This window comes from Amphiprion ocellaris, chromosome 7, assembly GCF_022539595.1.
Source record: "Amphiprion ocellaris isolate individual 3 ecotype Okinawa chromosome 7, ASM2253959v1, whole genome shotgun sequence".
NCBI classification, from domain to species: domain Eukaryota; kingdom Metazoa; phylum Chordata; class Actinopteri; family Pomacentridae; genus Amphiprion; species Amphiprion ocellaris.
Genome location: NC_072772.1, coordinates 11,152,067 through 11,296,245, shown reverse-complemented (window position 1 = coordinate 11,296,245; position 144,179 = coordinate 11,152,067). Strand labels below are relative to the sequence as shown.

The window sequence follows — 144,179 nt, the reverse complement described above, 5'->3', positions numbered from 1 at the left end:
CTGAGGGACAACATGAGCAGCTCAGATATCTGGGGAACTACTGCTACTTCCACTTAAAACGAGCTATGTGATATTTCAGGGATAGTTCTGTAAATGACCTACATTTTATGTGTGTTAGGAAAGTGGAAGTCTCTGTTTCATTTGATTCTGATGGCATTTATATCATTTTTTATATTTACTAAAGCTGATTTAGTGGCCAGTCACTTATTATGAACTGAGTTTATCATTATTTCAAAGCAGTTCCATTAAACTCTCTGAACCCAAAACGCTGCCAAAATTATACCATTTATCAGAGCCAGACTGTAAAAACTGAAAGAATCATTAGATTTTCAACTTCGGATGGTCATTAAACTTCTCATCTGTGACACGCTGTTCTGATGGGAAACTTAACCAAATCTAAGCCTAAAACTGCAATATTTCATGCAAATCGCTTTATTCTACATGCATCATTTAGAAATTCATCAAAAATTAAACGTTTCAACTAATAAGATTCTGTAAAAATGAAAAAATTCTGAGCTCCTATTAGCAACCCAGGAGCCATTAGTGTCTCAGCTATGACCCACAATCGCATTACAAAAAATGAGCTTTTTCAGCTGCACTTGGCTGAACTGCAGGCAGTGTTTACACAGAGTAGATACACTCCAGTATGGAAAAAACACAAGAAAGTGAGTAGCATTATATATAATTGTACGTAGAATCTTTTTTCAGTATTGGTAAAACTGGTGGAAATTTTGCACATGTTGTTTTGTCAGATAAATAATCCAAAAAATCAACTAATTATGACAAAACAGATGTTTGAGTTCTCTCTTCTTCTACTCACGGCTGTGCTGTTTCCATAGAGGTGCAGGACTTTGTATTGCCGCACAAACAAAACATTGACAGGAGCAATAAACGCTTGGGATTTAGCAGGTTAAAAGAGTGCATATTCTCATGAGTGACACTTAGCATCAGTGTACACAAACAGAGCATCTGTAGAGGTATTACAGCTGCTGCCTCTCTCGCTCTCTCAGCCTCTGTGGGATACAAAGCTTCATTACGTTTCAGTCAGCGTCTCTAAATCCATGTCACTTTTGGATCATCACTTCATTTCTGAGTACCATGTGTGAGGTTGTGTGAGTGTCCTTCACTGTCTGCGTCTGGCTGAGCATTCAGGTGTTGTGTGTAATTATACAGTTTGAAAACAAAGCAGCAGAAGCTGATTAACTCGCAGCTCCCAGTCTGCCATCGTGATCAGGGCCCCGAGTCGTGCTCCCCATCTATAATGAGGAGCAACATCGAGGACGTCCGACTTTCACCTTGACCATTTCTTCTAAATAATTCACTGACCCTTATTTACTGAGCAATTGTAACACTATTTATGAGCAAACAAGCTCTGAAAGGATGGAATACACCTGCAGTCGTGTAAAACAGAGTCTTACGAGCCAGAGGTGGGTCACGACTGGATTCAAATGAAAGGTTATTAGTTATAAAAGTTGTGAGCTGCATTATGTTTCCTTGGTAAGGAGACGAATGAAATGCTGCACACAGTAGCTTCTATTTTAATGTTTTCTTCATGGTAATTGTGCAGATAATCCACTGTACTGAGTGCTTTGTTGTTATTTTTGCTGATTAGCATCCAGAAGGCAGGGCAGATTTTTCTGAGGTGGTTTTTAGGGTTAGATTCTGGGAGTTTGTGTCCTTATTTAACATCGAGCTGAAAAGTGCTCACTGGACACATGTGGTTTAGGGTCTAACATCTCGGACCATCTTTAAGCCGCTTTTGTCCACTTCTCTGCACACTAATTGTCATATTATTCAGGACACTTAAGGGAAATTGAGTCTGAAAAGTTTTCTGGTTGTAAAGGAAAGAGTTGGAGGTATTAGAAATAGGGGTCGATCAATGTGGTCTGTTCACACCAATTAATATTATCATTTAGGGGATTTAATGAACAGTATTTGGAACCAATATACATTTGCAGTAATATCAAAAATCTTAGCATGAAAAATTAGAACACAAACTCCAACACAAAACTGTATTGAAATGTTTTTTTAATGTGTTTTATTAAGAGACAAGTTTTTAACATTTACCTACTATTCAGTGTTAATGGGCTCCTACTATAACAAATAAGTGCTGTGAGTGGCAACTACAGATAAAGAGAGGTCACTGCATCAGACATCAACATTTTTAAGGTAATTTATTGTATCAGGAATCTGTTAAAAAAAAATAATGACGACAATACCAGCGGAAAAAATTACTAGAATCTGATTTGATGATAAACCAGCCTGACAATCAGTCAGTTGTTAATCATAAATTAAGTATTTCCCACTTAACAAAAAGGACTAAAGAAGTATTTAAGAAACAGCTGCAAAATGGCTGCAAAAGTTACTGGTATTTACATCTAAAGGAAATTGAGTTATAAGCTCAACCACTAAACACCACAAGACAAAGTATTTCTAGCAATCAAACTAATTTAGGACACATCTATGGTCAAAGCCCATCACAGAATGAAAGGTCTGGCTCACTTTAAAAGCTCATTTGGCAGCGCATAACGATTGGCTGCCCTGTCATGATCATTTTACTGTTGGGGTTAAAAAGCTCTGGTTTGTTTGTGTTTCTTTAAACCAATCACAGTCATCCAAAGTAGGGCTAAACTAAGGAAGCCTCGGTCTGTGTCTCTGCAAAAACAGTGGCGTGAGGAAAAACTTGTTATAATGGAGCAGTTTTACATGCAGAGACAAAAACTTTGTCATTACAATGGCTAATTCCCAGCAACAGAAACACCTAAAAAACACATAAAAGAGGTCCGAGGACTCTGTGGTAAGAATTTAACTGATAAAACAAACAAACATAATTTGATAATTGGTGGCCAACAGGAGGAACCTGTCTGTACCTTCACTCTGCAGGAGCTCACGGGACTCATTGAAACCACACAGGATTTGTGTAGCTCTTGCAGATTTTTATTACACCGATGTCACAGGAGCTCGTTTCAAGGAGAACATAACGGTACACTGGTTAAATCAGTGTCACTGGCACATGCTGCCTTCAGGGTAAAAAGATTTCTCAGATCATCTCCAACTAACAATGGCCGAGTCAGAAAACAGATCTTGTTGTTCCTAGAATCTCTAAAAGTAGAATGGGAGGCAGAGCCTTCAGTTATCAGGCACCTCTCCTGTGGAACCAGCTCCCAGTTTGGGTTCGGGAGGCGGACACCCTCTCTATTTTTAAGACCAGGCTTAAAACCTTCCTTTTCGACAAAGCTTATAGTTAGGGCTGACTGGGTGACCCTGACGGGGTGAGCTGGTGTTTTCATTTGCACAACTGACTTCCCCTCTTGACGTCCCTTTAGTCTGCCCCTAGTTATGCTGCTATAGGCCTAGACTGCTGGGGGACCTCTCTGGATGCACTGAGCCCTTCTCTAACTACCTATGTATTTACTACATATACCATTATTGCATTACATTCACTCTGTTTCTTTCTGTGTCCTTTCTCCGAGTGTCCCTGGTCCCAGAGCTGGATGCTGGATGCTTCAGATGTGTGGCTGTGTTTTATGGTCCTTGTGTCCCACCCCCCCACCTCTCTATCTCTACCCCTCTATCTCTATCCCTCTATCTCTACCTCTCTACTTCTTCTGTCCCTCTCAACCCGCCCGGCCAGCAGGCAGATGGGTCCCCCCACATTAGAGCCGGGTTCTGCTCGAGGTTTTTTTCCCTGTTAAAAGGGTGTTTTCCTTGCCACTGTTGCCTTTTGGCTTGCTCTGGGGGTCAGGCATATGGGTTCTGTAAAGCGTCTCGAGACAATTTCACTGTAATTGGCGCTATATAAATAAAATTGAATTGAATTGAATTGAATAGATCAGAGTCCAGTGAGACAGAATCTGGGATTTCAAGAGATGCATTCATAAGTTTTTTTTTTGGTCCTGGAACTGTGTTAGAACCAGATTTCACAGACAGATAAGCTTAGTGTTAGACTCCTATATGTTAGTTATTGATGACTAAACAAAGATTTTTGATGAGTTCAGTCTCTTCATTAATTGCCATTCGTGTTTATCTCTGGAAAACAAAGCTATGCTCTCCAAAGACATATTAACCCTTTGATGCACAACATGGGTCAAAAGTGACCCAAATCCAGTGGAAATGGGTATCTGCTGACCAGAGGTGGGTAGTAAAGAGTTATATTTACTCCGTTACATTTACTTGAGTAACTTTCTGAAAAAAATTACTTCTGAGAGTAGCTTTACTCTGCCATACTTTTCACTTTTACTTGAGTAGATTTATGAAGAAGAAACGCTGCTCTTACTCCATTACACTGGGAAACACTCGACTCGGGGGGGGGGGGGGGGGGACAACCACCGAATATTCGGATATTTGGGTCCAGCCCGAGTTGTAATGTTATTTTCTATCTACTGAGCCTGTGCCATTTGGAGGGAAGTGAAATACAGTATATCTTGTTACCGGAAGTAGTTTGCACTGTTCAAGCATACAAACGTTACCTTACTACAGGTATTTGTTTCAAAAGCTTTATGTTGTGAAAAACTGAGATTTGGAAATTAGTGTTTCTTGTGCCTTAACATGTCACATTTTGAAAATATGTTATTTATTTTTGCCATTTTTTGTATTTTATTATTCGGAAATACCAGAATTTGCACATTATTTTACATTTTTGTCTGTCTGATCACATCATTTCAGAAAAATAAATCGGACATTACAATCAAACAGTTACTCAGTACTTGAGTAGTCTTTTCACCAAGTACTTTTTTACTCTTACTTGAGTGATTTTTTGGACGGCTACTTTTTAATTCCACTTGAGTGATATTATTTTGAAGTAACGTTACTCTTACTTGAGTACAATTTTTGGCTACTCTACCCACCTCTGCTCCTGAGCCACACTGTGCATCAAAGGGTTAAGGTGGCTGTTGCAATTCAGCTTACGCATAGAAATCTGAGGAGAAGCTCATCCTGTAATCCTCAACTCACCTTATTCATCTGTAGGATAGCGCTTCAAAGTTGTTGTTTCCTGTAGCGAGGGGAATTTTAAATACGATAACGATGGAGAAAGCTGTTTGAAATGAGCAGATTTATACCCTCAGTCTACATCCGGTGAGTCAGACTAGATGTTAAGTATCAAAAATCCACTGTCTGTTGGCTTGAAAGGCTGCTGATACCAGCTTTCCTTCAGATTCACTGTAACTACTGTTAATTCAAAGACATCCCAAAGTAACCTTTCAAGTTCTTTTTTTTTTTTTTTTTTTTTAAAAACCCTGATTTCTGGTGGAGTGTTTCTTTAAGGAAAGGATGAATTACCAACTGAGCAGAATTGGAATCTGCAGACATGTAGCAGAGCTGTATTCCCTGAGCAAAATATAATTAAGCTGTCATCTGCAGTCTGCTGTGTAAACTGCAACTGAGGAGTAGTGAAAAGCAACAGGATAGATACAGCGCATATATAGAGGGAGATAAACAAGACATAAATAGGGGCCCGCAGCTAGATTTTGTCCCGGGGCCACCTCGCTAGCTGAACCAACCCTGATTTAAGGGGACAGCAGTCAGTTATAAAAGGGAATTGATGGTGCTCTTACTTTACAGCCGTCTCTTCGGGCACCTCCAGAGACAGAGTCAGAGTTCCTGATGTGAGCTCACACAGCTCAGGACTCACGCAGTGCAGACCCTCAGTCACCTGAAGCACAAACACACCAAACACGCGGGGTGACTTTAGTTACACATTTTCACCGTCCACCTGAAGGAGCTTAAATTCAGCCTTTAAGTTATCTCACTCTGTCTGCCTCCCACGGCACCACCAGCAGCCTCTGCCCAGGTTTGGGTTGCCATGGCTGCAGGGTGGGAGGTGCCGGTGTGGTGGTGGAGGGGACGGTGGTTGGCTGCGGCGGCTGAGTGGCGGCTGCGGTGGTGGAGGCGGCGGGCGTAGCCAGCTCAGGGGCAGAGGGGGTGGCGGGGTCCCAGTCGGCGGCCGGCAGGTCCAATAGAATCTGGTCGCACCTCTCCCCCTCGTAGCCCTCGGTGCACTCGCAGGTGTAGGCCGGCTCCCCCTCCTCCCCGCCGTCGCTCCGGCTGCAGTTTCCATGGAGACAGGGGCTGCTGGCACAGGGGTCTGTGAAAAACTGAGATAATGGGGGGAAATAAACAAAAGAAAATAAATAACGGAGAAAACACGGGAGGAGAGAGGAACAGGACAAAAACATTGTTATCTAACAGTGTTTTTCACCTGTCCTCTACACTGCCAGAACATCTTTTTGTGACTTATTTACATTCTTTACACCGACAGCCCAAAATGTGAATGGAGGAGTCAATCTGAATGCAGTGGTTCTGTAAAATAATGTGGACAACAAGAAATTGCAGAGTCCAGTGATCATTTTCATTCTCTTGTGCTCCTCAGCAACTTCTTTTATTGCTCTCTGACTCAGCTTCCCTGTTTACATCCTCCACTTGTTTCTTTATTACATTCTGACCCTGTCTTTCGAGTCAGTTGAGGAGGGACTGCATTTCTCCCTCCATCTTTCACTCTCACAGTATGAATCTACACATACCTTCACACACACTTAAAATTTGTCCCCACATAAGGTTTCCCCCATCACGCAGCAATGAGAAAAATGCACTCTGACAGCCTCCTTCATGCTGGCTTTCCCCATCAATAATTGATCATATTTGGAGAAAACATTCTGGTATGGATGTTGAAGGTGAAAGAGGACAAAGGCGAGCTTACAAAGCTTACTGCCTGACACAGTGTTGCCTTTTGCTTGGCTTTTAGAGCGTTCATGAGCTTAAGAACGTCTATAATCCTGCTGCCTCTCATTTTGGGGTAAATTCACTGATACAGCCTCAGGTATCTGCAGCTCCAGCTGTCTGATTTAAATGTGTTTCAGAAACAGGTTTAATAAAGCTGGGAGAAAAACAAAAACGCAGGCAGGAGAGAAGGTGAGCAGAGACATGGTAATGATGCTCACTCCGAATCCCTCGGCGTATACAGATGTGAACGCAAGTATGTGAGAGACAGCGAGAAGCAGAACAAGGCGGCGTCATTAACAGTCCGCTCTCTCCACGACCGAGTCACAGCTCATTAGTGATAATCTCTCCCAGGTTTTTCACTGTCGATGCCTCGATCAAACTTCCTCTCCTCTGGAACTCGGCAGCCCAACAGTCTCAGCAGGCCGCTCTCCAGATCCTGACACAGTCTGCTGCTCTTATCTGCACTCAAACGGCACCAGGGAACGACTTTATCAACCTTTAGAGAGCAGCAGCGCTGGCTCGTCTGGGTTACAGGAAGCATTAAGAGTCCTGCTCGTGACCTTTTTCATGTGTCACTGCTGATTTCTCTCCCATCATAACAGTCTCCAACTAGGCTGCACGAAATGTGCCTTAATATAGACAATGAGGATACAAATAGGACCAATGGGATCTCCATCACAACAAATCTGCACTTTAGGTTCAAACTTTCCAAGTTTGAAGCTGGTGGTGGTGTTGGACTGGACTGACTTCTACTGAAAAGTGTTTCGGGTATTTCAGGTTTTCTCTAACCTCACTCAAACAGGTCGAGGCAGATTTTTGCCAAGTGTTTGCTCAAAGGAAATCATTGGAATTCTCTCTATAATTTAACATTGTAAGGCCTTGATCTCTGTAAGGTGTTCTTAGATAACTTATGCTGTCAACTGCCACTACATAAATAAATCTGAACTGATTCAAATCAAATGGAGTGGGTAAAAAAATCCCTTACAACCACAAACTACAACCTAAATAATAAACATACAATTAAAGTAATGCGTCTCTCAGTGTCAGTCAAAACTGGGCATTATTAACAAATTTTACAGCTACACCTAAAAACAAACTGGCCAACGATTATGTATTTGCGGTTCTGGCAGCACCGAAGCAATTGTGTCTGAATATTAACAGAAAATATTTTCACTTAATCCTTTATCAACAAAAATGACATTCAGCCCCTCAGTTGTGAAGATTTGCTGCTATTCTGTTTTCTATTCCTGTGGAATGAATTACAGGTTTTGGAGAACAAACATGAAGATTTGTTATGAAATCTATCTTGCTGCATCTCAGCTGAATTATTATTATCATTTGATATAGACAATTTATTGGTTAACCTTCAGAAAATCAAGCAGTTTCTGGGTGTTTCGGGGTTTTTTTTTTTTTTTGCTCCGGTCACATTTTTACTCACTGTGGGCTCATTTTTCACTGCAGTATAAACTCTTGCACAGCTAGAAGCAAAGAGAACTTAAACATGTCTTTTGTGCAGTTTAACACTGTAAGAATGCCAGAAATCATAAAAAAAGAAAAAAGAAAAGTTGAACTTTTTTTTATATTTGTTTTACAAAAATTGAAAAATCAACATGTACAATATTTGACCACAGTTGCTACTAATTCTGGCAACAAATGGTGACTCTACATACAACTAGTTGAATTCTTAATTCGCTTCCATCTTTGTCTTATCTGCTCTGTGTACACACTGCCTGCAGTTCAGCCTAGACCATAATTTTTTGTTATGTGAATATTGGCTGTAGCTGAGTCACTAATACCTTCACAGTTGCACTGATAAGCGCAGAATTTTTTGATTATTGCTCATTATTTATTTTTGCTGAATTTTTAAATAGGACATTTTGATGAATTATCATAATTTTAAGCTTAGATTTGATTTACTTTTCTAGTAGAACAGTGCATAGCAAATGATTAGTTTAGAGCTAATGATTTTCTGGTTCAGATAAATAAAATTTTTTGGGGGGTGATTTTTAAAAATCATTTGGCTTTCAGACTCATCAGTGGGTTTTGGGGTTCAGAGGGTTAAACTGTCATTTAGGTCTGTAAGAGAATAAACAACCATGTCTATCCATACAGATGTTTTCACTCATTTGTCTGACTAAAACTCTTTTCAGGTCAGTGAAAGTGACTACAAACAAAACTATAACTTCATTACTACACAGTGTACATTGCATTTGCTGTTCTATGACTTTGTGAAATAAGTATTCATGTATTTATGCCTATCTTCCTGCATCATTTTGCTTGTTGTCATCCGGTACCAAACAGCTTGTTTGCCCTGAGCTCTGGCAAACCATGTGAATCAATTTCTTCTAAGCAGCTGATAATAACCCACATTAGCTCCTTTATCTATATTCCCACATGCACTAGCAAACAGAACAAAGAGATCCTCCGAGGCCAAATTAATTGCTTCACAAGGTGCTGTGATCTATTTGCTAATTTGAGATGGTCGCCCCGAGGAAGAAGGATCAATACAACAGGACGCAAGGAAACGACGACGTTGTTTAGGCAGCAGCATCGTCAATTTACTGTGGTGGAGGGTCTGCACAAGTGGACACGTACTACACACACTCAGACACGTTCTTCAAGCCACTTGCACACATTTATTATTCATTTCTACTCATTGCGTTTTAATTGGACTAGATTTAAAGTGTTGAAAGGAGGAAAAGAGACACGCATCAGCATAAAATCATGAAAGCATGAAATCACAAAAGTAGAAAAGTGTGGAAAGTGTGCAGAACCTCATCTTTAAGTTTATTCATTTAGATCGTCCTAACTTAAATATGATGGAAGATTTAATTTAACAGTGTAAATTAAGCACATGAGCACTTTATTACATCCTAGTTTCCACACAGGTAACACTTAAATAATTAAAGACCTTATATATACACACAAGCAACAAGCTAAACCCAGAGCTAATGCACCCACGACTGTGTACATATGAATAGAATTTTTTTTTTCATAATTGAAGTGTTTTGTTGAGTTTGTTGAGTTGAGCGGCTCCCAAAACGCCGAGTGTAGGCGACTGACCAAACACTCTGAACAAAGCGTTTACAGGATGCTGTTTATCTGCGCAACCTGACACCCTCTGATAATTAATGATTGACTATGTTATGGTGAAGTGTTCATTTATTCAGGATTTTACCAACACCCTTAAGAAATGTTTGTGCTGCGATGACGCAGCAAGCAGACTGTGTTAATGAGCTGCAGCTGCAGCAATAAGGAAGACATGAAAATTTGAGCTGAAGTTGCTTTCGACATTCAGAAGTGCTCAGAAACTGGGCGGAAATTCTAACTTATTGTCTTCATGTGGCATGCAAAACATCCTCTAGAGTTAAAGAGCCCATATTCTGCACGTTTACAGTTGAATTCATTTGTTTTTTGGGGCTCTATTAGAATATGTCTACACATTGTAATGTTCAAAACACACATTGTTTTTCTCATACTATGCGTAGCTGCAACACCATTTCAAACCATATGTCTGAAATGCTCCTGTCCCTTTAAGGCCTTGATTGGTCTGCTAGCCTGATGGAAGCGTAACAACATTGGCTGCGTACTGCGACCCCAGATTTGTGAGCATCTCTAGTGAGGAAATAATGGTGGACTTCAAGAAAGCTGCTCATTTTTTTTGTCTGAAAGTATGCCAAACTAACGGCTAGGCAGATGTTATGCAAATTTGTTGTATGGTGAAAGAGGTAAGTAATTGTAGAAAAGCCTGGATTTCTAATGAGGTGTTTCAGACTGGTAAAAAAACAAAACTGTATTTTCTGAGGGAAAGTAAACACCGTGGATGTTAGGCTTTGTAAGTTTGCAGATCTGTTACATGAACTAAAAAGCAGCTATATAACACACTAAAGGAAAGAGATAAGCCCAAAAAAATATAATATGGGCTTTTTGCCATTACAGTAGCTCCTTCACTTAGAGTCTTTGAGTCAACTTATTTCCAGGAAACCACCAACACCTTCTATGTATAGTCTGTAAGTTCACCTACAAGATGATTGCTACTGTGATGCTTAAGTGTTAAAAGCATTAAAGAGCAGTCCATTGCTGGCTGCAGAGTTGGGTAATTAATGAGGCACACCTTTAATAAGGAGCTCAGACAGAAAGCCTGGTAGAGGCGTCCTTGAGCAAGTCATTACAGTTAATCGTCTTTCAAGCTGACCTCTTACCTCTGAGAGAGTAAAAGGAGATTTTCTCCACACAGATTAATAAACGCTACAAAGCCGCCTTCTAGCTTTGTTATGTCCCTCTATCCAGGGGGCGAGCTGAGTGCTACTGCAGAGCTCTGGTATTAAAAAGTAAGTGGGTGGGTATTATTTGAAAAGGTGATACACAGAGGAAAAGCAAAGCAGCAGTTTGATGGTTTATCGCCTACTAGTGATATTACAAACTGTTGTTGGATGAAAACTTTTTAGGATTTCAGAAGTCTTACTTGTAGTCTGACCATGACTGAGCAGTATGTAATCCTTTAAGTAAAGCTTCAGAGAGATCAATGGCTGGACTTCTAAGGATTTTCTAGTGTATAGCCTAGTAAGGACAGGACAGGGATAAAATGCTGCATGTGCTAGAACAAATGTTTGGTCAGTTATCTTTGCTGTGCACAGAGAGCATACAGCTAAGTCCGAAGGGGAAGGTAGACATACCTTTGTTTACTTTTGTTTGTGCTACAGTAAAATCTACACTTCACATAGTTTTGCTTAGCAGATTCATACATTGAGCATATTGCTCTGGCTGCACCTTGGTAACATCCTGCTATGGGGGTTAAAAACATGCTGGCTTGTTTGTATTTCTTTGAACCAATCTTAGTTTTCGAGGGCGGAGTTAAACAAAGGATGAAGTTTAGGTGTTTCCTAGATAGGTGTTATTGTGGCAGTGGAACATTTGAATGCAAGTAGACAAGTACTGTGATTAAACTGGATAATCCACCAAAAAAAAAAAAACACTAGCAGGGCTGCTTTAGTGCACGATCTAAATCCTCTGCAAAAATTTACATTTTCAGTGTGGTAGGTTGTTGCTCGGAGGTTGTTGTGGATTTTGAAATCAGAAACATGCATATCAAAAAGGAGAAACCCAGCTGATAGGTTCAGCCAATGGGAGCTTAACACCCACAGCCTTCATCCAGTGAGTCAGACTACACTCCACAATACAGTTTAGACAATCTAACAACTTTGTGGCAACAGTTTAGGAAGTTCTCTTCTTGTTTCAGCATGACATGTCATTTCACTGGCTTGCACAGAGTAATTAGCCATTGCTGGTGGGACAGACTGGAGTGCTCTGTGGCTAAATGAGACCTTTTCCCTGTAAAGAAGGTGGAAAGTGTTCATCCATCAGCAGGTACAGGTGGAGAGGGATATCTTGAAGGTCAAAATGTTGAAAAATCCAGGTCACGGAACATAACTCTTTTCATTTTTTTCTTTCCGGATCCCTTTAGCCACCATTTGAGTGAAGGCTGTTAAGGCAGAATATTAATACCCATGGATTTGGAATACTAAACATGTTCAACAAGCTCATGTTGAGCCTCCAGCCCTGAAGCAGCTTAAACTGCCAGCAGTTAACTGAGTACTCCATTTCACCAGTCTTATCAGCTTCTTGCTCTTAAAGTGTTAAAGAGTGGTCAGTGATAATACCGCAGGGGTTCAACTCAATGGCAAGATCATTCAGCTAATTACACATGGAAGAACTGAAACAAGTGTGAGAAGAAACGCATCAGCAGAGTTTCACACTGAGGCATTTTATAAAAAGGTTCAGAATCTTACATGTGATTCAGATTAAAAACCACAGCAGTATTGGTATTTTCTTTGGACCACACTATGAGTGGCACTAAGAAAATGTCAATTTTTCGTACTTTATACATAATGTACATATAAGGTATGATGAGAAATATTATCTCAAAAGCACAGTCACAGGCAAAAGAGAGTTTGGTAGTCTAGCCTTTTTCAGACATGACCTTCCATCTAGATGTCTCTGAATGCGTCAGCTTCGTGTCTGAATAAGCATTGTGATCAATTTTCCATAAAAGCCGCAAGGTCATTCTTGCAAAGTCACGCCACAAGTCAAAATTGCATCCATTTGCATTTTCAGATATGCAAGACAAGTCAAGATTACGTCATACTGACGTAAGATGTAGTTACATATTGTGGGTGGCACCATAATCTAGGAAGTCCATCCATTTTTGTCTGCCTATCTGGGGTCCGCTTGTTGGTGGCAGCAGAATAAGCAAAGCCACGTCTCCAGCAAAACTTTCCAGTTCCTCCTGTTAGATGCCATGGTGTTCCCAGAGCAGATGACAAATGTATTCCCTCCACCAGTCTCTGGTTTCACCCACAGTCTCCTCCCAGTTGGTCCTGCCCAGAAAACCACCAAAAGAGTGCACCAGGACACATCCTAATCAGATCTACCTCAGCTGACTCATTTCGATGTAAGAGAACAGCAACTTGACTCCAAATTCCCCCTGGATGTCCAAGCTCCTCTCTCTGTCTCTAAGCTTGAGCCCAGAACCTGTCTGGACCACCAGAAGTCATCGTGGCTTGTTGGCCACCCATGCCTTCCACTCATCTTGCAGTGCACCTGAACCCAATTTCGATGCCTGCAGATGGGGCCTACTTGGCAGTGACTCTATGTAGTTTCTTCAGGCTGTGTCCAACCAAACCCCTTGGGTCAAGGCTCAGCCATCAGAAGTTTGTTGGGGAGTCTGGCTTCATAAGGGGGCCCTGGCCTCCCTATGCTGGGAAAGGTTACACATGCTGCTTGGTCCCTGATTCATTCAAGTATTTGAATGTCTCTTAGTCTCTTCCCTCTCTTTGAAACAATTTGCCTTAGGAGACGGTTCCAGAGGCTATCGCCCTCGACAACATAACTAAAGATCACAGGGACACACCAACCCCTTCACTTTGATATGATGCAATGCTTTGGTCCACAGCCTAAGAAGTGACACTGTAAAAGCTGCCACTCATTCCCAGTGGCAGTATTATATTTATTTCTAATCTTGCGTGCACCATGGCTCTCTATGTCGTAACTCGTGAGGAACATTAACATAAATGTGACCAATGTCTGAATGACAGAATGTCGCCACTTTAACAGATTGATGAAGCCAGTAAAGTTATTTATCCAACGTTGGAAAAGGGCTTACAAAAAGCTGTTACGAGACATCTGCAGGATGGACTGAAATCGTTCTACAGCTCCTTTAAAAACAATAAAGATGTGTTGCCATAGCGACAGTAGCTTGGTAACGTGAGGGCAATTAGAACACAATACTGTGAGTGTGTGTGTTTTCACGCCTCCTCCCCACCTGCTCCCTGCACACGTACACTCTGAGCATTCGCCCAAAGCATCCTATCATGCTGCAGCAAGACGATCCGTCTTAAAATCCACTTAGTGCCTCATCAGGGCTGTTGATCACCATTTTACCTCCCTCAGCCAGTGACAGCAACCCCCACTGTGGAGGAAGAACAGCTAGAGCTAACATTTTCTTAATGAAAACACTTGGTCTCAAATAGCAGAATCAGGGTCTCAGTGGATAAATGAGTTCTCACTGCACTCTGAACTGGAGGAATATAAGGAACTTCATGTGACGTGTCCACAAGAAGCTTCTATTTTGTCTTTTCCTGAGAGAGACACGGTTAAAAATTGATCCATCTAATCTCGGTCCATCTTCTTTTTAAGACTGGGCGTGTGTTTGTCAAGTATTCAGTGTTTGTTGAATTCAGGGCTACAGAGAGAAACTAGAGCAACTCTGCAGTGTGTAATCTCAGAGGAACAGAACAAATACCAGGAAATATGAGGCTGAAGAGAAAGCACAACCCTACAACACACAGGCCAATGTACGTAGCACCACAAATACACACATACCGAGCCACAACTACATTATACTCCTGAGACCGACAGCTGTGAAACACTGCAACGCCACAGTCTGGGAATTACAAGCAGAACCGTGCGACTATAACAGCCAGGGAACAAATACTGTGTAATTATATAATCAATCACACTGCAATTAGCCAGAAGAACCAAATTAAACTTTCATATAGCCAGCAGTAATTTTTATCTCGAATGTGCAGTGCATAATGAGCACCCACAATTCAGATAAAACAAAATATTTAATTCATGATCGTGACAAAATAATCCTTGGAAATCATCCCTCAATAGAGTCATTTTCCCCTGCAGTCTTCACTCGAGTCTTCTCTCATGAGGTTTGAGCCCTGGGATGTTATCTGATACAGTCTATATATTGAAAAGATCAGGAAATAAATACACACAGAAAACCAGGAAAATTTCTGCTGGTACATAATTAAGGGGTTCTAATTAGGTGAAAAATGTACAGCACATAACTCTTTCGGAGTTTGTGCTCAGATAGCTAGTTCCAGAAGAATGTTGCACTCTTCTCCACTGCAGCACCACTTTATGAGGCGAGAGATGGAGGGAATACAGCTGAGAAGGAGAAGCAGACCAAATGAGGCATAAAAAAAACAAATAAACCGAAGAGTGAGGAACCAACAAAGCAGAGAAGTGGTTCAGATAGCAGGCGATGAAGGCACAAGAGGCTTTTGAAGGACCCAGAGAGAATACAGTTCTGGATGGCAAATAGTCTGCAGCCAAAAACAAAAAAAAAGTTGGACTTTTGTTTCTTCTAAAACAGAGAGGCCCTGTGAAAACTACAAGGAAGCCGTACCTCCAAATACATACATAAGATAAAGAAACAACTGTTTTAAATGGATTTTCTCTTGTAGACAGTTAAAATGTCTGATGAATACAAGCTCTTTTAGGCTCATATTTAATTCTCACTTCATGATACAAGACTGTCAAACATTTCTATCCTTGGCAGAAAGTGGCGGTTTTGTTCTCGGACCGTGGAAGAAAGAGGATCAACATTTTTGCAAGCGAGTCTAATCTCGGCTCAGTTGGCTGATGGTATGCCACTCTTGGTTCACTTGCATACAGAAGTATACCACTGTTCTCAAATGGTATGTTCCACCAAGACATAGCACTTTCCAGAGGCAGGTGTCACTTGATATTCGCCCATTCAGGTAAGTGTCAGATCAGTGTGGCAGTTTACCAACACCAATCACATGGCTGGTTTCACTCCCAACTCGTCACATGCAGCCTGTTTGTTAGAACCCCTTGGTTTCACATTTAAATGCACTGGATATGTTTCAGTGTCATTTTTCAACTCACAATGTAGTTTGACAGAGCTATAAAAATCCATGAACATCAGAGAAATGTCCTCTGCTGGTGTCGTCACTGCCTTATCAGACAAAGAGAATTTTGCCTCAAAACATATGAAATATGTTGTGAAAGGGAGAATTTTAACCTAAAACACACCTGTTTCTAAACTTAATCCAGGATTTGGTGCTTGAACTTAACCAAACAGTGAGTGAACACACAATGAAAAAGAAATTTCTGGCTGAAAGTCCTGTAATTTACACCTTCACCATCCCTCCTAATGAGACTTTATTAATCTGGATGTCAAATATGACAGAATAATCAACCCAGTGATCAAAACTAGCTTTTTAAAAATAAAACTTTCAGCCAAAGTAAAGCTCTATCTTGCCTTCCTAAGACTTTGTAAAAGTCATCAATACCTTCCACTGTCAGATAGAGAAGGTTTTTCCAATCACCACATAGTAAAACTATTGCGATTCTCTGTATGAGGATGCAGATCAGTCGTCTCTTCAACGTCTGCAGCTGGTACAAGATGTGGCTGCTCGTCTACTAACAGAAACAAGAAAGTGTTGACCACATAGCACCGTTACTACCCTCCTTCCGCTGGCTTTCTGTTCTGTTTCACGATGAATTTAAAGATTTCATTGTTTGTTTTTAAGGTTTTAAATGGTTTGGTGCCACCTTGTTTGGCAGAACTCTTTGTCACGCCCTGTTTAGAGCACAGAAGCCAACGAACCAGAAGATTTAGGCTCAAAATAGAGCCGATCGAACTTTTTCAACGATCGCACCTAATCTCTGGAACAGTTTAACTTTTCATGTAAGCACTGCTCAGATTCCTGCTGCTGAATGTCCACCTCTTTTCACTGGCATCCGATTCAAGCAGAGCTCGGCACCCTGACTTCATCTCCTATTGTGTTGTATCATTTCTTCCTATTATTCTATTATCTTTCATTTAGCTTTGCCTTTTAATAACTGTTTCATTCTGTTTTATGGCCTGCTGTTTTAGTTGTACAAAACTTTGGTTTAACTTCTGTTGTTTTTAAATGTGCTTCATAATTAAATTTGACTTTGACTTTGGACAGACTCCTAAACATCTATCGACATTGAATATTGATGCAGGTGGCAGTAAGAGACACCTTATGTTTGTCTCTGAGATGCCAGCAGCTTTGATAAAACTGCAGTATTTAACACTGTAGATGATATCGGGTTGTTCATCATAAAAATGCACCTGAAATAAACAAGGTTACTCTTTTCTTTGCTGCTGTTGGGTTACTTGTTTTTGAAATACCTCTGCTACTATGAAGTAACTTCATACATGAAGTAAAAGCAGAAAAATCTTAAATGTGAGCTTATCTATCGTGTTTATAGTGAGCTCAGGGTTGGTGTCAGATTAGATCAGCTGTGCTTTCTGACGCAAACTGCTCTAATCTTAATAACCAACTCCCTTAACCTACTTTAACCACCACCAATAACATTAGACTTTCTGTAGCTTGGCACCAGAGCCATCTAACCAAAAAGATGCAAATGTAGTATTTAATTTGTCAAACACAATCATACATGTAGATGATATAGTACCAGACTTACGTATCAGTTAATGTTTACCAGGAACACTTAAAATGAAGGTGCAGTTAATCATGTCTGATATCTTTGTGATTTGCAAACACAAAAGTAGCATCAAGCAGCTGTTTTTTAATCTTGTGTCATTCAGTATTTAAGTCGCAATATGTAATCTGCATTGCAGCTGATCCGGAAGCTTTGCAGTGTCACAAAATAATGCAATATGAAACCATATCATTTCTTATGAGATTATATGAAACCTGTTTGTGTTGCTTTACTGCAGATCATTTGGTATCAAGAGTCAGTGTTTACAATCACAGTGCTCATCTCGCAGCGGAACATGTAATATGATATTTTGGTTTCTGCAAAAACTCTTCCCACAATCTAAAGACAGCGAGATGAACGGGTAACTTTAAACTATTTTGTTCCAGGTGTCAGTGTTAAATAAATGTGTCTGTCAGTATTCACCAAGGCATTCTGTCTGCCTCAGGAAAGACAAAAAAAAGTGGGTTTGAAAAACTGACAGGTGAGATTATTTTTCATAAGAAAAGACAGATTTGAAGTGAAAAAGTAATCAGTGTCTAACCTTTGTCTTTTCCCGTCAGCGATATTAACTCAACAATATTCAAAGCCGGGGCAGTGTGCCACGTTTTGAGCTTCTGCTTCGGCATTTCACTGATTTCCTGTCAGTATTCCAAGCGGACATTATTGTTATTATAATTTATTACACCCATCAGTCAGAAAACCATCCAGCATGAAACCTCCTCATGATCCGACCTCATCACTTCTGCTGTCAGAAGCTCACAGACGCTGCTGCCGATCCCCACCTGGAGACTTTTTCACTTTTCTGTCATGGCCATGAATGGTGGAGGAGGTGATTGCTATTAGAAAAGTTATTACTACTTAAATAGTAGTTCAATGTGCATTTTGTTCATTCTTTGGTCCTTTAGGTCCTTTTATGTCACAGTCACTGACTCTGAGAGATTATTTTTGGGGCGAAGAACAAAAGAACAGACACTCTCATCATAAAAACAAAACGACATTTTAATCTTTTAAGCCTGCAAGTGAAACTAAACAATTACATTGCTGTCTTGGGATTTCAGCTCATTAAAATATATTAATGCTCTTGTCATATGGAGACCCAATAGGAAAAGACCAGTGGCCCATTTTAGAGACTGAGTGTTGCTTTACAAAACAACAGTGTTAAAAAAGAAGCGATCCTGAGGCTTTTGCCTGTTTAGTGCAAAGAAAGCAGACATTAATCAAATCATCCTCTGGGAAGAGAGTGACAGCTGTCGAGTGATATAAGAGCTGAGGTGCAAACAAAGCTGTTCAGATACACTAAAAAAGCTCCAACACCTTCAAGATGCAACCACAGTACTTTGGCGAAGCAGCAAGAAACAGAAACAGATTTCTTTTTTCTTCAGTGGCCCTTTTTTCATGCAGAGTGAGAGAAATGGCACCAGCAGAAGATTTAATGATTTCCACTGAGAAACTGGGAATGGAAACAGAGAATGAAGCACTTTGTTAAAATTGGGGTTCTTGTTTTTAGTTATTTTATAAGTATGATGTGTAATATTGTAAATCTGTGTATGTTTGGGCTTTTTTCTTTTAAAAATAGTGCAAAAATGGAGCCCAGATGTGCTTCTGACACAGCCCAGCCCCTGCCAGCGTTTGTTCAGTGCAGCAGGAGGAGCAACAGCAGCAGTTCCAGTCATAATCTGGCTCTTCAGCATCAACACCATGAACTGTCAATACAGCTCCTCTGCTGCATCGATCCCCTCAAGTAAACACCGTATGTTTTCCTCTCTTCAGTAAGAACGACTATATATCTTCGCTCGTACGTGCTTCCAGGAGGCTGCAGTTCTCAGCGGCTTGTTCCAACATGTATTTGATCTCGTTTTATCTTGTGAGCCATTTTGGGTGTGAAGTTAAAATGAAATTAAGAGTGTCAGCTGTCACTTCTGCTTTCTGTGGGACGATTGATGAGTCTCAGACGGAGCTAAAGCAGGAAGGAGGTGGTGATCTCACTGACACCATGGGCAACTAGGCTAAGATAATTATTTTTACATGACAACAGTGGATCTAATGAGTTATTTTAGTTCTGCAACAACAAGTAGTTACTAGTAAGTGTACGACTGTACCAACTTAACGTGAAGATAATATTTTAGGGTTATTTAAAAGTTGCTCCACTACCCCAGAGTTGTTCAATAATCACTGAATTGGGTGTTAGACCTGCATTACGGCTAACTAATAGCAAAGAGTTGTCTACTTGCACATCCAGCAGATGTAGAGTGAAATTATTCTTCTTCCAATGTGTGTTTTTTGCCATTTGATTGCAACAGCAGTGTTCATTCTCCTTTGAGCTCTGTTGTGGTCTCCACCAGCTACTGAGAGAAAATATCTCACTTTAGAGCTACTCAACACTTCACTATGTTCACCAGCGTTGTCTGTTTGCTACTTGGTGCTGGGCAGGTAGTATACTTTGGGTTTTTAGAGCTTCACAGAAAATCGATGTTGATGAGAACAGTAGCTGTGGTTACATGGACAGAGATTACAGCTGAACATAACTGGACTATTGCAACACACTGCTCATCGGGATCCCCAGCAAGAGCCTGCAAAAGCTCTAGTATATTCAAAACAGCGCTGCTAGGATCCTGATGAGAGTGTGGAAGCAACACTGTATCACACCCATCCTCCGTTCACTCCACTGGCTCCCCATACCCTATAGAATTCTCTACAAAATCTCCCTTCTCACCTATCAGTGCATCCACGGCAATGCACCGGAATACCTCAAAGAACTCATCTGTCATCAATCGTCAAAAAGAAACCTCCACACTAATAACTGCCACCTCCTCTGCCTGCCCAGAACCAAACTCTGGACCATGGGAGACAGAGCCTTCACCTCACATCTGGAATTCCCTCCCTGAGCACCTGAGAGCTCCACAGACAGCGGATGTTTTTAAAAAAAGGCCTAAAGACCTTTATTTTAACAAAGCTTTTAATTAAACGTGCCCCTGAATGCTTCTATTTTTTATTGTTATTTTATCTGATTGTTCGGTTTCTATTACATGATTGTTTTGTTTTTAATCCGTTTTATATCTTCAGTGTAGAACTTTGAGATTTTGCCAAAATGAAAAGTGCATTACAAATAAAATATATTATTATTATTATTATTATTATTATTATTATTATTATTATTATTATTATTATTATTATTATTATTATTATTATTATTATTATTATTGTTTGCAAGCATTTGTTCAGAATATAACTTTTTTGACATGTGCTAAGCAGTTTTGCCTCCTGTGAAGTATCAAATCTTTTAGAAATATTACAGAAGAAGTTTTAGTTTTTTGTTTCAACTTTATTGAGGAAAATTAAATGTAATCACTATTTAAAAAATCACTGTGTCCCAGGAACACTTTTTTGTGTTTCTGCTTTTTGTGTTATTTCTCATTAAGCAACAATCTCAACAGCACATACTTTTCCTGGATAATCATAATCAGGTCTGCACCTCTTCAGCTCATTGACAATTGTAAACCTGGGGCCTCTTTTTCACCAAAGACCAGGAACAATGGATGAGCAAAAATTGCTGGGAAGGAGTTGTACTATTAGAATTTACAAATCGGAAATATAATGTGGAGCAAATATGCACAGAAAGGATATTTTTATTCTGACAAGAAAGAAACAATCACATTAGGACATTGTTGTTTATTAAAAAGCTCCTACTGAATGGACTACGAAAAGACTGACATCACCACTCCTAATCTGACTGAAAATTGAAAATTCCTTTAAGACCAGGCCAGTCTGTTTTGATTGATAGTTTTTACTGTGACTAGGCTATTATTTTGAGTATTACTGCAATATTAGGGTTCATGTAAACACAGATGGGGAAAGCAAACCGAAACTGTAAAGCTGCAAAAAAACAATGATGCTAAAATGCTGAGTGGAACTGCAGACGGATGATAATTCACTGTGATGATCACTAACAGCTTTTACATGCAAGTAATCATTTGAGCCATTGTTCATGTGAAAATATCGATTATAGCTGCTTTAAACATGAGTCCTTTTTGTATTTAGCTTCATATGAAGACTGGACTGAGCTGTCTGTCAGGCTTACAAAGATAATACAAATGAAGAAAATACTTGCACATTGATTAAGAAGACCAACAAGGCAAACTCCCATAGAGTTTGTAATATGTCGTTATTATCCACTGCAAAGCCTGGGGAAATAAGAAATAGCATAAAAAAGATAAATTACAGACATTCATCTATTCTTAAGAGCCATCTGTTGACACCACTAAACATACTCACTCAAACAATTCACACTACTGCATCTGGGGGAAAGATTTAAGTCCCTGAAACTGATTTTTTTTTTAAATATTCTTGCTATAGCTGTCTGAATCACGCTGAGAGCTGTGATTTATCCTAATGAACACTTAATGAAACTCTAACAGCAAGAGAGACATGCAAAGACACAAAACATGTTCACTATCGTCCTTGTTAAATATGAAACTGTGCCGGTGTTCGTGCCAACTAAAAAGGATGAGTAACTGTTCTCATAAACACTGGCTCACAGAATTCCATTGTCCTCGTATTCACAGTAGGACTACATTGTCAAAAAAATCCAATCCCAAATCATTCTGGGATGAAAACCATCTGCAACCATCTTGCTTCATATCCATCCAAGTGGTTACTCCATCCGGAAACACAGGACGACGCTTATGATGCGGCCAGAAAGTGTGTTTTTTTGTCAGTGGGCCCTTTAATGTTATCTATTTCTGCACATCAAAGCAGCCGCCATCCCTCCCTCTCCCTCTCCAACTTCCCCAACATTTCCTGGCCTCCGTAGCTTCAAAGAGTGAGTCTTCTTTCAAAATTTGGATCCACGAGGCCTACACAAACATGACCAAGCACCTTGATAAATTTCAATCTCGCCTTGATGCATAAATAGATGTAAATGCAGCGGTGAGCGGAAAGGTGGGAGGGAGACATGCTAATGAGGTGCAACTGCCATTCATGCTCATAAATTTCCATCTGAAGCATGTATTTCACTTTTTTTTTTGCACACTTTAATCAAACTCACATCTTTGCTTTTTGTTGTCAGGCTTCGTGTGTTTGTTCCATAAAACCTGTCACTCAAGAGCCAACCCATAGCGGGAGACGCTTAGCTCTTCTCCACCAGCTCCCCTATGCAAATGACATTAAATAATCTGCCACGATTGCCCGCCGTCATTCTTCAAAAGACAATTACAGCTCAACTTTGCCAAATGCCAAAACAGACAGAGCGATAGAGGCGGATTGATGCAAGAAAATGAGACCAGGAAGAGTCAGAGGAGGAGAGGAGTAAGGAGAATACTATGTGAGATGAGAATGATTTAAGAGAGGAGGTGCTGCAAGGCTCTATTTATACCTTTCCAAGTAGAGCCGAGGCTGCAGGGGACTCGGGCGTCTCTTCTCGAGGACTGGGACACAGTTGTCTATCTTCTATCAGACAGGGACTAAAATGGATCAGCAGCTCTCAGGCTCTTTGTGAAATTATCCGAAGCGGCTCTTGCAGCAGATGCACTGACAGAGAGGGCTTTTTTGTTTGGTATTACATCTTCCATATGCAGCTTTTTCACTTTACAGTGACAGTCTGTCTTCCTGACAGATAAGTTCTCTGGTGAGGACACTTCACAACACGACAGTTACTCATGATTAGCTCCGACTTTAATATCAGCTCTGTGTCAGTGTGGAGACGGCGGCATTTTTATCTGTCACAACTAGAACAGACTACAACACTTGAGGAATCAGGTTCCTTTGTGCGGAGTAGAATGTTGTTCCTGTATTCAGATAATTCCTCATCTAACTTTACCAGAGACTTACAGCTGGCCTTGTAAATATGCTGTGTTAATAATTAAAACATGAGTGAGATAACCAAATCCTAATAACATGATTTATTTTGAATCTTTAAAAGTCTTGCAATCATTTTTTTGCAGCCTCGAGAAACGTAAGCAGAGAATAGTAGGCACATGGTCGGGTTATCCTCTGACCAAAACTAGACTGAATGCAGGGCAGAATGTCAACGGAGTCAAAAGCCAGCCATCGTTGAGAGGAGGGAGGTGTGATTATCATTTAATGTGGGGATAAAAGCACACACTTCTGTCAGTCTCTCCTGGAAAACAGTCACATTGTGACGCTTGTTTTTTCACATCTAAAGAGCCCTAGCTGATGTCTCACCTCCTCACAGCTGAGAGTGGGTGTGAATGTTGGATTGTCTGCTTCAGAAAGTTACAAAAATGGCCTCTGCGATGCTCCTCTGACTGTCTTGGATGTTTTCCTGTTCCAAGTCAGAGGGCAGCTGCCTGACATGCTGATGCACTTCACGCCAACCTTCCAAGCTGCAAAAGCTTCACTCTTCCGTCAACCTTCGTACGCATTCGCACCCTAACAACTGCATAGCACACATCCATTTGCTGCTCGAATTGCTGATAATGCCACACTCCACTGTTGTGTCATGCAGGGTTTAAATTTAAAAAGGGACTTTTCATTCAGTTTTGAGTTTCCTCTCTGCTTGTCACATTATGTGAGTCAGTTTGTGAAGGTTGGATGCAGCCGAAACCACTGTCAGAAAGGTGATGGAGAAGGAGGATACTGAAGCAGTTTGACCTTCAGACAAGCAGTTGTTAATGAAAAACTGGCAGCGTCAGACTGATAACACACAAAACAAAACCAAGCACACTCGTTCTGCACAATGGCACGGCGTCATGTAATTGCCTGCATTTTTATGCTGTGCTGTGTCCCAGTTCCATACCACTTATTGATTCAAAATAGATTCTGAATATATTATGTGCTCACGTTGGAACAGTGGCAAATCCTTTATTACTACAGCTACTGTACTTGCATAAAATTGGGAACATAAAGTAATAATTTAAGACAGAGTGGTGAAATTTAAAGCAGCAGAGCAGATGCTGAGATATGCCAACTTTTATTCTCCAAAACAGGTCAAACTAAGGACTACACTTTACTTAGGGCTGCAAACATTTTCATGGACTGGACGTGTACCTCACCCTTAATAATCCATAATTTAAAGTCTTAATTCCCTTAATTCAAATTCAACCCCTGTACAGTTGTCATGAACCAGGAAACTAGCATTAAAACTAAAAAAAAAAAAAATTGTACCAGGCTGTAAACATGTTTCTTTCTGCTGTAAAGTTGGACATTTTACCATGGAAGTCTATGGGGATTGACTCACTTTTGGAGCCGGCCTCAAGTGGCAATTCAAGGAACTGCATGTAGCTGCTAGACCTACTGGACTGGTAAATGCTCATGTCTATTAAATGTTACACTTCTACTTATCAACCAAGGCCTTTAGATTAAAAAAAATAAAAAATACAGACGGTTGCTGTACACTGTTGTCTATTACATTTTTGATGTGAAGTTTAACCCTCTGAACCCCAAGTACTTTTGGGGTGTTTATTTCTCATTCTTTTTCAGTTGGGCTCAAAATTCACTGCAATATAAAGTCCTGCGCCAGGAAACAGCACAATCATGACTAGAAGTAGAGGGGAAACAGTAAAACAGTGATTTAATTACTTGCATTTTTTGCTTTACAGAAATAGAAAAACACTTGAATCAATATTACAACATATCCCAAGTGCCCACAGGTTTTACTGATATTGGAAAATAATAATGGAAGTCTGCATGCTATATTGACTGGATCTATTTACATTTTTACAAACTAATTTCTTTTGCACTACTCTGCACATTAACTCTACCCAGATATCTCAGCATACTGAGATAAACAGTTTATTTTTGACCATTTTTTGAACAAGACATATAGAATAAAGTGATTTTGGTGACAAATCACAACCTTAAGGTCAATTTTGGCAGTGAGCATTTCAAATTTCAAGATTACATTCAGTTTTACAGTTAATTGGTGTAATTTTGCCAATTTAAAAAAAATGAAAACATGCCTTTTAAACCCACCAGCTGGTTCTGGAGCTCAGAGGGTTAGTGGACAGTCACGCTCCAAAGCCACAGCATGACTGATCACTGTGATTGCACATGTTGCATCATATCTTGATAGCTTTTCATGCTTAGCTCTTTGAATGAACACGCACAGCAAAAATTATCACCCGCTTCATTATACGAAGATAATATCGTACGCACTAGGACATACAGCATATAGTATAGGGTTATTTTCTCATCACGTTTCCTTTCCCCACTCAACCTCCTCCACAAACCACACCTCCAGTGTAATTTAAGATTCTGGCTTTTGTTTACAACTCCATATTTGACAGCAGCTCCATAACCCAGACATCAAATCCAAATATACAGCTCCTGCTGTCCTCACAGGGCTCCTCCTTCAATCATGTCATATCATTTGTGGGCCCAGTAACTTTTCTGAGCATTTGACTGACATATTACATCATCTCACGAGGGATAATAAAACCATTCACGGCTACGTCGGGTCTTTATTCTCAGAGTAAGGAAAGAAAATTGGTGTACCATGAAATATGGCCCATGGATAACATGTGTGTGTTTATTATGACAAGGATTTCACAGCTACAGGCAGCCGTGCTGTGATAGTGGATGTGTTGTTTGTGCGTTTCAACGATGCCTTACATTTTAGGGGACACTATAGCAAAAACACCACTGGATCAGCAGCTGTTTTTTCTCTCTCTTCAACCTTCTTTAAACCATTAAATCAGATGCAGACTCCAAAACAGAAGACTTTTGGATTTGGATAGAAGCCCTCCTACTGGTTTTTAAGCTGTCTCTCTGTATGACATGCTGTTTCATCATTACCTTCTGCATAAAAACTTACTACCCACTGTGCTCCGACTCACTGAGGAGGAGGAGGAACATTAGTTATTACACATTAGAGTAAAGTAGGGTAACAGGTTTGGATACAGAGAGTGTGTGATGTGATTAATCTGCACATTATAAAGCAACATAAAACTGTGTGCGTCTCTCAGGCCACAGTGGGTCGAGTTGGATGTCATCCTTTGCCGTGATCCACCAGCTCACTGTTCTCTCTGACCTACATACACAGAAGGTTCCTTGCAAAACAAGACATCCACACAATGAAAAAAGGTGACACCTGCAGCTGACATGATTAAACGGGTGCTGGCATGAAAGCAAAACAGTTTCCGGAGAGAAATCAAAAGCATGTGGTGTCTCGAGGCTTTTGTCGTTTTTTTGAAAACCGAGCAAATAAACTGTCAGGTCATATTTTATTGTTTTAAATAGTAGCCGATGTTAAAATAACCAAAATCCCTCTTTGCTTCGTGTCAGGCTAAAAATGGGACTGGAGCTGGTCCTGCTGCCACAGGGAATTAGTCACTGCAACGCTGGAAGTGGAACATCCTGTTCCCATTGTCAGGAAACATCAGATGTAAATTATTACTACTCATTTTACCTGCCTCTCAGGAAGTCGGTGTAACAGCAGAGAGGCTGTTGTGCAAAGGAAAAAAACAGAGGAAGAGACTGGATGATACAAAAGACCAACACAGAAAACCTGTCCGCAGCTCTGTTTCCTCAATGTGGGCCACTTTATTTCCTATGTTGCGTTTCTAAATGAATTAAAACTCCTCAGTAACGTGCGCAGGAAGCTGCTCTGACATTTTGTGCTCGGTGTTATGTACCGTCCACCTGTTGATCTTTCGGCTCCCCTCGTCATTGCTCTGTTGCCATAGTAACCCGAGAAGAGGAACGGGGGTATCGCAATGAAAACTGGGCCTCGTAGTATGAGGCGACACTGGACATGTATCATCGCTCTCCTCCCACCGGCTTTGTCCCCAAAGAGGAAGAAAATGTTTTCAGAAGCCACGACAGTGCAGACGCAGCTTTCATTCTGTTCGAGCAGCTCCAGACCATCTGACTGTGATTTGTAACGCACGCCTACAAAGCATGTTCAAATGATGACAGAGGGAGAAGGAGGGGTGACAGGAAGGAAGATCTGAACTGACAACACCAAATATGATTCAGGGGATTTTGTTCCTGGATGGAGCTGAGTTTTGTTAATGCCAAAGAGGAAGTGAGGTAGTTTGCCCTGATAAAAACAGCACAAATATATTAATAAAGTAAAAACAAGGCGGCATTATTCCCAGAAGCTCATTTTAAGGATAAGTCTGGTGTTTTTGCCTTTTCATGAGGCTTTTATCATATCATCAAACTCAGAAAGGATCTGTAATATTCTGAGTTTTGCTCCAGCTTCAAACCCATCAATTTCCATGCCGAACATGAGAAAAAAATAAAAACCTCACACATACATACTTGCACTGAAGATTTCAGCAAACATTACTAAAAGTGTGCAGGAGGTCAGTGTATGTGGTATTGCATCAAAAACACCCGCAGCACCATTAGTAAAGAGGTTCCTGGTCCCATTTGTGAGACGTGAGGGCATCTCAAAATTGTGTTGACAGATTCGGTGAAATGTAGTGGAAAGCTTGGCTGATCTTCAAAACATTTTCTATTATTAAAGTAATAACCGAGTGTTATGTAGCCTTGGTGGAGTTTTGTACTCTCACTGAATGCTTTCTAACTCTGTGTCCCCAAATCCAAAAAACACCCTCCAATCTCACTGTTGATGTGGTGAAAGTCAAAAAGAGAGTTAGATTATGGGATGAATTGGGCCTCTGCAGCAGTATATCCTGTTGAAACTGGATGTTTCATTGGGTTATGTTGGTGGGAGTCATTATTCAGTGGTGTATAAAGACTAGAAACTGAGAAAAAAGGTCTGTAATAGTTGAATTTGGGTATTATGTATTATGTTCACCGATCAGGCATAACATTATGACCACCAGCCTAATGTTGTGTTGGTCCTCCTTTTGCTGCCAAAACTACCCTGACCCGTCGAGGCCTGGACTCCACTAGACCCCAGATGCTGTGGTATCTGACTCCAATATGTTAGCAGCAGATCATTTAAGTCCTGGAAGTTGTGAGGTGGGGCCTCCATGAATTGGACTTGTTTGTCCAGCACATCCCACAGATGCACAACTGGATTGAGATCTGGGGAATTTGGAGGCCAAATCAACACATCAAACCTGTTGTTGTGCTCCTCAAACTATTCCTGAACCATTTTTACTTTGTGGCACGGCACATTTTCCTGCTGAAAGAGACCACAGTCATCAGGGAACACTGTTTGCATGAAGGGGCGGACATGGTCTGCAGCAACGCTTAGGTAGGTGGTACGTGTCAAAGTAACATCCACAGTGATGGCAGGACCCAAGGTTTCCCAGCAGAACATTGCCCAAAGCATCACACTGCCTCTGCCGGCTTGCCTTCTTCCCATAGTGTATCCGGGTGCCATGTATTTCCCAGGTAAGCGACGCACACACCCCCGGCCATCCACGTGATGTAAAACAAAACACTTCACTTGAGACCAGATGAGACCAAGAAAAATTTGTTTGGCGAAGGATAACAAACCAAAATACTGGCTGTAACATGACTCCTGGTCTGCAGACGTTTGGCAGAAAAGAAATATTCCAGCATGGTAACGACTGACGACAAACTGTCGAAATCACACAACTGTTTCCAAAGAAAAGAAAAAAGGCTACACTGTCACCTGACCAAGGTGAATCCAATAAAAAAAAAATTGGGATTTTTTTTTAAAACAGAAAGGTAGAGCAACACAAGCCCTCCAGCTGAAAAAAGCTGAAAAAACTGTTGCTGAAGAACGACACAACACCTCGACAAAAATGTGTTGTTCTCTATGCCAAGAAGAACGGAGTCTTGCAAGATCTGTTTCTTTTGAGCTAAACATTTGTCAAAAACAGTGGATCATGGTTGGTTTTGAAAAGCTTCAGTACTTGTGTGGAAGGTTGTAAACCCGTGCTCCAAAATCAAAAGAGGGCAATCTCAAAAACATGTCAAAAAAAACCCAAAACAAATCCCCCTCGCTGATAGACAATGATTGACTACTAATCAATCAGGTTTGATGTGATCAGAGTGGAACTGTTGGAGGTGGAGGAATCAGTGGGGGACGGAGCTGCAGACAGGATCGATTCCTGCCGGCAAAGAGCCCGATTCTCCCCCACAGCTTGGACTGAAGCTGAAGGAATATCTCTGTTTATTGGTTACCCAACACTGAATAGATGGTTTAAAATAAAAAAAAAGTAATGCTTTTGTAAAGACCGATTTGTACAGAAACTAAAAAACCACTTGAGGAACATATAAATACCTAAACCATATGGTCTCCGTTTTGTAACAGGAGTGTGGAGGCAGATAGACGCTGCATGCCTTGTCAAAACAACAAATGTGAGTTTGAGACTGAATTGATCTTGAATGCTGAACAAACATTAGTATACAGGAAAATAAAGTAGAAATATAACATGTTTTAGTGCACGTTATTGCTCTGTTACACAAGTTGTTACAAAACATAATGCAAGGCCAACAGAAAAGCTACATGTGCTGCACAAATTTCACTAATCTCACAAACTTGAAGTTGAATTTTAAAGTTCTTAAAGTTTAAAATTTGCATAATTGAAAGTACGGATTTTAGTTTCATCTAAAAAGTTGCATGTTTTACTGGAACATTTCGAGTTCAACATGTCTGCTCGTGTTTTAGCTCCTCTTCCACTACACAATTATCAACCCTTTCAACAAAACCCAATTTTATTATCCTCTGTGTATTTTTTGATGAACAAATTTGCAACACAGTCTCCAGCAGACAGCCAAATTTTCCACAGCGTCTCTCCTATCAACCGGCAGACAGGCCCAGCTGTTAATACAAGCTAATCTCTGCGTTTTACGCCCGAGGCTGGTGAATGCGCCTCGCTCCTCTCTCTGTCGGAGGTGCTCCGCTGGTCCTGAAGGGATTTTTTTGGATTAAGATGGCATTTATTGTCTGCAGCTGAGAGAAGACGTTCATGACACACACCAGCACACACACACACATCGCGCTGGCTCGTCTCCCAGTTGGCCTCACTAAATAACATATTGTCAAATAAACTTAACTGACAAGTTGCGTTTGCGAGGAGGAGACTGCAAGAGTCAGTTCAGCATCTGTTACCGAGTCACCATCTTTTGGAAGCGAGAGGGCAACGGAGCAGAGGATGATATATGCTGTAGCTCTGCTGTCAGTCTTTACTCCAACAGTTTGATGGGTCAGTTATAGCAGAATTTATCTTTACCTTCGTCTCACCGTCGCCATAACCTGGTTTTGATTACACATCCCTCGGCTGAAGAATGTCTTCATGAGAAAGCTGAAAACAATGTCTGAAGGAAAAATGCTACAATAACTTGTATGCATATTTTAGTTACTACTGTAATCCCTTTATCAATGCCATAGTCACTTTATTCCAGGGCTGTCAAACTCATTTTAGTTCAGGGGCCATATTCAGCCTAATTTCATCTCAAGTGGGCCGGACCAGTTAAATTACTGCGTAATAATCTATAAATACCCACAACTCCAAATTTTCCCTTTGTTTTAGTGCAAAAATGTACATTCTGAAATTTAAAGTCAGACAAAAAAACAAGACAAAATATTACAAAAATGAGATGTAAAATGACAAAAATAAGACACAAAACGACAAAAAATGAGAAACAACACAAAACAAAAAAGACAAAAACTTAGACAAAAAAGTCACAAAGCGACAAAAAAATAATTGACTAACAACAAAAACAAGACAAAAAATTACACAAACAACACCAAAAATGACAAAAGCGAGAAATAAAGCGACAAAAAAGTAGACAAAACAAGCGAGACAAAAAACCCCATAAAATGACACAAATGATACACAAAACAACGAATAAATCAAAACACAAAATGACAAAAATAAGACAAAAAGACAAGTGAGACAAAAAGGAAATACAAAATGGAAAAAATGAGAAACAAAACGACAAAAGCATGAGACAAAATGACAAAACAACAATGAGCAATCTAGTATTTTACTTTATGATCAAAACAACAGCTCTTGGTCTAGAAATTATTTGAAATTTATAGTTTAACTAACGTACAATTTGCAGTTAATGTCTCCTCGGTAATTTTTACACTTTACAAAGACGTCCCGCGGGCCGGATTGGACCCTTGGGCTGGTCGGTTTTGGCCCACGGGCCGCATGTTTGACATCCCCGCTTTATTCAAACCAAAGTTGACAAACACACGGTACACTTTACGACCACTGCTGCTGTCAGTTTAAGTCTGCTTCTTATTTATGTGGAATTGCTTTAGTCTTTTCTACATGGTGTACATTTGTTTAAGGAGGATCAGGAAAGTAAGAATTTCATTGTGCAGTGTAACCGTGTTGGTTTATGCGCATGACAATAAGCTTTTTGAATCTTGAATCTCTTGTCTCGTTTCATTCTTGGTCAAACCTCTGAACACCATCTTGGTGTATAAGCTCTCACCACTCAGCTGAAACATTCATATATATTCATATTCTGGATTTCTGTCTCGTTGTCATTATATTTCAATAAAATACAAATACTGTTACACCTTGGTTGCCTTTATTACAACTCATCAACATGTTTTGTCTAAGTTTGATTCTCTTAACCAGTTATCTCTGCACATCTTAACCAGTATTCTTACTTCCTGCCCATATTTATTCTCTCCTGCCCATATTTGTTCTATTTTATCGTTTTTTTATTTGATCTCATTACCTCCTCACTGTACTGTATATATCCTCTTTTGCATATGTTCTTAATATAGTTTTTTTTTTATATATGCATTCGATTTTCTTATTTATTGTCGTTAATTTAGCTTGTTTCAATCCACCGCCCAGTGGCAGCTACTTGTATTTTCGTCATGCCCCCATGTATGATGACAATAAAGCTATTCTATTCTATAGCATGGAGGATGAAAGCTTCTCAAAAGGGGCACACGTTTTGGCACAAGACTTGTATAATGATGCCACCACCGTACCTCAATCTTCAAAGATTTTTACATAAATAGGGATCATACTGTTTCCTCACATGCAAATGGTGTAAAATTAATCCTCTTAAAGAAAACTTTTTACCTAACGGCTGAAATAGTCCACTGTGATTAGAGAAAAGGTGTTTGTTTCAGATGGGAATATGTTCTTCATCTATTGAGGACATATTGCATCGGTCGGATCACGCTGTGTCACATACAATCATCACAAACTGTGTTCATGCTGAGAGTTGGCGATCCGCTGAACACTTGACACCATATTTATTGCTGCTCCTTTGCGGGTTAGTGTGCAAAAATATCACTAAAAGCAAAACAAAAACGTTGTGTAGGAGGGAGCATTCGGAGGCTGAGGCGGAAGGGAACATAATTCACAGTCATACTGTGTGTGGTTTTCTTTTTCAGTTATACAATGTTGTTGCCAAGGTAACAATGAATCCAATCCAAATAAACACAGTTCTTTTACTATAACGAGGCTAATAGGGTTATTAAGCACTGATTTCAAATGTATTTTTTGATTTTCTGTGATGCCACTTGTGTTGTTGGTGTGATATCAGTTGTTTGCAGGAGAGAAAAAAATGTGTTAACATATTAACAGAGTAGCCTGATGCTCCTCAATGCACCACTTCAGAATCTAGTCTACAAAACTGATGTAGCAGTTTGCTCTCCATTTGTTCGTTCAGATTTCACCTCCTCGTTTTTTTTCTTTTTGGAAAGAGACCTCAATCTACCAGCTATGACACACTAAAACAAATTTGGTGGATTCTACCTACTGGATTACACAATTAATGACCCTCAAAAAGTGACTAATATCAAATCTTGATTGCATGGATTTGCAATTTTAAGGGATGGCAGGAACATTCTCAACACCACCCAGTGACCTCTTTGATGATGTAATTAAAATACTGTGTCAAGTGGTGACTCACTTTCGATAGAGATCAGCAAGACAGCCTTAGTTTCCCCACACAGCTCTGTTTTTAAAAACCTCTCTGGTAAAAAAAAAAACAACAAAAAAACACATATTTATACCTTGTTAACATGTTCATATGGTGTTTTTTTATATAAGACACGAGAGCACAGTAAGGTGTCAAATCCAGGGCTGCGCTAATGACTATTTTTCCAGAGTTTTTTTTTTTTTTTTAATTTTATCGATACATTTTTCCCAGAAAATCTAATTAGCTCTTTTAGGCGGCTTTTATTTTGGAAAACTGCATGCAATGACACAAAACAAAATGTCAACAAAGGTTACAGAAAGAAATGTGCTTAAAATAATGGAGAGAATTTGAATTACATGTTCTGAAAAGCCCAACACACATGAACACATGCAGGCACCGCCAGCCAAAGCAGACTCTAAATGTATTTTCTCAAACACTTATTTAATGGTAATTCAGACAGACAGCAGACAACTGAGGTTTTATGAGTGTATTTAGTAGCTGCAAGGACAAGTAATAATAAAAAGCTCTCCTTATTAAGGAACTGATGTTCATACGATACATTGCACAGTGTACAAACCACTTGTTTATTCATTAAAAACAAAAATCCTTGGGTTTTTGGTAACTTTTGCTCTGAACTGAGTCGGACTCTGCTGCAATGCCACAATCAAGTACAAAGAAATAAAACAGTTTGCCTCAAATGAAAAACAGCATGAGCTACTCAAGTGTAATCAAAAGAGAAATAAAAAGAATAATTTGGTGAGAGAAGATGTGTAACATTTTGTCACTACAAACCCAAAACTTCCCCGACACACTCATTCAGAATGTCCCCATAGGCAACTGTTCAACTGCTAAATTATCAGCGGTTTTTACTGAATAAACACTACTTATCCATAGAAAATTGGCTTTACTTAATAACAATATTGGTTATGTCAACATGCTGTACGTTTTTTGCTGTGTTTTTATGTCACAGTTGTTACAATTGACAAATAGGTAGTGTATGTAGTATTTACAAGGTGTATTACCAACCTCCAAAATACTTTTTTACCATTTTATTCATTCTCCCTGACACTGTGTTCAAATGCCTCTCCTGTATTTTTGCCCTAAACCACTCAATGCTGAGTAATGTATCCATCATTCCTTTGTCTTATTCAGTGGATGTTGCTATTTTTCACATTGAGTACAAACATAACCCTGTGGGTTTTTTGTTGTTGTCGTCATTGTTGTTTCTGGCTTTACTTTTTGCCTTTATTAATAGTGACAGCCAAAGAGAGAGACAGCAGAGATGGGGGGCGACATGCAGTAAATCTTGCATCTAAGTCTATATCTAAATCCGACAGATGGATTGATCTCATACGCCGGGCAATGTAGTTGAAAAATGTATCTCAATATAATATTTATTTTCAGACCATATTGATAATTTTTGAGAATTACTCGACTCCAAGAGAACCCTGCACAAAAATTCTAATGTGCATAGACTATCTTTTTGAGCACAAATGGCAAATAAAAATCTTCATTATTAAAGAACTTAACAAAAAGCCCAGGTGGCCACAGACTGGTGCACCTTGGGAGACCTGAACAGAAGTCCCGGGGAGGGTGGTGGAGAGCGAAAGGGCTCCATTATCAAGGTAAATGAAATATTTTTTCTAAGCCTGGGAGGGAGCACATTGGAGGTCTGTTCATGCAACCAAACTCTTTTGTTTTCATTATGTGCTTTCGTAGCAGTTTGTATCAAACGCATTCAATGAAACTATTCAATTTTCTAGCACTGTCACTATCGTTTTATCATTCAGACCAAATCTCATGTCATCATTTTTATGTTTATTTTTCCTGTCTGGTATGTACGTGTCGGTATTAAAAATAAACAAATACATAGACCTAAACATACACAAGCACAACTGCAAGTGTGAGCTGATACACACCAAAGATAAACATGATGTAAAGTGCCTCCTCATACACACACGTCAAAGCATTTACACACAAAAACAAACACACGTGTCACGTTTTATCAAACACATACCCACACTTCTCCCTCCCGCCACACACACTCATTATGTTGACAGCAGCGACAACAAGACTAATCATTAGAAGTGATGGTACAATGAAGGTGTCACAGCGGAGTCCTATTATCAGGGCGAATTAGTGCTGAGTAAGAGCAGCTCTGCCCTTTTTTACATTATGCAGCGGATGGTGACACAACTCGCTGCTCCATTAAAGACAAAAATAGAAACGAGGGCAGACAAAAAGCAATAAAAAAAACACACCTAAACCAAACCATGGGGAGAAATGTAATGACTTCTTTTCTATCCAGGACAGAGTTTCATGTTTCACTGCCAGACTCAAAGAAAATTAAAAAGCCAATGACACAGAGATAAGAGCCCTGTTCATGATGAGTGGCAGCGATTAAAAAAAACAAGAAGGTGACAGAAATGTGAGCAGTCAAGAGTATTAGAAAAATGCTCAGCAGCAACTGATTAGACTGTATTTAAGGAAACAATAATGAGAAAAGAAGAAAGAAGCAGAGATGAAACATGACTGTAGTCGGACAGATTTTAATATCTCTGCTGTTGTTGGCAGAATTGTGTGTGTGTGTCTGTGTGTGTTGCCTTGAAAATTAATTCTTTGCTTTTGTGTAGTCAGCTGTCTTCCGAATAATATTTTCCTAATGCCTTTATATAGTAAGACCATGCACATGACACTTCTAGGGACTTAAATCGCTTTTAAATGAAATAGTGGGACTTCACTGCTTATTGCCAGCTAGCAGCAATATGAGGCTCTACAACACCAGAGGTGCTTTAACTGAGCTAAATGCTAATATTAGCATGCCAACACGCAGCTGTTTATCAGGTATAATGTTCATGATGGTCACTATCTAGGTTTAACATGTTGAGATGCTAATATTTCCTGGTTAAATCGCTCATGAAGTGCACCTGGTGTGAAGCTTTTCTCATGAACCATTTAAAGACCCCCCTCCAATTGAAAATCAAGTTTTCTACCTTGCTAACATGTCCACATGCTGTATTTAATATGCTGGAAGACACATCATGATTGAAACAAGGACACCATGGCTGAGTATTTCCACCTTGAAATATGGATTCAAACTTTATGAAAAAAAACCCTGAGGAACCAATTATTCAACTTCCAAGGAGAGGTTTTGTGTATCATTCTTCTTCTTCATATGTCTGAATTCCTCTAATATCACAGCTTCCCACTGTGCAGTAGTAGTTTTGCAGTGTTTGAGCAGAGTCGTAGGTAAGCTGGTGTGCTCGAGCTGCAGCGAGTGGTTGGAGGGAGGCCTAAAGGAAGAAGCGGGGACTTCATAAATCCACACAGTCGAAAGTAAGCAGTGGTGCAGAAGTGTAGAGTTACATCTAAGTTATTTTAAGAAAGGAAAGGATGATTATCAAGGGGAAAAAAACTAAATAAGAAAGTTTGGTACATAGACATGAGGTTTCAGGATTCATAACCAGAGAGGGATTTTTAAATTTTGACCTGAGGGGAGTGAGATTAAAAGTTTAGATCAGCAAAGTCGTTTTGTCCCGAGGGGAACATGAATTTGGAAACCAAATTTCATGGTAATCCATCCAGTAGTGAAGACATTCCATTCTGAATCGCAGATATCAGCGAAAAGAAATGTCAGAGGATTGATAGAGAACGTTCAAACTAAATTTCACAGAAATCCATCGAGTAATTGTTGAGATATGCATGTCTGAACCAACGCAGTGGAATAACTGACTAAAAGGTCAGGACGTTGCCTCCCCTCAAACCACACTGGTAGTCTGGCTAAAAATGCTACTGACCAACCAACCTGGTACCAATTAACACTCTCCTCCACCACGGACCATCTCCTGTGTCATCCATATGTATCAGGCCTCACTAACTCATCACACCAGCACCTCCTCGTGCACTTTCCACACATCAAAAGGCCAGGTGATGTGTGATATGGAAATGACCAAAGCGTTCGGCCACAAGTCTTCCCGTTCAAAGGCAGCACGGTCCGCTTCCTAACATCTAGGGACATCAACATGAAACACAGTGATAGCTCAGTGATAATAGCTCAAAGAAGTCTCATTTTTCTGATGGGTAGCTGCCATATCAAAGCTACTGACGGGGTTTGAAGCAGCTGCTTACGTCACCGCATTCATCAAACCATCTGGTATTAATTATACAGGCTGTCACATGTTTCCTTTTGCTATCAGTTCAACCGTTTGCTGCTGTTTACCATCTATTATCCAAGTTGACTGTGAAAATCTCAACAGTTTATTCCCCCCCCCCAAAAAAATAAAACTAACATTTTTGTCTTTGCCTTGAAGAGATTTCAAGAGAATTATCTCTTTCTAGTTTGGACACTTGATGAGTTTTCTCTTGTGCCACCCTCAGGCCAAAATGTACGCTCTGCACACAGGATGCCTAATGATCTAAGAGGCACATCTCCATCGTGTTGCACAATACTTTGACTGCTTTACTTTCTCCCACAAACAGCGCATTTAGCATTAATAACAGTAAATCGTCACATTATTCTGTTCAACGGATTTACATTGCGAGTTGTAATGAACATCAAAGCTTTGCCCGTGTAGCTGCAGTTTTCAATATCCTTAACTGTGACTTCAAAATGAGTGGTGCGAGGCTTTTGAAGTGCAACAATGAGAGGAATTGTAATATTTTAATAGTCCTGAAATGGCTCCTTTTTTTTCAAAAGCGCAGACGTGAAGCAAGAATATTAAATTAAGTAAGAAGACATGAAAGAGAATAACTTTTTAAAGTGATTATAGATGTGATAGATTATAGATACGATGTGATATATTGACATAATAACTGGTCTAAAGCGCTTCACTCCCCTTAATTTTAGGCTGCAAAGCAAAGGCAATGCTCTTTCCATTCACAACTGACTTGCAATCAAGTCATATATTCAATTCACATTATCTTTTGCTATGCTGGTGCTGAACCTGTATCTTCAGTGGAGCACCCAATCAGAAATTCTGTGACATTTCTGGTGAAGAAGCCTTATTTATTTATGCATTTTCTCATGTAATTAGAGTTGCCAGTCAGCTAACTCTCCAGCATGTTTTTTCATCATTTACCATCAACGTCTGCTATGATAATCAGCCCTACATCGGATCATACATGATGCACAGAAAGGTCATTTTGCAGCCTGATTTCAAAATTACTTAAAAAAAAAAAGTGGTATGAGCTGCCTTTTGGGAAACAGCAGCTACAGCCAGTCATCTGACGACACAATTCACTGACCGCTACATACAATAGAAGCCCTTGAATAGATAAAGCAATAAAACAAAGCCCCTCAGCTGCAAGAGGATCAGCAAGTTATACACGCATACACAGTCTACATCTAAATAACTATATTCCTTGTGGCATCTGTCCTCCCTCCAACTAACAAGCCAGAGATATCAAAGAGACCACAGACTGGTGATGAGCTCTGAGCTCTGCTTAATTGGATGTAGCTCCGGCTGTATCTGTAGCAGCAGAGTGAGCAGCCCAGGAGACGAGAACTGGCCGCCACACATCCACACACACGTTCTCACAATTACCATGAGCTCCAGGACTTTGTTTACTTTCACTGAGTCCTGTCATTTTTTTTTATAATGCAACCACTTGTGCGTTGGAGGGTTGTCACATTCAGCCTAACTGGAAGAAAAAATACAATTTCTGTCATTACCAAATGCTGGACAATTTTTTTAAAACTAGCTGTGTTGTAGGAGAAATAATCTTTGATGGAAAGTTTTTCACTGTGCTTCCATCTTATCATCTCATCAACGTCTTGAGTTTTGTGAAAATAATAAAAAAAAAAAAAAAAAACAAAAGCTGTCGTCTTTCCAGTACAACTCAGGTTAGGAAATTCTCTTAAGTGCCTCTCGCTCTTTGATACCAGAGTGGAATCGTACATCTTCTGTCAACATACAGTCACTTTAGCCAGATTTATAGGGACATGTACATTTCTTCATCCACTCACAGTTTTAACTGGCAACCTGTCCAGGATATATCTCACCTCTGGCATTGTGTTAGTTTGGCTAAGCTCCAGCTCCACTGTGACCCTTTAGAGGACAAGTGGGAACAACTAATGGACACATGGAACAAGCATAATAAGAAATGCACTTATTCACTCTTGCTAAGGGAGAAAGGAGATTAATATGACTCTAAGGTCTGTAGGAAACTAAAAGGTTAGCTTAGCATAAAGACTGTGAAGAAGGGGGAGATGTTAGCATGGTTCAGAGAAAAGATAACTAAATCTGCCTAGAAAAAGCTACAAAATCTGTCTAAAGCATGTTAATTTTAATGTTAAAAAAACAGGGTCTCATGTTTTGCTGCTTGACTTCCAAAAACTAAATTTGCTTGGATCTCATTTTCCTTGACTAATTTACAAAAGAAGACAGTCTGATAGAACACATTGTACTCCAATTTAAGGAAACACTGAGGGTTGTTTTTTGTTTTTTTGCTTTATTTAAAAGACACAGTTTGTTGACATGCAGGGTCTACGTGTGCACAGCAAAATGAGAGAAGAATAGGAGAGAAACACCAAAAAAGAAGATTTGGTTGCAAAACGAAATGCAGCATCAGTATGGAAGACATTCCAGTTACAATAAGGATGATGTTGACTAAAAACAGAATCTCTGTTGGCAGTGTATTACAATTCAAACCACACAAGGTGTCATAAGTAATTTGTTTGACCATTTAAATCCACAACACAAAACTCTGTATGACGTGCACACCCAGATCTGAAGCAAAAAGAAAAAAGAAACATTATGGATGCCTTTGCAAGATGCATCTCCTGACAAAGGTTCCAAAAAGCAGAGAGAAATCTGTGATGCAATAAGTTTCTCACCTGACACACAGCATGATATCAATTAACACATTTATTACTCCACCAAGGAGGCGGAGCTATGTGACGATCGCGAGAGAAGAAGGACGCAGATTTTGTTACCCTCAGACTTTACATTGAAGCCAGTGCAGAAGTGTCTTAAAACCTGCATTCTTTTTCACGTCCAGCAGGGGGCGACACCTTCAATTGCAAAAGAAGTTTCATTGTATAAAAGTCTGTTAAAAAATAGACCCTGCTTTTTCCTTAATTTGATAACTCAATGAGCATTTTTTTCAATAACTTTTGCTCTCAATTACTAGTCTCAAGGCTTTTTTCATACATTATAATGTTCATTTTGTAAAATATGGTTCCATTCAGAGTAAAACAGACAATAAAGCAGGGTGTGCTTTGGGCGGGGCTACCTTGTGATTGACAGGTTGTTGCCATCTTGGTATGAGCAGTGTCATGGTTCTCAGTAAAATCCAAGAATTTAAAACTCAAGGCTTCAAATCAAATGTCTGCAAACCAGTGGGTGACATCATGGCAGCAAAGTCCATCTCTTATATACAGTCTGTGGTTGCAGCTCACCCTTGTAAACTAACCACCTTCTGGCTGTTGCTCAGGGCAAGAAAGTGCATTGTTCTCAAAATGTGGGAAGGGAAAACATCCAAAAAACACAGCAAGAAGTCTGAAAACTTTAACGGTGCTTATGTAACTGTAGGAACCTGTAAGTGGGAAAGCACCGCTAAGGTGATGAGAGGAAATGGTGATTAGCAAAACTCCCAGTTGAGCTCTAAAAAATAAATAAATAACAGGATCACAAGGATCAAAAAGCCTCCAGCCCATCACAGCTCTGACATGCTCATACCAGCTTATTAAGCCGAGGCAGACCTGGCTGCAGCAGAAACAGCTAAATTACTCCTGTGCCATATATCACCTCTTTTAACGCCTTCAGTCCCACATCCCCTCTCCAAAGAACAGGAAAATAAAAACGCATTCTGTGTTCATAATGCCAAGGCTGTAAACTTAAGCTGGGTCTGCTATGATCCACTGCTTTCATATAACTGAATGGCTGAGCAGCCCAGCAAGAGCTCCCTGAACTTGCTTCATGACAGATGGCTGTTTTGTGCTGCTGCGGCCCCACTGTGTTGTAGAGCAAGCTACCGAATCCATCAGGGTGCACAACAGGCCCTTCAATAATGAATAAGCAAGGGGCTGAGAAGCTAATAACTCACAGAAAGGCCAGTGGCAGTGAATTCCAACAGGACAGCTTACAGGCCGCCATCCAGAAAAGATGGAAGCAGATATTAAACCAAGCGAGTTTAACAAGTAGAGTGGGTTTGTTTTCCCAGTGCTGCCTGCTGCTGTGGTTTGCATTAGGCTGCTTTGATTCCTCCAGTAGAAAACACAGTTAGGGAGGTAAACTTACAAAAATATCCTGAAATCAACAGGCACCGCAAAGTTTTAATACTAAACCCACTGGACAAGTTTAGTTTTTTAGCAGAGTTTCTTCTCCTGCTTTGTGCTCGACGCCTCAGGTCTGAGGTCTGACACAGAACTTGAGTTCAAAGAGCAGAAGGAGGGAGGAGAGTGAGTACATGACTAAGCTCCAAAACTGGAGTTTTACTCTCTGTTCTCTTCTTTCCTTTTACCCATCTTTCTGTTTTTCTTCCCCTTGCTTTCCCCCTCTCATCTCACTCCTCCTCCTGATCCCTTCCATCTCTTTCTTCGATCTCTCTTCTCCCTTTCTCGCTGAACCATCTGTGTTGTGATGCATGCAGAGGACAGGAGATGCAAACCAGCTCCGCGCTCAGCCAGTCAGGTCATTTACCAAATCTCAATTGACTGCTGCTCCAGTTTCCATGGAGAAGAAACAACCAGCACGAGGGGAGCGAGGCAAAAATCAATGATTCCCCTTGAGCCCAGCTCAGGGTCTGTACTGGACCTGAGCTCAGGCACATAACAGGGATAAAAGCTGGAGTGGATGTTGTTATTTAACGGCAGAATGGCACTGCTCAGGCATTGATGGCGTCTCTCTTCCTAATATGAACATTTTCCCCCACTGCATGGATGTCCGGCCTCGGCTGCTCAGGCTGTGTGACAACATCGTCCACTGTGGTTTGTGCAGAGCAGAGAAGCAGTGAAGCAGGCTGCTGAGGTAACAAACTGCAGCGGCTTTCTATTCTGAGAGATGAAATCAGGACAGCCAAGGAGACAGTGATCAGGTCTCCGGCTAAACGTTCCACTAAATGGATACGCTCACCTGTCTACACCTTCCACTGTCTGATATACTTGCATGCATACACAAGGTATGCTGTGTGCATAAACACAAGGGGGGATGCGGGTGCCACCTGTTGGTGATTCTGCTAAAGTTCACCCAGTCACCTTGCTGTTTCCCTCCGTGATGCTGCAGCAGACTCATTTATCCTCTCTGCTGCTGCCAGATGCTCTCTTTCACCCCAGCATGACTCAGAGGCCTGGCTGCCTCTTGAGCCTCCTGCTACTGACGCTCCACCACAGTCCATTTACTCAGAGGCTGAAATGAAGCTCCAGCAGAAGAGCAGGTTTATGTAAAGATCAATAAAGTGTTAAATTAAAATAAAGGAGGGCTGTAACAGGAGTACAAAGGTATGCAGCTGACGTGGAGGTTAACATCGGGGAAGAGAAAAAGGATGCAACAACACAGAGGGAGTTTTTTTTTTTAGCTCTGGTACACGTCACCCTTGATGCTTGTATTGCACACAAACAAAATGAAAATAATCTCCCAGTAGAGCAAAACAGCTCTTCATATCTAGTCTATGAAAATGAGACAATTCACTTTGATTTCCCTATGATCATCCACACTGATGCATTTTTCCAGATACTTTGGAGTCTTGGTTTACTAGCATCAGCTGGATGCACAATAACTGCATCATGTAAGCTGGTCTTCAGAGGGACAGGTAGTGTTTAAGTAGCTTTAGGGATGCTGCAGAATCTGAAACAGCATCTTATTCACTGACATCCAGATGTTCACTTGGACTTTATGGATGCAGTGTGAAGACGGCCCTTTGGCCTGATCATCTGCATCCCAGTTGTTCGCAAATCCACTCCCTGAGTTTGCAGCTCAGTGCACATTAGAGGTAAATTCAACATCCCTGCAGCATCTACTGTAACTTTGCACTACTTTTTGTTTGTGCAGGTGTGACAGTTCATCCAAAATACCCACACAGGATGTACGCTTTGACACACAAGCATACAGTACGAATAAATACGCTCACACACATTTGACACTTCACACTCGCATCTCACTGCTGCCGCTCTGCCTTCCTGTTGCCACAGCAACGCAGCACTCATCTCCATGTCTCAGTGACAGCACATGCTCCCATTGAAAAACCATCCACGAGCAGCACAGAGCTGAAAACATCTACACATTGTAATTTACAGTGTGGCACATATGTAAGGTGAGTCCTTTGTGATATTCTAGTAACAGTGAAATTTCATGCACATTAATAACAATAACGGATTCTACGATTTGTAATAAGTTCAGTGCAAGAGAAGAAGAAAAAGCCACATAAAATGAGGAATAATGAGCACAGAGAGCTGTTTATGCTCCGCTTTATAAAGTAAGTAGCACAGTTTTCTCTTCATGAAGCAGTTGAGTCAACAAAATGAACACACAAGCAGCCTTACACTGACTACTTCTTGTCCTCTACTTCACATTCAGTGTGTGCAGTCTTCTTCTCAAGCAAGAAACTCAGCAGTGAGGTCACACACAGCACTCAGCATCAGTCCCGTGTCAGGCAGAAGGTTACAGTAAAATGGGCTCTTACCTCACAGTTGCGTCCGGTGAAGCCCTGGCTGCATGTACACGTGTACTCCCAGGTGTCCTCTGGCCTGCCGGCGAAGGGGAGGGCCAGGCAGAGCCCCCCGTTGAGGCAGGGTCGGCCCTCGCAGGGGTCCGGACGAGGTGTGGCCTGGGTCGGGGTGGGCTCGGCCGGGGCCGGGGTGTCCGGGGCCAGCTGGAAAGGAGAGGGGACGGCTCCGATGCTGCTGCTGCTGCCGGTGCCGGTCAGCAGGAGGAGGAGAAGCAGGGGGGACATGAAGCTCCGTGCGATCTGTGTGGGACGGCAGCAGGGAACTGCCGGAACACCGAACACACTCATCCTCATCCTGATCCTCTTAGTCTGCTTTCTTTTCTTCTCTTTTTTTTCTTCTTGTGTGTATCTTTCTCCTTCTTTGCTCAGAGCTGCTGTTGGCTGCCTGTGCTCAGCAGCGACTGAGAGTTGTGTGTGACACAGAGAGAGAGAGAGGAGGGAGGAGGAGGAGGAGGAGGCTGTTTGGATGTTGAGCCTCAGCTGTGCGAGAGGAGAATGACTGAGAGGAGACTGGCTGATGGAGTGGAGGCTGAGGGGGGAGAAGGTAGGGATGCGGGAGGAGAGGGGGAGGGCTCTCGGCTCTTTTCTGCCTCCGAGTCACAGTGACGATGATCGCTGACGACACTCTCACACACTCTGCCTCCTTCCCAACACCACCTTCAATGCACACTCCCTCTCCTGGTCTCTCTCACTGTGCCGGCTGACAGAGGAGCGGAGTTCTGCATCCTCCTCATTTAGAGTCTCATCATCCACAACCTCTGCTTGGATCTCCGGGGGGAGAGACCGAGGAGGAGGATGGTGGTGTTGGTGGAGAAAATCTTCATTAGCTTCACTGTAAGATTTAGCTGCTTTCTGGTGACAACAGGCAGAATTACCACAAGGGAGGTGATGCATTCTGGGTGTTAAAACAGCAAAACTATGCAGATCAAGGCTGGCCTGAGTGGTGAAGGCAGTTCATAAAACTTGGTTCTAAAATTATCTTAAAAGAGGACATGGATGGTGCAGTCCATCCAGACAGGCCAGACTGAGATAAGAGATCAGTACTGACATTTTGACCGAGACAATCGATCACACGCCACACATCTTTACACTCCCCTGAATAAATACACCAACTGTGCAACTCTTTAAAAAAACAGTCACAGAACGAGTAGAGCCTGACTGATATATAAGTTGGCCGTTATCAGCTGATACTGGCCTGTCACAAAAAAGAAAGAAATTTTAACAGTTTTGAACTGTAGTTCTACTGCGATTTTACATATTTTCCCTGTTTTGTTAAATTACAGATAATAACTAGTTAAAACACAGAAAAAATATAGAAATTTACATGTTAACTGTAAAAACAACAGGCCCAAACTGTAAATAATGTTCACAATTTGAAATCTGTATTTTAATAAATGGTCATTTGTTCTTCCTTTTTTGTTTTACTGTATATAAATTAGAAAAATATAATTTTACAGATATGTGACATTTTCTGAAAGAAAAATATTATATACTAAGGACTGAAAAATGGTAAACATTTTCACAACTATTTTAAGAGTTTTTAAATATTTTATTAAATTACAGATAATATCTAATCAAATGGTAGGAAACAGCATTAGCTTACATGCTGACTGTAAAAAACAAACAAAAAAACTCTGTCAAAACTGTAAATAATGTCCACATCAAGAAATACATATTTTTCAAATAGTAATTTGTTCTTTTACAATATATAACTGTGAAATTATACTGCTTTAGTGTATTTAAACGATACAGATATTTGTAATTGTTGTTTTTATTTTAATTTTTTACAGTGTTTAAATATTACAGTATTTCCATAGTTTTTTGTTTGTTAGTTTTTTTGTTTGTTTGTTTGCTTGTTTTACATATCTTGTCTGGCCAGATTTCAGGGTTCTTTTACAGATTTTCCTTTTTTTTTCTTTTTTTTTTTTTACAGTGTCTATCGGTATTGGCTTATATGTTGTCCAACGTCTGTAGGTATGACAACTTTCTTTTAAAGGACATAATATAAAGAAAGGTGCTTGCAGGTAATTTAAAAATGCTGTCACCACATAATTTATCGGGCAGAGCATCCTCAATCGTCTCAGCGCTGTCTGCACCACATGTAGCAGAGTATGTACCAAAGCTGAGCAGATGGTGGTGCGAAGTCGCGATGCATTTTCACAGTAAGGTGCTAAGTCTCTTGTGACCTAAAGTATTTGAAAGTTAATTAACAGTGACCCCATCATTATCCCTTGTCAATATAACTGTAACATTCTATATGTATATACAAAAACAATACTGACAGATGTATCAACATCTGAATTTGTTGCTTCCTAAAATCAGTATCAACCCCCAAAATCCAGCATCAGTCAGGCTCTAGTGATGAGAAAAAGACAATGAAAGAAGATTATGAAAGAGGAAACTGGATGATTGAAGTGAGAGCATCCTATGTGGAAACTGTAAAGTTAAACGGACGCCTGTCAACACGTTGGACAAATCTGTAAAGAGAAAAAGCAAGTGTATGTGTGAGAGCATAGATGTGACAAATAATTAGACGATCAGTATCTTCCAGATAAAAGTAGCAATGCATAAACTAAAGCCACACACAAAAGCTGGCTCCCAAACAAGTTATTTTTTCTCCAGGTCCCAGTAGAGCATGTTAACCCTACAGTCTGAAAAATAAATGAAGTAAACAACAAATACTGTCAGCTGACTCACTGTTAATGTTGATGAATGATGCTTAACAAAATAATGATGCTCCTCCATTAAGACACCGGATCAGAGCTCCATCAAAAGATATTTTTAGCTCACCGGGGAAAACATAAGAGCGCTGCCCTGCTGGCTGCAAGCAAAGTTTCATTGGTCTCAGTCTCAGTCTGTGAGCAAAAATACGTAAACCAAAGTCTATACAGGCAACTCTGGGGAGGTGTTTTGTATTTTAGACATAAAAACTGCATGTGTGGAATCATCTGTCAAATCTATTCATTGTACAGAAAAGATGGATACAGCTTCAGGGTGTGAAAAGTGAAGCCAGTGCAGAAGGGCTTCAAACCAGCATTCTTTCTCACGGCCAGCAGGGGGCGACTCCTCTGCTTAAATAAAGAGGACCTACTAACGTCACCCTAATTCCCTTGATTTGTTACCTCAGTAAAGCTTTTCCTCTTGAGTTAATGGTCTCAATCACTAGTTTTAAGACTTTTTGAATACAGCACGGTGTTCCTTTTGTAAATTATGGTCCCAGTTACAGTAAAACAGATGATAAAGCAGGCTATGTTTTAAGAGTAGGGTCACCTTGTTGTTGACAAATCGCTAATGTATCAGTGTGTGTTTAGTGTCATTGAGTTCTCAATCAGATTCCCTTAGTCCCTAATAACATTATGTTTCAAAAAAGCAAAATAGAGATGGCCAAACCACAATATTATATGTCTGCAGGTTGCAGTTTCAGAGCCAGCCATCTAGGACCCTTTTTTTCTCAACAGCAACAATTAAGTTTAAGCTTAAGTGAGCAGCCTGTGGTTTTAAAGGTTTATTTAACTCAAAATAAGACTTTGAGTTCAAGTACTTATTATTTTAAAGCTTTATTCCACCAAAATAGTACGAACTAACTGATAAGTTATGGTTTTAAAGGTTTATTCCATCCAAAATACTAGTGTCTGTCCAAATAATTACTGTTTTATTCCACCCAAACAGTAATTTAACTATGGTTGTAAAAGTTTATTCCACCCAAACAGAACTTTCTGTGGAAAAACTTTTGGTTTGAAAGGTTTATTATAGTAAGAGATAAGATTATCATACTGTTTACTTACACTTTGGTAACGATAATCCTTCTGTTCCGCTAAGGACGTGAGAACTGGTTTTAGTCTCAAACAAATCAAACTTGACTCACATGCAGTATTCCGCTGTGATCGGCGTCTGTCCGGGACAGAAAGGTGGCACTGGCTTCAATTCATGTTGCATCCTTAATTGAGGATGTGGTGCTGTTATGAATCCTGAAAATGCAGCCTCCTCTACTGAAGATACGAGCTAATTAGCCACCCTAGCCGACCACAAACCGATGGGTGACACCAATCTGGTAAAGTCTGATAAAATGTTTTTCAAAACCTTGGTGACTTTTAATCAAAATACAGTTTAAACAGTGTTTTCCCCACAGGTTAAACTTTAACAACGCATGGCACAGTTTCAGGAAGGCGTTTGAATCAGCTGAACAATATGATTGGCTGAATGTTTCCCAGTTTAGCGGATGATTGGCCTCTGGGAGAAAGGGGCGGGACATGTGTCAAACAACTAATCACTGCCATCACAGAATTCTCCCATAGATTTCAATCTCCAACCCAAAGCCTTTGCACTAAACCATCACAGTCAACTGACATCACAGGCCAAAATGGTATAATGAGACACACAATGATGACAGTGTGCGTTGCTTGGAAACACAGCATTTTGATTTTAAAAAATGTTGGCTTGAACTTAGACAGTCGGACAGTCTTGAGCTCGCATGCACTTAGCAGTAACACGCCTTAAAGTCTGGAGTCTTAGTGTGGTGAGTAGAATTGGCCTTTAAGTGATGTCTCCTTTATAAGGTCTATGCTTGGCATGATTATCATCAGCCCAGGTCTGATAAAGAAGGTCCTGCAGCAAACATGTCGGTGATTGTAGCACATTTGGCAGCATCTGCCTGAAGAGGCCTGTAACATCTCCATGCTGCAGTTCTCTTATTTATTTTGACATGTTTTGCAGATGTGTTGTTTAATGAAGATACTGAGGACCTGGGAGTTGAGGTGAGGATGCACACTTCTTTATTACCATGACCAGTCAGGCCTCTTACATCACAAAAAACACACAACTGTTCTAGGTTGTTAGAGTGAAAAGAATAAAAGCTCATCCTTTGCGTAGACTTTTTTAGGCTGCAGCTGGAAAAGTAGTATGTTCAAAAAATTTCCATCAACTCTTTTTTTGGTTTGATTTTCCCTTGAGCACATCAAGCCCCTAATTTGATGCAGTTTTTTGCTGAAAAGCTGCAGTGGGTGGTCAGAGTTTTTTGTTTGACTTAATTGAAAATATAAAGATGGTGGTTGGTCAAGGACAAAGAATATTAAAGGGACAGTCCACTAAATGTCCATGTCAAAGCTGATATACTGGTGAGTATGAAATTGTATTACACAGTTGTATAAAGTGCTTCAAGCTCTGTAAAAGAGTAACCTTGGTTTAGGGTTAGAAAAAAAAAAAGTGTGTAGGATGCATCCAAACCTGGGGTGTGGACTTGATGCAATAATTTACCAGGCAGAGGCTATGACTATTTTTTGGAAGTATAGCATTAGCTCTGTAGCATGTCAGTAGCATTTTTAAAATTGAATCCATGCTATTGACCCTTTAATTTTTATAAACATGCTTCTTTTATTAATATTGATAAAACACATGCTACTCCTTTTCCAAACAAAGAATAACATGTTTAACAGTCATTGACATCTTTCAATATTCCTCTGGTCTAAGACTGACAGCCTCAGTTATTCAAAGTAGTTGCCTGCCTAAAAGGAGCCGTGCTGCTGTGGAACGCTCGCTGCGATCAATACAAAAACTTGTGGTTCTTAATGAGACAAAGGCTTTGCATTCTGGCCTACGTGCTCCCATTTCCATCATGAATAATCCCATGGTGCAGTCGTTACCACTCCAGTCGGCTCGCTGAACATCGGTGCTGCAGCAGAGAGCAAACTCATGGTTGTTGTTGCTGTTTGAGGTCAGCACACAGCATGCAGTCCATCAAGACTCCCTTCAAAGACTTTTCTTTCCCCCCTGTTGTTTACAATAAACTGCAATAATTCTGACTCAGAGAGAAAATCCATTTGGGTCAAAGTATTAAGTAAAGCTAGTAACAGCAGCTTGAGGAAAATGGGTTTATTACCGTTTATTATTTCAACACCCACACACTTCTTATGTAATGTGAAATCTAAGGCTAAGCTTTCTCTTGTTTCTGCGAGTTTGGGAGCACAGTGGTGGGTAAAGACCCGGAGTACTGACCAATAGTGTCGTTAAACCCTGCTGAGCCCTAAAGAACAACATTCCAGGTGACACAAAGAAATAACCATCGTCTCCATGGCAACTGACCAAAACCTGTCCACAGTGAACCAGTGTGATCTGACTGGCCTTGAAAATATGTTTAAGTGATTAATAATCAGCTTTGAAAACTGCTGCAGCGATGGGGAAATAAAACTAACAGTGAGCAAATATGAGTCAAACAGTTACTTTATTTATGTTCAGGTAAAAACATGAACCTGATGCAGTAAATTATTGCAGATCTTAGAAACCAGCACATGAACGATTGGGCCAGGAGAGCATACAGTGGCGCCCTCCCCTGGCCACAGACTGCAGGTGCACACCACGGTTTGTTCCAAGCCAGCAGTGCAAAGAAAAAAAAATAATAATCAACTACAGCAAGAAATAAAGACAATATAGAAAATTAAAAAAAGGTAAAGCAGACATTCCCACCTCAAACAGGGTGTGAAACTGCATATGTACTTTATTCCATAATGAACTTGAAATGCTATCTGGCCATGAAACGACAAAATGAGACCAGCCAAATTTTGTGCCCAGCTACATCTATGTGTTGAGGGTTGCTCAGAGCTTGGTCTACCAAGATAACACCCAGTAGGGCTCAACAGAAAGACACTGACTCTATTAAAATAAGAGCAAAACAAATTTACCTGATCAACACATTGGTTACAACTCTTCATTTGAGCTGATGCTCTCTATAATAAAGGAGGCCAGAACACAATTTCAACTTGGGTAGAAGGGAAAAAAAAGATAATATGAGCTCATCACTACCCGCTTTCAACCAACCGCAACTCTCGTTTCCACAACTTGAAGCAAAGACACACGGGGGGGGTGGGGGGAAGCCGAACCAAAATGCAACACACAAACTGGGGCCAATATAATACAGAACAAAATGTGAACAAACTGAGGGGAGACATGAAAACAAAGAGCTATTCTATCAAATGTGTAGAATGAGCAAAGTCTGCAAATTTGTCTGTACAAATGATCTTTGGAGCTAAAGTAAACCTAGCTTGCTCAATGGACCCCCCCCCCCTTCCTCCCCGACCACCCAGTGACGTTGTCCACCACTCTGGAGAGGAGACATCCCTTTTTTTAAATATCACATAGCAATGCAATTTAAAATGTCACCCAGATGTTTTCATCTTTTTAACATTACTCAACTACTGATATAAGTTTTACTCTCTCTTTTTTTTATATTTTAAGTTCTGAGTCATGGAACACCTTTCCATTTTTTTTATTTTTTTTATTTTTTTGAGAGACGGGGCAGCAAATATATATTTAAAGTCTTAATTTTTCTGCAAGCTGCTTTCTCTAACAAGAAGGCTGTACACGTAGCCTTAATGTATGTGATTACAAAAAAACTAAGAAGGAAGTCATGATTTCATCAGTCGCTGTAGAAGGCATTTGAATGTGAGATGTAATGAGATCAGGAAAGGTGGAAAGACTGCTGGCCCTCACGGGCCGCAATCAACAGTTTCTCTCGCATGATCTCTATGCTGGAGTAGTCAGGCAGCTTCAGGTAGTTGACACAGGTCATGACTGAGGGGAGGAAGTCATCCGGGTTCTCTGTCGACTCGAACGTCTTCCTCACAATCGTCAGAGGGGGATTCAGGCTCCGGAAACCTGACAGACAAGCGCAACACCTGGGTGAGCGTGCGGCAGACTTATAGTGCAAACATGTCTAAGCCTGCCTGGCTGAATTTCAGACACTGATCCTGTTGAATAATGAGTGTGTATGACTCACCTCCGACAGGCAGTCTTGGGCTCCCTGTGACAAACTGCAGAAAGAGTCTCTGCTGCTCGGCATCGAAGCTGCTCAACACCTCAAACAGGAACCGAACTGCACGGCTGCAGAAACATGGGATGAAATAAACGTCAGACATAGCTTAGTCGGAATACATATGTTGTTGTACTCTATTCTAAAACTATCGAAAATATGCTTCCAGTTTTTAACAGTGGTCTATTCGTACAACAGAACTGTGGTTCTGTAGGTAGATGTAGGCAGTTACAAAATGCCCTGGTTAGTGCTAGACTTAACCAAATATGGCATTACTGATGACATCAGCTGTCACATCAGAAACTGTCATTTTCACATTTTCATTTTGTTTGCAAAAAATACTAAGAAATGCTGAGATTTACAATTAGACACTCAGGTAATTTATGACTGAAGCTTATGTAAGTTAGGTATTTTGAAGCAACTCTTTTCTGTTCACTGTTTTTATAACATGTCATAGTTTGGGCTCACCTGTCATGTGTGTAGCCGTGGTCTGGTCGACAGCACTCCATCAGCGTCTTGACGTCCCACGTCTCAGATTTACTGCCACACAGCAACTGGTCAAGCTACAGAAAATGTGAGAAATGATGCACAATTAATCAACATAGATCATGAGTACAATTCTTTACCAGTGTGTAAAAATGACTAACTCCTGATGAATCAATACAGTACAGATGAATACTGACATGTCAAAGAAAATAACACAGCAGAGTTCTCTTTGCTTAAAACATCAGTGAGCTGCGGTAAGAGCAGTGATCCTGTTAATGAGGCCTTTCGATTAACACATTTACAATACCCTTGAACAGTGCTGGCTTTTCTGAGTACAGAGCAATTTAAAAAAATGACTAAAAAGGAGAATTAAGTACAGAAAGTTTCTTACCTCCTCTGGATAGAAATACTGCAGGTGATGCAAGGGGAAGACTGACTCAAACCCTTCTCTAAATGACTCAAATTGTCTGGACACTCCTTCATTTAGAGTCCAGTACACTACCAACTAGAGGGAGAAAAAAAAAACACATAGTTGCACCAGGGCTACTATTAGGAAAGACAATAATAACAGAAAAGTGAGAGTTTCAAAGAAAGCTTTACCACGTACCCTGAGGTACTCCTCCAGATTGTAGATTGTGACTGGGATGTCTTTGCCACCTTTTTTCAGCTCAATGTTTGGGAATCCTGGGAGGGTGAAGTCCAACCCCAGGTCCTCCACTGAGCAGCCGTTCATGTTCAGGCTCTCCAAGGCCTGCTGCAGGGTCTCCCTCGTCTGACAGACACAAACACAAAAAGGTCAACAGACGCAGAAAAATGAAACAGAAATGCTTTTTTTGCACGTGAACATTAGCAACATGGGTAAGAAATGTAATCTAAACGAAACAGGTATTACTCTAGGTGATATTGCTACCTGATGGTGACGAGTATATCAGTATTACATTTAGAGGTAAATGCTTTCATGAAACATAAAACACCACTAGAACTCTGCAGGACCACACTCTGGTACCAAGCCACTAAACACAAGTTCTCTGTGCCGTTCTTTACCTGTGACCGGTCCTGTTCCAGCCTCTTCTTCTGGCGGATAATATCCTCCAAGTGCTGGATGGACTTGGCCACACTGGGATCAATGTTCACCAGGTCATGGGAGCTTATAGACATCTCGTGCCGTAGCATCCACTTGTAAAATGGCAGCCCCAGGGGCAGGTCCAGCTAGAAAAGAACATAGAGCAGAAGGAACTGTTAAAAACAAAAACGCTTCAGAGCAATATTGTGGGTTTGTGATGTTTGGAATGCTGCAGTATTTGGTGGATGCTCACTCTAATCCAACATTCTGCAAATGTTTAAGTTTCAAAAATGGACATCTTCACAAAAAATAAACACACACAGAATTAATGTAAATACTAAAGACAAATCCAACCACCATTACACAGATGCTTTGACTTCAGCATGTCTAAATAAAATGAATTCAGCACCAGTAGAAGAGCTTTGTTAATTGTCTATGGTCAGTTGAAAACATGAGTCTACTGACAAAGACAGAGCAGAAAACAGAAGTTGTTACCAGTCTGAAGTCCATAATGGCTTTGGCCATCAGCTTTCCAAGGAAGCGGAACTTCATTTTGATTTTGGCTATGTGTGCTGGTTTGGTTGTCCTGCCGAAGGGAACAGCAAACAGTCCTCTGGAGCTGAACATGTACTTAGTTCCCTCTTGGTTTCCTGTTGAGTGAGGAATACAGCATGGTCAGTGTTAAGCCAGAAAACAATGACTACACTGCATACAGTGTAATCATATTTAGAAATTTGACTGAATAAATTGATTTTAATTAATTCAAATAATGGCCCTATGAATCATGACATTCCTAGAAAGCAAGAAACTCACATGATCCAAAACAGGTGTGACAGAGTGGAACAAAGAATATCTCAGTGATTTTCATGGTAACAGGGTCTCGTGTTACATAACTAATGAGACATGCTTTAATGTGTATTCTATATATGAGGGTGCACAGTTACAGGATCTATGGTGGTACCTTTAGGATTGGCCAAAGTAACCTCTTCGCCTCTCCAAAGACCAAGATCGGCCCGCTGAAGCTCCTGAGACACCAGAGCATAGAACTCTAGAGTTGGGCCAAGACCTGTGCCGACCTGAAAGACAATAAAAGTTGAGACTCAATGGAGATAAAAGTCATGTTCCAAAGTTTCAGCATTCAGAGAACAGAAATTAAAAGGTACCTCATTCTCATACTGAATCTCAAGCATTGCCCTGGAACTGCCAAGGTCCTGCATCACAGACTCAGCCTGTTTTAGGAGCTCGTCACGGTTTATCGTCCTCTGAAAACACAAGACAAGGGCGAGAATGGCATGACTGATGACAACTATGGTGTGTTACACTATCGGCAGAAAACCACATTTATAACTGGTGGATTTTATTAGATTTCCCAGTGACATCTGCAGTACTTCAATGTGACAACACATTTTTTATTAAACACACTGTACCTTTTTCCTGTCGAGACGTGGTGCAACTCTGCTGTCCTGAGAATCTGACTGGTTGATCTCAGGGTTTGTGTCCAGCAGGCGTTGCATGGCTCTGTCGCGATCAAAGGCAGTGACATAAAACAACATCTGCCGGGTGTCAAAGGGGAAAAAGAAGGGGCTGTGGAGATGGAGAGAAAAAAAGTGCTGTAGTAACAAAATATGACCCAAACACATCTTTCCTCATCGATATTCGTTTCGTAGTCAAGCTGTGCCATCCAGATGAATCGGTGAACAACTCTTACCAGGTCTTTCCAAGCTCGATGAGCCAAGTAGGGATGTTGCCCGTCATGATGACCAGCGGGTCTTGTAGCTGACGGTTGGCTTTGGCTGTCAGCTTACTGTTAATGAACTCACTGGTTGGAATAATTTCCTTACACGCAGCATTCTGTAATACAATGGAAAACATTTATTACTGCAACATTTTATCTTGCTGAGCTATGAATAGTCCTGATAGACTGTAATTAGGGATGTCCTGATCAAGTTATTTTTTGCCCCTGACCCGATGTGATTCAAGTCCTTTAGTATTTAGTTTCTACAGACAGCTGATAACATTTTTCTAGATAAGACACACTTCAAGTATTGCTGATTAGCTGTAGTACCGGGCTGAGCCACCAGATGTAGCCTCTAACTGTTTAATACTAAAGCGACCAGAGGAGGCAGGCAGAGAATATTGCAGGGGTGCCATGACAAAGTGTTCTGTACATTTTTGTGTCCAATATCATGTGGTCATGGTTTTGACACCAGTTTCAGCATATGGCCATTAAAACGTCTGCTGTATTGACCGCATCAACTGATAATTGATAGAGCTGCACATAATAAGGAAAAATTTTAAATGTACAACACACGTGACAGCAGATGTAAACCAAGGATTGGTCTTAGGGTCTTGCAGATACTGATCAGTTAAAAAAAATACCTTGACTGACTTCAGTCCCAATCAGAAGATCAGGCTTGGAACATCCTGACGCATTTTCAGAGAGCCATAAACTCTGACATAATAAACTTGAAATAAAATTGAATAAATCTTACAATGCAAATGTATGTTATGTGTAATTATGTGTATAGTTAAGTGGTAAAAGGCCTGAAACTGTGAAGTCTGGCACTGCTCACATTAAAATATTATCAAAAACTTTAGAATTTACCGTTCAAGGCAACATAAGGCAACTTGGATGCAAACAAACTGTGACACAGTCATTGTTTTTTCCTCACAGCTGTGGGGAGGAGACTTACATCATACAAGTAGAACCAGTATCTACTGATGGAGTGCAGGACCCTCAGCAGCAGGTTGACCTCTAAAGAGGGGTCATCAAAGGTTATGGTCTCTGGTGGCTCCGAAGTGAGGTATGTCTCTAAAGGATTGATGACGCTGGGACATACACCATCTGGAAGCAACAGCAATCGACAGCTTTAATGAAACTGACCATACACATTCAGACTTGTGGGAAACACAATACTGTGATTCTAACACTGACCACATACTTAAAATATTGTCTTCTTGATCTGTTCGCACAAATATTTTTTGTTACAAAGCTAGTTAGCAATAGTGAACATAGTTTGAACAAACCCAGAAGATTCTCACCATGCCACAGCTCATCCTGTTTCTTGGCGTTGCGAGGTGAGGTTTTGGTGGGAGCAGTCTGGGCTCTGCCTCTCTTTCCACCCACAGCGTCTTTGCTACCATCCTCATCCTCTCTCACAGGCTTATACCTGTCAGGAGACGAGACAGAACATCTTGTCTCAATATGCTTTTAAGAGTATGTATATTTTGAGTTAAACATTTCAAGAGCTCTTTCTAAATGTAACAGAAGTATTTTAAAATTATGAATTTTATTGTGTTGCAAATCTGCAATTGTTTTAAAAACATCTCCTGAACATTAAAGATGTGCTTGTGTGTAGTGCCCTGATGCTGTCAACACTTCACTTTTGCAACAAAACTCTTAACAAACTATTATTGTTTTGCATTTTTTGGCAAATGTTTTGACTAGTACATTTGCATGACTAGGTGCCACATGGCTAAATAAGAGAAGATTATTCAGTTTGAATGACCTTTCAAGGCCTTGCTAAAATTCAAAAAGTAGCCCAAAGAAAAACTGTACTGTTTTGTTTCTCAAGCCACAACAGACATTAATAAAGAAGCAGAAGAGCAATTGTAAGAGTCATTGGACCTAATCTTTAGGAAAAAATTGTAGTACAGAGCTATTTAAGAATGTGTTTTTGAGGATTTTACCATATTGTGTGCGTTTTGGTCCAGATTCCAGCTCGCCCAAGTGGGTTTGCCTCATCGTCTGTCGATTCTCTTTCCTCCTCTGCCTGAAGACTGTACTGCCTTACAGCCTGGTATACCGTCATGTTGTATGGTAGAAGGTGGTCACCAATGTAGAACTGTAGCCGGTGACGTACGCTACCAGAATTCAGGAACTGTGCCGCCTGAGCAACCAAGAAGTTACATATAGTGCATTAGTAATATTAACTCAAATAATCACTGTATAGTGTTTTAACTATTTAAAAGTTATAACATGAAAGTTATAGTTAAGCCGTATGTGGCATGAATGGAATCACATACCAGTGATTCATCGATTTCATCATCTGAACCGTCATCATCACTGTCTTCATCCTCTTCCCTGATTCGCCCGTATCCTGTACAGACAACATCTTAAGTTAACTAGAAGCAAATTATAAAAACTCATGAAGAACTATTTTTGGTCATCTGGATAATGTTGAAGGAGTACAGGTGCCTTAAGAGATATAAACAGTGTCCTCAGCTGGGGCTGGCAGAGGATTGGTGTGAACACTGAAAACTGTTTATATTTCTGTATGAGCCCCTGAAAGCTCCATCTGCATTCAAAGAAATGTGTTAATCTACAACCTCTTCAATGATACGTGAGCTGTCCCTCACCTCTGACAACAAGATATCTCTCAATGGCTTGCACCAGGGCAAGGGGGTCAATCTTCACAGGGCCGCCTTTCCATTGTTTAACATTAGTGCAGTCTGGGTGTCTCTGCAGCTGACACTTGAGCTGATGAGTGTTGAAGAACTTCAGTGCCTGAGATCCCCTGGAGAGAGAAAATCATTACATTACAAAAACACGAATACAAAACAATACAATTTAAAATGGTAAGATATGAAATGTATGTAAAGCCACGGACCTGCTGCCATTGCCGTTGCCACTGGGGAAGTCATGCACTTTGACGGGGAACTGCTCCATTTGGCTCAGACAGCTGTTCATCTTGTGCACCAGTGCCAGGTAAGGCGCGTTCTCTGTTGGGTCCAGACGACCTACAGGCTCCATTCCTGGAACCTGGAAACCCATAGCAGAGGATATATTTAACATAGGACAACAAGAGACAGCAAACATGGCGCAAGTCACCAACCCTCCAATGTGTATGCTTAGTGCCCACCCTCTTTGAAAACACAAATTAAGAGAACAAACAGGTCACTGTATACCCACATACAATTTTGTAGACTCTGGTGGTCCTAATATTTTCATGATAATAGAATATGTTTTCTCACCGGGCAGCCAGCGAACACATGTAGGAACCTCTTGAGCCGCACGTCGCGACTCAACAAATCCCTGTCTGTGTTGGAGGTCAAGTAGACCAGGAGCTGCTTCACCAGCCCACTGTGCTGGATCTCAAATGACGACACATCGGATTCTGATACAATACTGGAGATCTCCACTAGGCACTCCATACCACCGTCCGCCTGGGAAAACAAAATTATAAAAATGTCTCAGTCTTGGTATGTAACATTATTTAAAACAATTATTTTGAACAAAACAAATACACATTATCAGGACCCGATAGTTTCCCGTTTTGCTAATTTCTACTGCTAATTCTTGTTCAGACTATTATTTTATGTTTGCTGCTCAAGAATGTGTATTTTTTCACAGAGCGCATGTATTACCTGCAGGCTGAGCTGCTCAGTGGCTGTGCAAAGTCTCTGGAGTACATTCAATGCAGGGTTGCTGCCATCCACATTTTCAGAGTTGAAGTAGCGCTCCACGAACTTACTTGCCTGCTCTTTAATCCAGGCCTTTATTTTGTCTCTGCAAAATAACAAAAAGGGAAAAAAAGAAACTCACTAATTACATAAAATAGTCCACACATTAGTCTGTGACTGATCATTCTGCCTTAACATTTATCACATAAAAAAAGAGTGTGATTTTGTATAATGAGTGAGGAAAAGGGGCAAACTGTCTTCATCAACTCTCATCGTCATACCTGTTATTTGAAATTGAGTCCTTGGGAGGTGCCCTCGCCAGGCCACTCACCCCCGCTGTGCGTGAGGGCTCTGAGTTGGCATTGTTGGTCTGGGCACCCAGCTTCCCCCAGGTCTTGGGATTGAGACTGGCCAAGAAGGATGATTTGGGTGACTGAGTACTAGTAGGACTCTTGGCTGCAAAGAAAATTAGGAAAGTTACAACAGTGTTAATCTTATAGAACATTTTCCCAGATCTAGTTTTGCATTAGTGACTTCAATCGTTTTTAGCAGTAGCACAGGTTGATGGCTGGGACTTGTATTGTCTGTTCCTCAGCTGTATGAGCCGGTGGAATCAGTCCTTCTGTCTCCCTGGGCACTAGTCATCGTCTGTTTAGGTTATATTATTTTTGGTGAGGGTTGTTTTTTTTCAGATATGGGACATAATACATTGCTGACTTCATCAATCCGTAAAAGTGATGGCATTCTGGCATTTGAACACAGGTCACCATTATATTATGTTCCTCACAACTTGAGCCACAGTGCATGTGCAGTGTCGGTCATACAGGCAAGATTGGACAGTGCATCAAGTGATGTATAATGCATAATAATGCACTGATAAACCAACTACTAAATCTAAGTGAACAGAAAGCTTATCAAACTGTCCAAATAACTAGTACCCATCATTTATTTATGATTCCCTAAACACTTAAAATTCCGTCCATGTGTATTGGTAATCTAAATGCTACTTCACCAACAGCAAAATAAATAAAATATCCTGACAGCTGTGATGGAGCTCAGGAATTGACCAGAGGATGGCACTATGTGACTAATGTTTTAACTGCACTTTATCAGCTGTGACTCCATGTGTAACAGCTCAGCTGTCTGAACTGATAAAAAGTTCATAGTGTAACTCACTGGTAAATCCTGATCAATCTTGTCTCCTTTTTTGGATGTAATTAACAATTGTAAGTAAATAATGAAGTCACTGCTGTTGCATAAATGTGCGCGACTCTTGCTCTGGACCCTGTTGGTGATTGATGCTGCATGTATTTAATAAACCTGGAAGAAATACTTCTACTAACAGCTGGAGGTTAACATTTTTGTCATAATCTGGATTACATTCATTATTGGTGAGCCTCAATAATCTGACCTGTTCTGTCTTCAATGAATTTAAGTTTTGTTTTTATGGACATTTCAGTTTGTTTTAGATGTTAAGAGCAAAGTGAAATGCACTTCATGATTTTGGTTGCAAAGGTGTCTTTCTGTGATATTTTTGGACCAAATAACTTGGTGATGAAAAAGACTTGTGGAAAAAGCCTACCCAAAATAGGTAGATACAACTTAAACTACACTGATTGTGATAGTGCAACTGTTATGGAAATGCAACCAGGGTGCTCATTCAGACATGAAGCCAGTTGCAGCCAGATTAATAAAAAGAAGTGAATATCTAAAACGAGTTCTAAACAGAGTTAACTGGTCATCTGTGGTCCTCTTCTCTTTGTCCTTTGTTTGATCCAGGTTGTTATAAGATGCGTTTTGGATAAAACATGGACCAAGATTACCATATTCCTAAATTCTGTAATTAAAAAAGGAGTACACGTGCCTCTCTCAAGATGCTTTCATATGTGGCATATTGGACAACTATCATTTAATGTGTTTACATGTTGCCGAATGCATTTCATGGGAATCTTCAGCCACCACATATACAAGGACAGTTAAACTTACCCTGATTGTCAACTTTATCATCATCTCTTGGGGGAGAGTATTTCGGCCTTCTGGGCCCTCTTTTAGGTAGTCTTTTCCTCTTTAGGACATCACTTAGCCGCCTTGGTGGGAGAGAAAATTATTTACACAATGATTTGGGGTTTTAAAGAATTGCTTTTTCATTACAACAACAACAACAGACATAAATACATAAAATAATAAATAGTAACATTCATGAACGGAGGAAACATGAAGTCTGTTTAAATTTCTAGTTTGCAATTTGTAGAGCCAATTGTAAACAACCTTTTTAAAACTTATTTTAGGTGATTTGTTAGGGTGCATTTGTGTCCATGAGCTGCGTTTGTAGAGTGACCCTGAATGTAGGTCTGTGCTGGAAAGGCTTTCTTGGAAAAAAAAAGAAAAACTTCTGTAAACAGGAAAACCGTAGCTAGATATGGCCTCAAACTCACCCCTGTGGGCTGAGGTCCAGTGAGTCGTCCATGCTGTGCTGGAAGCTGGGTGAACCCAGGTCAGGAGTTGCATTATTAGCAGATGTGGTGGATGCAGTGCTGATGGTGGTAGTGCAGAGACTAGCAGTACCACTTGGGCAAGCCTTCGGGGGACTAGTGACTAGAAAGCTCTCAGACTCTGCCAGGTTCTTCACCTGGTGCATTACACCTGGAAGAGAAATGAGAAAGATGGGTTATTACAACAAAGCCTTAAAAAAGCATAATGCCCAAAAACTTCATACCAGTTAGAGCAAGAGTCAGTGTGGTCCATTATAAAATTTAGGCAATGCAGGGAATAAGGGACCGGGAAAGGAAATACCCTCTCAAAAAGAAACTTTACTGGCAAAATAAATTGTTTCCAAACTGCAGGAAACCACTTGCCGTGTGGACCATGGTAAACTTTAGATAGGAATAGAAAAATATTTCTTGCCTTATGGAGATCATTTAAAAAAAAAAAAATCTTTTTCTTTGCATGACAATGTGGAAAGATGCAAAAAGTGACCGATTGTTACCAACTCCACAATGCTTTCCGTCTTCAGAGCATCTCTGTCATGGAATTTACTCTATCAATGTAGATAATCACTTTTGGAGAGAAAATTTTTCCATAAACTACCTTCTCTTCTGAAATAGACACTGAAGACATCTGGCAGCTTCTGCATAAGGATCTCAGCCATCTGCAGAGAACCCACTACAATCTTCAGGTCCTGGCTGGACAGCATGGAGGCAATGTGACTGTAGAAATAAACATACAAAAATATATTAAAAGCCAATATACTTTAACTCAAAGACTGATGCGGAATATCTTTGTTTCTTTGACATACGTCAAAGAAGTCATTACCCCCGCTCAAGACAACCCTCCAATGCTGCTTTAATGTCAGTTTAATGCAGCCAATAGCCGTTACCTGGACACAGCATGGTTCCTCAGCACATCCTTCAGCAGCTCTGCATCAGCAAAGTAGATGATCCTGAGGATGGCTCTAAGGCACTTGTGTCTGACAGCAGGGCCAGCTGATGAGCTGTACACCTCATACAAGACCCCAAACAGAGTTTTGATAAAGCACTTGGCCAGCTCAGGGTCTTCCTTCATCAACTGGGCTCGTGCATCTTCTCTACGAACTTCTTGGTGACTCCCTGGAGACCGACATAAAACAGGTCAGGTTTATCTCCACAACTAGGCTTAAAACTGTCACAGTTCAGCTGCTACTCAATAGGTAACCTGTGTTAATACACATCGGGTATGTGCATTTACATGTTTGGAAAGAGCAAAAGACTGATTGCAGCTTTCTGCTGATGGCTTCGTCTTTAACAACAGCCGCCACAATCTCTTCTTGAACAAATGAAAACGCTTATCCAGGAGTGAGAAACAGGCAAAATAGCAAGAAGGTATACTACTACTTCAGTCTACTGACATCACTCAGTAATCACATGGCAATTTACCCGACTATAAAGTAACATCAAATACTGTAGTTCATAATTAAGCATTCTCTTTTGTCTTTTTCTCATTCTATTTATGTATCACTGTTGTAATTGTAAATGTAATGACTCCAAGCTGAATATAGCAACCACCCTAGTCAGAACAGCAGTTTAAAAATTCAGCGCCACTGTTTAAGGCATCAAATGCTCTTTATTTAGATTCTTTAAGGACCTTGCTAGTTTGCTTTATGAGCTTGATACATTAGTTCACTCGCCAAATACCTGTCTTGTCTCTTATATTGTAAGAAAAAATACAATACACTCATCTTTACACAAATCTGATACTCCAAAAGCTATATTACCTGTGTTGGGGTTTGCAAGAGGGTTCGGCTTCCTCTGGATGCCGCGTGCTGTTCCTGTGTCTTCATTGATCTGCTGCATAGAGTTGAAGTCAATTGTGTACACACGGCCCAGAGTGGACAAACTGATCTCATCTTCCCCATTCTGGTGGGCTGTCTGCAAGGCAAGTCGGTCACCAAATACACCCAATGTCAGTAGCAGATAAGCCCCAGATAACTGTGTGTGTAAATATAATAGGTGACACTGTCAGACTAAATACCCTTAATGTTGTCAAGTAACTTAAGATTTTCAAAGTGTCACAATTCCTTGTTCAGATAGTTACCCTGTTGTCTAACAGAGGTCCAGAATGACTGACCAAAGTTAATGCTAATATTTCAACCTTTACAGAAACCTTTTACATTTCTAGAGATATGTATTGCACTGTCTGATCCAAACAACATAAGATGTGAGTGACAGTCATTTCTACCTCAATAATGCGGCTGTCAATGCGGTTGTAAGGATGCCACAGTCCTCGGTCATCCCTCCATTGCCAAATTGCCCCCTCTGTTGTCTGGGCACTGCCCTTCTTCAGCATTACATCAACTGCAAAGATGCCCTCTCTAGGCAGGCAGGGCATCAACTCACTGTAAGACATAAGAGTGGTTTCAGAAAGCAACAAAATTGCATTTAATCTAATTTTAGTTAAAACACCACCAAATGAAATAAGTTTGAATACACTTTAAACAACCCTCCTAAAAAGACAAACAAGAAACTGATTTATTAACAGATTTTTCTGTAATGTATTTTAGCAGTTGCACCTTCAATAGAGAAAACTGAAACTGAACTATCGCTGTTAACGGACTATTGTGGCAAAATGATTTTGTCTGTGGTCAAGATCTGGGAGAACCAAGAAGCAAGAGTGACATTTATGAAACTGTTGTATGCCAAACTGACATGAGGCCCACAGATTCTGTAAATTGTGCAGGAAAAGACAGAACATTTCACTGGCTTCCATATCTTTTCATAAATCAGTTATTAGCATTTTGTAATTCAGGAAACTAATTTTTACTTGCAGTTTCCATAATTTCCAGGGTTAGCACATCCCAATTCCAAAAATATCCAGTGTTTGTCATTAGCGTCACTAATTAATTTACCAATGTGATGTTTTCTTCATCAAATTTTCCGTAGCAACAATCTTTCATTGATCATAGTAGGTTAGTGTCTACACAAGTGACATTTTCCCCAAGCATTTCTGAAGTGACAATCAACATGAGTACACCAGCTAGCAGTTTGTTAGCAGCGAACTACTAGCAGTTTTTTTTTTAACTGTCTGTAAGCAACAAATAATAAGACAATATAAAATAACATGTTTTTTTTTTTTTTTTTTTAAAAATCCATTTTACAAGTAGCTCAAAATGTAGCAAACTACTTTTGCCATGATAGTGTAGCTTAGCTTTGTTACAATTCTCTCAGTTATGTGGTCGGATGTAGACAGCTGAGCTACACTTTCATAGTAGCTTGCCCAACACTGAAACACATTTGCCATATAATCCAGTGTGATCTTAGCAAACAGATCTTACCATATGAGGGAAGTCAGTTCATAGAGCTCCTGGGGGCTCCGGGGTACCAGTTCAATCTGCTCCTGGCAGCTGCCATTTGATGCACCACATAAAAGGAATCGCAGTGTTTCTGCTATGTCTGTGTAAAAAAATATATCACAAGACATTTCCGTTGTTGACTTCTTGTAACTTGAACAAACAAGATTCCCAAACTACTGATAAAAATCCATTAAGTCAAATCAAAGTTAAGACGCAGTCAATGAAATGTGAGCAGGCGAAGGGACATTGAACGTCTCAGCTACAGAAAGTGTGGATTTGCTTACAGAAGTTCACAGTTCATAGATACAAGCTAGCGACATGCTAAATGTTATGTTGGCAAATGAAGACTGCAGAGAATCTTGACAATGAAATAAAAAAACTAAATTTCAGAGCAGTTGAAAGGCATTACTTTAACAACACTGGCTTGATAAATACTGGTGGGATTAATAATTAAGTCTGTTAGAAAAAAAAAAAGGAAATTTCTCAAAGTGAGATAACAATGCACCGTTGCAGTTTGTTTCACAGCACTGATAGATGGCGCAAGTATTGAGTGACCTGTAGTGTGCAGGGCTACTCACTCTGTTTCATAAGCTGGACTGCCAGGCATGGGCAGTTAGAGCACATAAGCGAAAACATGCGTACAACCATGATGAACATCCCCGAGCTGAGCACAGGAGGGGTCACTACCAGCAGCTGCTGAATGTTGGTTAACAGGTCCCGTGATGCTACCTCCTGCAGCAGGTTCTGTTGATTTAAACCCAGACACAAATACAGATTAGCTAGGGAGCCGGATGGCAAATGGAGGTGATAATATATAAATGGTAACAATTGACGTAGCAAACATGGCGTCAAGTCTTTTAAAAAAAATAAAGGTACAGACCTCTTCATGTTGAAAGTTGTCCACCAGTCGGGCAAAACAGAGACAAGTGCTTTCAACTGATTTTTTATCCTGAGAGAGAGACAAGTAAACACAGCCACAATGAGCAAGAACATTTTTTTTCAAAAGTTTTCAGTGAAATAAGTTGCTAAGATAAGAACTATTTTGAGCACTGATGTATAACAGTCATGTCACAGAGGTACAAAAAAAAAAGGTATTGCACCTTACCAAAGTCAATGTGCAATACTCATTTTATGAGGTGGCATTGTAGACGATACTGCTATGCAAATGTGATACGAAATACTCAGCAACTTCTCCAAACTGTACTGTAAGTCAGAGTCAATGTAATGGGAGAACAAACTACTTCTGCTGGCTGCCACTATAACTGTAATCTGTGTCACACTCAACGATGTACTACAGTACAAAGTGGTGAGAAACTAGACAATTTACAGAAATGCAAACCAGGTGGTGTCATTTCTCAGTTAAACATTATTCCTAGTTCTCAGTTTTATTACCCCTCATTATTTTATACTCCTGCAACTGATGGCCCAGTGAGAAAATTATCAGTCCTGCATAATTATCAAAACTGACATACAATATGAGAACAATGTAATTGTGTCAATACGTATTCAGTTTTTGACAGTTATCTGTATTGAAATTGGCAGTACTCTGCTGTAAACAGAAAAGGAAAAAAAAGTCAGACAAGGTACTCCTGCCAAGAAATGTTCTTTCTCCTACCTGACCTAAATGCATTTTTGTTTAAAAAATAAAAATAAATCTGAATGTGCCATTTTGACACAAATATTTAACATGATAGGTATGACCAGTACAGTTTTCTTCTACCCAGTGGGGGTCTTGGTCATCATTGGTGAGATGGAAAAATAATTACACCTGTTTTCTTAATTTTTCTCCATGTATTTATTGTCAGTTTGAATTATAGAATGTGAGGCTTGCTCTACTAAGTACACCTTGACCATAATTGCTGCTGTCATGTTGTTGCACCTAATAGTTAATCATTGTTTGACATGAGAAAAGCATACCTGGTGTGTGAGTCTCTGAGTCAACAGTGGCAGAGAATCAGCAACAAAGTGGAATTCATCTGGAGTGATGCTCTGGCAACAGTTAGCTGCAATGGCCAAGGCATTCCTCTGAGCATTGATGCTAAAGAACTCCAGGTAGACGAGGCAGTCGGCAAGCCCACCCTGTGAGGGATGACATGTTAGCATTAGAAGCGTGTAGAATAGTGGCCAGCAGAGAGAGAACTCTGAATTATGGGTGCAAAAAAAAAGACTTACAACACTTACAGCCTGCAAAATGGCTTTGCTGTGTCGCCTTGACAGCATCTCCAAGGCAGTCAGGGCCTGCTCTGCTACGTCAATGAACTGGATCACCTGAAGCTGCAAACAAGAAGATGGGAACAAACATTAGCATATCAAAAGACTACCCCTGTGAATTAACAAGCAATTAGGGAGAGAACAACACTACATCCACACTGATATATTTTTGCTTTATACAAACACTGTCCAGGCAGGCATTCTGACTGTGTTTCAGAAATAATCTCTGCCCATCTCAACAGGCCTGAAAATATCGTATATAGTATTTCACATGAGCATTTGTGTACACTGGGCATGGTGGTCACTTTAAAAATGAAGCAGGAGGTTGGCTGCTTGGTTGTTCAAATACTATAAGAGAAGAGCAGCCATGGCAAAAAGTAGGACCAGAGAATGTCAAGTGCAGTTAAGCATTTCCTTAACTGCACAATAGTTGCTGGCAGAGACAATAAGGTATACAGTTCTGTAGCTTATTATCCATGTAGAATTAACCACTGCTAGTCATAGCACATGTCTTATGATCAGATACATTTTATTGATCTCACAGTGGGGAAAGTTCACCATTACAGTCTATATCGTTGTTTCAATTCATAAAAATGGTCATGTGATAGGAGCATGAATCAGGGAACATCATGTAGTGACAGTGAGACCCAATCAAAAAGTGAACATGTCTGCCTAACCGTTTCAAACAGTCTTAGCACCTGTCTGTCCAAACTAAAATGCATCCTGGCAGTGTTCAAACTAAAATGGTAACAACTGCGTTTACAGAAGTCTCAGTTTTAGAGGTCCTAAAACACCAGAGAAGTGTGGACGGTAGGTATAAATTTAGCAGAAGTTCTAGGTTTCAGCAAAAAAAAAAAAAAAATTTAAAAACTGAATAGTATGAATGTAGCTACAGACAGGAGTCTCTTACCTTCTCCAGGAAGACAGGAATAGCATCGACCACCACAGCAGAGGATCGAGGGAGTGCCTCCATCATGTAAGTGAGTGCACGTGAGGCGTGATTCATCTGTGTACACAGAGCAAAGGCATACATAAAATCAGTTCTATTACAAGGAAGCAAATTGAACAAAAAAGCTCACTGTATTTACAGCAATAAAAAGTTATACTCACAATATCAAAGTTATGCTCCATTTGTAACAGTGTAATCTGTGGAAGAAGGTTGAGAGAATTAGCATGCAAGTTTAGAATATCACACATAAAAAAATAATTTTCTTCCTCTATGAAGAGCATATTCTCAATACAAAAAAACAATGTAGAACAAATTCATGCATAGGTGAGGCACAACTTCAAAAAAGCGCAGGGTGGCCCTGTTTAATATCTGTGCAGCATGGGAAGGTTAATGGCTGAAAACAGCAAGACCTACCAAAGCGGGCACCACGCTCTTGACAGGAAATCCACCAAGTGTTTCCTCATTGCCCATCACCAGCAGCTGGCACATCTCAATTGCAGCTTGGAGCTGTTGAGACTCGTCACCTGTAGCCTGAAGGCCCTGCAGGAGCTGCTGAGCCTTAGAACCTGAAAATAGGGGTTGTATTTTTATTCCACAGATATTTAGAGCTTAACACTGATCTGAGTGTAAGAAGACTGTACTCACTGGCTCCACTGCCTATGGTCCTGTGAAACAGTTGCGACATGCGGGGTCCCAGGGGTCCAAAGAGATGTGGGGGGAGACCTCTGGCCTCCAGTAAGGCTACAAGGAGCACAAAGAGCAAGGTTTACAGTGCAACTATGTATAACAAGGAAAATGCTGACTTTTAGTTGTGATCAAATGGAAAATCTGAGAGGTGTTTCAACATACCTTGAAGCCTTCCCATTTCAGAATCATCAGATTCACTCTCTCCAGAGGTGGTCATGCCCACTGCTCCAGCAACTGAGCTTGAAGCTAGACACAGATATTGTATGAAAATAAAATTCACATTGAAAGCATAATAGTAAAAATGAAAATCTAGAAGTTGATGACAGTTGAAGCCATTGGGTAAAAGCCTGAAACTCTGATGCTGAAGACATTTCATCCCCATGTAAATTTATGGAACTTTCTTGTTGGTTTCATTCATATCCAGGTTTATTTCAGTTATTTCTCAGTTTCAGTCTTTCAGCCATTTAAAAGTTCATTCCTATCTTTGTCGTGGCCTATGGCCTGGATTATGACAACATAAATTTGTTGTTATAGGTACCTGAAGCTCCTTGTGATGCCTCATCAGTGCGAGCAGCTGATGAGTTGGCCCCATCTTGGTTGTTGTCGGAGTCGGCCATTTTCTCCTGTCGGCGAGCGTCGGCTGCCCCGCGCTTGCCCAGGCCTGAGCCCCGCCGACTGTGACACGAGTTCAAAAAGATTGTCAATATAAGTGACAGCAGAAAAATTACAAAGTGCCACATGTTCTCTGTTCTCTCACAGGACACAGAGTGTGACAAAGGGTTGTAAAAACTACACCACATGTTTTTGAGGATGGCAGGTATCAAAACAGTAAACACACACTGGTGTAACATCCAGGTTTGTACTGTTTCAGATCGATATACTGTTACTGGCACTTGTGGTCTTACACAATTTTTTGTGTATATTTGAGGTCACTCGTCACGCAGCTGATACGTTGTACTTGTCAATAATGACGTCACCTGGGTCAAATCAGTTTTTTGTTTCATGAGATACTGGAAAAAAACTGACATTGTGATATTTAGTTTTTCTGGCACATATACTGCATTATGAAAAAAAATCTAGGATTTTTCACCAAATTACTTGTTTGGAAAAAAAAATAATTCTAGACTAACTGGGGTGATTTCGTGTGTGTGTGTAAAATGTATTTTGAAAAAGCTTAAAAATACTTTTTACTATGAAGAAATTTTAATGCAAAAATTCTGAAACCCTTCTCAGGCCTGGCTTTGCACATCATACAGAGGTTTGTGTTGCTCGATCTACGTGTTCAAACAAATTAGTTGCTAAGTGCAAGACATTTTTTTGATAAAGGGCTTGTTTTTGTTTAACATTATCCTTTCTGTAGCTGAAATAACTGACTGAAGTTGAAAGATTAAAGACAAAATTAGATCACAATTACCATATCATATTTATTAATTGATTTTTAAAAATAATATTTTTATTGTACTTTGACATTTAAATAAACTGAGCCAGTGCCGTCATTTCGTTGACAAGCTACATACCTGCTAATGTACTAATCTTTGCCTCAATATGGGACTTTAAAAAGTTCCATCACTTGAATTCCGTGCACGTCTTTGATGCAAAATAATAATAAAATTACACCCAAAATTCTTCACTTGCTGAAATTCTGCTTCTTGATAGACACTACAATTTATCGATGTTCCACGACTGACACATTCAGGCTGCAGTAGACACCAGCTGGTTAGTTGTTAGCAGAGAGGCCTCTTGTCTCCGCTCAGTTACTACAGCACATGCAAGTCAGATGTGTGACCAAAAATAATTTTTTAAAGAGACATTCTAATCTTAAGACATTCTAATGCCAGATTTGCCTAAGATGAAACCAAGAGATGCTATCTACAAGGGCTGTTTTGTAAAAGAGTTTTCAACTAGAGGAGCATGTTAAATGTTTAATTGTGGAAAGCCAAGAACATGCTCGTGAAATATTATATTATTTGCACACCCTTTCAACTGAAGTTGATGATTTTTAATGGTTATAACAAAATTTCTTCTGTGAATTATAAAAAAAAAACTCTTACAAAATAAAATAGTAGTCCTAATAGTACTGTGTTGGTACTCTGACATATGTTTTGTTTAAACTTTTAAAAACATAAGCTCTGATGCAGGTTTACTGGGTACAACTGGTTAAACTACTACCGTTCACTGTACAGGCCTGCACTAAATCCTACCAGCATGTTGGTTATAATGTCCAGGTTTAATTCTTGCAGTGGTCCGTAGTGTGCATTAAACTGAGGTTGACGAAACTGAAGATTCTCAAATTTCTCGTAATTTATTTTTTAGGCATCCCAATTTTAACTACAATGTGTAGCAAGTCATCAGTGTAACTCATACCTGGTGCTGGCACAGGAGCCCGTGGTCTTCTGGCGTGTGCTCCGCCGAAAGCTGGGGAGCTCTGCTGGAGGAGACTCGCTACGCTTCTTAGTGGATTTCCTCAAACCTACAGTGAAGTAGGTGACATATAAGTACTTCTTGACTAGGCACCAACACTGGTATCAAATTCTGGTGACTGAAATACATCCTCAATACAATGTAAATCAAAACCAGCATGATATTTGTGTTGATGTTTTGACCAGATGATATAAAGCCTTTTTCCTCTAGACATCATTACTGTTAAACTTTAAAACACTTTTAAGTAGTTTATGGCTGTAGTAAAATAGAAAACATCCTTCCACGTTTAGTTTTTGCTCATAGCTCTGAAAAACGCTGGTCAGTTTAGCTGTTATAGCAAAGTTTGATGCTGAGCATTGCTTAGTATTACTTTCTGATACAGTAAAGGCTCAGTGTTGCCTCTACCACCGACCAAATGGGTATAAATAGTAACACAACCATGGCCCTATGACAGAACAACCTTCATGCTAGATCTGTGACTCATAATTCAGTAGTGCAAAAATAAACCTAAAAAAGTTAGGACTAAATGAATTAAACATAGAAGAAGAATCATTTTTGGACATCATTTGACCTCATCTTTGTGTCCCACGTGTTATTCACTTACACATGGTCAAACAGCAATGACTCACAGAAATTGTAGCACAAGTTTCCAAATATTTGAAAGAAAAAGAAACTCAATGCAACTGTAAACCTCTTCCAATTATGTAGGCTGAAGTAACATCAATATTTTACATTGGTAAAACAGCATTTTGTTATGACCAGTCACGACACAGTCAGTGAATCAAATGTAATTGTCTTGTCCATGCTTACTCACCATTATAGCTGAAAGTAAAAGAATCTACGAGTGTTAAAAGATAGCGGCTGTCAGATGAAAATACTGCACAAGTGATGAAGTTCTTTCCTTTAGACAGAAGCAGCATATGAGTCCTTCCCTGCCCTCAAACATACCTCCAGTCAGCTGGTCGGCCAACACACCAAAGCCAACTTAGGAGGGGTCTCTCCATTTGGGCCACAGCCCATGGCACAGAGCCCATTTCAGTTACTATCCTTTTACCCACCTAGAACAGCTTGCCCTGACAATGACCTGAGCAGTTTACACTCATTTCACCATACACACCAAATTTCTACTGTAATATATTTGTGTTACTGACCTATCAGCTTATATCTCCCCCTCCTTATACTTAGAATTGCTATGGAGCCTTAATAAATCTTAAGCACTGACCAAATGGTGGCTATAGCTTTGCACATTGTTATTTTTATGCTGCCTTACTTAAATTAATGTCTAACTAATTGTGTGGTGTACTTAATTTGGACTTCGCAGGCAGTCTGACTTTATTTTAGATTTAATACAAAAGCACTCAATGCATTGGAATTATTTTGGTAGACATCACTTTTGATCATGAAACTGGAACCCGAGGCAGGGTTGGACTGTACAAGATAGTATTGTTATGGTATCAATATGGTACTAGACCACATTTGAGCTCTACTACCAGTGCATTCAGACAGACAAAGTAAATCCACATGTAGAAACACTGTGGCCATTACATTGTTTATCTACCAGAGATGATTGTAAAAAAAAATGTAGGGACTATTTCTCAAAAACGACTTTTATACTAAAACAAAAAACAGACGTTATTTAAAGTCTTTTTTAACTCTCAAATATCAATATCAGCCTCGACAATATGGAACAAATTTGCTGTCGCTGGCAGCAAGACTCCGCTTCTATTGTACTGTAGTTACACAAAAATGATAATTTCCCAAATTCACTAACAATAAAACAGAAAAAAATGAATGCAACGCCAACCCGATGTTATTCTAGCTGCTAGCATAATCCCAAGACACGAGTATACATCGTGATGAGATTAATATCCTACTTCATCAGCTCATGAGGTCATCAATAGAAACAACTTCATTGCTATTATACAATAACTCAGTCTTCTGCATTCACAGTATTCATTAGTACAGTGCTTGAATTAATTATTAAGTCAAAAATCAATACAAATGGCATCATAAAGACTATTTTACCAAAAGTCTTGTTGAGTCTTGAGTGTGTCGACCATACCTGTGAAATCATACATTTGCTGCATGCTGACGACTGAGCAACCAGCAGTATTTATGCATTTAGCTATTCTCCAGTTTCAGGCTACTGGTGCTTAAGTCTGAAATCTGAGCCAGTTCACCAGCAAAGTGAAGCCCACACTCACCACATGTGAACTAGAAATGGTAGTGTAGACACACACACGTTTTGTTGCATGCAGTGTGTTTAAGAGTCATCATCGGTATTTATGTGGATATATGAAGATCATCTGAGTTACACTAAAGCCTGGAAAAAAGCATTGTAAGATTTTAGCTCTACTTTTATCTACTACGTATACTCTACTTCATCAGAATGAAGCGTTTATTTATACCGTTTACCTCTGCTTTGTATGTGTGCTGTAATATGTCTCATCTGGGCAGCAGTTTCATCAAGTAAGGAGGGAGGTTTTGTAACTGATGCTGTGACGCTGCTTGGATCTCAGGTCCTGTGACATTTAATCCCAGAGATGTAACCTCCATCCAAGCACACGAGAATAATGTGCTGACCCACTACAAGCCAATCACAACCCTGTTTAAACGCTTAATATTTTAATACAATTACAATTACTAACTCCCAAATAAATTTCCTTCCATCACACTCAACCGTTCTCATTAATTTAAAAAAAAAAAAAAAAAAAAACTCAAATATAAAACTCAGATATTTCTGATATAACAAAAACATGTTTCTGGTCAGACTGTGGACTAAAATGAGCATTTCTGCAATGAAAAGAGAGGTAATATAACTCACTTGCTAGTTTAGCTTGTAATCCTGAAGGCCCAGGTTTGGAGGTCTCAGTTTTGGAGGATCCGGGCAAGGACAATTTGGGTTTTGGCAGGTTGACTTTGGGGTTGAAGCGTGAAGCCCACTCAAATTTTGAAGAGCTGGCAGCTTTGGCCTGCTCCTTGTCACGTGTACTACGACGTGGGGAAGGGCTAGATGCAGAGCGAGATCGACGTGCCTTAGTCTGATCTTTTCCCTGTTTGACTCGTGCGCCCTGCGTCGCGGCGCTGTTGGTGCCTGTAGTGGAGGAAGAGGAAGAGGTGGAGGCAGAGGAGGAGGAGTCTGTCACGTTGCTACACCCAGCTTTGGCTGAGGCGGCCGATTTAGACGCCAGCTTGGTGGGTTTTGCAGTTTTGCCCTCGGTACGATTGGGGAGGGACCCAACGGTGCTACTTAGACCGGGGAGAGAGTCCGCTTTCTTCCGTTTCTGGATTGGTGAGGCCCCAGCGGCCACACTCTTCTTGCTCTGACCTCGGCCTGACGATGCAGGTGGTTCTGAAGGAAGTGATCTCTTCTTGGACTTCGTTGGGCCTTTCTTGGTCTCTGAGGTATTGTCTCTGGGTGGTGGGAGCGATTTGGGCTTCTTGGCAGGGGTCGGTGCAAAGGTACTGATTTGGTCAGGAGCTGCGCTTCGCTTCAGCCCTCGGGTGCCTTCACTCTTAGACTGGTGGCCTGTACGTTCTTGTTCAGATGTTCCTGCAGCCTCTGGGTCGTCTTGTAACACAAATGAAGCCACGGACAGAGTAAGACCGCTTCTGTTAGGGAGCAAAAGGAACGACAAAATGCCATCTTAGAGATTTTAGAAAATTATGAATTACAATGCAACTATCACTGCACTTATTCAGATTTAGTCCCACATTCAAAGGTGTACAAAATGCATGACAATGATGGATGAAGTTCAAACCCTAAATACACACAAACATACACTAAGCACCAAATAGAAAATAGGGGTACCTTCTTGAGCTGTGCCCTCTGGACTGGCCAGTGGCTGAGCTGGCTGTGGCTTTGGGAGCCTTAGAATTAGGTCTTCTACTTTCAGGTGGGGAATTTGCTTTATGTTTTACCTGCTCTGACTGCAACCTGTAAGGTTGGAAATTAAAGAGCAAGGAACAGTGTGGGTTTCGGTAATTAAGCCACATGAAAGAGCCTTGATCAATCCCCAAATCATTCTGCCTGACTGCATCCGCATATAGTCTAATCATTAACACCTTTGGAGTAGCATGACAAACAGCTAAAACAGAGTTAATCACTGACTATCTGACTATGATAAAAGAACGCAAAATAAGCTTTTTGATTAAAGAGGTCAATAGAACCATTCGTGATTAAATTAAATTTCCAATCACCTACAAACAAACACCAACCAAGTACAAATTCCCCCATACTCAACATCTGCCTCATCTGTTGCTCTTTTCAAAAAAAGCTCAACTAATGTTCCTCAAACTATGACTGCTGCCTGTTATGGATTCAGATTTTATCTAAAACTGGAAAATGTGCAGTTAGACTCACCTTCCCGCGACTGTATGGTCTTGTGGCTGGGCCGCAGCAGTGTTCCTCTGTGAACGGCGCAGTGACCCCCCTGGATTGGAATTAGGCCGGTTGGACATTGGCACCTCTCTCCTGAAGGGACATACCCTTTCTAGACACTACCATTCACTGCAATCAAAGAGAAAGAGGACATATATATGAAGTGACAAAATGCAGTTGTGAGCCTTGCATGTATGATGGTCTCCCTCAAGTACTGTGTGTCCATTGTCTATGGTACAAAATAATCTGTTGTGCTATATGTGAGACACTTCATTCAGATTTTGAGACCATAAAGCACAAGTTCACCCATCCAGCCCATTTAAAATGATTACAACAGTCTCGTAAATTTTTCAAAGATTGTACATCAAGATACTCTCAGCAGATAACAACTAGCTAATCCTATTACCGACACTCAGATTTGCGTTTGGGCTGCCAGAAACAGCACATATAATAACCCACACAACTCAGTTAATGCAGTCAAAAACAAGAAGACTAGACATCATACAGACTTTATGTACACTGTAGTTCCATGATTAAGAGTTTATCTAATCAATTGATTTCCTTTTTAAAAAACCCGGTAATATCCACAAAGCTCAGTTTGTGTTTCCACTACCCTCAAACTTTCAGTAGTCTTGCCACAATAGAAAAATATGTATACGTATAAACAACTTATCATAAACTGTAAAAAGACCCTTAAACATGAAATCTTGCTATCTCTGTCAAATTCTAATCTAATGATTTTAAGAGACAGTACAGAACAGAAGACCAACAATTTTGTCACCATGTATTAAGAATACAAACAGTCTTATGCTGTAAAATACCAGCAAGTATCCTACTTCTTCTGTATATGCTTGTATTTTTTTTTACATCCCCGTACTTTTAACCCCTTGACAGGAGGAATCACTGTCATTCATTCACGCAATATTAATAATCTTTATAATGTAACTTTAAAACATTAATACAACAGCAAAAGACTCCTTTGACTAATAATGAACAACGTCACACCAAATCAAAATAAAAACACTACTATGCAGACTGCAAGTCAAACAAAAAATAGAATTATAATTCAAAGTCTCAAACCCTTTTAACACCAATAGCAGCTGAAATTTTGTAAAATGATCATAAAATATAAATATCTGACAGAGAGATTATTGTCAGGGGTACAGTACAACAACCATTTAGGTCAGGGTGGTAAATAAAATGTCTTCTACATGTGAAGAATTATATTCTACATGAAGCTCTCTTATGCCAATGACAAGAGGGCATAGATAAGAGAAATGATTGATATGGTTTCAATACACACAGGAGGATTTATCATCTGATAGATGTAGACTACTGAAATGAAACCTAAATACGTTTTCTTAAATTTAAAAGAAAGATTATTAATTCACCCAATTGTTTCAAGTTTAATCCTTGATATCTTGGATATTGATCATAAAAATACGCCACAGTTGCCAAGCTTACAGGGCCATGTTAGGCCTACACTGACAGTGCATCCTAGTCTTTGTTATTCGTCCATTCTGACAACTGGTGCACCATACTCGCGTACAATGTGGTTAGTTAAGCACATCAAATGATCGACCGTTTGAAACATTCGCCAGTAGCAAGTTTCTTCTACTAAACAACTAAACAAGCACGACAGTGTTCAATTTTTATACCCACGATTTACATAGGCCTGTATTTCTGACGTAGTTGTCTCCCACCGACTACCGTTAGCATGTTTAGCCACTCATATCCTAGCCAGTCCCATACATTTTGACAGTAGCTTAGTCGCACCCGCATCTTTACATAAAACTCTCACGACCAAAAAGCGAAGCTTGTAGCCCCTAGATATTGAATATAAAAACGAGGGAATGCTAATAGGCCAGTAATTCCATACCAGAGACTAGTTAAAGTTACGTTGGCTAACGTAGCAATGGTTACATGGAAATGCGTAGTTGGCGTACCGGTATGTCAACCTATTTAGCTAGCTCCCCAACTAAACCGACTGCCAAATTCGACAGCTACCTCGTTTGTACCTTATTTGTGGTATGAAATGGCGAAATCCTTAGTGAGTGGCAAAGAAGGCCCTTATGTGGCAAATAACGTCTACGTTCACTTGAGATTAGCTACACATCGAAAATGGCAGCATCGGCTGGACCGTCTTTCGAAAGCGGTTTAATGTAATAAAGCTAGCAGGCTAGAAGGAACCAACGTAAGCTAACTTTGTATTCTGACTGCCATGACACACTGGTATGTGTCTGGCTGACAATCAAGTTTAAAGAAAAAAAATATATTCACGCTTCTCACGCAAGTTAGCTCACCTTCTATACCGTTTGATGTGGTCATCAAATCCAAAATACACAACTGTCAAGTCGGCAGGTAACGACGCAAATACAGTGCCACTGTCTTAGCAACTGTCAACGCAAATGTGAAGAGAAGAGGAGCTAACGTTAGCAAGCTAGGACAACTAATGTTTTCTAAGCTGACTTAAGGCCAATGCCTGACTCTCATTACAGCCCTGGCTAGCGTTTTAGCTAATGTTAGCATGCAGAAACAACTTGATTACAAACAAACAACACGTAAACAAAGCACGTGGTTCTTGTTAAGAGTTGGGCAAAAGAGGCAAAATAACGACAAACACCTTTTTCAGCTAACGTCAAATATCTTGGCCACAATGACAAGTATCGAGGCTAGTTAATTATTAGCAAGCTAATGCTAGCTTAGCCGAGTAAGATAGCGAGTACTTCTTCAATGACCGTTCGCTCGCAAACACTAAGCTGACAAAAATAAACACTTGCGTGTTAGCTATGCACGTTAGCCCTACTGGTTGTTATTAATTAGGTCAGTTGTCCGGCTAGCAATAAATCGCTGACCTTATCAATACGGAATTACCTACTGCGGGACAGTAACGCAGCTGACGTTTAGCGATGTTAAATCAAACAAGAACGTTATAGCTATTACCAGCTAACCTTGGCATGTAAGCTAATTAATATTAGCAAGCCTTGTTGTCGCTGGCTAACGCTTTGCCAGCTCGACAGGATGGCAGGGGGATTTCTATTACAAATAACAGCTCCGGTACAAGTCACGAATTCGGTGTTTTGAGTGCAGTTTTGTCAAAATTTTTTAACATTAACAAGTTGTCTAGCTAGCAACTAGCACGTTAAGGCTAGCTAGCAAAAAGAAATGGCCTCTGATACCTTTTAGACACAAAAAAACAGGAAAGCAGGAACGGGATTCGAGAGATTTTCGCAACACTGAACCATAATTCCGCCGATATATTTCGATACTGAATAACATCGAAAGTCCAAAAGACTGTTGGCTGAGATGTCACTGAAAAAGTCGAGCTTTGGTATAATGTTGTTACCTATTTGTTCCAGTGTTGTAGTTGTAACAGACAGTGCACCCAGCTCCTCTTTTCTCTCTACCCCTGCTACTTTCACATCAGCTGAGGGGCCTACAACTGCAATATACATCCGCGTGATTCATCCGCTCAGGGACTAGTTACCTCTGTTTTTCGGCATCCGCTTGCTTTGATTCAACAAAGCTGCAACGACCAACGGGCGTATTGCTCTGTACATATATACCCATGCGTTTTCTATACAAAAAGATCGCGTCATGCTTGGGCGATATAGAGACAATCACTGCAACACTAAAGACACTGGTAACATTAGCTTGCCACAAATATTAAGTATTAATCCGCTGGGTCGTGACCCCCCCCCCCCCCCCCCATTTAATACAAATACATAAAACAGTTATCTCTATAAACTGATTTGAATGCCCGCATTACATTTTTCTTATTACCTTACAACAATGTGAAATAACATCCATCCAACAGTTTCCTCTGCCGTTGTCTAAATAACATTTTAGTAGCTTTTCAGTTGTCATGGTTACATGTTCTGCGTCCAAAATGGCGTTTTTGCTCGGGGAACAACTATATCAAATAAGTGGTCAGGGTCCACCACCTGCAAAAGATTTTTTCCTACTTGAGATTACCAAAAATGAGGTGGAGTATTTGTAGAAGTCTCTACAAAGCAGAGTCTCTAAGACTGACTGTAAAAAGCTTGGTGATGAAACAAAAAGCCCGCTGTACTAAACTGAAATTAGCTTAATATTCACCTACGGTTAGCTAGCTTTTAATATTACTGGGCCGTTATTTCATACTTTGTAGGCTGCATGCTGCTAAGTTCAGCAGAGAAGAGAAATACTCATCAAATTGAACAATGAACTGATATAAAAATTATATAGCATGACTTTTGAATGAACAGATTAATACCATTAATGCTCCAATGGGTTAAATCCATCATATCTAAGTGAATTCTCTGGTAGATAACTTTTTATTGTATTTATTATGCATAAATAGTATGTTAAATTCACATGACCAAGCATGACTGCATCGTAAGGTTCTTCTAGATGAATCATATCTTTATTGTGGACTTACTATTTATTTTTATTTTTTTATAACTTTAGGTAATTTGGAAATCATGGAAGATTTCTGTGCGACCTGAACATAGAGGAGCTCCACCCACACAGCTGAAGATGGCTCATCAGGAATTTCTGCATGACAAAAGGCTGCAATGTAAGGTTTCTTCATCTGAATAATCACTACCTAGTAGCCTTAAATTACATCTTTGATACTATATGACATTTTCAATGTTTTTGGTCTTACTCCATTCTGAATCTTGTTTGTGGTATCTTGGTTGGGGTTCAGTATTTGCTTTAAAAATATATCCTTTTACAAATAAAGTTTTGAGGAATCTGATGCAAAGGCTGTGCCTTGTCATCCATAGGTGATGTTGTTATTGTTTTTGGGCAGAGGATCTTGGATTACACAGTATCACTTTGTCAGGGAAAGTTTGACTATCTGGAACGCTTACCTGATGATCTGTTGCTCAAAATCATGTCCTACCTGCAACTGAAAGACACAACACTGCTTGCACAGGTTTCACACAGATTCAGAAAGGTGAGAGCATCTTTAAAAGATAACAGTACAAGACTGTGTTTATTAGTTGATGCAGAGGTAGCGTGTTAGTTTCTATTTTGTCCTTCTCCAGCATGTGCATTTGTGCTTATTTATATTTTTATACTGATAACCACACCTGTAAGTCTGCATTATGTTCCCTTGTCTTGTCTTCTCTTGGCTCTGACTGGACTGCATTAGTTTTGCAACTCAGAGAAGTTTTGGGAGGAGACGGTGAGAAGTCGCTGTGCTGAGTTTTCTAGTGACATGGAGGACATAGCCAATGCCATGGGCTGGAGGAGGACCTTTTTCGCCTTCTTCCACAAGAGTGCCATTAAAAAACAGCAGTAAAAAAAAAAAAAAAATGCAACAGTTTTCTGTCTGTGTAGACTTCAGTCATCCGGGTCATAGTAATCCTAGGAGCTTCCGTAGAAAACAACTGTACTTCTCTTTTAGGTTTTTGAAACAAAACCTTCAAAAACTTAAGAGTAGTCCAGTTTTTTTTTCTTGAGCTTCTAGGACTAAACAGTTTTATTCTGTTATGATACAACTGTTATACAAATCCAGTCACAGTGAATGAAGAGCCAATACTAATTTTGCGCTGTGCGAAAGAAGAGTCAGGTTTAGAGCGTTTTAAGTTCTGAGTGACATTTATGCGATATACACAATATATGCCACATATTTGTTGAAACAAATCCGTATTTTTACCTTGCTATGATCTAGTTACACTTTGGATGGCACAAGTCACACATATTCAGTGAATAGCTACTATTACTTGCATGTATGTTTTAAAAAAGTGTACATTGTGTAATATAACTGGTAAATGAAATTAGTGAACTACATAATATTGAATTAAGTGTCAGATTATGTCTCCTGGATAAAAATTGTAATACCTGATCTCAAAGGGCCTATAAAAAAAAAAAAAAAAACTATTATTATTTAAGCAACTGAAGTCCTACTGACATCATATCAGGTCAATGGTCACTTTCAGCGTATACTTCCTGTTTACATTTGCCAGTGAACTGCTGTTGCGCCCTCTGCTGAAGGCCCTCAGCACACAATGGTATCTGTGCCCACAGCCAGTTTGTGTTGTTATATGATCTGTGTGCAGTGCTCACTAAAGCAGCCAGCAGAGGGAGCACAGTGGCAATGAAAACTAGAGTCAGATGATGGAGGGAGGAGGATCAAGCAAATAAAACCATTGGGTAACGTGTGCAAAACAAGTGCTGTAGTTCTGGTTACCACATCTAGGCCTAAAGACTACAACACTTATTCTCGGTTGAAACCTTGTGCATATTTGTGTGTAGCAGCATCTGCCACACCGGTCTTGCTTCACCTGAAACCCGTACAAGCAAGCAACAGTAACGTAAGACAAAGGTATGCACTGTTTTTTTTCTGTTTTGAGGTTCCTTAGTGGGTCAGGGACAACATATTATATAATAAGTGTAAAAAATCAGCTACATAGTAAACATTGTCTTGCTGTTTTTTTATTTTAACAGAAGAATGAAAAATTAGAAAGAAAATGTGAGTCCTGTCCTGTGTTGAGCGACAGCAAGAACAGCATGTTAAACTGCAGAGTTTTCCGTAAATGTCTTAGTACACCTAAATATTAAATATTCCACTGAACAAATGGTAGCTGGGTGTTGCAGTGATCTGACACACAGCCCTGACTTGTAGCTACCATGGCCTATTATTAGCCTCTGATACCGCCTTCTCAGCTGAGTCTGGTCTAGGAGGAAAAATATTCATTACGTAACAATAAAGGATCTGTCTCCCAGACTCACTTCCTGAATACCACAGCAGCAACCAGGCCTCATACTGAGGCAGAGCGGAAGCGTCATCCATTTGTTTGTTAGAGCAGGGCTGCTTGTTTTCTGCTTATCCCTTTACTCCACACATTCACCACACCACCCCTCCTTCTCAGCTCCTCTTTGTGGGTCAGTGATGCAGCCGGAGTGACGCAGCAGTGGCAGCAGCCTCCAGAAGGCAACTATGCACAGCAGGAACAGGGAACCTCTGCCAGAACCGTAGTCCACAGACAGCAGTGACGAGAGAAGATGGTAAAGGCCTAATCTAGGCCAAGGGAGGAATGGGAGCCGGGTAGTCGCTCTCCTTTCCTGCTCCTAAACAAACACCAGAGACTTCCACAGCGGCAGAGACAGGCCCGGCAAGACCTTCAGCACAGAACCATTTTGGTAGGCAACACTGAGAATGAGTGCTTGTTACAGCAGCAACAAAAGTGCTCCCAGGGATGAGTGTCTTTTTTATGCTACGAGTGTGAATGCTTTGAGAATGAGGATGAGGCCTACTCAGCCTTGTGCTGCGGTCTTTGCCTCCCTGCTGATGAGCGTCCCTACAGGCCGGAGCTGAGCTCACTGAGCATCAGAGGCACAGAGGCCTGTATATTTTATCCTGTGGTTTTGAACACATCCAGGCTGTGATATCAAGGTTAGATGGCCAGGTGCTGCACACAAAATGTTCAATATGAGCAGCTATAGGGTAATATCTAAGCTCTTTAGGTAAGCGCATGGATTTGTTTCCATTTGCAGTTTAACTTGAGATCTATTTTCAATGCTGATTCAGAAAAAGACCAGTTTCATTTCTTAAAGTGACGTAATGATCCCAACAATGTAAACTGCAAAGCACATGCTCCCAGTTTAAAGAAGAAAAAAAAACTGTAAAGCAGAGCGTTGGAAGGGAACTGTGGTTAAAGAAGGTTCGCTGTGCCAAAGTGCAATTTAAAAACATCTATTTTATTGGTTTATTACTGATGTGTTTCGGTCTACATGCGCTTTTCAAGTAAAACGAGCAGTGTGCATACTAGTTAGTGATTATTTCAAATTATGACAATAAGCAGTTAATAAGGTAGACTAGGATGCAATTAGAAGTACATTTTAGGTTGTCCACCATCAAAATCCAGTCATTTCATGTCACTGAAGTTACAGAGGAAAACTTTAAATCAACTGAAAAATAATCGAAAAAATCTGTACATTCTTTTTGCATTCTTGAACCTCCAACTTCTGTCCTTGCATCCACAAAGAGTTAAGGTTTTTTTTTTTTTTATTAATTTGACCTCTTCTAAGTGTGTCTTTGCCTTGAATTTGAGAACCTCATGCACACACACATTCACACATACAAGCGCACACACACCAACCAAAACAACAGGTGGCTGCTATGAATGGACAGAGCTGTGATACCAGGAAGAAAATAAATACCTTGAAAGTTAAAGGCCATTGCAGTAAAGAATGATCTGTCCTAATCTGATGTCCTGATCAGTATGTGACCTGTGGATGTTGAAATCCAGATAGAAGTTGAGGTTCCTGACAAATGCAGTGCAGAACTTTGATACAGCCTGTGGGCACATAGACTCCAGTCCTGTATTAAAGTCGAAAAATAATGAGGACGTTATTGTTGCTGTCTGTTGACAAGTTGGTAGAAAATATTTTTATCTCATTAAATATTTCATGGTAACATGAGCTTGACAGATACTCTAGGATATTGCTTCATGTCATTTCTCTATAGCCTTTTGCAGTCAGGAAATTTATGCCTGTGCTGGTTCTGAATGAGTTTGTGCAGCTCATAGCAGAGACAGGACTCACATGTATCTACTAGCAGCAACTAATCAACAAAAATCCAATCTTTAAAAAAAAAAAAAAAAAACACTTTATGTTATATATCAGTAGAGCCTTGATGTGATAATGGTGGATGTTTTTATTTCTTATTAAATAGTCAGATTTAAAACCCTGATAAAGGCTGGAGTACAGTGATGGGATTTAAATTAATGATGCAAAATGAAATTGCACACCAAATAGAAGACATTTTCAATATACTTTGCCCTAACTGTGTTTTTTCAGAGCACCTGTTAACTTTATTGGCTCTTTTAGTTATCTTCACCTGTTTGTGGAATACTTCATTTTAATGCAGAATTGTTTTAACGTGTTACATATATTATATTTAACTAGTATTCGTTTTACAGTAGTGTTTAAAGCGGAATTATTAAAAGTAAATTAGGATGCTGAGCAAACATTTATTGTAAGGATCAATGCGTGATCCTAATGTAAACAAAACAACAAAACACAACTCAAAACAAAGGATTAGCTGTCACACTGAAATTGACTGACAGTTGTGAATAAAGAGACCGGTATTAGACAACTAAATCCAAGTTATTAATGTTTTTTGATACAGTAACAAGTTTGTTTAGACTGTAGTAAAACAGTCCAATATAAACAAATACTTTCACTTATCAATGCAAGTGCACTCATCAGATATGTGGAGGATGATGTGAAGATTTTAGAAATGATCAAAAACTGTAGATCAGTGAGTGAAAAGGTGTGTGCCATGCCATCCAAAAACTGTGGCTGAGGTTAAAAACCTATGCCTTCTGGATGATAACCTCGTGTTTTTGACAAGCTGGTGAATGCAGAGTTCATCGAGGAAGCATGTCTTGCTGTCAGCACCAAAAATAGAAGAGTGAACCCGTGGTTAAAGATGTACTCGTGAAAGAAATGTGATGTGATGCACCAAACACAGGAAAGGAAATGGGACGGTACATCAGCTAAGATTATTAGATTTAGGGGGATGATTGAGTGTATTTTAATAGAGGAAAGCAGAAACACTTCATGCCTTCAGGGCAATAAGGGCATTGCATAATGATAAAACACCTGCTAATTTTTGTCTTTTGAAGTGAGCAGCGCTATAAATTGAAATGGCTTTGAAACGGGATTATAGACGTCTTGGTCGGGATGAGGAGAAGCCCTACACAGTCATATGACTCTACACTCAGTTGTGTAAATAAAACAGTCGCTTCCGTCCTTAGAGGCAAGTGAGAGGCTCACAGAGCCATGTCGTGTTTAGCTTCCTCCCCTCCCCCTCGTCTGCAGTGCTGACGCATCTGCTGCTTTTGCATCAATCAGCAGCCTCTATAAAGGTATACCCAGAGTCCTCGCTGAGAGCAGGATTCTCTTTCTCTCTGCCTTGCGTTCAGTTTGCATGCTCGCTGCGACTGTGAGAAAAAGCATGGATGAACATCTGTGCTGTGACTGCTGTGCCACACAATAGGACAGTAGTCGGTGCCATCTTCACTCGGGTTCTGCATTACCTAACCACAGCGACTGCGTAAGCACGGACGAAGGGCTTTGGTGTAATATATTGCCGCACATGCAGAGACTGTGTGCACAAGCATCAAACAGATGGTGTAGCGCTATGCATTCAAGGTGCATGTTCCTCCTAAGTGGGCTAGACATCATTTTGTTGCATGCAAAAGACATTTTCGTCTTTGGTCAACGTCGAGCTGCATCGGGATCTAGCTGATGCGGTGCTGGGGGAGATTTAACACGGCATTTGCTGTGCAGCAGAGGACTCCTCACTCTATGCTGCTAATAGCTATGCAGCTGAGCGCTTTCTCTGGCTGTGGAATCGAGCACAGAGCTGGTGTGTGATGTAGCACCCTGCATCTCTCCGCTCTCCCTACAGCCTTCTGCCATGCTTAATAAAAGTTGCCGTTTCCTGCTCAGTGGCTCCAGAGCGAAAGCTTCAGATGCCCAGCTAGCACAAAGGCAGACACATACTCTGGTTTAGCTGTACGCCATATAAACCGTGAATTATTCCTATAGCTGTAGTAGGACAGAAGAGGGACAGTCAGAGGAGGGCAGGGTAGATCTAGCTCAGGACCTGGGCTGCATGGACAGAGGCGAAGGACGTTGGAGCTGGAGTCATCTGCACACAGAGAGGGAGGGAGAGGAAGAAAGACGTCAGAAAAAGCTCTGCTTCTGACAACACCACTGTTCAGCGACCATCATAGAAAAAAAACTACTTTCGCCTTGCTCTCACGAAACTGTTTTTCACATATAGTTTGGTATATGTGGGGCTGTAGGAAAGGGATACTGCATGACAATGTTTCCTGTTCGCCCTGCATCATTTTCTCTGATTTACTAAGGTACGTTTTGCATGGTTTCCCTCAATTTCTAACCTGTTTTCTTGCGGAAGTACGCTTTGCAGAGGTGCGTGAAGTGGCTTTTGCTTTGACATTTCGCTCTTTGTTTGACAATACTGTCTGTATGCTCTACTGTCATTTCTTGGTTTGTGGTTTTGGTATGTGGGGATTTTTACTTTACAGAAGAAGATGTAAGAAAAAAAATAATTTCACTTTGGCTTTGAAGGTAAACGAAGGCAGGGTGTGGCAAATTCATGGGTACTGATGACAAATTCAAAATTTCCGCTCAGCATGTGGCCACAATAAACCACAACAAATGATACAAATTGTGAAAAATGAATGTGGTGAAGTAAAATAGCGACTTAAGGAAATGATGAAACCATCCTGCAAACAACACAAACTGAGAAATTAGTATAAACGCATGGCACAACACTTGCACTTGTGATGATGTTATGATAGATGAGAAAGTCCATTTTGGCTGCAGACAAAGACACACAGACCAACACACATACACAAAGTATATTGAAGCGGCGACAAAGGCAAACCTCGGTTGCTCTGCACACGGCTGCATGTTGCGGGTTCTCAGAGAAGGCAGGATGTTTGTGGGAGAGAGAGGACCGAAAACCCGGACAGCTAATACAGTCAATTGCCATCCAGCTGAATCCCAATAAGTGCTGCGCCATAGCATGTTGCCATGACAACGGAGGCCTGTCTGAGAACGAAGGCAGGAGGGTGGTTGTGTTTTCATCAGTCTGAGAAGCTTTAAAGAATGGCGGCCATATTGTATTTGTTGCACAAATGCAAAATTGGAAACAAATTTTAAAAATAAACACAAAATGACTTCAGCGGTAAATTACCTACACCCCTCTGTAGTAGGATTTACCCTACTTTTATTAACAACAACAAACTTCCAAATGATTTGTAACTGGGACAAAAATTAGCAAAACATAAAATCATTTTACTTATCAAATGGAACTACTTGCTAATGTGTTATATAGAGAGGTAACTAATAGCTGCTTGGTAACTGGATAACTGCCATTACATTATAATTTGCAAAAATGAAATCACATGTATCAAGACGAAATACAATTTTTCTCGTTTTCCACTAAGTGAGCATGCAGAATGAAGAATCATTTTACAGCACAGACACACAATATAGTTCAGAAATGTATTTTAGAGAAATCGATCACCTAAACATCTTTGTAAAAAGAAAAAAATAAGTCTCTGCTGAATTGTACAGTTGTTGTATGACTTTAACAGCAGTCATAAAGATGAAAACACATAATAATGTGAAGTAGTAACTTCTGTGCTTAATTTGTACATTTAAATAATATTGTTGCAGGTGGGATGATTCATAACTTACAAGTGTAAACTGAGCGTGTCTCAGCAGATACAGTCAGCATGCGTACGACATGACTCAGTATAGACTCAGACCACACACTGACTCTGATATGAATAGGCCACAGTAAAAGCATCATGTTGAGTAATACATCCTCTTTTAAAGTGAATGAACTTTAACTTCCCCTAATAGTTGCAGATTGCAGATTACTTTATTTCACTATCAAAATCAAACAAATCCACAAATGTGGGTTTGCCAATGTGTAGAAGTATGTAGATCCCTGTTTGACCAGAAATCTATTTAATATAATTCAAGCTAGTAGTGTGCTCCAATGTGCAGTCACTGAAAGAATAAGGTACATTTTCTTGGAATAAATTAAAAAATATATATTATTAGCAATCAGTTACAATATTATTAGCAATTCAGCAGCGAATGTTGGAATGTTTCAGCTTTTCATGGAACTGATTATGGCGACATTATAGTATATCAGGGGCTCGCTGTGCTGCCGTTTCCCACATGAGGCTCTAATTAGTGCTCCCTGTAGTGAGAGATGACAGCAACTTTCTGTCACACAACTGAAGGGATGCCTCAACTGCCAACTGACAGACAACTGAAGAAGAGACTATATGACTCATCAGCACATAACTATCTGATGCCACTTTCATATTAACCATAGCACTGGGAAGAAAAGGTCTGTACAACCAGTCCTAGTGCACAGCTGTGGTGGCACACAAGATGAATCGCCATTTCAATTATCATTAGTTAGAATAAAAAGAAAAAACTTGTAAGTGAGCAAGAGAACGAGGTGCGTGCCAGCACTTCCGTTGTTTTCAGAAAGAAAAAAGTTTGCTCGTGACTTTGTCCTCAGATTAGTTCTTAACCAACTCCAGCTGTTCATGACATGCCATTTCCATGTATGAAAAATAGAGTTAATCCAAGAAAAAAACAACAGATAGAAAAAAAATAGAAATTAAGGGTGTCACATCACTTGGCAATTCTAGGTCAGAGGCAACAGCATTGGAAATTTTTTGTCACGTCCTTTGAGTAAAAATGCCCTCTCGCGGTATTTCTGTGTATGATACACTCTCACCAGATTGTTTTCTAGTGCAACTCTTAGACCACTAAACAGCTCCACTGCAGTGTTTGGAAGTTCAATGTCTTGCTCAAAGTATATTGACAATCGTCTTAACATGCCTTCCCCCATATTACTGATACTAGCTGTGTTTTGAAAGAATAAGTCCGTTCCTCAAAGCATTCATTTTCCCACATCGTAGCACTGGAAATCCAGAAGTACAAAACATTTTAGTTAGGTCTCCCTTACAATAACTGGCAATACAAAAGCAGTAGCTTTTGAAAATGCCTCAATTAGTCTTTAGAGGGGTTTGAAGATATTCTATACAACAGAAACAATATTAAGAAAGACAGGAAGGAGACTTCTGATAGTAATGGCGCAATCTTAATTCACTTCAATAAAAGCATTGACTACAATATAGCATGTGTTTTTCAGTATGTCAGTATGTTTCCTTAGGATTTAAATTTTATGTGAGGACTTTTATAATGAAATAGGATGGCGATTATGATGGCTTGAGTCACTAGAGCTGTTTGCCAGACTGTTGACACTGGAGCTTTTCTGTCAGGACATTACCGCCATCTAGTGTTCAAATGAAAGAATTGCTAAAATATCATCAAATATAAAATGTGCCTATCTCTGATTTTTTAAAACAGTTATAAGCATAATTTTGTAATAATCTAATGCAATTATTTCTTGTTATTGTTTTTAGATGACCGTGGTATCCCCATGTACGCAGAACCTCATGGATAGCGCTCACCCTCACACTGTGCTCAGTAAACTCAATGAGCAGCGCTCCCAAGGCCTCTTCTGCGATGTTACCATTGTAGTGGAGGATGTGAAGTTTCGGGCCCACAAGAACATCCTGGCAGCCTGCAGTGGGTACTTCAGGAACGCTCTTACGACTTCTGAGACATGGAGCTCAAACCAAGTGCTAGAGCTGATGGACCTGAAGTCTGAAGTGTTTGCCAGTATTCTCAACTTTATATACTGCTCTAAGGTGACATCGCCTAGTGCAGAGGACACAGGGGGGCTGGTAGCGGCTGGAAAAAGACTTGGAATTCCTTTTTTAGAGAAGCTTGCAGAGCAAGAGAGGCAGGACGAATGTGTTAAACCCACAGAGTCTGGCACAGCCCCTGTGTCTAAAATAACAAAGAAGGAAGCCCCCAGGCCTGAGGAGACAGACGGTGCCAGAGGGCCACGCATCACCAATGCCTTCTCTATCACTGAAGTGTGTCCTGGCAACAATCCTTTCACTCCTTTGGTTAAAACAAATGGGGACAGGCAGTCACCAGATGTGGGACAGCTTCCATCAAGTTGTCCTACGACGTCCTGCTTCAACGGGAACAATGAGACAACCCATGCCCTCATAGAACACTCATATGCAGTAAGCAAATCCACTGAAAGCAAAGACAGCAGTCAGTGGGACAACAAGAAGGTCTGCAAGCCAGCTGTAACACAGTCCAAGCAACTCATGTACAGGAATGCAGGCCCGCTCAAAAAGCGCCACAGGCTAAGAGGCATTTTGGGTAGAAGTATACTTCCAACACCAGCTGAACCACAAACAGATAAACCAAATACAATAACCCCTGCATTAACTGAAGCTGTTACTGCAGCACCTGTCACAGTCATGACACCACCTCCACTTGTTTCAGAGGCAGAAACAGAAAAAAATGCAGTCACAGAATTACCTGCAGCCACTGGTGATTCTCAGATTGAGTTAGGTCCGCCGACCCTTTCCCCCCACACAGAGGACAGCATCTCAATCTACAGCTGCGAGCACTGTCCCGAGATTTTCACAAATAAAGCTCTTCTCACCATTCACTCAGAGGTACATAAAAAGCGTTTTGTTAGTCATTTGTTTTGCAAGTTTTGCCACAGAAAGTTCATACACCTCAAACGGCTACGCAACCACGAGCAGGTCTGTCCTAAGGCCATGAGAGACCCGCCTAAACTAGACGCCAGTGATGTATCATCCAAAGAAGTGGATCACCATTCAGACGACAGGTCAGACACGGAGGACGTCCTGACACAGCTTCCTCCTAACGACCTCCCCAGCCCTTACACTCCAGAGCCGATTCAAGTGGACCAATCAGAGTCTCCACAGGAGGAAAAAGTAGTGAAGCCAGGTGGTGGTCAGAGGAGATACAATTGCAGTGTGTGCAAACGGGTCTATGTCACCCTGTCCAGTCTGAAGCGACACGAGAATGTACATTCCTGGCAAAGGGCTTATCCCTGCCATTACTGTAATAAAGTGTTTGCTTTGGCAGAGTACCGTACTAAGCATGAAATTTGGCACACAGGTGAACGCCGCTATCAGTGCATATTCTGCCTGGAGACATTCATGACATACTATATCCTAAAGAACCATCAAAAGTCCTTTCATGGCATTGATCCCACTCTAGCTGTTAAAAAGAAATCTGCCAACGGTGGGCTGAAAGCCAGCGTTTATCCAATCAAACTCTACAGGCTTCTTCCCATGAAATTTAGAAAGAGACAATACAAAACGTACAGTGAGACATATTCAGAAAGTGTTGAAAGAAAGGATCAACCTTTACGAGACAGCAGCTCTCTTATCCCTCCATTTGAAGAAAATGGTGTGATCAGCCACCCTGACACGGCTTCACTCCCTCTGACATTCATGGCAACGACAAAAATGGTCTCACCTGTCATGCCTCGCATCAGCTTTGACAAGCCATGTGACCAAGATATTGACCAGTGTCTGAACAATGAATTAGAAATTCGGGGAGGCACAAGAAAAGAGGCTGAGAACAGAGATCCACCCTTTATTAACTATGACAGCACCTTCTCTGTGCAACCCAATACAGAGTCTCCTGCAGGTTACAAAGATGGTCCACCAGTGTTGATTAACTCAGAGCACATGAGTCATAATGTGCCTCTCTTCAACTCCTTGAACACAGTTAAAAAGTTAGGTGAGCTATCAGCTTCTGCAAAAAGAGTTGAGGAAATGACCAAGGAGATACTTCAATCAAGCACAGGGAATCTGGTGCGCGATAAAAGGGTGGGAGCAAAAACAGAAACATATATTGCCAAACCTGCTTGTCCAGGTCCATCTGTGGACAGCGATGCTATGCCACTCTGTCAGATAACAGTGAAAATTGGCAATGAAGCCATCATCCGTCGCCAAATCAAAGGATCTAAGCTCTTCCCCAGAAAGAAAAGAAGAATCAGAGGACTGAGTGAGGAGCAGAGCCCAAGTCGGTGCCCTCCAACAAAGGAACACTCAGAGAGTCCCAGACTCCGCCTCAGACCAGGAGTCACTGCCACCCCACAGCCAGAGACATACGATGATCCCAATGACTGTGACACAGCTGACATGCTTTGGCGTCCCTACTATTCTTACAAGGCTAAAAAGAAAAGAAAGAAGCTCAGACACAAGCACAGAAAAGCTTTGTTTCACCATTATCCTGAAACATCAGTAGACAGGACTACTGCCAGTGAGGCCCACCCTGACAGAAGTAGCTGGCTGACAGAGGAGAGCATCCCAGGTGGCAGCACAGGGGTGAAACATAGTCTTAGCAGGAACTGTAGCCCGAGGGCCACCTACAACTGTGACATCTGTGACAGCTCTTTTATCACAGAGACCGGTCTGAGAGCTCATGTAATTGGTTCCCACCCATGTTTCTGCCGAACCTGTGGTAAACAAGGCCCCCCTGGTGAGGCACCTGCCGGCAGAGATTACATCTGTAACAGCTGTATGGAAAATGGGTCCTGTTTTGATAATACACCCCGGAGCCCCAACCCAGAGAAGAAGTATCGCTGCTCCTTCTGTCCCCAGCGTTTTCTCTACCTGGCCACCAAGAGGAGCCATGAGAAAAAGCACCAGGAGACAAATGAGGAAGGATACAATTATGACAGCTTCTCACCATGTCCTAAATACTCAGCACACCTGAGTGAAGACAGCAAACAAGACGGCATCAAAACGGAAGACGGTGACAATCAAGGCATCGACATCAAACGTGAAAGGGTGGAGGGAGAACATTTTTCCAATGACAAGAACAAGCCTAAAATCGAGGACACAACTGACTTTACGTCTCTGACTACCTACCAAGATGTGTCATATTCCAACATTAGAAGTCCATTATCACCCTGCACTGACCCAATGTTCTCCCTGACACCCCCAAAGGTGAAACATAAAATGGCAAAAAAGAGGATCAGTGCACAGCAATCTCTGCATCTCATTTCAAAAAAACAAGGCTGTGACAGAGACAGCAATAGCAACAAGGACGTGTTGATGGGACCAAGAACAAACAGTCACAGTGATCGTGAGAAGTCCTGTAAACTATTTAAAAGAAATGACTCTGACTCTAAAAGTACACACATTTCTATACACAAGCCAGAGAAATGGGTATGCAAAGAGGAGCCATTTTTTTAAAAGAAAGAACTGCGACCTGCTAAAGGCAAAAGAGCAAGTGAATATATTAGAGAGCAAGCCACTGCTCTGGATGGGAAGTATAAGATCTTTAATGTTGTCTTTGCAGCTAAGCTCAATAAAGTGTTTTGAAAATACAGCACTAAACATGAGCATCTAATATCAGTGTAGGCTGTAATTTCTTCCCTCCTAAACCAAACGACTCAGTGATTTTTTTCACATTTGTAGAGGATATTTTTTGCATAATGTAGGACCTCCTGACACAGACTGTACTTTGTCTATGCATGTACGGCAGACTCGGTGACATTTCTGGAACCTGAAGAAACAACAGAACTCTTGGTGATGTTTCTTCAAATGTGCAATATCAAAACAGCATTTGCAATGTGTTGGTCCACTGAAAAGCTGCCTAGGCTTCACTTTTTTTAAAAGAAGTTTGACAAAAACAATATGAATTTTAAGGCTGTTACATTTCTGAATCTCCCGTTCAGTTAACTGGTGAGTTGCACTTTATGGTTAGACTATGCTAATTTGTTCAGTTCTTTGATAATTCAGTTTCCATTTTAAGCACCACTTATATAATTCTAATTTCTAATTAACACATGATACCATTGAGATTAAAGTTACTACTTTTGTGTGTTTAATAATGTACAGAACATGTGAAACTATTTAAATAAATATTGCTGATATTCTAAACAGTTACATCTTGTCCTCCTTTGGTTGAGATACAATATACGCTTGACAATTAAACAGAACACTGAACACATCATAATGATACCTAATGAAAAAGTCGCAGAAACATCCAGCTAAAGTGTAGAATGTGTGTGTGGCTTTTTTTTAAGCAGGACGTTTTAGTTTTACAACACAAGATTTAACCAATCAAACTAGTACAAAACCTGTTTGAAAGGGCAAGCAGTTTCCTAAATAGAAAGCCACATGGTTGTCATCTGCTCTTCTTGGTTCTTCTGGGACTTGCAGCCCATCTGAAAAGTTCATTCCCTCATTCTTCCACAGAAACTGCATCTGTATTAGAGTTGGGCCTCAAGACACAATATCCAGATGTTTCTAAATTCCTTGCTTCTTTCTGTGACTGGTTGTGATGTAACAGATGGATCATACATTTTAGGCACTGCTCAACACACCAATAATGTCATGAGGCACCATGTCCGCCTTACACGTTACAATCTACCATTTAATAACGGATGATTGAAAACGCTGATAGCAACAATTCATGTGAAGTTATTAATGCTCTACTAGATTAAATATTTTTAATCTGTAAATATTGCTACTGAGGTATTCCACTTGGAGATAAGATCATATAAGATTCTGTTGAAGACCAATATTCATATTATAGTAGTGTGGTGAGGAATATAGCTTGCAATTACTTCAGTGTACAGCAAAAGAGGGTACAGGCTCACTATATTGTACAATAACGGCAATGGGTACAATGGTACTATAAAAAAGTATGAAATGCACAAACATTGTAGACTAGGTATGATAAGTTGCAGCTCTATATTTTGGGGGGATTTTGTAAAACACCTTTTACAGATATTATTGGCCTTACTTAGTAAAGAAGTTCAACAACAAAGATTTGTCTGATATGGCTGTACCTGAATAACGACATTTAAAAAAAGATCTGTTGAATACACAAAATATTTTTACATTACCAATTTCTAATGTTTCTAAACTTTGACAGCAGATAAATATGTGAGATACTATGCAGTTTTAAAGCAGTCACACCCCTTTGACTTTAACAGTATATGCTAAATTAATATATCCAAATGTGATCAATGTATACGTCTCATGAGCTGTTGTGTGCTATTTGTTAAAAGTCTAAGTCAATACATAGAAATTAGCTATAAAAATTATATTTCATACCTGACTGCCTTTCAGGCTCCCTGCTTCTATTAGTGAAGAGGATTACACCCAGTCAAAAGCAGCACCACCTTGACAGAGATGAAGAGAACAAAGGATGTACGTGTTTTTATCCACACTATACACGCATGGGATAAATCTGATTATATAAACGCATTATCTGTAGAAGTAAAAAATATCCTGACATATTATACTTGTGACACCTGTGCAAGCTGTGTATTGCCTACTCAGTAAAATGGATCTTAAATTATGTAGTATATTCCAAGTCAGCACATTTAAAGCAACGGCTTTGTGTTTTACAGTAGAAAAACAAGTCCTAACAAGGTTAAATACGGTGGTTAAGGCTCTACTGTGTTATTTTTGGTCAATTTACCAGAGCAATTCAAAAATTAGGGATGAAAAGATAGAAAATACAGCTTTATCTGACCCTACATTATTATTAATTATGGAGATAACTACACTAATTCAAGGAACAAGACTAGGACACTATAGTATTAATAATTATGTATATTATTCTGAGTGTTTTAGAATTTAAATTATGATCCTGCAAAAATATGTAAAAACATCAAACCTAATCCAAATTTTGTTTTTATTTGCATTATTTTGTTTTGTTTTATTAGGTATTTTTCAGTTAATTATATTGCCAACAAAACAAAACAGCTAAGACACAAACATACATGAAAACCTGTTCTGTAAAAAAAAAAAAAATAATAATACAACATTGACAAAAACATTACAGTTCTTGACATAAACACGTATAAAACTAATTTTGCTAGCTTTACGGTGATGTTCAAGCTTTTTCAAGAGTAGCACACTAACAGGCTAGCTGTGATGCGTGTTTATATGTTGGCAGACATTTTCATGTTTAGGGTCATTCTCCATTTTACTATCATTTTGTGTAGCTTCGTTCCAATTAGTGTTAACAAGCTGCGGGGGTTTCTTTAGGCAAGCTTGTTCGAATTTAAAACGTTTAAAGAAACGCTTTTAATTAAATTTCACCAATGTTAAAACTGTGTGCATCGGGAATGTTTTAAAGCAGCGCCACTTAACTCCTTTCTCACCTGGTGACACATTTACATCTGCCTCACAGCGGCGGGTCTTAAGCGGACGGGGTTAACTTAAAGCACTGGTGTCCAAGATTAGCCGGCTAAGCTAGCTCCACAAGTCAAAGTATGTGTTCTCCGCACAGCGTTGCATAATAAGCGCACATAGACCTTAAATCCCCGTTAAAACTCCTACTACCGCCTCCACACTGCTGCAGCGCTAGCCGAAGGAAGCGGCTCGACTTTTTGAGGAAGCTTTCTCCAAACGTTTCGAGGCTCCAGTGTGTACGGGACCTGACGTGACGCGGTAGTGGGGCTGGCTCTCCTCCACTCTGCCTGCATTCATAAACGGATATGATAAACCAGCGCTGAATGCACCGGAGCAGCGACAACAGGCAGCCCTGACCATGGCGGAAGAGGACGACGCTAGGATTCGGATTTTACAGAGTCTGCGGGGGAAAATATGTAAGTGTGACCGGCGGGCCGACGTTTTCTGTGTCTCACACCGGGAGAGAGGTCGGTAGAACAGGCGAGCGGAGAGTCGGAGACCGGAGGGGCGCGGCGTGCTATCAACAGTCGACAGAGTGAAGCCAGAGACAGGCGGCTCATCTGGTCTGCCTAACGTCAAGTTAGCCTAGCATGCTACCAGAAGCTACGAGCCTGTTGTGAATGATTTCATTCACCCAGAAAAGCGTCGTCGTCCTCTGTTCAGCTCTGCGAACATACTGGGCGTTTTGTGCCCGTTATAAATGTTAGCTTTTGTTGTGGAGGTGAGCTGTACGCTAAGGTAGCGCTGGTGGCACAGTAGGCTAGCTGCTCCCAACCACTTCTGTCCGCCGTCACCAAGCTAACCCATTCAGTTATAACGTTACTCACTGCAGGCATCTGACAGCCAGGGAACTTGGATCATCGTAGATAATAATGGCATTAATTTCCGCGACAACATTAATTTTAACAACTAAAGATTCAAACATCAAAGTAATGGTCACTCACCCTTTATGGTTTTAGCTACTCGAGATTTTTTAGACACTTAGACACCTAAACATCTACGTTAATTTAACCTGGTAACGTTAAATGTCTGTAACATACCACTGCTAATTATTGTAGACTGTGTTGGTAGTGTATTGGCTGGTAAGTCCGTGATAGTGAGTCCTGTTTGAGCAAACTTATTTTTTCTCAGCACGTCTCTGAGTCGCCTGTCTTTGCTCTGTGACCTCATTGCAGGGGCATTAATCAACGTTTAAATTAAATTACACTGTCTTAACATTTTCCACTTCACTAATGATTAAAGTATAAATTGGAAAGAGTCAGATAATTTTCTTGGAAAACAAAAAAATCTGTTGGCAAGTTAAAGTGTATTCAGTACAATATCACTCCAACAGTGTTTGTAGTCCAAATCGGAAACATTGGCTTTAAAGTAAAATATATCACAGCCAGTATCCTCACCCTCATGTACAGGCTCATACCTGCCAGGTGGCTTTGGGCCTGATTGAATTGTTTTTTGCCAGATTGTTAAGATCTCTGTGGCTACTTGCATCAAAGGTTTCAGACACTGCTAGTGTAAAATGTTCCTTAGTGACGTTACTTCATTGCTAAAACAATGTAATCAATAATCAGAAGAAATTAATTTAAAATAATCGAGTACTAAAGAATATTTTCTTTGATTACAAATTCACTGTTTTAATATGTTTGACAAAGCATTTTTGCTAATGTGCGGTAAAGAGACACTTTGTTTCTAAAGTAGGGGTAGACTACATATGACATGAGTTGCTACAGATGTGGTTTAACTATGTATTTACTGTAAAGTGACTATAGACAGGTACATAAGGTTTGTATGCATATGCACACAATAGGATGACAAATGTCAGTTTCACTACTATGAATTAATGAGAAAACAGTAAGCAGAACAAAATAGAGGAACTGTCATGGCATGTAACTCACTTTGCAGTCTTACGAAACTCCATTCTTCCTCGTTCACACTTTGTCCTTTTTCCTTTAGCCTACATCAATGGAGGTGGCATTCTGTGAAGATGTAGTCTTATACTAACTTTTACATGGCCAGTGAGCTTTTATATGTGTGCTTGTTTGCTTAATTGTCAGAATAAAATCACAAAAAGGCCAATCGATAAATGATAAGTGGACTGGGCGGTCTACAGCTAAGACAGGTATTGTTCAGGTTCGCTCTTTGACCCCTGGATCGTGGTTTTCACAGGGTGGCATGCTTCACCTTTAGTGTAAATGTATTAGAAGAGAAGAGGCGACAGCAGGGCTGGTTGGCTAAAGTGTGTGTTTGTGTCTGCGTACATATGTGCTTGTGTGCTCTACTCCCACCAGGTCATTCTGGTTTAAGTGAGGACTTGACTGTTTCACTGGCCAGTCCTAAGATGATCTATTTTTATTCACTGTGTTTTTGTATAGGGACAAGTATGTATGACCTGAGGGAACACTCCATAGCATTTATATCCTAAGCTAATTTGCAATGCCTGTTCCATACACCATTATTAATAGCCCGTTAAAAAGCTGATCTCACCGGTGGCTTTTCTTAATTAGGTCCCTACCTGAGCTTAGGGTACCAATCCACAGCTAGAGGACTAAATTAGACCGTTGCCCCTCTAATCCCCCAGTCTAAATCTGACTCTGTGTGAAGTTATTAACAGCACTGTGTTTGAGTTGCTGTTAGCTGTCCTGACAATGCAGGTTCGACTTAACTGATTATCTGACGTGGAGTATTTTTTTGTTTATGTGTTGCATTAAACCCCGTGTCACGTAATCCGGGTCTGCCTGCAGTGCAATGGAAGTGGTGTGTGTTAAAAAGGTGTTTGTCATTTGTGAATCAGCGCTGTACTGTCGCCATTGGATATGCTGAGGAAGTCAGTGTTTCATGTTTTTAACCACATATGAGCTTCAAGTCTACTTCAGCTACATCCGCTCTGCAGCTTGCCCTGACAATTGGCAAGAGCTTGTGTCCCCAAATGAACATCAAAGCATGTTTTAGAAGTGTACAGCGTATGATTGCTGGCATTTCTATTATATTGATTACGATTTGGTTGTATTCTGAGTCCGTTTCAATGAAAGACATGTTTTCTTTTTTGGCTAAGAATAAAGTAGGAATTTACTAGACTGAAACAGTTTCTTTTGTTTTCAGAACTGCCAGGCTTTAGGACTGCCACCAAAATATTGTAATAAATTATTATTATCATTATTATTGTTTTTTTGAGATCTGAAGCTTAAATGCATAAATTGTGTTCTCAGTCAAGTTTTGTTGAAGGTAAATTGTGTATCTGTTGAAATGTTATGGAATTCACCTCTCTGTTGCTTCTCTGTTGGAAAATTCTTACTGATAATGTTAATAGCGTGGGTGGGAATTTTCAGGGTATCACTGATGTGCTAAAGACAATGTCTGTCTGTGTGTGTGTATGGAATTAATGGATTTTTTGCTTTTATGTTGTAAAGACTACTGTTATTTTGATGCCGTTGTGATGATAATGTTCTCCTTTTGGTGCTGCAGGTGAAGCTAAAAACCTGGGTCCAGTTTCGGGTCCAAATCGTCAAAGAGATCTCTGCACCTTTTGCACCATAAGTCTGGATCAAGAGGAGGTGTTCCGAACCAAGGTGTTTGACAAAAGTGTCAGGTAAGCAGGATAATCTCCTAACATACATGAAGTAAATTTTAATGTTGATTATAGTTGCAAAACATTTTGTCTTCATGTCTTTTTCTTTAATCAGGGTTGCAATTTGACAGCTGCTAGTTTGCAAATAAGTGTTGTCTGAAACGTTACGCTTTTATTACTCTTTAATACTTTTATGCTATTAGCTACACATCCACACTTAGGTTAAATGCAATGCCTCTGGATTATGTAATGAACAAGAATGGACAAAGTTTATTTTTAAAGTTGAAGGATGCCAAAACATTAGGTGACTAAATTGATCATATTATGTATGTAGCAGGTGTTGAGCACAAATGAGCTGTAATTAGTTTACAATGTTGACTTGGTAAATCATTTTACATAATTAATGAAATGTTATTGACATGAACTTTCTCGATATTAAGAGTACTGCTGTACTTCGCTAACTTCTGTCAGAAAAAAGCAATAATAAGTCAACAGCAACATGTCACACCTCACAGACTAATACAGAATCGTAGCAGTTAAGTGGTAAATTACCAGTTGTAACTTGAAGTATAATATGCATTGACACATTTGGGGTATTCAGGACAAGCATGACTGATTGTATGTATAGTATGAGACTTCAGTTATTTGTTTCCTGCTCAGTGCTGCATTTCAAAAGGACACCGTCTCAAAAAGAAGCGTTTTCACTGTGATTCAGGATGTTTTCTGTCAGGGGTTTATGACCATCATGTCAAGTCATTGCTGGCTATGCAGTAAATTCAAGCAACTTTCTTTTAATATTTAAGTAAAGTTTTCAGTTTAAGTGTGTAGTATTTAAAGCATTTCTTCCACCTTAGGATGTTTTTTTATCTTAGTGGTGGATATTTTGTGTGGTTAAAGACGTGTAGCATTCAATCAGGTCAAACTATCTTCACAGGTTTACAAATAGGAGAATTTGCTGCTCTTTTCTAATTAATGTGTGTAATTTGTCATTATTCTTAACTCAGCAGTTCAATCCATAATTATTTGTTACAGCCCTAGTTTTGTTAATGTACCTTAATGTTAATTGGGTGTATTGTTAAAATTTAAAAAAACAAATGTAACACGATTTACCCTGGATTTTTCCTGTAAATGTAGCCGTTGTATGCAAACCTCATGGTTGTTCAACTGCCACGATTAGTTAAATAAAGTCTAAGATAAAATGCAAACTGCATTGCAGGAGCATCATTGCGTGTCAGCACAGAATATACATTCATTCTGGGGTCGAAGTTTGTTATTTTCTTTTGAGGTTAGAATTAGAAGGAACCTATTCTTTGCAATGTAAGGCATGAGTAGAGAGGCATGGACTAGTCTGCTCTAGAACATGTTTAGCTGCTGTTATTCATTGTGTAATTTTCAATTAGTTTTAGGAATAGAAGTCAGGACAGCTTTAAAAAAAAATAGAAATATCCTGTTGATAAAAATCTCTCACGTGGAAACAATTACACTAAACTCTGGACCCTTTATATTTGTTGTGTGCCTGGCAGAGAAGAAATGTCCAGTTTTAAATGCATTTGTTTGATTATATCTCAGAAACTGGCAGTATGTGGCTCATAGCTATATGTGACTGTGTGAGCCCCTTCAGCTGGGAGACATTGAGTGATTTTGCCTGAAATGAGGCATTTTACCATTAGCTACATGTTCGCAAGCAGCTCAGAGAAAGGTGTGGGAGATCAGGAAACCTTTTAGGTTGCCATCTCCATCATTGCACATCTCACTGTAAACATGGGCCTGCCTTCTCTGGGTATTTCACAACAGCTCTTTTTTTTTTTCTCTCCTGATTTCGGTACCGTTCAAAAGGATTTTACAGTCTCTGAGGAAGTGTGTCCTCCCACGCTCTCCCCACTCTTTCTCTCTGTGTCACTCTCAACTACCTTAGCCACTGTTTAGCACATCTTAATAATCACTCAAATTTGGCCCACTGCTTATTTGATGGTGCTTGACTCATGCCTGTTGTATGTTCTCCTGTCTCTAATTGTTTAAAGGCTGTATGGAAGCTCTAATTGCAGCTAATCCCTAGGATAAAGTAGGCATGTTCAAACAGCTGTGGTCAAGTGGTTCTACCTTGTGTTTGCGCATTATTTGGAAACGAGAATGACAACAGAGGGAAAGGTAGTATAGTGGGTGTAAGTTTGAGTGTGTGCAGAACGGGGGGGGGGGAGGTGTTTACAAGTGCGTAGTTCCATGTGATGTTGAGTAGGATGTGTGGGTGTATGCTGGATGTGTTGACCAAGCCCTGTGTGGAATAGTCAGGGAAGATCTTTCACCATCCAAGATGCATAAATGTTGAGGGAAGCATGTATCAACTTGAGAGCTACAGGACCACGTTTCCTCAATAGCACTATTGAATATTAATACAGATATATCTGTTCACAAGGTTAGTTTCCAGTTCCTGATTCAGTGTTTAACCCTCCGAATCTAAAGCAGTTTCTGGGTGTGTTTTTTTGGTTCTGTCACATTTTAATTCACTGTGGGCTTGTTTTCCACTGCAATATTAAGTCCTTCGTCTCTACAAAAACAGCACAACTGTGGCTACAAGAAGAGAGAACGTAAAAATGTATTTTGTGCAATATGACAAAGTTATTAAAAAATGAAAGACAATAATTTAATTATTTTTGATTATTTATTTTATAAAACTGAATAAAAGGAAATCAACATGTACAATATTTTACCAGCTGCAGAAAAAAATGGTGGTTACACATTCTACTGATATTTTATTACTTTCATTTAATCTGTTCTGTGTAAACACTGCCTGTAGTTCAGCCCAGTTCCGCTGAAAAGTTGTCTTGTGACTGTTAGTCACCACTGAGTAACTGCTTTATGGATGCCCTGAGGAGCCTGCAATTTTTTAGTTTTATTATTATTATCTGATTTGTGCGATTTCTTTGAGACCTGCCTCTTCCGAGGGTTAAAATGACGGAAAAGTAACTGTACATGACATTTGTTTAGTTATACAACCAGTAAATTTCAGACATGTTTGTTTGGCAGTGTTTTTTGTTGTACATCTGCTGTATAACTATCTTACATATACACCATGTACATATATCTACCAAGTTGCTGACTATTACTTTGATCCTGCATTTTTGTTTCACATTTTAAACAAACAAGCGAACAAATCTCCCAACTTTGTCAACTGTCACTGGCCTTTAAATTTAAAAAAGCAGGGATTACTGTTGCAGTTTCACTTGGACATATGAACGGTTTACCCAGCTGTCTAAGTACGGTTCAGTCTGTTTGGGACAGGTGGTCCATCTGCAGGCAGCACGTACATCGAGGTAGTGCTTAACCTACAATCGGCTATGTCAGATCAAGCTGTCTGGCTCGCAGTCTTGGTCGTGAGGTAGTTACTTTGGCAGGACTGAGTGCCACAGATGCTTGGGCCCTCTGTGTTTCTGCCAGCTCCTACCAGGCAGTCAGTCCTGTGCTGAACAGCAGAGATGTAACCACCTTGCTGCTTGGTTAGGTTATATAGCATTAATTGGAGTTTGTATGTTCCTCCTGTGTCTGGTTAAGTTTCAGGTGTCCTCCCACAGTTTAGAGAATACAGGCTAGGTGGATTGGAAACTCTAAATTTGCCTAAAGGCATGAATGTGTTGTCTGTTAGTGTGACATCCCTGCAGTGGACTTGCAAGCTGATCTGGCCTCTTGATACGTGCTGAATGATAAGTCAGAACACAGTAGTGACAAGAATACTTTCCAGATTTTTATGTATAATCATTTTTTATGTTTAATATTGATATGACAAATATATGCAAAAGTTCCTCTGAAATTGATATTTAATGCAAATTCCTTGAAGATTTAGATCTGACAGAACTTCACGTGTGACACAAAAGTCTTGAACAAATTACATTTTTTTTAGCTTCATTTATCATCACAAAATTATTGAACTCACACGTCTACATGTAACACTTTTTTTTGGATGTTTTTTTCAGTTAAATGAAGTTATCTACACGAATATAACACCAAATAAGCTTCACATGTAATTGTTACAGGGTTTGTACACTGCTACACAGCGTGAAATGACAGCCTGGGAGACTACATGGCAAAAGTGACAGATTTAAACCTACAACATACCAAGAGCATTCCTTTCAACCCCGATGAGTCATGAGGGCACCCTGTGCTCTCCACCTTCTGCTCAGACGGTTCATTTTCCAGTAAATTAACAAAGCCTGCCTTGATCACAGTATTGTGATATTGTTTTTACGTGTAGGCTGCAACACACCGTGTTTATTTAGAAATTGTTCATTATGTTTTTCTGCATAATTTATGGACATAAACACAGCCTTAAATGTCTCATTGTTAAAACTGAACAGCAGTATATGACAAGATGAAACCGAAAAAGGGAACTCATGAGTTTAAGGTATAGCATTAGGTCAGATGACCGTCATGCATCAAGACTCTATGCAACAGTTTAGCACTGGTTGTAGCACTTCTATCACTTTGGTCATAGTACCATTGTTCAGCTGCAGTCAACAGTTTCTAGAAGTCAGTGTCTCAGTTCCAGAAACATACGTGCAGACCTGGCAGAGCAATAGACATTAATGTGGAGGAAATTGGATAACAAATCCAAAACTAAGGACCCAAGTCTCTCTGAATACCCAGTCCTTGTTTGCAAGGAGTCAAGGGCCAAATTGGAAAAAAAGACAGATAGGGAAGTGTGTATTAATACTGCATGTAAAGCATTTTTAACACACAAGGATCATTTACACAAAAGCCTTTACCAGTATGGTACAGTCACTAAGCTGGTGACCTGGTTTACCACAGACTATACCACCTGTTACATAAACTCTTACCTACTGCTTTTATCCCTAAAAGGTGTGACCTTGTTGCTAACCTTAACCCCTGCCTTTATTTATAGCCCCTTCTACGGAGAAGACTTCTACTTTGAGATCCCACGCCCATTTCAGTGTTTATCCTTCTATGTTTATGCCAAGAGCGTTTTTCAAAGGGACCTACCTGTTGGTAAGTCACACTCATGAAGCCACTTAAACTAAATACATTTCCTCCTTTTAAATTGATGTGTTGTAGGTAAATGTGTGCGCACTTACTTCCTTTCAGGCAAGGTGTCAATCCGGAAGGATGATCTATGTAAATACAGTGGGAAGGAGCACTGGTTTAGCCTTCATCCAGTAGATCCTAACTCAGAAGTCCAGGTAAGTTCTTAGGAAGTTCAGTGTTTTTAGAAGGTCATTCATAAATGCAATTTCAAAACTTGACACCTAATTTACAGCACATCTTATCCTGCTTGCAGGTTTTAAAGCAAAAAATTGTGTTGTGACTACTTCCAGATGCTTTATAGTTGGCACTGAAGTTATTGATAATGAGGCTGCGCCACTCACCTCAGCGAATGCATGTTTTTACAGCTTGCAGAACCCCAACATTACAAACAGGATATTCACTTGCATGTGGTCTAAAATTTGCATAGAGATTAGATCATTTAAGTCAAAATAAGGCTTAATAATCTCTGTCCAGGCTGGAAGCATCACCTTCCCCCACTCAAAAACACACTGTCGTAGTCTGGTTGCAGGAAAATGAAATGCAATATACAAAACACAAGTGTTGGGATGTTTTTGGTAGACTGAGTTGAAGAAAGGCAAATATTTCAGGGACAAAGCAAGAATCCTATATAGGATGGGACTGCAGTGCAACTGTTTGTACCTGTAACCTGTGTGTTGTGAAAGGGCCATGATAAATGTATGGAAGAGATTTTTCAGGTTTAAAGCCTACAGCATTAGGAACAGTTCTATTACCAGAAACATTGTTTTTGGCATTTTAGCATTATTTGTGTCACTTGCAAGATTGAAATTTGAGGGCAATGGCAAGTCAAGATCAATATCTTGGCTCTTAATTAACATTTTAAAAGGTGAAATAAAATTCATTAAGAATTTGGCACTAACTCACTCCGACTTTTTTATCATGCAAATGAAAACTAACCTGTTGTGGCTGCATAGGAGATGGTTACTCAGAATTTGCCTGTTGTCCAAAAGTTGGTGGTTTTTGTGACACACAAGTATGCCAACACTCTGGTTTGCAAGGTTACCAGATAATGACAACAAATTTCTATGAATTGTTTTATAGATAGATTTGCTGTTAAACTGCAACTAGTTAGACAGGTTAGCTTGCCAGCTGCGGTCTCAGATTATCAGGTGTTTTTGGTTCAGCCTCTGGGTATGTGTTAAACCTGCCTTTTTCCGTTCAGCCTTTAATTGATCATTTACAGGACTGCTGTTCTAGTTTCTCACATGTAGGCTATGTATGTGGGTAGTTTTATTTCAACTGTACATTTCTTTGATCAGACAGTTTTTGTGGTCTGGTAGTGCTGGGTGAAACTACAGCACACTGCCACTTTCTATGCTGCTGTAGCTAACATGTTGACTCTAGCTGCCATTAGCCCACGCCAGACTATTCTGGGTATGTGCTGCTACACTGATTCACTCACAAGTAGACACTTTCAACTGCAAAGTTACATCAGTGAGTGATGGAGGTGTGATTGCAATGCCTCTCAGATTTGGTGTGTAGCCAAACAAGGGCTGTGCGTGCACGCTGTGAGCAGTGTTAAGGCATTTTGTAGCGAACTTGCTCAGGTAATAAAGAAAAACTTGAATGACGCTGCAAATTATACATTCCTTTGACCATATTCATTACCCAGTAGTGATAAGTAATAGTTGTAATATGACTGTTAATTAACTGAGGATTGGACTCATTTGGACCCTTGCAGAGTAGTTCATGTTATATTGCCATGAAGCCCTATCTTGCATCAGAAAGAACTACTTGCCGTCTTAGCCAAGTGCTGAATTGCAGAGACAGACTGCGTGTGGGGGCGTTTTGTTTAGCTCTCTCTCTGTTGTTCACTCTCTCGCTCTAAATGTCTCTCTCTCACTCCAACACTTCCGAAAGCAAGACCGGCAGCCTTCACCACATCCGACCCCGTAAAGATCTTTTTGAGCGATGACAAAATTCACAGCTGTTGTGGCTCTTGTCGCACATGGTGCCTCCATTAACCTAAAACAAGATGATACATGAGGTGGAGCGAGGCCACAGGTCTAGCACTAATGCTAAAGAAGAACAAGAAGCTGTTTTAAATATGACAGTGAGAGAAATGTGTAACTTGGTACAAGCCAAAAGCATAAAGACAGTATTCTTCAAAAAAAAAACTTGCAGCTCTACAGCCAAACTTCTATCTTGTTTGACAACCTGCATATTAACTCAGGATTTGACTTGAAATTTTTTGACTTCTTGTGCCCTGATGTAAGACTGATGTCACATGACTTGAGCAATTTGTAACTTTCAAAACTCTCTCTCTTCTCCTTGTGGTTGACAGGGTAAGGTTCACCTGGAGATGCGACTTAATGAAGTGATCACAGAGAACGGCTCATTAGGTCAACACTTAGTAGTCCGGTGAGTTCCAGGATTCCCTTGTTGCCAATTATGTGTCATCTCATACAGTTGATTGTCTTATGGCCCTTGAAAATTTGCAAGGAATTTGAAATCATGGTAGAATTTAAAAGCTGAGAATTGAAATGAGAGTGTGTTTTCAGTGGCTGAAGATCAAACCCTCATGTCAAAGTGTGTTTCTATTCTCTTTTAAAAGAAAGCAATTTTGAGCCAAAATTCTTTCTATAAAAATATTATGTATACACAGAAATACACACACAAACCATAAGCTGCCTTCATGTGTAATTTAACTACCAATTAGACTGAGCCTGAAATAAGATAATAAAAAGAAGAGGAAGAATATAGACTTATTTTAGACATACAATCAAAGATACGAATCAGAAATCAAAGCAATAAGCACAGGATCATGCATTAAAATGTAGTTTATGCTCTAACATTCTAAAAGCTTCGAGAGTTTAAAAACTATGTGTAATATTTTTAATTCATAGGAAATAACTATTTCCCACTACCTGTAATACTGAAACTTTCCTCTTCTCCTCTTCTCTAAGCTACGATGACTGCATCCACTCAAATTAGTTTCAATCATATACATTTTCTCAGTGATTATAGATTTAAGTTTAAAAGAGCTCATGTCCTAAGAAAACTGCACAAAATGCACTTTTTGTGTTGTATGCAAACTGGAAACATCTGTTAAACAGTTCAGAAAGAGGTTTATGAGGAGGAAACCAGAATGTCTTAAAATGATTATCAAAGAGGAGTCATCAGTGTTAACAGTATATCATTCTCTAATCTTCGCTCTCAGTAGGCCACAATATTACTTTATCACCTTTACTGCTGAGCTGTACGTTTCACATCATAAACTTTTCGCAAACACAAACTGATAGACAGATAAAGACGTGGGAGGATGGTCAAAAGAAACCACTTATTGTGTGAATAGGCTGAGAAAAACGTGTGTGTGTGTCAGAAGTCAGGCTGTTTACGTATGTTGTTTTACACCCCCCACCCATTCATACTTGGAGAGCAGGGTAATGAGGAGGAAGTGATGGCATTTGAGCAGGAAGCCTGCACTTCTCAGACTGCAACCGCTGTGGTTTTCTGCTGCTGTCATTCACTGTTTCACTCGGATTGTTTGCCTAAAATGTGGAGCTGCTCACCGTCAGCTCTTAACCACCTGTGCGTAGATGATGAACGCTGCAGGATCTGCTTGATTAGGGAAGGTAGCAAAGTTCAAATCAAACATGTCAAGCTTATCACTTGCACACCTCTAGTCATCCTGTTGTAGCGCGATTAGTCACCATAGATGGTCAGATCGGAGCTGGATGGGGATGAGTTAAGACAGATGCAAAGGAGGCTATAGGGAATATTGTCATGACACCCTGGAAGATAATACACAAACATCCTGACATTCGGCTGCTCGACTTTTCCCACTGGCCTCACTTAGCGATGGGCTGAATTCATTCTTATTCTCTGGCGACTCCTGCTTTAGCAGCCACATCCTGTTTATGGTGCCTACAGTGTCTGTTTGTTGTCACCTGAAACACCGGTGAAAAGAAGCAGTGGTCCCTGTGTGACACAAGCTGAACATGAGGGCAAAGCATGACTTCTAAACAAAGACTATAACACACTTGAAGAATCCTGTGCTATCGTATACTTGTGTGCAATTTCTATTACATTTCATATCATTTTTAAATGGCGATCTTGACAATTGATCACAGATTAGTCATTAATTAATTAACTGGCAAACTGGACAAAAATAAACAGAAAATCATTTCGATAAACAGCAGACAATATATGCAATATGTTAGCCTCTTTTGTTGCTAATAGAGATCATGACAAAATTTGTTTTTGTTAGTTTTATTTTTAAATAACATTGATAATTTCAGCTTGATTTTTTGGGGGGTTATACTCTATCAGTATTCCACACATCATACATAATTATGCATGTTTGTGCGTGAGAAAAAAATAATTGTGACGATGCAATGAGATTAAATTCTTTACTTTTTGACTTCTTTCATTTTTGTTTTGTTTTTTTAATTGATGCTCAGCACAGTGATAAATAAATTTTTCAGTAGTGGTACATGTATATTACCTGAGAACAACTTGTAGGTGCACGTTTTTATAATTGTATGTCAGAATTAAGAGTCAGTGTCTATTAGATCTGCCATTGGAAACTTCTGTTGTTTAAAAAAAATAGTTTCCTGTTTTAAGTAAACATCCTGAGTGCTGTGGTAGTTTAGACCACAGAGGGTTAATCGCAGTAGCATTTCCACCGAGGCATCTGTTGAACCAACAAGAAATTATTTACTGTGCTCTCAAGACATAGTGTTGAAAGCTAATCTCTGCCAAGGTCTAGGTCACTTTAAAGCCTGTCAAATCCTGAAATATTAAAAATTTTGTTCCACAGTGACCAGCTCCGTAGTACAATTCTAAAAGATGAAATAACTGATCTGTTAATTATTTAACATCAAAATAGTCCCTAAGCTGATAACAATGATTCAAGCAGTAGAAATTATACTTTCACTTGTTGCTATTTATGTTATGTGCTTACACAGTTGTATTCATTTAGTTTCTTTCTATATCTTTGTGAATCCCTTTAGAATAATAGAGTGCAAAGAACTGCCTTTGATCAGTGGGCAGAACTGTGACCCCTATGCCACCGTGTCACTCGTCGGACCTGCCAGGTAACTCTGAATGCTGCATATATGCCAAAAGAGCAAGGCTTGCTTAATGACATGTAAATATGGTGATATTCAGTTCACGATTTTCAAACTATTAAACAGGTTGTGAAGCATTAAGCGTCACTGTACATCACCAGATAATGTTACACTGAATAACCTGATCTACCTGGTATGAATATGTCCTACTCTTCGGGAATATGTCAGTATTTTAGCCAGATCTAAATGCAGTTTTTTAATCTGGCGCACAAAACCTCCTTAGGAAATTCCAAAGACTTTCTGGTCAGACTGATCATATTTTGGCACTAACCAGGACCTTTTTACAACTAGTATAACTACATCTGAGCATCTTACGTCGTGTCCTGACCATGTAAATGTAGTCCCATTTTGTGAAGAGTGTGTGAGTATCAGTTTCTGTGTTGTATCTCTACAGGTCTGACCAAAAGAAAACAAAGGTAAAGAAGAAAACCAGCAACCCTCAGTTTGAAGAGACCTTCTTCTTTGAGGTAAATTCTGCAACCGCACATTTTGCAGCCTGACATCAAATGTTTGAGTTAATCTGTTGGTTATGTTATTGATAGGTTACATTAAAAAAAAAAAAAAAGAAAAAAAAAGAAAAACAAGTAGTAAACTTAATAAAACTTGATATGTTCGTCCTTAGGTCACACGGTCCAGCAGCTACTCTAAAAAGTCTCATTTCCAAGTGGAGGAGGAGGACATTGAAAAACTTGAGATCAAGTGAGTTGTTTTTTTGTTTTTCTTTGTCTCATCTGCGCATTACACTCTCTCCCTCTCTCTCTCCCACTTTGTCTCGCTCCCACTCTGTAGTCTTGACAGAAGAAAAATTATTTCTTAACAACTTGAGGACAAAAAAGTGAATTTGGATCTGGTGTGTTCTGACTACTGATAGAGAGCCTTGGTTTCTGGTTAAGGATATGTGGGGCTTCCGTCACAGTGGACTCATAGCTCACTGGGTAAGACTAGACAGATTCAAAGGTAAACACTCATGCATGGTTTTGAGGTTTGGATTTGAGGTGGTGTCATTGCACGGGTATTGTATTGGCTTTTAAGCACCAAACAGGTAAGCACCACTTAGTAGTGACTTTTTACAAATCCTTTTGCCTTGTTAGATTCTGGTGGTTACATGTGTTGTACTGAACACACGCATCAATAAAAATTGTGTCTGACTTGATGTACACGTAGTTTAATGCCACTATTTATAGATGTAACAGTCTTTCAGCTGACATCCTCTACCTTTACAGAGTTGACCTGTGGAACAATGAGAATCTGGCTCAGGATGTGTTCCTGGGGGAAACGCGGGTCCCTGTCAAGATCCTGCGAAATGACCACATCCACAAAGCCTGGTAATTAGTAGACACAACAAGATTTCTAAGTGTCTTACATTTTCTTTCTACTAGGACTGTAAACAAATCCAAATGTTTCATTTGAGTAAGGACAGATAATGTAACATCACCGCGAATCATAGAAACTTTCTTCTTATAACTGCAGATTTTGAATCATGTCCATCTGATTCCATGAGCTCTTCTGACTTTTATTTTCCCAAACCTCCACCTCTGTTTCCACCATTCTTTTCCACTGATACCATTCACTGTGTAACAGCTCCTTCAAGACACAATTTAGACTTTTTTTTTTCCTTTTTGGAGAAATGGGTACAAATCTGCCTTATTTTTATTTTTATATGAATTAATGCACATACTTGAAATATTATCCTGTATATTTTGTGAGCAAGTAAAGTTACACATGACAATTCAATACAGAAAATGAAGCAGTGTAGAGCTTTTCTGGAACAGTATAAATGCAATTTCAAAGATAGATGGAGATATTTGGTTGAAATTGTTGTATATATGTTTTTGTTTGATGTGTATGTGCTTGGTGTTTTTTGTACCACTCATAGTTGCAGTACCCTGGTAAAGCTGCCAGTCTGGCACATTGTCTTCAAATGTTATTCTTCAGTTGCAGCAGTCACATGGTTAAAAATACTAGAGAGACAAAAAATACCTGTTCTGCATACACACATACACACCACTCCTGGCTGAGGTTAATAACCAACAGATTCTCTGTCTGTGGAAAGATTTGATGGAAAGAGGTGTAGGTATTTATCATTTTACCCCTCACAATCTGGTGTGTCTGTTCCTTTAAAAATGGATTACATTGTTGCCGATAAACAAGACCAAGCCAGACACGATCACTTTGAAGTCATGGCCCGGTCACCTTGCTCTTAACTAGATCAGATCTTGACGTTTGGGAGGTGGAGCCTCTTGCTTTAGATTTTTTCTGCTTAGGAACTTCCATCTTGCATATGGGCAACTCGTGCTGTTAAGTTTTTCCTTGTCATTACAAGGTGATTTGACCGATCTTCCTAGATTTCTCAGTGTTCAGCAGTTTTGCCATTGTGTGGGTGGTTTCCTAGCTTTGCGTCAGAGTAGGTGATATGGGATTATGCCAGATAGCAATCTGTTGGTACATGAGGGCTGTGAGTTGAATGCGTGGGCGGCTTTTTGCATGGTGGCAGTACCTCATGTCCCATGTTTATGTTGGAAGTCGTCCATGTTGCATTCATAAAACAAAAAAAAATATTTTTTTTTAAAATGTTCTGCCTCATAAACTCAGGACAGGTGATCTGTCGATGCGTCTGTGTGCCATGGTTGCAGATCAAGCAGCTTATGATTAAACCTTCAGTACGTAACTGCAGCTCTTGAAGCGCTGCAGTTCAACTCTGCATGTAATAGTTTTGTGTTATGCTCCACCTGTTGGATTCTAGGAGGATGTGCAGACAACAAAAATTATTGTATTGCAGTTTCATTTTTTAACATCCTGTTATTTTTAAATGGAAACTATACAGTCCACCAAAAATTGTTAAGTAGCTGGAGATACGCATTTTATTTTGCATATTTTTTATATTTTATATACTGTACATAGTAGACAGGAAGGGATTAGCTTTATTGAGTTGTACTTGTTTGCAAGTAATGTGACACACTTTGACTTTGGATGAGTGAGTTGCTGCAGTAAAACATCTTCTATTTGAAGTAAATGTTCTCCGAATAGAGTATTGTGGTATGCATTAGACAGTTGCGTACTTACATATTATTGATCATTTATGGATGCTTTGTTTGGGTTTGTATTTATATATTTTTTTAATATATTTTCTGTTTATTTAAGCTTACAAAACACCCACTGGTTAAATCTTGTGTAAAATGGATTCGGAAAAACTTTGTTTCAGTCGAAAGGCAGTATTGCCCAATTTGATAGCATTTATGTGTAAGCCTCTTGTTTTACATAAAGTTTTTATGTATATTTACATATTTTTATTGATATTTTACTGTATATACAGCAGTATATTTCATATTTATCTCTGTAAGGTGCTAATTTCTGTAGTGCATTGTAACAGCTTTGTATAGAGGCTGTAAATCACATTAACATTGGTATAATTAATATAATTGATAACAATTTATCAAATTACAGAGTGACAATGTGAAAGGGAAGAATTATTATTATAAATAATTATGAGTTGCCATTGTTTAGGTGTTTTTGTCTGATGTTTCTGAGTGTTGATGGAGTCCAAAGTATTGAAGTTATGTTGACTGTGTGTCACGGCAACAAATGATTGTTTGTGTTGATCTTTAACTGATGGATGTGTAAATAAGCATTTGCTAAGAAGTCTCATCAACATCAAAGGTGATTATCAGTCATCAGTCGTATTTAAAACTTGTTTCCACTTCCGCCAAGCAGATGGAAAAGATTATTTCTTGCAGGTTTAAACAGTGCAGTGTGTTCTTTCACTTACAATATATTCAGAAACTCTTTTCCAACCACCATGTTCAGCTGTTGCTTTCTGATGAAGCGATGAGAGATAGTTGTTTGTACAACTTTTACCGTATTTAGGTAAGATGTGGGATAAAAGCATATTTTGACCAACTCAGATACTTTCTTTGTTCCAGTGTTGATTTTTACCTTATATCAGTTACTGTAACTGGTACAACCTGTACCAGTTACAGTAACTGGTACAGGTTGCTTCTCTTGCATTGAACAATTGTTTTCAGATCACTGTGAACACAAAATTATATTGTTATTTGGCCCATTTGTAGTTTTAGGATGGTTGTATTGTAGATTAGTTGTCAGTAGAAGTGTCCATGCCATCCCTTACTACCTAGTACATCTTTAGCTACCTGTTTGCTAGCTTTCCAAAGACCACAAAGCCTTGTATCAAACTATGTTGTAGGTTAAATGTGTTCAGAGATTGGTCCATTATGACACTGAAAACTATTTGTGCTCCCACACCTCACTACACACTGATATGGCATCTGTCTTGTGCTCTAACAGGTATCTCCTCCAGCCCAAAGGGAACGGCAGTAAGTCGAAGTCTGATGATTTAGGATCCTTGCGGTTGAAGCTGACCTACATAGAAGACACAGTGCTGCCATCTGCCTGCTACACACCACTCTGCAACCTGCTGCTCAAATCCCCCGATGTGAAGGTAAGACAGCAGCTCAAGTTACACTAAATCCTAAGATGGAGGAAAACCCGAAAAAATATGTACACAGTTGTATTATTCTACTTCTCCACATTTTTTATTGTCCTTCTATTAAACATTACTGTATAAATACACCTACCTTATATCATCTTTCTTTTCTGAAGTCCATTAAAATGCAACAATGGAACTGATTAGTCATTTTCTTTCCCCGTTGCTTCCTTCTCTCTGTCACCTCTCATTGCCATCAATCTGTGTATTTCCTCTTTCCTTGTGCTCATCTTCCTCTGTTTCCTTTTATCGCCTCCTTCAGCCCATTTCGGCATCAGCAGCGCACATCTTGGGGGACATCTGCAGAGAGCGGTACGAGGCTGTTCTGCCGATGGTTCGACTGCTGCTCCACCACAATCGCTTTGTGCCTTTTGTCTCTGCTGTGGCAGCACTAGAGCTGGACAACACTCAGTAAGTGCTCTCACAGCCGTACTTCAGCGGCATGTAGATACATAGATAAATGTATACAGATAAATGTTATGACCAACATTGTTACTTCTCTTAACCCTAAAGAGTTGAAACTAAGTTCCTTTTTTCTACATCTTTCTCATTATGATAGTTCAAAGTCAAATGTGAAACAGGAAGCAGCTCTGAAATACAACAGCCGTTTAAAGATAAAATCTGAATAATTTACACGTTACCTTTACTTTGTCTTTGTTCCACTTGTCAAGCTGTCTAGCAGTGCAGTGTAAAAATAGGATGCTCTATAAAATGTACTACTGCTGCATTCTGAAACTCAAGGGAGCATGTCACTGATGATTATCTGAATCAATCTGAAACTATTTCAGCATAACAAAAAAAATGTGGTCAGAAGCCATGTTTAGTTGATGTTGGTGGAATATTTGTGTGTCCATGCAGGGAGGCTAACACTATTTTCCGGGGCAACTCACTGGCAACACGCTGCATTGATGACATGATGAAGATTGTGGGAAAGAATTACCTAGCCGTTACCCTGAAGCCAGTAATAGACGAGGTATGAGTAACAAGGAGACACACACACACACACAAATATCTAGCGTTGATGCCAGAATAGGCATGAGTCACTGAGGTCAGTATGGAAAAATCCACTTGAACATCTGCCTTTCTGCCGCAAACAAGCAGATGTGCAGATGTAATTGGTGAGTCTGGAGTTCTTCCAGGGTACGATATTAACCACTTTTTCAAAGCTTTTTACAGCAATTTCCTTTAAATCCCCCACATTAATGAAAATTTCAATCTTAGTATTTTGGGGCTTTTTTGCCATAGTGTGTTGTTGGTCGTCTTCATATTTTCTGCAACTTAATATTGCTGTTTGACTGGAGTTCTTAGACACGTACAAAATAAAACTAAAAGCTGAGGTTGTGAATATTTGCAGTTGTCTTACTCATCATCTCCTTCTGTGTCTCTGATTTCAAGAAAATCTGAATAAATTTGTAAATGTCACACAACAGAAAATCTCAGTCTGTGTTCTGTTTCTCATGACTGCGTTAGGTCTGACCTAATTGTTTGTTTTTCCCTTTTACCTTTCATAGATTTGTGATTCCAACAAAGCGTGTGAGATAGACCCCAATAAACTAAAGGAAGGTGACAATGTGGAGGTCAACAAGGTAAATCCATTCATCTCTTACTGTCCGGTTTACAGATAAGCAAACTGCGCTATAATCGGTGGTGATATTTGAAAGCTATAATGTAATATACAATATAATTTGTCATTTTTATGCAAATATACACTATTGTTCAAAAGTTTGAGGTCACCCAGGCAATTTCATGTTTTCCATGACAACTAACACTTTTATCCATGTGCTAACATAACTGCACAAGGGTTTTCTAATCATCAACTAGCCTTTCAGCACCATTAGCTAACACAATGTAGCATTAGAACACAGGAGTGATGGTAGCTGGAAATGTTCCTCTGTACCCCTATGGAGATATTCCATTCAAAATCAGCTGTTTCCAGCTAGAATAGTCATTTACCACATTAACAATGCCTAGACTGGATTCATCATTCATTTATTGTTATCTTCATTGAAAAAATGCTTTTCTTTCAAAAATAAGGACATTTCTACGTGACCCCCAAACTTTTAAACAGTAGTATATGTTTTTAAAAAAAGCAAAAACAACTTCTTACCACTTTTTAACCTCAACTGCCTGTATGTATGTGTGTATGCATGTATGTAATGCTAAGTGTTTGTTGCTTCTTCAGGAAAACCTTCAGGTTTATGTCCAGAAAGTCTTTTCCTCCATCACCCAGTCCAGTTCTAGCTGCCCCCCACTTATGTGTGATGTCTTCAGGTCTCTGAGACACTTGGCCTGCAAACGCTTCCCAGGTAAGATCTGTCCGTCATCATTTTACTATCAATAAAAGAAGATTTTCTTGTTCTGTATTTGGCCAATTAAAAACTGTAAACAACAGCTGAATTTCATATTAAGTTCACTGATTTAGGAGGTATTGGGAGGAATATTTACAATGTCTACAGGTTGATTTATATGTAGTTCATATTTACAATAATAGAGTAATTGTGTTGTACTTAAAAAAAGAATGCATTTGGTCTAATTTATATTACAACTGTAATATTTAGAGATAGGTAAATATTATTCTAGCTTTTTATTAACTGCCGACATCCATTTTTTGGTTTCCAGTGGCACTCTCACTAGAGAATAGTCGCACCAGAGTTTAGGTGAAGTTGTTTGAAAATTTGTTCGGGAACTTGATAAACTTAAAGTGGCCCGTCGTTCTATACCACCATGTTGTGTCGAAGTAAACAGTTCAACTTTACCAAGTGGTCCTGTAGAGTTTTTCTGCATGTGGACTCGGATAGAAGGGAGCTGGTAGTGTCATGTGAAAGCTTCATTAATCAGAAACCTACAAATCCATCACCAGTCAAATGCAGGGACAACACCAAACCTGCTGGGCCAAATACCCTCATAGTCCGCAGTAGGATTAGACCAAATTGTTTTACAATTTACTGGCACATTTATATGTATTTTCTGTGCTTGTTTTTAAATAAAAATTGGGCTTAATTTTTGAGCACATGGTGTTCTGTTCGGAGTATTTGTTTGAGGGATTCCACGCAGGTTTTAAACTTTTACAGTGTGTTATTGTTCAAATGCACCAGAAGGTGGAGCCAAATCTTTAAGTTTGAATGGAGTTTAATTTTATAGTATCTTTGTGTATTTGTCTTGTATTTTATAAGCTTGTTTATCAGCTTGTTTTCAACATCCAGGCTCATGTCTTAAATGTTTTTGTTCTCTCTATAGGTGACCCGCATGTTCAGTACTCAGCTGTTAGCAGCTTTGTGTTCCTGCGCTTTTTCGCTGTTGCTGTTCTTTCTCCCCACTCTTTCCAACTCCGATCCCATCATCCTGTAAGTGAATGTCTCTGTTACCACCACTGACTATTTAATAAATGTCCTGGGGATTCATTTCATCAATGCTCTTGACACTGTAGTCACAGTTTATTTTCTATAACTGCAGGATCCTGAGATTTCCCGCACACTCACTCTCATCTCAAAAACCATTCAGACTCTCGGCAGCTGGGGCAGTTTGTCAAAAAAACTGGTAGGTTTAACAGCAGTTCTGTAAAGATGAGAAACTGTTTAAACAGTTAAGCAAAGTAAACGAAAGAGTTCATAATCCATGCTGAAGAAGAACACAGAAAATTCTTAAAGTCTACTGTATAGTGAATGTCAAGCATCAAGTGCAATACTTTTTATCCGTTACACGTTGATTTAATTCTTTCTCTTTTCCGTTTTCAGTCCAGCTTCAAAGAAACCTACATGTATGACTTCTTCAAATCATTCCAAGAAGACAAGTGTATCGAAAAAGTTAAAAAGGTATTTTTCAACACACTCAAAGATGTTTAGGATGTTAATGTGTGTTTCTAAATGCTGAATTTGCTGTGAATTCTGGTTCCAGTTTCTTGATGAAATCTCCTCAAACGTCAGCAAAGAGTCCAGTGGACTGGAGGATGCTGTGGTTCTCAAAGAGGGGTGAGTGTTCAGTTTGAGAAGAGTAAGAATCAGTAGGAAGAAAACATGAGATAAAGACTGAAGTTTATAGCTGACTCTCCTTTAATCACACCCTCACACACTTTAATCTGACAGAAGAAGAAAGTAGAAAGGTATCTTTATATACAATGACGCTCTAGGTGCTGCTAAATAGAATTCTAAAAAAAATACACATTGACTTGAGTGTTGTGTTTGTTTTTAAAGTTTAACCTGTAAGACTTCAAGGTAGCTTCATGCAGAGCAGCTGAAAAAAGAGCGAGTTTGCTACCTAGGAAAATACTGACTGATGAAAGTGAAGTGAAAATGGTCAGTCAGAAGTTTTTCTCCTTTCGATTGAAGTCAGTCATTGTTGTACAGTACATATCACAGTCTATACAGACATGTTTTAAATGAGATACACTACCAGTCAAAAGTTTGGACACACCTTCTTATTCAGTGGTTTTTATTTAATTATTTTATACATTGTAGAGTAATACTGAAGACATCAAAACTATATAAGAATACATATGGAATTATGTTGTAAACAAAAATATTAATCTTCAGTATTAATCTACAATGTAGAAAATAATACAAATAAATAAAAAGCATTGGATGAGAAGGTGTGTCTAAACCTTTGACTGGTCATGTATATGCAGTATAATTTATCAAAGTGAACATTGCAGTGACTTACTAGTGCATTCTCCTGCAAGAGAAGCAATTCATGATGAAGATATTCTAACTTTTAGTTCTTAGTAGAGCTGAAATATGTTTGTCATGAATAGACACTTTGAAAGAGTTCAGATAAACTTTGCACCATCCATAAAACTGACCATTGAAATTCCTGAATAATTTTTGTCACTTGAATTTACCATTTATTCCACTGTAAGCGGAGCCTTGTTTTATTTCATTTACCTCAAATAAGCATCATGTAATTTAGTTTTTACAGTAGAGCATTTTAAATCAGAAAAATAAAATAAAAGTCATAAATAAGGATGGAAAGAGGTAAACTGTACTGATTGTGTTCATTTGCTGACTTCCAGACTTTACTTTTCAACCTCAGTCTTGTGTTTGTCCCGACAGGGAGGTACAGAAACGTGCTCAGGGGAGAAAGCGCCTTGGCAAAAGAAACTTTAAGAAGAGATGGCTTAGAGTGACCAACAGGGAGCTCTCCTATCACAAACATAAAGGTGAGAACAGTTAGTAGCATTTCATACTGAAACCAAGTATGTTTCAAGCTGATATTTAAATGATAATATAAGATAAAACTCTCATGATGTTGCCACATTCTATTTTGTCCACAAGATGGCGCCAAATTAGTGATTGGATGTATTTTCCAAAAGTTGCAGCCTTAATTATTACATTATCTTGTGCATAAAGCATAGAAGCCACATAAATTATTGTTGTCAAAGGAAACCCAGGATATGTAAATGGTTAATTCACTTAGAAAATACAAGTAAAGGTCACCTGAGTCGCAAACACTACTGTTCAAAATAATATGGAAGTCTAGGCTCACGTGCTGGTGTGTTTTCTTTGCTTTAACTGATTAGTGATATTAACTTATTATCACACACAGTTAAATATGGAGGGATTTTTAAAGCTAACGCTGGCGTCTCAGGGGATTTAAGGAAAGAATCGAGAATGGTATGCTGCACAGAAAGGGAAGATGGGGAGATAATTTAGCATAATTGTCTTTATCAAAGTATCATCTGTGGTGCTAAAATGTATTAGGAGGAACTTATGCCACTAATGGACTCTTTAAACCACTTAGACACTATACTACAGATATCTGAAATCAGTTCATGCGTTCACATCACACATGTTAATCGCCATCAAGATTTTAGAATACTCTGTGTGGATCCCTCTGATCACATACTCTGATTTCTGTCAACGCTGAATTGTCTTTTAACACGTTGGTATTGAGAACAGCTGCTGTATTTGAACTTCTTTGTTTCTATAAGGCCCATAGATACTCTGCAGCTACAAGAGCTACAACTAGCACTGAAGTTGAACGATGGATCACAGCTTTTTTTTTATGTGAAATAGAGCCTTTCTCTCTCTCTTTGCTGAAAGCCACACTATGACCATTAGTACAGCCGACATGCTTTAGTGACAGGGCCCATTTGTAATGTTTTTCTATTGCTGCATTCCTGCTGTCTTGGGCTACAGCAAACACAAATATGTGAAGATTCTGACAGCGACTGAAACCAAATGCAGTGCTTTCTTTGGGTTGCTAACCCACCGTTTTGTCAAATTCGATACTTTGGAGCCCCATAATCCCACCTTAAGGATTTATTTTGGGAAGCAATTGATGAATCTTCATTTCTGCATGAAAAATAGCTACTGTTACTCTCAGGAATCAGAAGCTGCCTTTCATTAATTGCTAAGTAAATGTATTTATCACTATAGCTTCCACTGTTAAGAGGGATTGAATGGTGTGGAAGAACTGCATTTGTTCAGCTTCTGCTCCTTTTTTCTGATTTGACAAGAAGCACATTATTTAACCCAAACAAAAAACCTAATCTACAGTTAAGCTTTCAGACCGTCTCTCTGTGTTATTATTCTTTTACATAAACTTGACAGACTGACTTCTGCTTCCCAGGGAAAGAGGCCCTCTGCACCATCAGTGTCAAAAATATCCAGGCGGTGGAGAAACTGGATGAAAGTGCCTTTAACCGCAAAAATGTAAGCCGTCCCTTCAGATACCTCAATCATCACTTCTAATGGCTGACCTTTCATAATAAAAACTTTAGTACTGATGTCAGTACCCCAAGTTAAAATAAACAAATGATGAAATTTAATCCCACGGGCATTTATTGACAGTCTGGTGAATTATTATAAATCATTTCTACATCAGCAGAAGAACAGTTGCAGCCTGAATCATTTCAGAAAAGAAAAAAAATATGTGAAAATTGTCAAGTTTGTATGTAAAACAAAATCAAAGTCATCAAAGGTGGAATAGTTCAGACATCACACCTCTAAAGGTCTCAATGTTAGCATATACAGAGCAGTTTATTTATCTTTTGCTGATGCTGTGGGATGTTAAAAGTGTCCTACAAATGACCTGGTGTGGATAAACTGTCTGCTGTTTCTCTTCTGTCAGATGTTTCAGGTCGTCCACTCTGAGAAGCCTCTGTATGTTCAGGCAGGAAACTGTGTGGAAGCCAGTGAGTGGTTAGAGGTTCTTGGCCAGGTCACTCGCTGCAATGAGGGACGCCTGGCCACTTTCCATCCATCCAATTACACCAGTGGATCCTGGCAGTGCTGCAAAAGCCAGAGCAACAGTGCTCCAGGCTGTAAGCCCTGCACAACGTGAGTCTTTCCTCCACAGCACCATCAGCACCACGCAGGATGAGAAATGTCCTTGCAGTTAAAGATCACAATAAACACCGTATAAAACTCACACTGCTGCTTTGAAACTGTGCCTTAGACCCACCATGTAGATGCTTAGTCCAAGAGTGAAGCTGGTTTGATTACAAACTGGTAAAAACATATTTAAATTGACGAATACAAAACTTCCATATGTAGATCATTTAGATGGGTTCATTTAAAGGAGGTGGGAAATGCTTCATGAGATAACAACGCATTCAACATGTCATGGAAGCCACTTAGTTTGACATGTGGCAAGTTTCCATTGTGGGAACATGTCCAGGAATGTTTACAGGAACCGAAGCAAACTTGAAGTTATAACTGAGTGCAGTTATATAACATAAAGCATTAGACGACCAGAAAAAAATTCAGCAGACCCAAACTGCTTTAGAGACGAACTTTTCTGATGTTGTCAGTCTACTTTTCCACCTTTCTAGCAACTGGTGAAGTATCTCACAGTTGCGTAACAAGAAAATTACAACAATGACTCTGATTGTGTGGTTTTAGTGTGTTGTTGTTGTGGAAACACTAACACAAATGCAATAAAATACTCTTTGAGTACTCTCATCAAAATTCCTTTGCCCCATTAAGTATAAAGTACTCTTTTTTTCTTTTCTTTTTTTTTTTTTTTTTGCAGCTAAGCCCTCCTCAGTGATTCTGTTGTGGCTTCATGTCCCTGTTTTAAGGTTTAATAATCATTACCTCTGAGTTTACCATGTTGTTTACTGTTCAGTTCTGCATGTTTTCCCTTTTTACTGATCTCAGAGAGTGCAGTGCTCAGTTGGATTGGTGTTTTAATGTAAACAAATGAAAATACTGATGTCTCCACTGTTGATGCCTGAGAAGATCACCTTACACTTTTGTTCTTTCATGTTTCAGCACCATGCTGGCCAACCTGCAGCTGGACATAGACTGTGACCGAGAAACGGAGAGAATTTTCTCCTTCCTCTCCTCAAACGATACCAAGCTGCAGAACATGGAGGGTCAGTGTCTGTTCATGAAATACTGAGACCATGACCCGTAATAATGACAACATGACATTTGTTAATGTGCCTGTGCTTAAGTGCAACTTGTGAAATCGAAGTGGCATGTTTTTTACAGTTTTGAATCTATTACAGCGTGTTAGTTAGGAATCTAAATAATGACTGGAAGATAAAAGTTTTGATTAATAATGTAGGACAGCAATACTTAGGGTTAGGGTTAAGTTACTCTTATAGCCCACTGGCCAAATCATTCCTTTGATAGAGTGCCGGCTGGCTCATTGACCATTTTTATTCAATAAGTGAAAATAAATTGATTGACAAGAGGATTTTTTTCATTTGTTCATATAGCAAACATTCAACAACGTCCCATGATTCAAAGAAAGAGGAGTAGTATATCTTTTAATGAAGAATAATATCATCTGTATAATAAATTGACCTCTGGCCACCTGTCATTTTTACAAAAGTCCCACCGGACCCAGCAGTTCAGAGTCCCTGGTGTAGGAATACTAGTCGTCTGTAGATACAGTCCATTTATTTTGGAACAATTCAGAACCAAATAGTGAATTGTTCTTCACTGGCAAAGTCAAACCATCTGACTTCAATCAAACTCAGCTGGTGTTTGTCTTACTGAAGTTAGCCTGCTTTTTTTTCTGTTTGTTTGGATCCCTATTGGTTGTTATATCACAGCAGCTATTTTTCCAGGCATCCAGATTGACGGCAAAAAGTCACTGCACCAATATAGAGGTTAAGATGCCAGAATTTAAATTTATTCTTGAACACAACTGAGTGCACTTTAAATATATTCCAAGAGTGATATATTTGATTTCCGGTGTTGTAGGACAGCATATGGTGCAAAGTAGTTCTGATTGATATTTGTATGTTGTTCCTGTTCATAGATGCATGTGCCAGTATGGCGGTGTACCAGGGCCCTCAGCGGGAGCAGGAGGAATACTCCAAGTTCACCATTCAGGAACCCAAAGAGACCTTTCAGACACTCAAACAGCTCCGAAACATCATGGAGGAGCTGCAGAGGCAGCACAATATCAGGAATGACACCGCAGCGCAGTACGGCAGCCTGTAAGTCTGGACCATGATGTGGACATGATGTGGATATTTCTGTATTATTGTTTACATTTTTGTTTGTTTATTTGTAGACCATATTTCAAAGCTAATGTTACAAAGTGATTTACACACAGCAGACAATAAAAACTGAGATTCAGGATATATACCAGTGAAAAATAAGCCTCCTTACAACACCACATATTAGAAAAATATTGAAAAGACTCACAAACTAAGCAATAGAAATTAGTTTCCTGAAATATTTTAGAGAAAGAAGCAGATTTTGTAGTCTTGTATCTGATGCAGGAACTGCCAATAGGTTATTGTCTGGGGACATCAGGCTCACAGTGGTAGCAACTCTGAAATATAGTCATGATAACCTCAAAGTTAATCAATAAAATCTTAAAATCAGTTCTGAAAAAACAAAATAGTATTCAGTGTAGTGATGCCAGAAGTGGTGTTATTTGATCTCTCCTCCTGGATTTAGTTTGAAGTCTAGCAGCAGCACTCTGTACTATTTGCAGCCTGTTGAAGGATTTCTGTTTTACACTTCTTACAGACAAAGGACTGAAGACCAACTTCTGCATCTTTAAAACATAAAACTGGCAGAATGTTGGGAATATATTTAATGATGCAGTTATATCTGGACCTGCACATACAGTTGTCCCGGGCCATTTACAGGAATCTCAGTTTTGTCCGAATTTAACTGAAGAAAGTTTTTTGACACCCAGCTTTTCATGTCTGCAAAGCATTTAACCAGACAAGATAGATCACAGCTGTTATTAGGCTTTAGGCAAATATGTTTGGGGTTGTTGTCCGTGTAACGATGACAACCAGCAGTGTGTCTGCCTATGATGTGACCAAAGGGAAGCATATATAATGATAATAAGATTAGGTCTACAATTGAACCCTCAGGTGCTCCATATGTTGTTGGGGCCGTCATACTACAAACCCCTGTGAGGCTGCATCACATATAGCAGCTGTTTATCAGGATAACAGGATGTAGTCAAAAGCTGCACTTAGGTCAGGTTAATAGAGAAACAAACGGCTTGTAGCATTCTGCATTTGTTACCTTTTCTCTTTTTCCTTGTAAATTTCTTACAGTGAAAATGAAATAATAATAAGTAATATATAGTTGTATGCAAAAATTTCAGTGAGGATACTTGCAAAAATGATGTCAGGAATAGATTTTATCAACTATCCTGAAACAAAGTGCAGTAAATAGAGAAAACTAAATCAAATGAACATTTGGTGTGACCGTCCTCTACCTTGCAACCCTGTGTTTTCTCCTCTTGTCACATTTAACTTAATGTTTACTCATTTTTTTTACTGCAGTATAAAGTCCTGCACCTCAATGGAAACAACACTTACATGGCTAGAAGTAGTGGGAATTCAGTAATGTCTTCTGTGCAGCATCACCCCGTTATAATGCTTTAAATCATAAAAAAGATAAAACAAAACTCCGTAATTACTTAATTTACAAAATGTAAAATAACTGGAATCACCATGTGAAACATTTTTCCAGGTGGCCACAGGTGGTAACTCTACATACTATAGATAGTTTGCTACTTTTTTCCCTTTTAACTTGCTTTTGTACTACTTGGATAAAAATCCAAAGAGTCTAAAACTTTTACACAGCTCTGTATTATATCTTGAATAAATGCCTTGTTACTGATGACCCCTCCGGAACTCACAGAAGGTGGTGTTTGTTATCCTTCCTGTTTCAGTGACAACCCCATAGTGGGGAAAACCTCTTAACCTGGGCAGGCAGGTGTGGCCTACAGCAACCATACCAGAACACCACAGGGAGCCTAAACGGTCCTAAAGGAGCTCCAGGAGTTCTCCCAGCGACACATGCCACTGTGTGACCAGGAGAACGACACCCCCCGGCCTCCAGACGTCATGAGTCCACTACAGCGGTGACGGCCCAAGAATGGGAACCAGAACAAGCTCGTGAGCTTTTCCAGAATTGCTCGTCGGTCCTTGAGATGAATGAACCCTTAGGTGTTGTCTGTTTTGTGTTTTTGGCAGTATGTTGCCTCATCTCCTCCTCCCTCGTCTGCACTGCAGATCCCTTATAAAGAGACTCTCTCTGTGTCTTAATTTATGTCCCCTTTTACGTCTACAGCTGTGTGAAAAAGGCATCATTAGATGGTGTGTGAATAGGCTGCTATTTTTTTAATTCACTCAATTTTATATCAACAGCTGAGATGATGCTCTCCCCATCTTTTAACATTTTGCTCAGACATCTGTCTTTAGAGTTGATTAATAATCACCATCATTCTGGAGGCTCGTCCTCTACCTGTGCCCCCCCTACACCTAAATCTTTCTCGACTCTTTTAGTGTCTGAACAAATGTATATATATTTTCAAAGTACATATAAGTAGATAACACCGATCTGCCTTACTTTGACGGATGTTTTCTTTCACATGAAATGCTGAGGGAATAATGCAGAAGCACTTTAAATATTTGGAACACTCCAAATAGAAATGATTAGATACTTGGTATCAGCTTTCCCCATTTTGATCAGTTCCATGATCTCGAGTACATTTTTGTTTCATTCCTGTACAATAACATTTATAGTCTGTAGATTTTAAGATATTTTCTTGACCAAAGACAATTTCATAAGTTTGAACTTGGACTTGAAAAAAAATTAATGTATTTTGACTACAAATGGTTTAAAAATGGAGACAAATTCTATATATATATAAAAATATCTGTATGTTTGGTTTATGTGTATGTTTTTGCTAACATATCCTTTACTTTCTAGTGACTTAAAGCAAGCAGTTTGCATGCGTTCAGTTTTGAATCCTGATAGCACGACTGTGGTGAAGAGTTGTGTTTCCCTGTGATTGTGAATTGTATTGGTACGGTGTACATCAGATCTGTGCTGTCACGTTGAGAGCCTCGCAACATAATTCTAGCAGCTTCTGTAAGAAATGACGATTGATGGTAGGAATCAATCAGAAAAACAAATCACCCCTGTCATCGCTAAATTAGTCCAGACAATCCCAGCAACCAGAAACATTGTGTCCTTTTTCTTTGCTTGCATCTTTCCAACCATCAGCCCTCTGCAGGACCAGCTGTTGTACTTCATGGTTTTAGAGAGTTTGTTTGAAATGTGGTGCTCTGTGGTTTAGAATTACGTTATATTTGTAACAGTTCCTACAGCTGTCAGACTCTTGCAGTGACTCGTTCTAATAATCATATCTCTGCAGTAGTGAGGCTGCATCTGATGAAAACAGGAAGAAAACAGCCTGTAAACTCTTGAAGTTAATTAGAAATTATGAAAGCAAGTTGTCAGAGCCCAACATGATGTCTTTAAACTCCTTTTTACTTTACTTGAGTATCCAGTTTATGATATGAAACTGATAGAAGCAACCAAATGCACAGATTTTAAGCCACAACCAGCAAATTTTTACCATTGTGATGCTGATTTCGCTCTGGACAGAACAATCAGTTTGATTCAATCCTGGTTGAGCCTTTTTGTTCCCCCTTTGTGTTTCCATCCTTTACCCGTTTGAACAATGAAGTGTTGAAATGAGACAAAAGAAACTTGAAATAATTTAAACAGCAAAAGTTGGACATTTAATGCTGATAATACAGGGTTAACAATGTCTTTTTTGCGCGTGGAAATAAGTTGTTTTCACAAGTTCTGTCTTTGGTCCATCATATATTTCTAACATGCATGTCTTGTATATTTAACAATATATTTTTCTAGGAAAATGTTTTTGTATCTTTTTTTTTTTTAAACACTGATTTTAACGTGTTGCTATACTGGTTCGGTACTTCGTTCTGTGTCTGCAGTGCTTCTTTGAGGCTTGCTGCTTTTGTTTTTGTCCCTATGCGTTCTTATTGACTGTATGTGGCTGTAGCTGCTGCAAACTTTTCCACTCGTTGAAGCTTAACGCAGTGTTACTGAAGTGAATATTGTGACGTCCCATCGAGCTGCAGCTGCCACCGACTGTGTTCACATGCAGGCTGTGAGTGAATGACCTGCCTCATCAGAGCCAAAAAACAACTGTAAAACTAGTGATTTTAACTAAGTGATCATTGGATGAATTTCTTGAGTTGAAAACAGGACTTAAAAGCAAATTTAAACAAGAATATCTTGATCTGAATCAGAAAGTCACAGCATAAGTTCTTGTTCTTTTATACTGTATAAGCTTGCATGTCAACTCCATTGCTAGTTTTAATAAGGCCAGTAAACTAGAGGTTGGTGTATGTGTCTAAATGTTGGGTTTTTCATTTCCATTCACTGAATTCTGCTTATATTTATCTGCTTTTAACAAGGGAATTCTTTTTTTAAAATGTTGGCACATATTCATAGCGTGTGGAAGCGGCGTTCAGGACGGCAGTCCGCATGACTTTCGCATGTTGGTCTGCGGCCAAATTCATATCAGAACGTTGCCAAACTGAAAGGGAAATGTTCATATTTGCTTTGAACTATTAAAAGAACATCAGTCAAGGTATTAGCCATCTGATATGGGTTTGCTGAGCACTTTGTATTAATTATGAAAATAAGGAAAAATCCCATTTGTATGCAGGAACAAAATCTATTTTATCTTGTGGGGTTTTTTCAAAGCTGGAAAACAATTTAACATTTTCTTTTCAAACATGGGCCAAAAGACACTTTTTTTTTCTCCCTACAAATAAATTTGTTCTGTGTTAGAGCAGAAAGTGAGTACAATGGACAGTCTGAAGCCTGTAGGATGTTTTTTGTTTGTTTGTTTGTTTTAATCAGAAAGCTTCCTCCTGTCCAGTGGAAAGTGAGTAGTTGCAGAATGTGGAGATTCTAAACATCTCCAGCTCATTTCTTCTGAATGTCTCTACACAGCTTCAGTACAATGTCTGTTTTTTTTATACACATTAAACATTTTATTTTCCATACATGGTCTGTTCTGTGTCTGTTCACAATAAACACTTTGCCAATGCTTCTCCTTTCCGTGGAGTGTCTGTACTTTCACACTTACCAAGTTTGTGTGGTTGGAGGTGCTGTGAGTTCTACTGTTGATCATCTAAGAGTTTGTTCTGACCACATTTGTTCTTTGAAGATGAAGGTTCACCGCTATCTTTCAGGTTTTATTATTGCGTTGGACGGTTCTTAACCTGATTTTAGTTTCAGCAATCTCCTTAGTTGTTTTCTTTGCTTGATGCAGGCCAGTAATTCCAGAATGACCCTTCTGAGACAGATTAACATCCTTTATATGACCACAGGATATGTCTTCCAACATGGTTGTTTAAGAAATGAGAAGCTACTCACTGCATCAGCGAGGGTTAAATAAGTTGTTGGAGCTGAAACATATTCATCACTGCAGTAATTATCCAGTGGAAGGCTCTTACCTATTTGTTTAGTTAAATCTAAGTGGCGACGTTTTTTTTTTTTTTTGGACAGGCAGTGTAATAGCAGAAAAAAAGGGGCAAATTGGAGTTGGGAAACAAATGCACACCCTATAGGGTGGTCCTTTAAGTTTTGCTTTTTCTCAGTAACTTCATTCCGTCATGCAACCCTTGATTTCTCCAACATATTCAGATGCAGTTCTTTGCTGCCCTGTTTAAGTAAAATATTTATTCCAAACTTCTGACACTTCAAAGCATAATGTGCTGCATACATCCATGTAATACTCCTGTAGGAATGTAAGCAACATAGCGCTTTAATTAAATTCACTTATTAGCAGTTAGAGTGCTGTCCCATGAGCTTGCAACTCTTTCAGCTTTATGCGGAATAAATTACACTTAATGCACTCATAGATCATCTGTCTTTTGATCTTTAACAGGAATCTGGTGTGCATGTGTGTCAATAACACATAAAAATGCATGTTTTATGGATTAGTGGTCATACTTACCAGTTTCTGGATTGTTCCATCTCATTGGCAGCAGCCATTCTCTGTCTGTTGTGGCGCTTGTATCAGGTGCCTTTTGTTGGCCAAGCGTAGTGAGCAGGAAGGAGTGTATCTTTGAATCGAGTTCACTGTGTTTCATCGCCCTGGAGTTTTGATTTCATTGCTCATTACACGTGTTTTTGGTTCCAGTGCAGCTTAAAGGCTGATGATTAGTTTATGCGGTATTTTGCAGTTTTTTGGTTCTTTTCACACTCCCTAAACACAAAAGCCACAGATCAAGGCTGCGGTGCTGACACTGTGATCTATTGCTCCGTTGTTTTTCTCAACTGCTGGTTGCAATCATTCTCCTGGTGTTTGTTTTTTTTTTCCTCTAACATCTCAGTGGAATCCTTACTTTAGTCGCCATAACAAAAAGCCATCTGATTTAACATTAACTTGTTCTGTGCAAAACGCTTGGGGTGACTCTGCCACTTTGAGTAAATATCTTGAGGTCAGTTTTCAGCTCTGCAGCATTAATGGAAACATACAGTCCACATGCTGCCTGTCTCTTAGCGTTAACAGACATCTTTGGGCTGAAGAGGCTAATTTACAATGACGGTTGTATATTCAAGTCCTCTGTCTACAGCTTCTTTAGCCCACTTGTCCTGCCGTAAAATATTATGAACCACACTACCAATCCATCTCTTTTAAACACGGAGGGAAACGTGGGCTATAACAAACATCACTGGATGATTTCTTATGCACTTTGCAGCTGTTTGATGTAGGTCAGGTCAGGTGTATCCGCCCCCCCCCCCCCCCCCCCGACACACACGTTCTAAAAATAACACTAGTCACCATAAAATTCCATTCCATAAAACTTACATTGATGCAGATTTTAAATTACAATATTTATTAAAATTTTTTTTAAAAACAAAAATGTCTTCGGTGTAAATGAACTTTGACCTTGTCCGAGTCAAAGTTCACTGCGCATGTCAAACCACCACGTCATTCTGCTGTAGCTTCCGGGCGCAGACACTTTGGGAAGCTAGATGTGGTTTTTACCCCCAAAACATGACAGAGAAGTGAAAGAGAAAACACTATTTTCACGATGACTGGGAGGAAGAGGTCTTTTTCACGACAGTGAAAGATAAATGTATGTGTCCTATTTGCGACGGCAAAGCGGCACAATGTGGAGAGACGCTACTTTAGCCGCTACAAAGCTTCCATGCTAACTAGCCACCTGGTAGCACATAGACTGTATGCGCACTTCGGACAGAAAAAGCCGGGACTTAAAGGCAGCTTTGACATCTACTACGTGGCGAAAAGTTTCTTCGTGGAGAAAAATGTACCATTAGAACGGGTCGCCATGCAGGCTTCATTGTACGATGCAGAGGTGATCCAGACTTCCCAACATTCCTACATTACCACTGCATCGTTCACCAGCAGGACATATGTATGTACAAAAGTGGCTGGATTTGATCATGTGATGACTCCTGTCGTGAAGATCATAAATGGCTCCAAAGCCAAACAACCAGGACATTGAAGGTGCTGCTGGAGGAGCTGTTAGCTGAACATGGTGATCTGTTACTACACACAGAAACCCCATGGATCAGCAGGGGACCAGTTTCGCAGCGTTTTTTGTCACTGTTGGCCGAAATCAAAGAGTTCATGCAATCCAAAGGGGAAGACACCTCGCTGCTTGAGGACACTGAGTGGATTCTTGTTCTTGCATTTTTAACGGACATCACTGGGAAACTGAACCATCTGAACTGTGAGCTACAAGGTAAAGGTAAGACATGATAAGCTCTGCAATGCCAGGCTTCCCACTAACACACATTTACAGACAAAGAAAGAGGTAACACATGTTGTCATTCAAAACACCGTGTCATTACACAAAAATGTGAAAAATAATTTGTTGAAAACATGTAATGATTTGTTGTTATGATCTGTTAAAAATGTTGCAATGCTGGTGAAAAATGCTGGTGATTAGTACTAATGTGATAGGATTCATTTCAAAATGTGAAAGAGTTGATTTTTTTTCTTCCATAACTGATAATTTGTACAAACATGGGACAGAGTTCATGAATTGTTCAAAAATGTTGCAAAGGTAGGGGTTTGCACAAATGAAGCATGATTTGATGACAGTTAATGATTTCCTAAAAATGTTAGAAGTGATAATTTGCACAGAAATGTAACTGGTGTGAACAAAATGCTGCAAATATGCTGATTCATATGAAACTGCCAAGAAAGATATTTACCAAAGTTTCAGAGATGGGATACCTCTGACTTTTAAATATTGGAACAGATTTCCATATATATGTGTTTGTGTGTGTGTGTTTCCTACTGTCAATGTTGTGGAAATCATTGTTAATAATTACTGTAAGGAATAATTAACATAAATGTGATCAGACAGTCTCTTTACATAATATTTTCATTATTATTATTATTTAAAGATGATGGCCCAAGTTTGCTATTGAGGAAGTTTGTATCAAACAAGGTGCCCTTCATACTACTCAGTACCCTTGAAGTTGCTCTCAGATTAAAAATGTTTGGTGACCCCTGATCTAAAGTATCTCATTTATCAAGTGCAGAGATTTTCTTTTCCCAAGTCAACAGTACTGCCAGTCTACTGCAGTCCCGTGAGAGAAATATATTCATAACAATAAGACCAGAAAGGTGGCACACAGAGGGCATCTTATCTGTCCTTTTCATCTCTCTGCTCCAACAACTTGTATTTAAAAGAAGAAAAAGAGATTAAAACTGTGAGTTTCATCTTAAACTGTGTTAACGTGAAAATACAAATTGGATAAGAAATCCTTGTGCTGCCATTTACGCTGCGTTCCAAATTATTATGCAAGGTTGCTTTTCAATGAAACGTTTCGCTTGTGTTGTTTCTCCTTTCTGTGAAAAACACTGAAGTCAGTTTCAGACAGGTGTGATAGTTTATTTGGCAGGTGAATCTAATTAAAGGGAAACTACATAAGGTTTCATGCAATGTGGGGGAAAAAAGACCTTTCTGCAAATGAATAGTGTGAAATATTGCAATGCCTTGCAAAAGATATGAAAACCCTGAAAATTCCACAAAAACATAAGAGGGATCATCGTACTGTGAAAAGATGTGTGTTTGATCCAGAACGCAGACAGGTTCGCACAGATAAAGAGATGAAGATGTACTGAGGAATATTTCTGTCAAGCAGCTGTTAAAAAGCCACTACTGAGCAGCAAACGGGTATTTGAAGCTTCTGGTGCCTCTGGAGTCCCAGGAACCTCTCGATGCAGGATCCTTCAGAGGTTTGCATAAAGCTATATTTTAGCCACCCTTAAGAAATGCTCACAAGGAGAAACGTTTGCAGTGGGCTCAGAAATACATGTTTTAATCACTGATGAATGCCATGCTACACTGGATGGTCCAGATGGATGGAGTTCTGGATGACCACCATGTCCCAACATGGCTGATGCGTCAACAAGGAGGTGGTGCAGTGATTTTTTGGGCTGGAATAATGAGGAGTGACCCTTTAAGGTGCCCAAAGGTGTCAAAATGACCTTTTAATATGTGGAGTTCCTAACTGATCATTTCCTGCCATGGTATGAAAAGAAAAACTTTGCCTTCCAGAGTAAAATAATTTTCACACAAGACAATGCACCCTGCCACACTGCAAAGAATACCAGTGAGTCCTTGTTGGTGCTGTGGCATAAAGGGAGAGAAAATCATGGTGTGACCATCATCATCCCCTGACCTCAGCATCCGTAAAAGGAAGATCTATGAGGGTTGGCAGCAGTATACCTCAAAACAGCAGTTCTGGGAGGTAATTCTGGCATATGCAAATGAAATCCAGGCAGAAATTATACATAGACTCACAAGTTCAATGGATGGAAGAGTTGTGAAGGTGATACTAAGAGGGACTCCTATGTTAACATGTAGCTTGACCTGTAAAGATGTTTTTGATTGAAATCGCATTTATTTTGAGAAAAATATCTCCTAATGCAGAAAATATAACAGATTTCCATTTTCAGTTCTTTATAACCCGTTGAATGCTTTGAAACTCTGTCGTGCATAATAATTTGGAACACTGTATTTTGAGTTAATTAAAAAATACTGATGTCATCATCTGAGATTTGTTCAATAAAACCTTGATTATAATACACTTGTTGAGGATTAAAGCAATCGTACTGACTATTATTTGTATTGATTACTTAGGAAAACAGCATGTGCATAATAATAATTTGAAACAGTGTGTGCATAGTTCCCCAATTTTAGTATGATGCAACAATAATAAAATCAAGCACACATGTCCAAAACAAAAAGGACCTCAATTGAACTGAGATTGAGGGATAAACTAAAAACAAAGAAATAAAAAATACTGCAGGGCAGACTATCCTATATTGTGGTTTTTAGTAACTCCATAACCCTGTTCACAATTTAAAACGTGTCTTGGACAATCTGATCACAAGGGGAAGGTCGTAAAACAACCATAAAAGACACATAGAGATCCAATTTCCAAAACCACTTGTTGAGTTGGTCTGGGACATATTTGACCACGTCTTTTGTAGTGTAAATATAAATGTGTCCTGATGCATCCCAGGCAAGGATGAAAGAGGAATATTCGTCACCATCACAGGATGTGGTGATTGTTACGGTGACAGCCTGGAATAACCCTGACATGTGGTTTAGTATCTCTCAAGCACAAGTAAATCTGAATACAAGTGGTCAGCTGGTCACCTTGGAGACGCATGCCAGACATGTGTGAACTGCCATCCATCCCCTTGTGTCCAGATCATCAAAACACATTTTAAAAAAGTGTAAACAAGATTTCTGTTTACTTGTCCAACCTTTGCCCTGTTAAAATGAGAATTAAGAAATTGGACAATGTTTCTTAAACTTTTATTTTGATGTGAACGCTGCAAGGCTGAGTTACTGTTCTACAACTTTTCAACTGCTCTGTACCAGGAGATCCTTCAAAATGTTAAAAAAAAGAGTTAGATTTCATCACAATACTGTTAAATATAATATGTAATAATAATTTCATGACACTTACTTTGGGGTACACGCTGATGACTCCTTGTGGGAGGTTTAAATGGTCTGACTTCTCATCTCTTCTGCTCTATTTTTCCTATCTGATAGGCTCAGTGCCTGGGCCCAGTGTCACGTAATCTTGGTAGCTCACAACATAAATAAACCTACAGTGATATCTGGATAAAGGACATAGACAGTACTGTCTACAGCATGTGATGTATCAGAAACACCTAATAAATTACATTGAATTAGTATAATTTTATCTTCCACATTCTTTGGATTTTAAGCTACCTTTCTGGAAAATGACGTGAGAGTGAACAAGAGAAGTGACTTTGTATTTAATGAGAACATTAATCAAGGCCTCAGGAGCAGGCAGCAGCTGGATCCTTGAAATAATACTTGATTGTCAAATTGGCTTAAAACTGCTGCATGCTGCCATTGTTTCAGCAGTGCTTTCAACCACAGCTGGATATTTTGGTTGGGAGGCTGGGGATGCTTCCCTGTCAATCATTTGCACATGTGCATTTGTCTCCCCCAATAAAAATTTAAAAGAAGTAGAAGTGGTCCTCACAGATGCAACAATATAAACTTATCCAAAGAAGGCATAATTTTTTTTGTATAAAAATTCACCAGGAGATTTGAAGAACCAACTTCAACCTCAAAGTCCAAAATGTTAGTAACAGTTGTAGTGATCTACTGTTTATTAGCACTTCTGTCTGTGTCCAATTAGTACTGTCTGGCTTCTATCTGTGGACATTGGTACAGCGTTTGTAGGCTCAAAATACTGTGTAATGTGTCGTTATCAACAAGTATTACCTGAAAACAAACATTTTTTTGGGAGGTGTGACTCTTGGTATTTGACTTATACTGGACATATATAGATGTAGTCATCATGATGCCAACAAAAACTGTCTGCTGATGTCTTCTTCTGAGACCAGACATAATGAAAAAAGGATGGATCTGACTGAGAACCTGAGGAGACTATACATGGCAATATGGTGGCACCCTGTCAATCACAACTTGGGCCTGAACTAAAACAGGGTCTGCTTACATGAAATATGACCAAAATTTACAAAATGAAAACCATGTATTCAGAAAATTTTAAACCAGCTGTAACTGTGACCTTTAGAATGTACTAAAAATGGTCATTGTTCCGTGCTAGACAACCAGTGGATTGATCCCTCTAAGTTGTTGCCCCAAGCAAAGGAGTTTAAGAATGTTAAGATCTTGTTTATGACCTGACGACTTGGTGCAGCATCAGCAGTAATACAGGTGTGGTACTGGGCTGTCATTGTGAGGAGGAAGCTGAGTCAGTGTTCCAACCTTTACCTATGGTCATGAGCTCTGGGTAGTGATGTAAAGAATGAGATTTCGAAAACGAGCTCAGAGTAGAGTCGTTGCTCCTTTGTGTAGGAAAGAGCTTGCTGAAGTGGTTCTGATTGGGACGCCTCCTGGGTGCCATCCTTTGGAGGTTTTCCAAGCATGTTGGGTGGAGGAGACCCTGGGGTAGAGCCAGAGACTACATATCTCAACAACAAGAAATCAACATCCAGCTTGAATCAACCCAACTCAAACCTACAAAGTCTGCCAGAAACTTTGGAGTCATGACTGATGACCAACGAACCTTCAAGGCTCATGTGGCCTCTGTTGCTCGGTCATGCTGATTCTCCCCGTACAACATCAGAAAGATCAGAACCTTCCTGTTTGAACATGCAGCACAACTCCTTGTACAGACTCTCGTAATCAGGCATTGACTACTGCAACTCCTTACTGACAGGCCTCCCTGCATGCGTGTCAAATCTCTGCAGATGATCCAGAATGCAGCAGCACGTCTGGTTTTCAACCAACCATAAACAGCTCATGTCACCCCGCTGTTCAGATCTCTTTTAATGCCTTCCATTTGCTGCACACATAACATTCAAAACTCTGACTCTTGCTTACAAAACTACAATGAAAACAGCTCCCTACTACCTGAACTCTGTTATTCAGGTCTACGCTCCCTTCCATTCACTACGCTCGGCCAGCAAAAGGCACTGGATACAACCACGACAACAGGGCTGGTCAATAGCTTGACTCTTCTCATCTGTGGTTCCCCGACTGTGGAACGAGTTCTGTTCTGTTCGATCTGCAGAATCCCTCTCTGACTTTAAGAAAAGACTGAAAGCACAGCTCTACACTGAACACCTTTGCACTTGACAGACTAAAAAGGGGGGAAAAAATATATAAAAATTCCTATTACCTCTTGCACTGCCTGTAGGCACCACGGTTCTATTATCACACTTGAACTTGTTATCTGGGTTGTTTTCTTCTGACTAGATCCTTGCTTGTGTAAATGAAATTGTAGAATCTGGCCTGGGATCCTCCAGAAGGACCTGAAAAACATTCCTGGTTACCCTGCTGCTACAGTAGTCCCACCCCTAGGTAAGCAGGAAGAAAATCAATGAACGGATGCATTGAAATTAGCGACTGAGACCATATACTATACGTAAAATGTTTATTAAGGTAGAGGAGTCATCCCCTGCTGTCTGGCAGGCTGCAGGTTTAAAGCACTTCCATGTTGGTTTCTTGTTACACACCCATACACCCTTTCGTCTATGGGTGTGTAAAGAATTCTGCAAAAGGCATGACAGCTGTGAAGTCAAGCTCACACAACCTTTGAATTAATAAATATAGAATTTCTTTGCTTATTTATCTCAAATTGACGGGCGTGAGTTTGACAAGGAGTAACATGGCAGCAGTAAAGAGTATGATGTTTGTGTTTGAGCTGGTTAGACACTTTTGGTTAAGGTGGGTCCTTATAGTTTGTTTGACACGGAGCTGTTGAAATGGGATGGATGGGTTAAACCTCCCATACAAACAGGGAAAGACACCTATAACATTATTATTTCAGCTTGGTGCACAGCTGAGCAACCACTTACTTACTTTGTCTATTTTTATTTGATTTGATTTCATTTCGTCCTGCTTCCATTTATTTTGTTCTTCTTCTTGCACTCTCGTGAGTGTTGCCGTTGTGCATTTTTAAGTCTCATACAGTTGACTTTGGAGTTCTTTTCTGTTTAAAAGATGCTCCACAAATAAACGTGCCTTGAGGAAGACTCCTGTTTGAGGTTCCACCCTGTATGATGATCCCCAGGATCCCTTTCAGCAGTGTTGACCCCCAGACCTCACCTCCTACTAGAAGCAGAGCTCTCCTACAGGGATGAGTGGAGAATTTCTGCAGTGTTATTAGAGTGAGCCCCTTTTCCTGTGTGGCTTTCATGTCTCCTGCCAGCAGGAATATTTCATCATTTATTCACTTTCCTAATGACAGTTATGAGGGAAGACAAACACTACAAACTGGTTAGCTTAGCTTAGCACAAAGACTAAAACACTGGAAAACAGATAACTTGACTCTGTTCAAAGGTAGCAAAAGTCATAATTTACTGTTATAATAACAAAGATAAACAACATGAAAGAAAACATATCACATATGGACTACCAATCACACAGCAGCATGGATATGAGTTTGTGGATTTCACAGCACTTTGTATTCAGGCCTGATGTGAATAACCTTGATTGGGTTATCAGTGAAGTTTTGTGGAGAGAGACCACTAATAAGAGGGAAAGGCTTGTACTTAAACATTGGTTGATTGTGTCATTCTTCACTGTCAGCATCTTTACATGGGACAACATAGCGCTGTCTTCACTTCTATTAGGAGGGAATGCTGTTTTGAACGTCTCTTGACAGGAAAATATTTATGTTTAAGGGTCAAACTTATACCACAGCGTGAGATGTCTTCATATTACAAGAAAGCATAGCTCCATCTATGAAGGCAAACAGACGCTCACCAAATCGTTATTGAAAGCTTAATGTGGAAGACACACGTCATACGGAGACATGCTGCTTTTTGATTGCTACAGCCTGCACGTAGAGCTCTCTCAGTGCATGAAAACGTTGGTGATTCTTGTATATTTTTCTGCATGCATTATTGTAGGACTAACCTGAAACAGATGGCGTTCAGTAGAAGTGTTGGGTACATGCTGGGAACATGGAATCCTCAGAATAAAGTGAATCACCACTGTCTAAGTCAATAGCTTTAGGTAGAGGAGCGCTCCACTGTCAGCTCAGCTTGGATGTAGCAGTTGTCAGACGTTTATTAAAACCCAGCGAAAGCCTCAGAAACAGCTGGGATGTAAAAAAATAACATTGCAAGTAGGTGGTTCTGAAATTAATAAACTTCTAAAACCTTTTTTATTGGTGCGATGTAATCCTGGGGAGGTTAGACTGAGCAAAACCAGCAGAATTTACTTCATACTGAACCAAAGACAGTCAGTTACAAGCTGTATGGATATAGCTTTGATAAAACAGCGTCACAGTGGTGGTTTTGGCAGTCCAACTGTAAAACAACAACAGTACATGTGTGTATAATTTGATGTATTGCTGATTTAGTGTCCGATTAGGACTGTATTGCACGTCTATCATACCCCTCACAGTAATTGTGTTGACTTTCTTTGATTTATTTCATGATATCGATCAGCAGTTACCAACCCGGTGGTCTGGACGCCTCCAAAGATGTCTGAGAGGACAAGAGTTGGGTAAGAAAGCAAAAAAGAGTACATTATTGGTGTTGATGAACTCTAAAAATGATGTTATTGTATTTTGAATGGTATTAGGCTTGAACATGTGCTGTTCAAAAAGCACAAAGCCTCACAGTTCAAATAGTGTTAATCATTTAAAGATACCAATAGTAGCTACAATGAGAGTGCACACACAGCAAAACCTGCTAATTTGCTGTTGTTTATAGGAGCACAAACAGGACCTTCTTGTGAAATTCAATTGTAGGATGCTGAAATGTCTTTCTTTTAAAAAAAATTATAGAATAAATGTGAAGGATTTATTATAAATGCACATCTTTGAGCCTCTACAAAACACAGTCTGAGAAGGTTTAATCACTCTTTAGTTTTAATGGCCATACAACCTGCTGCATGTCCCTCAACACTGTCACTGAATGTTTACGCGTTGAAAAATGATATTTTAATGACAGTCCCAGCGCAGGGATCTCCAGGGTGGAGGAAAGGTTAAGGAGGCTCAAGCAAAGAAATCCAGTCTCCACCCCAGACCAGAGTGAGATCTGTAAAACTTTACAGCTAAAAAGTAAATAACAGCCTTATAACTATGAGTTAGTGACACTGATCTTATTTAATTTGGAACAGACTTTAACTGTAGCTCTGCCACATTTGATGGGATACAAATGAAGCACAACACGTGCTACATCCATTTTAGTCATAATGGTACTTGTCGGCCTTGTCACTGAATGTCTCACGCATTATAACCTTTGAATAATGATGCTTTGATAACAGTCCCAGTGGAGGGATCTCCAGAGTGGAAGGGGTTAGGAGGCTCAAGCAAAAAAAAAAAAAAAAAGAGCGCACACCGTGAGCAGAAGGTTTTCAGTACAAATAGTTTTGCCAAATGTATGTTATAATGAAGGAGTTCAGTACAGTTTGTACAGTCGCCGCTGTGGTCACTGGGAGATGGGGTTACATTTGGGAGGAGGTTCCTGCCAGCTGTGGCTTATCCTTCATGGCTACATTTATGGGCTGTGTAGCACAACTATACATCCTCCTTCAGCCACAGGTCCTTACCACTTATTGATGTCTTTTCATAACAGTAATGATGACTTGTCTTGGATAAAAGAAACAACAATACGATGTCGTCGGTGATCTTGAAGCTAAACTGAACTCAAAGTTTGGAATCAGAAAGAGGATTTGTAATTATCACCTCAGGTGTTTATTTGAATGGAAAAAGGCATCAAACTCAAAGCTCATCAGTTCATATTCAAACAATCCTTGTGGAGCAGGATATCGTCTTTCTATTGAATAAGTGTGATTGATATTGTCTAACTTCATTTTAAACCTACAAGTCACAAATATTTGTTCTCCTTCTGATTGCTTGAAGTTCTTATAAAAAGTATTCTAATCCCTTAGAAGTTTTTTCCTTTTATTGCTTTTCAATGCTGAGTTATGGCCGATTTAAATTGCCTTTTTTGACAAGAGTTTACAAAATGACACTTTCATGTCCAAGTGAAAACAGATTCCTATGAAGTAGTGTCATTTAAACAAAAATATAAAGCATTAAACAACAAGCATTAGTAGACACACCTTTTGTCACAATCACAGCACTGAGTTTGTCTGGATATGTCTCAGTCAGCCTTGCACATCTGGACGATGGAATTTTACCCCACTTTTCTCTGCAAAACTGCTCAAGCTCTGTCAGGTTGCACAGGGATCATGAGTAAACAGCTCTTGTCAAGTCTAGCCACAAATTCTCCATTGGATTGAGGTCTCGGCTTTGACTGCACAACATTCACCTTATTGTCTTTAAACTTTAAACCATGACTTCCCTGTGCTTTGCTGCATTCATTTTACCCTCTACATTGCTGCCACATTGCTTTGTGGTTGGGATGGTGTGTTTGAGAGGATGTGCAGCTTTTGGTAGCATCTAGTTTGATGGATAATAAGCTCAGATTTGTCTGTCCGACCAAAGAACCTTCTCCCATTTGCCTTCTGGGGAAGCATAGTCGAGACTATGTTGCACTAAAGAGAAAACAATGGTTTTGTCTTTGCCACTCTCCCATAAAGCTCTAATTGGTAAAGAATAGGCGACTGTTGTATGTGCAGTCTCTCCCATCTCAGCCAGTGAAGCTTGTAGCTCCTTCAGAAAAGTCATAGATGTCTTGGTGGCCTCCCTTGTCTCTTTTCTGCATGTGCCATAGACCTTAGAGTTCCCTGATGATGAATTTAACTGTACTCCAAGAGACTGACTGACTTGGACATTTTCTTGTACCCTTCCCCTGACTTGCACTTTTCAATAACCTTTTCATAGAGTTACTTGTGTGAGTGTTCTTTTGTCTTCATGGTGTAGTTATAGCCAGTGACTGGACCTTCCAGATGGAGGTGTCTTTATAGTATAATCAGATCAATGTGAAAAAGCCATTGAAGGGTAAAACTGTATGTATGTTTGGTACATGCAGCCTAGAAGTGGAAGTTCTCTAAACCTCAGAGGAGCTCTGCTGCTGCTGCTGCTGCTTTGACTGAATCATGTTTGGCCGTTCTCACAGTGGTTTGGAAATGTCACCATACTCAGAATCACAATAAAACCACAACCACATTTGGACTTTCACATTGTACTCTTTGTTTTATTGGACTGCTTTGTCTGTCCGCAGAGTCACTTGACTCCCTGTTCAGAGGAACTTTTCCCAAGCATGTAAGCTTCAGCCTTGGTCTACCTCATCTAAAATCACTGGATTTCTCTGTTGGAATTTGACCTACCCAGGTCCGCTAGGATGAGGCACTAAATCTTGTCATTTTGTTGGTTTGCTCCTTTGTTTGTTTATTTCCAATGTGGGATTATCAATTACTTGAAACGTACAGATTCTAATCAGTTATGTTGCACATTTTTTAATACTGTAATGACTTTGTTTGGTACCTGACAGTGTATAAAGCCCATTTCCTCTTAAAGTGATCATCATCACTAAGTTTTTCAAGTCACTTAAGAATCACTTACCTTCTATTCAGATAATTTCATCTTGACAATGTGTTGGTTGATCTGCTACTTTGGACAAGAGATACCTGCATTGTTTCTGTCTGTTGTTTCTGAATAAATACCCACGGAAGAGGGCTGGTATTTGTACCAGAGGGGATAATGTGGGAATGTTGGCAGCTACATGAATTTGCAGGTTGGTGGTGAGATCAGGTGACGCTGTTAGCAGGAAAACAAAGATCACTGCCGGGCAGGACGCTGGCAGGCCAAAAACAACAGGGAAAAGATGAATGAAAAGAAAACAGCACTTTGGCAGAATGTGACACAACTGCTATTGTTGTTATTCTATCAAGTTTTGTGCAAATGATCGCCATCCAGACAGAATGACTCCCGCTAGCTTTGGTGATCCCACTTGTGGTTTTGATTGAGACATTCAAACATCTACTGGATGGATTTTGCAAAAAAATCTGACACAGACATGCATGTTTCCTTCAGAATGATCCCTTAAATTTCATCTGGTGCTTATTATCAGGTTACATTTTTAATACATCTGCAAAACTGATCACATCATAAACTGCACTTTGGGTTAAGAGCAAAGAAATGTACGTTCATCAGCATCATTTCGGGGAATGAAACCCTAAATCAGCTGTATAGTTTTCTTCTCTCTTACCAAACATACATAGAGCTTCCTGATTGATATGTGTTTTCATGTTTATGTGTTTCTGTGTGTATTTCTCTGTTTCTATAGTCAGTGCAGACAGCTCTAGTCTACATTGTGTTATTTTTCAGGGGAGTGATTTTTATAGAGGAAACATACTCGGTATTCCCCATGGAACTGGCCTTCTTGTTTTCCCCACATCTTGTTGCCAGACCTACCTCACACTCCTCGGGCTTTGCCATGTATTGCTGTGCACCTCTTAACATCAATTGAACTGTGCTGCATTAAAAGCAAACTAGCTTGAATGTTTTATTTCATTTAAAACTGAAAATAACTTTTAATAGCAATGCAATCAAACTGTTTCCTTCCATCAAACCCAGAGCTGCATAAAAAGGCTTTGATACCTATTGATTTATGTAACAGAATGAATGCGCACGTGTTTTCCAAACGCTGCATGAAACTTTGTGAAAACGTGAGGGAACTGGTGCATGTAGTGTCTTACAAATGTGGTTAATCAAAAGTTTGTTGTGTATAGTACTTAAGGATGGGCTCTGTCCATTACATCTCACAATGCATTTTTCACCAAACGCTCTCAGTTTTACCACGAGTTCTATAGTTCATCTACCTGCTCTTCATTGAACAATCACTCCCACAGCAATGTTTCATTGCTTTCCAGTTTCCTAAGCCTGTACATGAAACTGTACCTTCCTGCCTTGTTAGTTGTTCTCACTTGTTAACCTGCTGGACTGTTTGTAATACTACCAATGTTTGCAAGACGTATCTTTTAACTGTCTGAATCCCGAGCAATTTCTGAGTATTTTTGCTCCAGTCCAATCTCTATTCACTGTGGCTCATTTTTCCCACTGTGGCTTAAATTGTGCACCTCCATGGAAACAGCACAACCATGGCTACAAGTAGAGAGAACTAAAAGGTAAAATAAGGTAAAGTAATAAGTTATGATAAATAAACAAACAAATAATGGTCATTTTCACCTCAAATAGTGCACTAGGTGCATCTTTGACCACTCTTCTTGACAGAGTTGGTGCAGTTTCACTGAGTATGTTAGCTTTCTGACTCTGATGTGTTTTTTCAGCACAGTCCACAGAACATTTCTTTACCACTTTTGATGTGTGGTTGGGGTCATTTTCTTGTTGGAACACCGAACTCCATCTAAGACCCAATCTATTGGTTGATGTTTTTAGGTTTTCCTGAAGAATGAAGAGGCAATCATACTTCTTCATTATTTAGTTTACTTTGTATAAAGCACCATTGCCACTGGCAACAAAACAGGCCCAGAGCATGATACTCCCACTACCATGCATGATGGTAGGTATCGCACTCTTGGGATTGAAGACCTCACCTTCTCTCCTCCAAACATATTTCTGGTCCTTGTGGCCATTCTGTATCCATGTAATCAGCAGCAAACCTTAGTTGAGCTTTAGGGAGATGTTTCTAGTGGAAGGACTTCCTTCTTGCATGGCAGCTTCTCAGTCCATATCAATGTAAAACACTGTGGACACTGATACCTGTGTTCTTACAGCTTTTAATTCATTGCAGAACTGCTTTTTGGTAATTCTTGGTTGACTGTTGACCATCTTGACCAACTGTCTCCCAGTAGCAGGTGATAGTTTGTGTTTTCTTCCTGATTGTGGCAGTGGCACCACTGTACCATGCACTTTATACTTACAAATGATTGTTTGCACAGATGATTTAAGATATGTAGCTGCTTTGAAATGGCTCCAAGTGACTTTCCTGAATTTTTCAAGTTCAGGGTTGCTTTTTCAGATCTTTGCT

General features: G+C 39.8%; 5 protein-coding genes across 12 annotated transcripts in view; 3 read left to right on the top strand and 2 right to left on the bottom strand.

Annotated features, from left to right (window-relative positions):
* Positions 1 to 44,431, bottom strand: part of dner (delta/notch-like EGF repeat containing) — a 75,134-nt gene extending 30,703 nt beyond the window's left edge. Inside the window, exons 1-3 of the mRNA XM_023283053.3 lie at positions 43,882 to 44,431; positions 5,751 to 6,095; positions 5,556 to 5,653 (exon numbers count right to left, since the gene is read on the bottom strand). Coding sequence (XP_023138821.2) covers positions 5,556 to 5,653; positions 5,751 to 6,095; positions 43,882 to 44,220 — 782 coding nt within the window. The 5' untranslated portion in view covers positions 44,221 to 44,431. The remainder of the gene's footprint in view (positions 1 to 5,555; positions 5,654 to 5,750; positions 6,096 to 43,881) is intronic.
* Positions 44,432 to 50,126: 5,695 nt separating this feature from the next.
* Positions 50,127 to 78,637, bottom strand: trip12 (thyroid hormone receptor interactor 12). 7 transcript variants are annotated; one of them, XM_023283034.3, is made up of 42 exons: positions 78,499 to 78,637; positions 75,135 to 75,281; positions 74,583 to 74,708; positions 73,596 to 74,383; positions 70,715 to 70,820; positions 68,889 to 69,025; positions 68,513 to 68,596; positions 68,309 to 68,404; positions 68,078 to 68,229; positions 67,825 to 67,860; positions 67,625 to 67,720; positions 66,676 to 66,777; positions 66,421 to 66,582; positions 65,384 to 65,452; positions 65,082 to 65,247; positions 64,486 to 64,603; positions 63,393 to 63,549; positions 62,929 to 63,082; positions 62,056 to 62,284; positions 61,767 to 61,885; positions 61,115 to 61,322; positions 60,666 to 60,766; positions 58,961 to 59,135; positions 58,644 to 58,785; positions 58,251 to 58,442; positions 57,887 to 58,038; positions 57,636 to 57,793; positions 57,303 to 57,376; positions 56,967 to 57,166; positions 56,319 to 56,446; positions 55,970 to 56,121; positions 54,985 to 55,127; positions 54,704 to 54,860; positions 54,440 to 54,538; positions 54,238 to 54,352; positions 53,772 to 53,926; positions 53,258 to 53,422; positions 52,821 to 52,985; positions 52,605 to 52,718; positions 52,196 to 52,290; positions 51,695 to 51,798; positions 50,127 to 51,573 (listed from the first exon to the last, which is right to left on the bottom strand). In XM_023283034.3, exons 2-42 carry the CDS (start codon positions 75,230 to 75,232, stop codon positions 51,377 to 51,379), a joined length of 6,186 nt encoding a protein of 2,061 aa, XP_023138802.2. In that variant the 5' UTR covers positions 75,233 to 75,281; positions 78,499 to 78,637; the 3' UTR covers positions 50,127 to 51,376. The 7 variants fall into 7 exon arrangements, with proteins under 7 accessions (XP_023138802.2, XP_023138803.2, XP_023138798.2 ...); XM_023283035.3 differs by having other exon boundaries at positions 66,685 to 66,777; XM_023283030.3 differs by lacking the exon at positions 78,499 to 78,637 and adding an exon at positions 77,456 to 77,597.
* A 347-nt stretch (positions 78,638 to 78,984) lies between these two features.
* fbxo36a (F-box protein 36a) lies at positions 78,985 to 80,442 on the top strand. The gene is made up of 4 exons (XM_023283044.2): positions 78,985 to 79,137; positions 79,602 to 79,710; positions 79,922 to 80,094; positions 80,293 to 80,442. The coding sequence occupies exons 1-4, from the start codon at positions 79,018 to 79,020 to the stop codon at positions 80,440 to 80,442; spliced, it is 552 nt and encodes a 183-aa protein (XP_023138812.2). The 5' UTR covers positions 78,985 to 79,017.
* Positions 80,443 to 81,309: 867 nt separating this feature from the next.
* On the top strand, positions 81,310 to 93,519 carry zbtb38 (zinc finger and BTB domain containing 38). 2 transcript variants are annotated; one of them, XM_035954134.2, is made up of 3 exons: positions 81,310 to 81,468; positions 82,016 to 82,286; positions 89,144 to 93,519. In XM_035954134.2, the coding sequence occupies exon 3, from the start codon at positions 89,144 to 89,146 to the stop codon at positions 92,825 to 92,827; it is 3,684 nt and encodes a 1,227-aa protein (XP_035810027.2). In that variant the 5' UTR covers positions 81,310 to 81,468; positions 82,016 to 82,286; the 3' UTR covers positions 92,828 to 93,519. The 2 variants fall into 2 exon arrangements, with proteins under 2 accessions (XP_035810027.2, XP_023138808.3); XM_023283040.3 differs by lacking the exons at positions 81,310 to 81,468; positions 82,016 to 82,286 and adding an exon at positions 83,866 to 86,026.
* A 2,323-nt stretch (positions 93,520 to 95,842) lies between these two features.
* rasa2 (RAS p21 protein activator 2) lies at positions 95,843 to 128,303 on the top strand. The gene is made up of 24 exons (XM_023283038.3): positions 95,843 to 96,204; positions 99,248 to 99,371; positions 104,245 to 104,348; positions 104,445 to 104,539; positions 106,708 to 106,784; positions 109,379 to 109,462; positions 109,890 to 109,962; positions 110,118 to 110,194; positions 110,719 to 110,820; positions 113,798 to 113,951; positions 114,259 to 114,407; positions 114,855 to 114,969; positions 115,508 to 115,582; positions 116,179 to 116,302; positions 117,234 to 117,340; positions 117,450 to 117,533; positions 117,731 to 117,808; positions 117,891 to 117,964; positions 119,042 to 119,148; positions 120,561 to 120,643; positions 121,062 to 121,270; positions 122,207 to 122,310; positions 123,207 to 123,387; positions 125,097 to 128,303. The coding sequence occupies exons 1-24, from the start codon at positions 96,147 to 96,149 to the stop codon at positions 125,125 to 125,127; spliced, it is 2,469 nt and encodes an 822-aa protein (XP_023138806.1). The 5' UTR covers positions 95,843 to 96,146; the 3' UTR covers positions 125,128 to 128,303.
* Positions 128,304 to 144,179: the final 15,876 nt, after the last annotated feature.

Coding starts and splice junctions, on each gene's coding strand:
- rasa2 (XM_023283038.3), top strand. CDS start 96,147: ATGGCGGAAGAGGACGACGCTAGGATTCGGATTTTACAGAGTCTGCGG. Junction 110,195..110,718: donor ATTGAAAAACTTGAGATCAA/GTGAGTTGTTTT, acceptor CTACCTTTACAG/AGTTGACCTGTGGAACAATG. Junction 120,644..121,061: donor GTGCCTTTAACCGCAAAAAT/GTAAGCCGTCCC, acceptor CTCTTCTGTCAG/ATGTTTCAGGTCGTCCACTC.
- trip12 (XM_023283034.3), bottom strand. CDS start 75,232: ATGTCCAACCGGCCTAATTCCAATCCAGGGGGGTCACTGCGCCGTTCA. Junction 61,886..62,055: donor AGGAACCATGCTGTGTCCAG/GTAACGGCTATT, acceptor TTATTTCTACAG/TCACATTGCCTCCATGCTGT. Junction 60,767..61,114: donor CTGGACCTCAGCCCACAGGG/GTGAGTTTGAGG, acceptor TCTCCCACCAAG/GCGGCTAAGTGATGTCCTAA.
- zbtb38 (XM_035954134.2), top strand. CDS start 89,144: ATGACCGTGGTATCCCCATGTACGCAGAACCTCATGGATAGCGCTCAC.
- fbxo36a (XM_023283044.2), top strand. CDS start 79,018: ATGGTTACATGTTCTGCGTCCAAAATGGCGTTTTTGCTCGGGGAACAA. Junction 79,138..79,601: donor TTGAGATTACCAAAAATGAG/GTGGAGTATTTG, acceptor TTATAACTTTAG/GTAATTTGGAAATCATGGAA. Junction 80,095..80,292: donor TTTCACACAGATTCAGAAAG/GTGAGAGCATCT, acceptor GGACTGCATTAG/TTTTGCAACTCAGAGAAGTT.